This window comes from Perna viridis, chromosome 6, assembly GCF_037379345.1.
Source record: "Perna viridis isolate PV_CMFRI_1.1 ecotype Kerala chromosome 6, ASM3737934v1, whole genome shotgun sequence".
NCBI lineage: Eukaryota > Metazoa > Mollusca > Bivalvia > Mytilida > Mytilidae > Perna > Perna viridis.
In genome coordinates this window covers 32,103,192-32,247,370 of record NC_142450.1, presented here as the reverse complement: position 1 = coordinate 32,247,370, position 144,179 = coordinate 32,103,192, and the positions used below count along the sequence as shown (strand labels likewise).

Here is a 144,179-nt window from a genome sequence, read left to right as displayed (position 1 = left end):
AAGGGTCAGATTTTTTTCAATATATTTTTAAGTCTATTTTATTAAGCACTGTAGGTGGTCAAAATATTATTCTGAACAAGGCCAAAACATTTATTTTGGAAAACAACAATTGCAACCAATAACTACTCACACTTATAAATAAAGTACCGAAGTACCGGTATAAAGCAAGGACGATCAAAGTGCAAATTACCAATTATCAATATGAACAGTTGTTAAGTAGCAGTCTTTACCAATATCAGACAAGGGCTGATTCGTGCATATTAAAGACTTAAAAATTTCACTATTACTTAACAGTTACTCACCACATATCTTATCTTAGTTAATGATTGTTTTTTGGGAGATAGTATAAGAAATTAGAATTTCGTAAGAGTTATCGTTCCTGATTGTCATCAATCATGTATGATTTGGTCCAAAAATATCGATATGTATACAAAAAGGACCATAATTGAATAAAAAGATGGCATATGTAGACTGAAAAGCACCATTTATTGTTTGGGTTGGGTTTCACATCTACCATTGACAATGTCTGAATTTTATATGGATTGATACTCAAAAGTACTGTTTATAAGGACATACAAGCAAGGTCGTATTTAAATCCCACGATTACATGAACACGTGTGTACACACATATAAGGAATTTAACATGCACAGTAAAGTTTGATATAAACAATATGAAATAAGCTACGATTGCTGATGTAACAGAACACAAAATTGAAGCAATTTACACACACTGAAGCATATGATTCTTACCTAACATTCCGGTATGGGAACTCATTTTGACTGATTTTAAGCCTCGTAACACGTTGTTTTAATATTTAGAATCGGTAAACACACGTTGGTTTCATTGTTTTGGTTTCTACATCATCATTACAACAGCTGATTAACGGTATCGATCGTACATAACGGCAGCCACGTTGTACTTTGAACCGTATATTCAGAACACGATCGCCCTGATCAATATCCTTTAACTACTGATGTAAATAAATAGCGATTTAAACCCACAGAAGTATGTCAAAATTAATCACTGAACCACGAATAGTCAGATTAAGCATGTGGGATGAATACAAGTCGAGATTGATTGTTGATTACACATGCTCTAGTTGCAGTCTTTCACACTATACTTTGAAGTAACCCAATAGTATAAAGTTAAAAACATGGATCAGTGCATTACTTTTAGAATATTATTGAATAAAGTGTTCCTATTATCTGGCATGAAAACTTGAACCAAATCTTTACCATACTCGCACGAACATTTATTTTATTTTATTTATTTATTTATTTATTTATTTATTTTGGAAAAGGGGATGGGGCTGGGTATGCTGGGATTTTAAAAGGACCATGCAGCATTTTTGGGCACACTTTGCGGAACAGGCCCCCACCTCTTCAGCTTAATAAAATGATTAATTTTGGAAGAATCATTAAGTGTATTTTTTTCACTCTACATATTCTTGCCAATATATAAATTACTCCGTGCCTACTGATATATACTTATATTGATTAAGAAATAAATCACGGAAACTCCACATTAACATTGTTTTACCAGTGCCTGGGTATTTGTTTCTTTTTTACTCCGAGCGATAGCGAAAGCCATTACTAAACAAGATAGAAATAGAAAGCCAAATTCAGCTTCAATAGTTTTTACCATACGTAATAGAAGAGAAGTCTTAGTAATTTGGGAAATTTTGAATTTTGTATGTATTGCAAGTTTTTGCAAATTAAAATCTACTATAATGTTGATGATCAACAATATTAATTACACATTGCATTCTTACATTATCATAAATATCCTATTACCGTTCTCATTGGTTCCAGTCGATTGAATGCTGGTTTTCCCTTGATCTGACTTCTTATTTTTGTCAGTCATGCCATTTTCTATTTCACTAGCCCGATCGCAACTGATTTCAGTTTCGTGCTTTTCCATTCTAGCCAGGCAGCAGAATTTTCAATAGTTCCAAACACTCAGAGTATTTTGTAACATATGAATCAAACGGGTTTCGCTCCGAGAAAAGGTAAAATCAGTCGTTTTATTGTTTCATTGCGCTCTTAGTCTGCAGAATAAGCTGTATCAAAAACTAGAAATAATTTTGTCATCGACCTTGTCTAACGATAAGATAAGTAAATATATTTCGCTCTTTGGATTCATGTTGGTATGGGTCAAGTTCTTTATCTCTTCCCAGTTTCTTCTAGTACCATACATTGTAAGGTTGCTATTCTGTATGCAGTAACTTTAGTATGTCCATCATAGATGTCAAGTCATGCGACCTGTGTCTGTATTGGAAATGTGACCGAATAATAATAATAATAATAAAAATAAAAATAATAATAATAATAATAATATTAATAATAATAATAATTAATAATCATAGCCGGGCCCAAAAGGGATGGAAATGGTGGATTGGATTTTTATTTTCTTTCAAAATGTTAGATGCCTTTCATCATTCTCTGGGTCCGTCTCTAACGAAAATAATCTGATGGGGATAAAAGCTATAAACACCTTTTTGAATCACAAACGATTAGATCAAGATATATAAATGATTGTAAAAAGACTATCATGCATGCGATAGATTTCTACATTGATGAACAAAAAAGTAACTGGTGATGAGAACATTTTTTCCACACTGGTCAAGCGGTATGAAAATTGAAGCAAAATTTGAGAAAATGTTTTCTATAATGTTGCTAAAAAAATACTAGTTAAATTTTTGTCATTTCAATTGAAAATTAATTTTATTTGATATATAAAAACAACAGAAGGGTATTCACTATTTGATAAATCAGTCTGTAAATATCATTGAAATAGCTAAATCTAAATATATTGAATTTGAATCCAGAGTTATTCCTCTTAGTACATACACTATAGGTCGCTGGAAAGCCCCGGGGACACGGACGTTTTGTAAATTGCCCTTTTTCGTGAAGCAGGCTGCAGCTGATTTTTCAAAGATCGACGTCACATAATTGGCGACGGTAAAGATGACAACAATATGCAGATGTAGGGAATGGTACCCATTTGTGTCTATCTGTACATAGGTACAGTTTTACGCGAATGTCTTCCCTATCGAAGTTCACGGATTTCTTCCACACTTGAGAAAAAAAATAAGTGAATTTTGATCGTTCCTCTGCATACCCTATTACTGGCAACTGGGACTGTTGATGCTATCGATACTTGTGTGTATTAGGATGGTCGATATGACAGCTAGGTCATTCTTTTCATACTTGCCACTTTCTATTAGATTTTTGAGCCGTTTTTTACGGTCTTATGTGTCGACCATACACTAGGAAGTATGTCTGTCGAATCTCCAGGCACAACTTTATAGAACCGGGAAGATATAAATTTGTAATTTCGCTGTAGGACAGGTCAATATCGACTTTCTGTTATAAATTGAAGTTGTGCCTGGAGATTCGGCAGACGCACAGTCTAGTGTATGATCGACACATGAGATCATAAAACAGGGGCGGATCCAAGATTTTAGATTGGGGGTGCACAGTTAAAATTTGGCCAAGCGGAGCGAGGGGAAATTTTTTTTAGGTCAAATTTTTGAAATATTCTTCTAGAGTGAGTGTAATGTAGATATCCTTTGTGGTAAAATTAGCGAGAAATTAACGTTTCAACCTAAAGCCGCCTAAATCTACCCCTGACAACCCATGCTTTGCAAATTTATGGGGAGAACGCCCGCCACGCCCCCGCATGAAGCCGTCCCTTTAGAAGTCAGCTAAAAAATCTAATAGAAAGCAAAAAATGTGAAAAAAAAGACCTAACTGTCATATCGACCATTGGATTGTAGCGCCTGTTGTACCGATAACATTTGCAATCCCAGTTGCGGGTAATTAGGGTGTGCTCCGTTTTGTTAGCCACTCTTTAAAGAAGCGGACCAGATCTCCAATATAGGGGTCATGTAAAATTTATTACACAATTATAATCTGATCTGGCTTGCGAAATATCGAAATAATAAGTACCAGTATCGTATTGCATATCCCTGAGCGGGTGTAATTCAAAACAAGGATGCTTTTAAAATAGTGCATTTTCTTTTTGCCTCTCTACAAACTAATGTTTTGTCAAAAGATATGAACAATGACTTATGAAATAGAGCAAAATCACACTGTAAGAGGAAGAACTTTAATAAAAGAAAATCTGACATAATAACATAACAATGTTCCACTGAAAAGGTTGGTTTAATGAGTGCAAAACGACATTAAAAGTAGGGAAAATGGCTATTTATAGTTCAAGACTACTTTTCTGTCCGATCTTTGTGGACTCATCCTATTTTCTATGCGGGAAATTATTTTTTTCACATGTCCTTAGAAATGCTACATAAGTGAAAGTTTTATTGAATCAAGTAACATATTTTGTAAAAAAAAAATCCTAAAAATATGCACTTCACTATAGATTAATACGATACTGAGACCAATAGCAGACAAAACATTCCATTGTTTTAGCTGTTTTAATAACTCAATAATCAACCGACAGGGGTTACTAATCAAGATCACGTGTCATCTTAAACTATATCTGATGAACAACTCACGGTTTCCTGCTCTGTCTTTGATATTATGACTATGTAATAGTTAATTGATATGAACATCTCAGTACCCAGTACATTCCACATGTATAGAGTCTGATTAATACTTGTATGTTTCCGCCTCTTCACAATTCTGTGAGAAAGACATCTATAGTACTAAAGTAAGTCAATAATTTCTTTAAATACATATTTTAATTATGATTTTATTGATAAAGTATATTATTGGCGTTTAAAATGTTTTCCTTACCATATATGAACTTCTACAGTTTGTAATCCTAGCTGATTAATTCGAGGTAAACAATTTTAAGTTACAGCATGAATAACAAAAATTAGTTTTTATGCCGTGGCAGTTACTAAACTCTCTAGTAACGAGGTTGTGTATGCAAGCAGTGCATCTCTATTATGCGTGTACCTTCTACCAGGTAATTGTGTTTGTCGGTGATTGTTCATTGTTTTTTTTTGTACAGAAGGTCACTATTTTCCTATCTATGTCACTAATGTATTTACCATATAATCCTTGACCTGACGACCTATGTATTGTAGCTTAAGATCATGCTACCAATCTTACTAACATGTAAAGTCTTTCTTAATCACCAAATTATTTCATCAAAAGCTGTGATTGCGGATACATGTATTCTACAAATGTTTCATAATCATAATTAATAGTTCTGTACGTGGAGTGCATTTCAAGCTAATGTCGTATGAAATCGGCTAGGTTAGGCACCCGATTAGGTTTTTTCCTATCCATTTTGGTCATCCTATCGGGTCAGTGTTTTCGAGTGAGCGAAAATTAGCTCAAAAGCGGACTTCTGGAGATGCCATTTTAGAAGCCATCCTCAGTCAGATGAGGTTGCTATTTTCACATTAAACACATTTTCGAATCTATTTTATTCTTTTAAAGGCATAATGACGCAGGTATGTTACATTCTTATTATTGTTGGCCTAATGGAATTAGTTAATGGCCAGGTGCTGCCGACTAGATGGAAAGTCCAAGAGTTCCCAAATCCCATGTACCAAGTAGAGGACTGCGGAAGGTCGGCTGACATCGAGCAATCCTGGATCTGTGATCCAAACAGAGTCATTCTGGAACAAGATGGTAAGTTGTTCGTAAAATATGGTTCTCCTTCAGTATATTAACAATTATCATAGTAGAATATTAATGGCCACACCGATAGACATTGTGATTACTTTAGCCAGTTCTTTAAAAAAGGAACATTCTTTCCGGTAAAATCAAAATAGTAATAATAATAAAAACTGCACACAAAATAAGGAGATTCATTGCAACCTCTATGGTTTTAAATCTCGCTTTGAATGCACCCACATAGTCTTGTTCCGTATCACCAGATAGTTCAGATATCTTCAATGTTTTAATCTGTTAATGATAATAATAAATGTTAATTTACCAGTCCAAGAAATCAGTGATTTGGTTGAAGATATATACGAAAAGACAAGATGCAACTGTGCGAAATGTATCCAAAACAAAAATGGCTACGTCATCATGATTGCAATAATGCCAAAGATGTACAGACTTGTCAAGTAAGATTTTGTTCAAATGGAAATTATTATAACCTGAACTTGTGCAGTCTCCCCCACAGACTTATATTTCGCTTCCTTGGTTACTACATATCACTCAGCTAGATTATAGTTTAATCAGCCGTTTTAACAGTATGTCTCTTTCAGTTTTACATTTATTTTGTTTGTGTTTTCCTTCGATTTCAATGAGTCCTTTGTTTTTTTCTGTCGAAGATGATTATCAAATAATTTTTTTTTAGATTTCGAGTTTTTTAAGTGTTAATTTCTCACAACCGTCGTCTTTAATGATTTTTACAAATTGTGAATGAAACAAACCATTCTTTCATTCCAGTAAGTCTAATGATGTAGCCGATATATTCACTGATGCCAGGATCTACGCCTACTACCTGAGTATGTACTGGGGAACATTTATTGACTGTCAACAGCTCGTTCTCATTCTGTATTCCAGAGACGATGGTGTGGTACGTTTATTCTCTTATCATATTATATATATATAATACATTTATTGTATATGCATTATATATTGAATGTATAATATGACATAATCTGTATCACATGTCTTACCAACACGAGACTCTAATATTAACCCAAGGGCCACCTACCCATGGGGTGAAATGGGTCGAGGGTTGAAACTCCATATGATACCATATACATGTTGTATTAACCCAAGACCTATATCGTCCCGCGGGTCGGTAGCCCTCGGGGTGATATAGGAGTCTCGGGTTGTTACAGTGTGTGATACAGATTTCGACATGTAATATTCATTATATTATATATTATATAAGTTATCTAAGTTAATATCTGTAGATACGGAGTTTTAACTCCCAGAAGTACTCAAGTTCGTCCCGAGGCGAAGCCGATGGGTGTACAGGGTACTGAAGGGTGTTAATATCTCCATATCTACGGACATTAACGTGGATAACCAATTTTTACACTGATCTAACAGCATTTAGAGACAATGGAACACACGTGTGTAACGTTAAAGTGACGTTTTTGTTGTTGCTACAAGATTGAAGTCATCACTGCAGAAGTTTTATGGTCGATATCATGAACTCGTGGATCAGTACGGTGTATCCATCTGCACCATGAAAATTGATTTGTTCAACATGTCATAGTTTTCCTTTCCTCTTTCGTATACCCCGGACTTTTTATGAGCAACTCGGCGGGTGTTTCTAGAATAACAGAGGTGGCTTACTCTACCGATGCACCTGGTCCATACTCCCAGATTTCACTGAGTCCGAGTTGCTCATTTACTTTTGTTTCTTTGTATGTATTATTTTAGTTACTATATGTTCTTTGTTGTGTTTGTCTGTTTGTCTGATCTTTGTCCCTGGATTACATTATTGTGATTTCCGCTAGAATCTTGGTTCCCTTGGTTACCTTTTCTCACTCTTAGTAAAAATAAAAATAAAATTCGAAAATTTGGATATTATTTTGCAAAATGTAAGGTAGTACCCTACACCTACGAAAATATTAAAATATTCAACATTTATCTTTCAAATTACAGAAACCGGTCAACTTCAATTTGGCGGAGAACGTCGCGCTGCAATGTCACAGTCGGGGATAATTAAGAAATAATTCGTGGACAGGCGGATTTGTATTCATTGTAACATTGGCACGGCATTTATATTCGATTATTTAACACCGAGCGATAGCGAGATGTTAAATGAGAATATAAATGCCAAACCCATGTTAAAATGAGTAAAAATTTATCCCCGGAAGAAATTAGTTCTTTTCTAATATGACAAATACGGTAATTTTTGTGACAAAAAATTCTCTATAGGAGTAGCCAAAATAACGACTGTTCCGTTTAACCTCCCCCGTATGGAAGTTGGATTAATTACGTATTAAATTTGTATATGTAAGTCATCCTATGTGTTAAATGTGTGCATTTATATAATTTATTTCAATTAGATAACCTCTCACCGTTAAATCATCGCGTAAAAGTTTTTAAATGAGTGTTTTGTCTCGAAGCGACAGCGAAAGAAGAGACAGTGCGCAGGTGCTAAAGGTGGGGTTGTACCGACATATACTGTTTGAGGATATGAAGACGACATATTAGAAATTGTTCTAAAACCTAATTCACATACCCTATATCACTCCCATAGACCTATATCGCATACCCTATATCACTTCCATAGACCTATATCGCATACCCTATATCACTCCCATAGACCTAATTCGCATACCCTATATCACTCCCATAGACCTATATCGCATACCCTATATCACTCCCATAAACCTATATCGCATACCCTATATCACTCCCATAGACCTAATTCGCATACCCTATATCACTCCCATAGACCTATATCGCATACCCTATATCACTCCCATAGACCTAATTCGCATACCCTATATCACTCCCATAGACCTAATTCGCATACCCTATATCACTCCCATAGACCTAATTCGCATACCCTATATCACTCCCATAGACCTATATCGCATACCCTATATCACTCCCATAGACCTAATTCGCATACCCTATATCACTCCCATAGACCTATATCGCATACCCTATATCACTCCCATAGACCTAATTCGCATACCCTATATCACTCCCATAGACCTATATCGCATACCCTATATCACTCCCATAGACCAATATCGCATACCCTATATCACTCCCATAGACCTAATTCGCATACCCTATATCACTCACATAGACCAATATCGCATACCCTATATCACTCCCATAGACCAATATTGCATACCCTATACAAATCCCTACTCGACAAACACTAACAGTAAAGTAAAATATTTGGTATATATGGTATAATGAACATGACATGTCATAATCGGTATCACTTATGGTTTCAAGCCTCGACCTATATCATCCCGCTGGTCGGTAGCCCTTGGCGTGATATAGGAGTCTCGGTTTGATACAGATTTTGGCATGTGATATTCAGTTTACTCATTCTGAGCTAAGAAGCATTATATGACATTCCATAATTACAATGTAGCTGTGGTAATAGACCTTTTCGATGAGCTTGCTTTTTTACGTGCTATACACTTCCGCGATGAAAATTCTTTGTCATATCCAAGCCCTACCTCGTCACCATATATGTCACAAATACTCATCGACGTAGTTTGCAATTGTGTTCCGTGTTGTAAGTATTCTATGTTGTACAACAACGTGGTGTTAAGTAAATAGCTAAGTAATAATCAACAGGTTTATAATAATCATAACATTATTATATACAGAAGTCCATTCATTTTAATAGACAATGTTTTAATCCAGGTGCACACTTTACCTTTACCAGCACCTTAAAATCGCAGACTGCGACACCCTGGTACCATTTTCTAATTAAGAAATAAATAACAGGAACTCCATTTTATCATTGTTTTACCACGGACTGGCCATTTATGTCGCATTGTTTGATAAAATGGGGTTTCCGTGATTTATTTCGACCCTGATAGGATTATTCTTCATATTTTTGAATAGACGCAGTCTGTGTGATCCACGAAATGTTGGTTATATGTTTACCACAGCTGTGGTCTAAAGAGCTTTGAAGCACTTCATATTAGAATGAATATTTTGTTTTGCATGTAGGCTTATACACTGACACAAAAGGATTCCGGTACAAAGTTAACGGACTCTCTGATTAGAGAGATTACCTTGGAGAACCTTAAATACCTCAACCGAGGGGACAGGGAAGGGATTGGTAGAGGTCTGAAAGAAATTGTCAACCAATATGGGTAGGTTCTAATGACTTACAGTAAAAAGGTTAATTAATTAATTAATTAATGGGAGGTGAATTGAAAATGCTGGATGATTCTGAGTCTGATATAAAGTTTTTTGTATAAGTTTGCTTGAAATGAATATCTGTAGACGTGTTATTTTCGTGCAGTTACAGACCCGGTCATAATTGGCAACGAATTAAAAGGCATCACCGCTGAGCAGTATAAGCTGCTCTAAGACAGTAATAAACGAAAGCTATTTCTATAAATGACATTTTAATCTATCATTGATTTGGTTGGGGAAGTTAATTTGGTTCAAGTGTTAAAATTATCGGCAAACAATAGTGAAGCATCAAAATCGAAGTACAATTCAGAGACACCCCAATCACCGTATCCCAATACATTGCCAACAACATGAATAAAGGGAAACTTACTGACTCGGTGTTGACAACAGAATAGATACAATTACATTTAAATAGTTGCATATATTAGTACTTATTTTTTTCATTTTTTTTTAATTTCAGACTGGTACTAACAGGACAGAGATCGTGAACGTGAAAAAAATAAACTATAAAAACAGTTTGTCAAGAATGTTTTTAATTAATCAATTATGAATGATTTCATAAATTTTCTTAATAATTCTTGTGTTTTATTGACTGAGTTTTATGACTGGAAACCTAGATAGGTGATAACAATACTCGTGTCTCGAAAAGCTGAGATAAATAAGACTGAAACAACGCACAAAAACTAAAAATAAATGCGCAACCCAGGCTTAACATGCAGTGAAATATGAAATGATTCAAATTACCTTAATGAAAAATCACATAAGAAACATCAGATATTCATGTTTTAAATGCTTATTTAAATAAATATACATAAACCTGAACAAATAAACGAATCGGAAGAAGCAACACTACAATACTTTATTTAAAAATAAGCAACACATACAAAAAGTAATGGATTTACAACCAATGCTAACTGAAAGTTAGTTGGGAAAAGTATATATATATGTTTAATAGAGGTTCTCACATACTAATGAATAATATTTAAGAGCTGAAATGTAAGTAAAATGGCATGTGTCATGTATATGCGATGTAACAATTTCATACATGTATTGATCTATTCTGCGTTAATTCTCTATGGATGTTTTTCCCTTCACACATCGACGAGACCTATAAATCTCAAAGCTGTTGTGATCGATAAGATGAGCAAGGTAAGGAGCCCGATATAACCAAACGCTCCCTTCATTCTTTTAGATGGATCTGAAATAAGTTGGTATATCAATGAGCATTGAGGTAATCTGGACTGATGAAAATGGTACTTCATATCCCTCAAACATGCATAAAGAGAGGTGATAGACTTCATTTTATCTTCAATCATTTGTCTATTTCTGAGAAAAGGATAATATCCTTTTCACGAAAGTCGGCCTATTGACTACATCAATGGGAAAAGGATTGAATTTTGAAATTTAAACTCTTTTACACACTTCTGCAACTTCTTCACACAGTAAATTTAAGTCAGTAACACCTTGCATATACATATAATTTAGAAAAATTACAACTATAGAATAAATGGAGACATGACCAAAAAAAAGTTAAAAACACAAGTAGCATTTACCTCCTGAATAATATCCCAACGCATAAACGATACGTCCAAGTAGATAAACCGCCCCTGCTGCTGAAGAAAGTATCTGTCAAGTAAATGTACACAACAATGAACATAACATCAACAATTTACAACACTTACATTGGAAAGGTCCATTTCAAGCTTGGCATAACAATGTAACATTCTGTTCAGACTTTTGAGAAATGTCGGAATATAGATCTAAAGACTGAGCTTTAATTTACTTTCAAAAGACATGGACTGCTAAAAAGTAAGAACGAGCAACCATCGAAAGTGAAAATTAAATTCGCAATATAACACTATGATAACAGTATGAACAGTGTTCTAATTCTTATTCTAATGGGGAATACATAACATGGACTCTCTCTCTCTCGTTCTCTCCCAAACCTATTACAAATGTAAGTACTAATAAGTCTTAATCTAATAAATTATATATAATTATATAGTGCCTAATTTTAATTCAAATGCAATTGAAAATTAAAAAGACCTCACCATCACATTTAACAAACTGTCTTTAATTAAATTAGGTGGATGTAAGGGGCAAATTATGATAGCTATGTACAATATGTATGATGAAATGCAGTAATATAAGTTCATGCTATATGGTTTGAAGATGTATATCGGTGAAAATTGAAACTTGTCAATACATACCTATGTAGTACAGTTTATAATACTTGTATATTATCTAATCATAGACTGGTATGCATAAATAAATCATCATAGTTTTTTTTTTACAATATACATTTGTAGATTAATGGAATTACCTACAAGTAAGTTTATACAGTGTTAACTTACTGGGAAAGTGAGTCCTCCAAAAATCAGGAGAATTAGGAACTGGGGGTAATTCTCCAACCTACAATGCAGATCTAATATAAATCTTAGCAGAATAATAAAGGTAAAATGTGAATTTATTTAGGATTCCAATAGAAATAGATAAAAAGCTTCTAATGGTAATTCACTTTATAGCTTCTTCCAATATAATTCTAATCATCATATTACATTGGTATACTTACATGCTCCAGAAATGCATGTATTGTGGATTTCGTGCATCTTTATAGTTGAAATTGCTATTGATATATTTTTGATGAGATGATTTTCTCAGTTAAAGATCGGAACTTAAGCATTTTACACTAGTATATATTCACAATTTGTATGAAGGTATGCGTCAGGCAGAAAAATCAGTTTAATTTCAATATATTGTACCACAGTTATAAATTGACCTCGGTTGGTCAACTTGTTCTCATGACAATAAAAAAATTCGGAAGTGACTGTAAAAATAAGGCTTACGTATTTTGGTGAGCTCTTTGGATACAGTTAAATCTGTCATCATCACTATACATCTTAGGATACTGCAGAATGAAAAAGAAACATGACTAAATAGAATTTTGATCATTTGAATAACAATCGTTATCATCTAATAAACAAAACCAGTGGTTCTAATGACAGTAAGTGATCAAACAACCATTTGATTTCTATGGAGGGTTGGGGTGGGGTGGGAGGCTTAGATCAAATCTGGTGTCTTGGATTTTTTTCAGTATGATTTCTGACCTGACAGTTTATTTTCACTCTAGCCTGTCCTGGATAATTTTTTTGTACAGATTTTTTTCTACTGACTTACATCTTGCCTTTTTATTAAATCCCATTGTTCATCCTGGATATTTTTACCATACATCTCATCGTCTTGCCTTTTTATTTCAAATTTAAATTGATCCGAGCCTCCCCCATAAAATACCATGACTAATGGAGTACAATTCTCAAAGTGCAACCTTTTTGTTTTATTTGGTTGAGAATTAACAGTCTATCAGTGTTTCTGCATGTGTTTTAATATTTGAAATGGATATTATAGCTTTAAATATCAACTTGAAGCTCAGGTGCTTAAGTCAATAAAAGATACACATGTACGTATACCTTTGACCACTGATAGACCTGTAATTACTTACAGGTCTATGATTTGACAATTCAGAAAAAATATATCTATATTAAGCCTACTACATACACTAGCAATTAGCAAACAACTCAGCATTGTACAAGAAGAACAACAAAACAGCTTTCAACAGCATAAAATTGACACATTTTTAAATTTATTAATCTTGCCAAGTCATCAAGCATCGGGTATCGGAAAAAATACACGCGTCTATTACCACTTACCGGGACTTCGTATTTCCTCCTTGCCGCGCCGACTTTGAAGCCTTTCCACATTATTATAAAAATTGATGCAACCGATGTAAGAATCACATAGCCGAAGTCACCAGGAATCATGAAGCTTTGTGCCATCTTAGATTGGTTTCTCGTCTCTGGAAAATTGAAGTTTTGTTTACAAATGAACGTTCTATATCTTGAACAGGATAAGGTCAAAGGTCGATAGGTCATGATTTAATGGGCGTGTATATATGTATGCATGTCGTTCTGAACTTGGACGACTCCCACTTCACTCAAAAATTATGTTTTCCTGTGTTAAATTTTTAAATCATCTTCTTTCCTCAGAAAACAATTTGGCTTTCAAAATATTTCAAGCTACAGAAAACAATAACACTTGGACAAAGAAAATGTATTCTATTATCAATAAACTTGGTTTTTCACACATAATCTATCAAAAATGTAGCTTTAAATCTATTTTATCAAATATAAAACAACGAATTATCGATCAATTTATGCAAGAGCAACATTCCCAAATCCAAAATTCAAATAAACTAACATTTTATCGAAATATACACATTGGATACAAACGAGCAAGCTTTGTTGATATTTTACGAAAAAGATCAGAAAGATCCTCTCTTTGCAATAATAGAATCAGTAGCCATAATTTGGAAATAGAAAAAGGCCGTCATCTATTAATTCCTGCAACTCTGGGGAGGTTGAAGATGAATTACATTTTTTTGCTAAAATGTGAAAAATACTCCAAAGTTAGAAGTCAATTTATGTCCAAATTATCAAATATCCTCATAAAAGATATTGATTCAATTAATTACTACACACTGAAACAATGTATATTCAGTGATTCATATACTATACTAAAGATTATCACTAATTTTTTAGATATTATTTTTTCTATCAGAAAATTTTTTATTTCATAACAAATATCTCTTCTCATAACATTTGATTAATATTCTATTTACATGTGTACCGCTACTGTATATGTTACTCTTTTATATATCAATTATATGGGCCTTTGCCAATTATTGTAATTGTGTTTGTGAAAATAAAGAATAAAGAATGTAAAAATCTGCAATGCTTGGCCAAAAAAATCCCTGCCTCACATCGCTCGCAATTTAATTCTATTTACGCTTACCCTAACCTGAAACACTGGATCCGTCCCAGATTAGTTTATAAAAATTTCTAGTTGCCGAACGAAATTAATTCCGGAACTAGTCATATTTTCTATCCGTCGCACGCACAAAGAGACCCATTTAGAATGACAATTTTTCTTCCGGTTTTCCAGCGCCAAATACGATTTTGTTGTTGCCAATTTTATGTTAAAAGAGAGAAACTTGAGAAATAACCAACATAATGGCTGAATCTCCACAATGGAAAAAGCCTTCTGATATCATGAGAAAACGAAGAAATAAGAAAAGAATATCTGTTCAACGAGTTCCTACCAATGAACCTTTCGCAACAGAAGTTTTTGGGTCTTCTTTAGAAAAAATCACATCAACCCAACAGAAAAGGCGCAATCCTTTTTCACAAAATAACTCTGATAATATTGAAATTCCATCAAAGCGATCTCGATGTTTACTAGACAATAGTCCGACCGAGGAGTTAACATTATTCAAGAATCACAATGAACTGGTAAGCTTATTGCTCAAGCCAGTCAAGGAGTAGTTCTTCCCAACCAGTAATTCTTGCCAACGATTTTCATCCATTCCAGTGATACAATGCATGCCCAATATTTAGGAAAAAAACATGTAACATATGACTGATACATGGCTTAAAAAGGAGCAATCATACAACCAATGTCATTGCAGAATGAAATTTTTTGGTGAACAGATCAGCAAGAAGAGCTTCTATCTTCAAAACAGCAATATCTACTCTCTGACCAGTATTTGTAAAACCAATATGTCTGCATGTTTCTTTTTTAATTGCTGCAATGTCCATTTTATAGAGTGTAGTTCACAAGTCTCTTTGGTACTAATACAAATAAATGTATGACTTCAAAATCTTTTTCATGTTGGCCAGACAATGGGTCCTAACAGAGCGTACATATAAGATGGAGAAGTCAATTGTAATAATCTATGCAGAACACTGCCATTCCGCTATTTGGCTGTTTATTGGCCAATTTTCTCAACTTTCTCTGTTGAAGATAGGGTAACTTTGCTAAGGATGTTTGTAAAATCCACTGGATGGATTTTGATGAGTAATGTACTGTACATGTTCCCAATTAAAGATAAAAGATTGGAGACTGCAACATGTATTTTTTATTTATCTAAAAGAAAAGGAATTCAATATTTGAAGTTCAAAATTAGGTCTTTTTAGAAAAATAAGCAAAAAATTAACTTTTTTAAAGGTTCATGAAAGATGATTTGTCTTTGTTAAAAGTATTGCATTTATTAAAATGAAATTAATATCTATACTCGGCGTCACATAAATAACATACTGTTAAAATTTGAATAAAAATATATTCTATGACTTTATTAACACCTACCGTCATTTAAATTGTCTTAAATGACTTGCTCATTCTTTTAGCCGAACGGCTTCTCCCTAAACGAGTCGCTTATTAGCTTAAATCATGCGTAACAAATCCTTATGGGAAAATCCCATACTAATATCCGCCATGTTGGTTTATACGGGAAGATTTGTTTACCAACGAAATTCGTAAGTTCCCGTCGAACTCCAGTGACAATTGTTTGCTTGATCAACTTCTCGGTATTGTACGTTGTTGGCGTAAAATAAATCCGAGATATCCGAAATAACGCCGAAATGCATTCTGGGTTCGTCGGTTTTTGGACAAACCATTTAAACGTAAACAACATCTCCTAGCAACCTGATCACTGTAAACATGGCCGACTTTTTACAATGTAAATATTGGCACCAAGAATTAAAATCTGACCGGAATTTAACGATTCAATGTTTAGGGAGAAGCCGTTTGGCTAAACGAATGAGCAAGTCATTTAAGACAATTTAAACGACGGTAGGTGTCAATAAAGTAGTAGAAAATATTTTTATTCAAATTTTTACAGTATGTTATTTATGTGACGCGAGTATAATGAAAGAGAAAAATCTGCTGAATTGCAATGGCTATTTTAGATAAATGTGCTTTGAATGACAATAAAATGATGACTACATGAATGTACCTTTGTCTTGAGAAAGAAATATCAAAATTTTTATTTTCATAAACTATACCCCAGTCAGCTGTCAATCACTGTGTCTTTCTGTTTAAACTTGTGAATTTACTATCAATTTGAAGATTAAAGAAACTTCTTTAAAATGATATATTTTTTATTACATAATAATACATTTGAAATAAATCTTAATTAACAGTTTGCAGTTGACCAAATTCATCATTTTTTCCTTGGGCAATTACTGACAAATAATAAGTACATGTAATTATTGATTTCTACAGGTAAATTTTGACATTTTTTTTATTACATTTTAGTGTTTTGGAAACACACTCTTCCCCAGTATTTTCATCATAACTTTGTCAATTTTATAACTTAAATCCTGAATAATTTCTCCTCCCTTAGTATGCAAAAGTCAAATGTCAATCTTATAGACTTCAAGTCTAACCATTCTAAAGACCAGGGAGGCACAGGTATTCTTATACTTTATGTAGACTTTGTTATGAGTGACCAGTCCCTGTAATATACACATGTAAAGTCCCTGGTCCTACTAACATCATATACTTAATACTTATCACTGATTAAGTCTTCAAAAAAGGTTTTATTTTTTTTTATTTTATTATAGTAATAATGTGCATGTATTACCTTTTTTCCCGTTATAATTAAATTCAGTGATGAGATAAAACATACTATTAATTTTGCCTCAAAAACACAAGGTTGATAATAGGATATTTGTTACCCAGTTAATTGTACTTATCTCAGAATACAATTATATTTGATTACTTATTTTAATAAGTTTAGTACCTTACAATTCTCAATGACTGCCACATTTGTCATTTTATAAAAAAAAAAAAACATCAAAATTTTATGGGATGAAATGCTTTTTGTATGAAGTAGCATATCACCAACATGCGCAATACCAACTGGTTTCCAGTCTACATTCAAATTGAGGGGTAACATTAAAAATCATGGTCTAGGTAAACAAATATATAAATGTAGCTTTGGTCCAGGTAACTGATTGGTTAATATAAGACCAAACTACTGTAAAAGCAATAACCGGACATCCAGTCAGACATAGTAGAAATTTCTACCTGATCTAGCGCCCAATTTGTCCTACAGTCCGATTGGTTGGAGGGATTTTGACAACTCTGTGACTTTTCCTTTACACTTGTATTATGTGACAGGTGAATTCTGAAATGCCTCTGAAGAAAGTTAGTAACATACATACATGTGCATACCCCAGATTGACCCAATTCACATACTTTGTAAGATTGAAATTTGGTCTGACTTTTCTCATGTTACCTTGTGACATGACACATGTATCACTGAAGTCTGGGAAAAATTCATGTACTGAAAACCTATCTTACCATTTCTAAGAATTTTTTGGGGCCCATAGTACATGTACAAATGTACTTGTACATGTATAAGTTGTATATCAGGTCCTTGATTTTTTATGTAATGATTTTTGGTCACACCATGTGCAGTGTAATAAAATTTATATTCTATCAGAGCAAGACTGTTGGGTAAAAATGATGTTTTCTGTAATAATTATTTGAAACTGAATATGATAAATTATGTTACTTGCCTATATTTAAGTTGTCTTGTATTTGCAGAACAATGTACATGTAGTAACAGACATTGAAGGAATTGAAGTAGAAAAGACTCCAACACCAAGCTTCTTAAGGGAGGAAGAAGATAGCTGTTCGCAGTTTGCATTCATTGAAAAAATTTTCAATTCTAAAAAGAGTAAAATGGTATTTACTATATATTTATGTACATTGTATGAATGGTCTAAGGTTGATTCCTCAAAATGATTTATTTTATTAATTGAAAAAAAAAAAAATTGTAGAGAGTCCAGTACATTGAACATGCTTACTCTTTAAATGATTTTTTTTTTGTCTTCTTGAGAAATGCCACTGTATACTTTGTTTAATTTCTGCAGTAGACATTTCTTGATTTCCTAACATGAGTTATATTTTGTATCTAATCCATTCAGGTAAATTTGATAAAATCAAATTTATTTCACGTGGCAATGATAAATATAGGTCAATAATATTTGATTAAAATAATTATATGAAAATGTTTCATGTCATAAATATTTTTCTCCCAGTAAATTTTCATGTCTACTACATGTACCCGATATATAGATTTGATATATGTCTACTAAGAGTCCATTATTGGTCATTTTCATGATAAAATATGTGCAAATTTGTCAGTATTTGTAAATATCGTTTATACTCGAGTATAAGGCGATCTGCCTATAAGTTTGACCTCCCCCTTTTCAGCACAAAAAATTTCTGGAACCTAACCTTGACCTAGTTATAAGTCGGACTGATTTCTGAGGGTGCATCACAAACATTCCTTAATTACAATGAGTGTACCTGTTTGTTTTTGAACTCTAATAAATGTTTAAATGAATAATTCTAAGCCAGAGTTGTTTTTATAGTAGTAGGTAATTTAATTCTTGACAAGTTTGATACAATGATTTTTTCATTCATTCTAATTTTGGTACAACCAATAACCCAAATTAAAATCATAAATATAGTTGACAACAAAGAATAAAACAGAAAGTTTATGATACTCTAACAACTCTTTTGAAGATATTGCATTAAGTTAAGATGTTTTATCAATACACGAAATGGATGAGTGGAAAATATAAACAAAATGTTTATTGTGGCAAAATAAAGTTACTCCATCAGCTGTAAAAGGTAGAAGGTGAAGACAGTCTTCCTAAATTTAATGTCTACTCTTCAACAAACGGTGACTGTTCAATGTTGGTGTCACGCTCATGTCAATTATCAAGCTTTTGACATTTTTAAGCTGAAAATTTTAGTTCATAAGCTAGGTCTGGTTTATATGTCGGAACACTTCCCAGCAGTTAAAAATTTAGTCCCAAAAATTTGACTTTTAAGGCGAGTATATGTGGTAATGATTATAATTTTAGATGTAAAGTTGAATTATTTTGCAGATTTTTTAAAATTCTCTTTTATTACAGACTGTGGTTGATGAAACCAAGGCAAAGACACAGACAATCACAACAAAAACAAAAACAGTTAAAGCAGAAACATTCCCTGTTGATTGGAGTTTAAAGGCAAAAATGAGAGTTGTATCATCAAATCCTCTTACTTGGTGTACCCAGCTAAAAACAACTGAGGAAGCTACTGGAGTAACTCGCTTTGTGACTGGAAACTCAAAGGTATGGATTTATTTGTTGAAATGTATTTCAATGTTTTCATGTGATTAAAAAAAAACATTAAATTAATCACACCATATACATGTACAGTTGACTCCACTTAATCGCATATCGCTTTATTGCATATTTCGGTTATTAGAATAATTTTCTCCTGCACAAAACCATTTTCTATTATTCTATTAGGGAAAAAAATCGCTTGTTTGCATAGGCCTTGCAGGTGCATTTCGGTTTGTTGCATAGAGAATTTTGCTGGTGATAGGTATGAAAGTAAAATGTTACCTTGTTTTCTATTTTAAGCCTTCAGGTCATAAATATGTCAATCATTTTTATTGTTGTAAAAACTAGATTATCATCAATCAGGAGGTGTTAATAATGGATTAAAAACATAATGGACATAAAAGACAATTTAAATGATTTCTAATTACAATAAAATAAACAAGCACCTAGGTGAACAATGACTTCTGATGACATGCCAAACATCACCTGATGTGAACACTTATAATGCGGCTTGGGATTCAGCTTGGGGCATTTTTAGTCCCTTTTTAAATTCTTTAATGAGCTGAACAGTTTTTAGTGAGCTTGGGTTACTAGGCATAAATATCGGCTGAAAATTAAAAGTCATCATTCATTCAGTACAATGTCTAAGCGAAAGCGTAACGAGATTTCTTTATTATTATATTTTCCAATGAAATTCAACTACCCTAAGGTGCCCCATACCATCTACACTTCATAGGAATATATCGAGGTCAATGACATGTATAATACACAACTATCAGTGTACATTGGTGACTGAACAGAGGAATAAAAACACACAGACCATTTTAAAAGCCCACAAACTGCAAACATTGATGAATATTACACTGAATCCTGGCTGAAATATGAAATATGGGATTTTCTTTCATAGAAAGGTCAGAAAATTACTTGACTATTTATAGATGAGAAACACATTGTTTTACTTATAAATACACACAACGTAAAGAAGGTCAATGAACAAGACAAACACAATATATATTATTATTTATTGATAAGAGAACAATACAATGAGAAGGTCTATATCAATTACAGACCAGATCAGAAATGTTGAACAGTGATATCCCTGGTTGATCCACAGTATCGTCGTCTTACCTGAACTCATACTTCCGGTAAAATTGTAATTTCGGTTATAAGAATAGCTCAGTTTTTACTGGTAAATAGGCTATGCTAATAAGCGGAATCCACTGTACTGGCAACAGCTGAAAAATGAAAATAAGAAGAATTATAATATTTGAATATTTTTATCAATGTCATTGCTATGGACATACAGAAAAGAAATAAGAAGGAAAATGCCAATACTTTAGCTAAATACAAATGTTTTGTTTTTAGCACACCTGGCTTGAAAGGCCTTGTGAGCTTTTGTCATCAGTTGGTGTCCATCTTCATCATCCGTCTTTAACTTTTGTTTTAAAATCTCCATTAATTCACTCAGTTGATTATTACCAAACATGGTCACCAGCATCTAAGGGTATACATATCTACTTCGAAAATTATATCAATTATATAAATCACATGTAAAACATGGCTGCCCTTCAATTTTTAGACCACGGGGGTCAAGTTACCAATTTTTACATACATGCTCCCAGTTTTTAGTGGAGTCCGAGTTGCTCATTTACTTTTGTTACTTTGTATGTATGATATTAGTTACTTCATGTTTTTTTGTTGTGTATGTCTGTTTTCCATGTCTGGTCTTTGTCCCTGGATTACATTCTTTTGATTACTGCTATAACCTTGGTTCCCTTGATACTCTCTCAAAAACTATAAGAGATATAAGAAAAAAAATACATGTATAACTTCATGTGACTTACTTCTTCAGCTTGAAGAGCTCTACTAAAGTTGAATGAGGTCAAAGTTGTTGGGCGACTTCTTGTTAAAGTTATTCGTCTTGAAAGGTGAAAAATGATGTTTTGGCAGTTTTCAGCCAATATTATGAAAACTTAAATAGATAGAAAAAAACTTTTAGTTTGATAAATAATCCCTTTGATAAGCACTACAAAAGTCTATTAGGGGAAAGTTGTTGGACTATTCTTTGTTAGAGTTATTGCCCTTGAAAGACGAAATAAGATGTTTTTGTTTGTAGTTTTCAGTGTTTATCTTGAAAACTATAAGAGATAAGAAAATTTTCAACTGATGAAATGATCCTTGGTCAAAGTTTTAGGAAGACTCCTTGTTATAGTTAGTGCCCTTGAAAAAATTAAAAAATGTTCAGTATAATAAGATCTATCTTTGGTGTAAATTTCAGAAAAATCTGTTTATTTTTCATGGTATCCCCTGAAAATGCACTTTTGACAATTTTTTTTCTGTTATCCAGAAAACCAAATTTGCTGAATTTGTTTATATTTCACTATGATAGAAAGAGTTGAATATGACATTATTTTCAGTACTGAACAGTTGAGCGATTCAGGCTCTTGTGAGCCTCTTGTATTTCTTTGCCATCATTTGAATTTTTTATATGGTTAATTTAAATTTCTCCAATATTACTACTACATGTAAGTGAATGAGACTTAATATAAACATAACAGAATAAGTAATGATTTTTTTAAAGCATTATCTGTTATCTTGGATGTATTTACTTTTAGGGGAACAGCTGTGACAAAGCAGAACTAAAGAACTGTTTATTATACTGGGTCTACCCAAGTTACCCATGGATGAAAATGTTTCCAAGGATAGTTCCTGATAATAATATTAAGTATGTGGTGTCATTCTTGTCCTTTTATCAATAATTAATTTCTGATTAAGAGTCTGTTTACAGGATAAAAGTTTTCTATCAAAGTTCAAGTAAAAGTTTTCTTTTACAATGGTTTTTGACCATGTCAACCTGTTTCAGAAACTTAGACAAAAAGGGTCATTGATAGAATGCCATCATATATTTTAACTGACTGACTGATTGAAATTGACCAATCAAAATGAGTTATTGAAATGTTGAGAAGCAGCTACATGATTTACAACCCTCCTTTGATGAGTTTTAATGATTAAACTTTGAAAGTTTAAATAGGCAACTTCAAAACAGTTTCCATCCAAAACTTGGGAGAAAAAATGTTGACAATTCTTGATCCTGTAAACAGGTCTTTAAATAAGATAAAAGGAAAAAATCTTGATCATGTTCTCATTCAAGAATTGCATCACATAACAGAAAAACAGCACAAGTGGACAATTATGTATACTGGTATATGGATGTTTCGGACACATTTGAACATTGTTTGCAAATAATATTCTTCTTTCTCCTTTTAATTTTTTGACACAACAGAAAAATATATGAGCTAGGAACATGCTTCTTTCTTTCCTGTGCATGACTAAGAAGAAAACATGACTACATGTACTTTATTAATACACGTTTCAGTCAAGGTGTAACTTTTAATACTGCACTGTACTTGAATAATGTATAATGTCTTAATTAACTAAGTGAAATGTTTGTATCATATTCAATTCCACTTAAGCCCCTCAAGTTTTCATTAGAAACAGAATGAAATCAGTCTAAGTTACTTTGATGTTACATGTGATTGATTAAAATGCTGAATACAAACATTTTATTGATTTGTCCCTTACCCTAGGTCTACCTTTTTAAATGACATTTTAAGTTAGTATGTTTCCACATTTATTTCAGAAGGCCATCTACTGATTTACTAGCTGATGAAGTACAGAAGCCTCTTCAGAATGAATGGTTAGAAAAATTAAATTCTTACAGTTTCACCTTAAAAATGGCCAGCTTCTCACTAAGTAACCTAACTTGATTTTTTTATCATCAAACAAATTCAACTCTACCAAATTTTGCATTTATAGTGTCATTTTGTTAAATTTTACATTTAAAATTATTTAACCTAGCTTGTGTTCTATCAACTGATATAAATTGACTTTCACTAATTCTAGCTTTGGTTTGTCTGGTACATTGCTTGTAATTGACCTCTTGGAACAGACCAATAATGGAACACGGACCTGTTGTATGACTGTTAGGAACTGCATAATGGAAACTTTAAGTTTCATATAGTTTAGAGCTGTTCCATTTAAACATTTAACATATAGCGGAAGGCCCTTTTTGCCAGTGGACTCACCAATATGAACATTTTAAAGCTATGTTTTTATATTTCATTCAATTTGTCAAGAGTTTTGAGAAACACATACATGTATATACAAATTTAAATAAGTGCCTTACCTTCAATGTTTCAACAGAACAGTCCTTAAATAAATAATTCACTGCATGTATGTATGTATTATATTTAATATTTCTTTAAAGATTTCCTTAATTTTTCAGGACAGAGAGCTTTTCCTCAGCCTTTCACCAACTAAGATCACAACAGTGCCCATACTTTTATGTATGCACACATCAGTTCACAGTATTATTCAGAGCTAAAGGGGTTGCCAAAAACTCAACTATGAGTGCCATGCTTACTCCAACTACCAGAGGACTCAGGGAGTCACTGAAAAATGAAGGTTAATTCATGATATCTTTGCTATTTGAGGAGGCTGTTTTACAGAGTTTGGTGTTATAGAAGTAATCCTTTGTTAGTGTAGTGTATATCTTTATACAAATAGTTTGTATACATTATTATGCCCCCACTTGTGAAGTGTGGGTATGTAGTGATAGGGATGTCTGTTTTTCTTCCTGTCCTTTCCTTCTGTCCATACTTACGTCCTTCCGTTACACAGAGGGGTACCCATATCAACTGTTACTCTATTTACACCACTGAATGGAATTTAATGAAACTTTCATAGAATATTAATTATATATTCTCATTTTGCATCTCCTTTGGGTTTAGATCCAAATTAGTTTGGTGCATGTTTTCGAATGAGGGAGTAGGGGGTTATTAATTTGGTGAACATTGCTCACAATTTTTTTAGTTTTAAAATATTTGGATGATGTCATGACTACACTATTGCAAAGTTGATTCTACCTGGAAAGAAATCAGAATGTGTCAAAAATACCTATGGTCAGTATAACAAAGGACTTCCATGTGCCATTATATTATTTCCTTAAACTTCCTCCTATATTGTTTTCTGGTTACCTCTTTGCAGATAAATATATGGCATGTTTCTCAGTTTAATTTTACCCTGTAGATATTGAGTTTACTATGCCAGTTTTGGAGAATAAGAAAAGGAGGTCTATAGAAAGTCTTGAGAAGGAGAATAGTAGTATTGATGACAGGTACAGTTACAGATTTAGTATTTAGATTTTTGCAACCTTTATATAATGGTATGATAAAAAACAAGGAAATGAACATCAGGAATGCTGTTAGATAAATACTTCTTAACTATTATACCTAATATACATGTAAGTAGAAAGACTGAGAGCGAAAATCTCTCATGCTTGTCGCAAAGTCCCTTCATAAATTATAAGTCAGTGTGATCTTTATATTTAAGTTTTTTTATAAAGAAAAAAGTGAAAATGAGGATTTGTGAAAGAAACAATAAAACTATAAAATTGTGGAATAAAAAACAACTAAAAGTAAATTATATGCCTCCATCGGCTGGTAAGAAATTTTTCACATTTAAAGAATGCTTGTATAAGAGGCAAAAATGTCACAAAAAATAATCATATATAATAATACTCATTACCAGTCTTCACTGTAGTATTAAAATTTGTTGGTTTTACAGGCTTAGACCAGATATTGATGAAGAAGAAGACGAAGATTTGATAGATACAGATGAAGGCGCCCATGTCTGGTTAGAGAGTATAGGACTGGATAAAAAGGCCTTCCCATCTCTGGACCCAAATAAAGTCAAAATGTATCCTTTATTGCATAATTCTTTTGTTCCTGCTTCTACCACTGCATACACAAACTAAATGGTGGAAATGTTAACTGCACAACACCCATATATTATTGAAAATTAATAGTTTATAGTCAACTTGTACTTGGTATGTCATTTGCAAATATTAATTCACATGTATGACTATTTTTGTTTGTGCATTGACAAAAGCATGTTGTCTGATATTGAAAACATTATTATTAAATTTTAGTTGTAAATTAGAGCTTCTTTAACTCTAAGTAGACAAAGGGAAGGGTTTCGAGTGATTGACAACCGACCAGAGTCTCTTGTGTATGTTGAGGGAACCAATGTCCATGGATTATTTAATTTTCTGCTGAACTGTAGAAGTTGCATAGCAACAAGTGGACCTCAGTCTGGAGTTCCACCAACTGTTTTATCTCCACGACCATTTATTGGAGGAACATTAAAGTCACATAAAGTAGGTATCAGACTATAGATTCAACTAGTATGTTGTGTTTCAAGTGGGATTTTTCTCAAAACCACAAAAATTTAAATTGCATGTTCTGGCAAAAACCATGGTAATTAATGCACAATAGTTTTTGAATTTTCAGTTATCCAAATTTTTTATGGGTTTAATTTGTGACAATCCTTGCCAATATTTTCAATTTTAGGGGGCATGGAAGCATCTGCGTTATATAAAATACCTTAATCCAGTGGCTTAGGGGAATGGCACCAAAGGCATTAAGAGTGAGGAAATTGTTTTATAGAACCTTATTTGATTAATGTCTCACAAGCAGTTAAATCAGTGTTCAAGTGAAACTTGAATTTAGCAAAAAGAGGTAAAAACATTAATGTACCTCACTCTAGAAGCTAAGATTTTTTCTAAGAAAAATATAGGAAAAAGTCTTTTTAAAAGAACTATTATATTCTGCATTTGTATTTGGATTGCATATTATGACTTTGCAGGTGAAGCATTCAATAGCTAGAAGACCCGATACTGATGGATCTATAAGACAAGTACACATATTAGAAATAGCTGGTCCTATACTTCCGCATCATGTTCATACATTGTCATCTTTACTTCAGAGAACCCAGAGCTCAGACTTTAGTTTAACTTTCAATACCCACGAACCAACATACCCATTTAATATCAATTGTGCATCAGAGGACAGCAGTTCTGTAATCAATAGACAAGTGTTAGACATGGAAGGTAGCGTGTATGATTCATTCTTCAGCTGTAAATCTATAGCCGAGAGATTGACTTCTATACATGAGCTAAGTTGTGATGACAGGGGTTACACATGGTTGTCATAGCCCAGATGTTTGTGATATTGTCTTTGTGCAATCTGTAGACCTAATTTTCTTCCAGTTTAAAACTGAATTCTGCTTTTTCAAATCCAGATTTTATCATTTTGATTCATTTTTATTTGTTTTATTTACTTCTAATTAATCTGATTTCTGCTTTATTGACCTCAGGAAATCAGGTCTGAATTTGTGTATTGTAAAACAGCCTATTTTTGGCCAATTTTACTAGCAAGAAAAAATTTTAGAAATAAATAACATGAAAAATAATGAACGATTCACTGGAAAAGGTGAATAACCAAAATATAATCATGACTGCCGAAGAATGCCCAGATGTAGCGAGTGTGCTGAATATGAGTTTTATCTTCTAATGTTCTTGGCAAGAGAAATTATATTTTGGTTATTCATGATAAGCAATTGATTATACTATGTGTTATATGGATTTTATCCTTAAATTATTGCTATTTTCAACAAAAACTTCAAATTTTGTGACCAGCGGATTGATATATATGTAGTGATGTTTTGGTGGGAGGAAGACCGAGAGTGAAGTTATAGAATTTATTCACAGTGTGAATTATCGATTTTTTTTTCGCAGGGAAAATTTGATAAATCACTGCTATCTGTACAATTATTTCCTTTATTGTACAAAAGATGATAGACAGAATATAAATTTGCAAAAATTAATATCAGAGAAACTGAATTGATTACCTGAAACATGAAAATAGGTATCCATAAACATTTTTATAGGTTTCATAATGTGTGAAAGTTGAATATTGCAAAGTTTAAACTCAAATTATTTAATTTCAACATAATAAAAAAAAAAGAGCCTGGACAAGTCCTGAGGTTACAGTTAAAGTGTTTTTTTTTTTTTTTTGTCTGAAGGGTCCCAAGTTAAAGCAAAACTTTGTGTCGACTAACTGTTGAAATTTTCTATCAAAACTATTCACTAATGAAATTTTGTCAAACTGCAGAATTTTATATCAATGAATTATATATATTTTTTTTATTTTCATTTCAAACATAAGTTATGAAAGGTTTATAAAATATTGTATACAATAGAAGGTCAAAACCAGTCTTTGCAGATTCGTTTTGAAACTTGTCGCGCCAAAACTTGATTTTCATATTTTTCCTAAGGTAAGGAGTCAAAATGTCTAACAATTTCTTCCAAACAAAAATATTACACTGGCATGTCTGAATTTGTCATTTTGTTGTGATTTCACAAACATTGCTATGTTTTGAAGTTGCTAGGCCTGTCCTGGTTTAAAACATGTTTTTTTTTTTTCAATTCATTGTCGCAGTATATATACAATAACTATGGAGAGACTTTATGAAAACTTTGATAATTTGCCTTCATTCAGAGAAAAGAGCTTGGCACAACTTAGCATTATTTCATGGTTTTATGCCACTTCTGTATACCAGTTTTGTGTCAAGTCAGTACAGAAAAAAACTCCTACAAATGTCACACATCTTAAGAAATAATTGAAAAATGCAGAGAAACAACAATTCATGAGTTCTTTTTGTGGGATTAAGCAGGTAACCTTTAGTCAAAAAAGTTACTGGTCCAGATACTAGTAAACAGACAATAAGAGTGCACTGACGACATAAAACGGATATATGGATGAGACTTAGAAAGTGCATGGCTGTGTCAAGCATTTTCACAGGTTTGAGCTGTATTCATATATCAAAGGTTTTGTCAAGTCAGTGCACTGTTATCGTCTTTATACTGCAACAAAATTTCAAAGAAAAATAACATTTTAAGCAAGGAAAACAATGTTTTTTAATCAAAGTGGACAACATCCTGGCAACTTCAAAACAATGGAATATTTATGATGGTGCAACAGAGTAGTTATGTACAGTCAGTGACAGTATATCACTTGTAAATATATGGGCAATGCACTTTGACTGCTCTAATAGAACGGTTGCAGTATAATAGCAATTTTAAATCTAGGAAAAAACCCTGTAGTTGTTTAAGTGCTTGTTATATAACGTATAATGTACTATGTATCATTTGTGCTATAGTTTTGATAATGTTTTGTGTTTGTAGTGTATTTATTTTTATTTATTATAAATTAGTATATTTAAATGTCTTTCTGCAAAATAAAAAATGTCAGATATTTTGAAAAAAATATTCTGACTTCAATTGTAAAAGGTATTATCATTGTGATGTTGACGATTTTTTAACTGTTCCGAGTAGCTCTGGTTTTATTTTGTTCATCTTTCTTGTTATTTTAAGATGTAATAGTCACATTAAGACTGAAGTACCAATCCATATAAGATTCAGACATTGTCTATATGGAAGAGATGATTCATCATGTAGAAAAACCTATCGAACCAACAATGCTTTTTTGGTCTACAATTGCTTTGTTTTAATATAACAGTCCTTTCTGTATTCAGATCTGTATTATTGACTAAACAATACACTAAATCAACCAAATTAAGAACGATAACTCCTGCAAAGGGTCAATTTCATATACAGTCTATGAAATTTTTATTTCGAAAGTGCAACAATCTAATGACAAACTGACAAAGGCTGATTATGTGTTCTGTAACTGTTTTTGAATTAGAAATAAAAGTGAGTATGGTTGATTTTTGACATGTATGAATCACCCTTGTCTGATTTGTATAAAGGCTGTTCTTAATAGTGTTGTAGATCTTTGAATAAGTGCTCGTATCATGTGTATAATAAATACGAAAATTCTCTTTTTTTCTGTGCATTTTTTAGAACAATAGTACAGTTGTGTACTGATTGAGATAATAAACACATAAGGACTACTTTATCATAAAGTGATATATAAAAGTAAATCCATCTGAGGTTGCATCATGTATTCAGTTGTAGAGAAAGTTAACGACATCCTTCAACTGCAGCATGAGATCAGATTTGTTCACTGTATCATAGTTTTTATACGCCTGTCTGGGATGGGACGTATTATGGTATACCGTTGTCTGGCTGCCATCCTTCGTCCACACTTCGTACAATAACTCAAAAACACTTTAATGTACTTTAGTGAATTGTTCATATTTATTGAACTGTGCTCCCTTTCGATTTTAATAAATTTCAGATTTTCAGATTTTTCGTTTCTATGTCATAAAATTTTTCACTAAAAAAAAGGGGGAGTTTAAAGGATTTTCAAGTTTTCAAACAATAACTAAAAAAAAACTTCACCTACTTTTATGTAACTTTGGTGAATTGTCTTTATCTATTCACATAAGCTCCCTTCAGATTTTTCATTTCCGTATTTTCATGAAACTTTTGGGAATTGACTTGCGTCCCTTTCGATTTTTATAAATTTCAGATTTATTGTTTCCATGTGATACTTAAAAAAGAGGGGAATTTTGATGTTTTCGCACAATAACTCAAAAACACTTTCATCAACTTTTATGAAACCTTGTAAATTGTTCATATCTATTGATGTAAGCTTCCTTACGATTCTTATGAATTTCAGATTCTTCATTTCCGTGTAATGAATTTTTATACTTAAAAAGGGGAATTTTCAAGTTTTCGCACAATAACTCAAAAACACTTACTTTCATGGAACTTTGGTGAATTGTTCATATTTATGTAAGTAAGCCCCTTCCAATTTGTATAAATGTCAAATTTTAAGTTTCTGTGTAATGAAGTTTTCTCTTTAAAAAAAGGCAGATACGGCCAAGGAAATTTTATTTATTGAAAAATCGTCTTTTTCTACTTTATAAGCAACTCGTTGTTCGTTTCTAGAGAGGAAGTAGATGCTCCCAGTTTTAGTGGAGTTCTGGCTGCTCATTTACTCCAGTTTCCTTTTACGTGATATTTTGGTTATTTCATGGTCTTTGTTTTGTGTTTCTATTTTCCGTCTATTCTTTTGATTACCATTTATGATTTGTAAGTAACATCTCATTTATATTAAAATACCTCCATTAGGCATACATTGCTTAGAAATCCGAAAACAGACAGAAATGATTATCTCCCTTTATAACGGCTCTAAATGAACAAGGTGCCCACACCTCACCATTGCCGAATTATATGTATTTTAAGTATAGACAATTCTTCATTTTTTCAAATGTTTTTCTTAGCTTGACTTCTCTATGTCGCTGCACTCATTTTGACTATTTTCAAAGATTTCGCCTATTTCTGACATCTTTTATAACTGTATCTTAACGTTAATTATATATACGGATTTCAGGTATGTATTAAATGTTTTGCTGACTTTTCCAATATTTTATGTGAAGCGAGATGAAACTGAATTTTTCCCATAAGCACACGTCCAATGTTCATTTTCAGATATATAAGACAGAGGCATACCATTATTATACTGAATATGTAAGCATTCCCCATGTACTTTACTTAATAAAGGAGAGTTGTCATATTGAATTTAATGGTCCTTTGTTAAATTATGGCCCTCAATTCATTATTATGTATTTTTATGGATTTTTTTTAAAGACGTGATTAATACATTAATTAGACATATTTAGATATAATCAGTGCTTTGAATTTTTTAATTGGCAATATTTATATTTGACTTCGTAATATTCTATACAGACAGGTTGTTGGCATTCGAATGAGGACAAGTTGTGCCCCCATCATAGCTGATTTGTTTCTCTATTGTTACGAATCACAGTTCAAGGGTAAATGCTTTAAAGAGCCTTCAAGATATGATCTTTTGCGTGAATTTAATAATACTTGTATATATCGTGATGATGTTTTGGTTGTAAATAATCCTACCTTCGAAAACTATGTTCACGATATCTTTCCTAAAGAACTTTTTTTTGACCAACATTAACAGTACTCGTACACCTTTTCTTGATTAACACTAGAAATTGACCGGCCTCAAACAAAATTGCAGGTTTTTAATTTAAAATGGTGTTGCCCACCAAATTTTTTACGGAAATATAGTCTAGAAAGCACATTCTTTCAAACAAAACCCGATGGATTTATCAACTGTCCTTAATATATATATTTTTTTGTAAGGGATACGATTTTCAAATCATTGTTTACGTATTCATTGAACCTTGATTTCACAAACAGTGATATTTGACCCCTAATTGCATCTCAACGTAAAAACTTAGTCTTTTTGTGGTATTGCACTACACCAAATCTTGTCTATTACTTGACGTTACTAATCCAAATATGTTCTGAGCTAGTTTTCAATAAATGCGAGCCTTCTTTAAGTGGATATCTCATTTTGTCTATATGGTGTATGTTGAGGTTTTCGATGAAGAGAATTAAATGTATATTATTGAGTGAATTTTATGGTGTGTATAATCTTCGTTTCAGTTCATTTTTTAGCTTCCATTAAAGTTTTTATAGAACTAGGTCAAACTCATCGTAGACTCTTGGTTCCCTTGATTACCCGTCCACAGTTAAGAGATGTTGGTCACTAATGTGTCTTTGGATTTTTTGTTTTACTTTTTTGTTAATTTTGAACAGGTGTCATCGTTCTTTTGCTGAGATTTTATTACTATTGTTGTTAGGGCATTTCAGACCTCACTTGTTTACACTTGTTGTTGAAGACCTTTTTGTGATCTCTGAAAGTATTTACACTTCAGTATTAAGGTTATACGCAAGTGCATGTGTTGCATTTTCTGTTGTGTTGCTATACATAAGTGAACTACTACAAATGTTTGGCTCATCACCAATAATTCGATTTTCAATTATTGTTTTATTATACTTCATGTCAATGGTAATATTTGGATTAAATACAAGAAAACTAAAAACAGAAAACAAAACAAAACGAAATAAAAAAACCCCAAACATCTTATTGACATTCGTGTTTGTGAGCAGGGAAAAGGTACACCACTGATACATTGAATACAGGTCCCAAAAAGGGGTGTGATCCACAGTTTGCGTTTACAATTTTAAGTGAATGCAAACTTATAAAATAAAAGAATTTTATTGAAGAAATAAAGACATAAGACAAACATACAAAACTGATTGTTTGGACTTTAAAAAAGAATGACAATGGCACATTCAGTATGATAAACAAACAAAAAATACATATGGCTTAGAGGGTTATAGAGAGTTTGTTACCCCTTGAAATACATTGTCACCATCGGTTACGCCTTGGGATGACAAACTGCTCTATCATCCTTTTGGCTGTATGTTATTTATATATTGTGCATATTGGTAGCACAATTATAGATTTTGAAATTTTCACAAACTAATTTCCTTGAATAGCGTAACTGACTGCATAAAACTATAAATATGTACTTCTTGCAAATAGTAAGGGTTACCATTGTACCATTGCAAAAGACAGTATTTTGTATGTCTATCTACTTATTTGGAAGCATATTTGGCCAATTTTAGGCGCTTACTCTACCGCTGCACCTGGTCCATGCTCCCAGGTTTTAGTGGAGCCCGAATGCTCATTTGCTTTTATTACTTTGTATGTATTATTTTAGTTACTTTATGTTCTTTGTTGTGTATGTCTGTTTTTCATGTCTGCTCTTTGTCCCTGGATTACATTCTTTTGATTACCGCTATAACCTTGGTTCCCTTGATTACTCTTTTACAATCATTAAAATTTTACATAAAAACTTGGCAATGTCTTGCCATGGAATTACATAGACAAAACTGTGTTTATAAAACCATGTATTAAGATGGTCAATGGATTATATCTATTATGTCTGATTTCCTCTTATTAAATTTCTATCTCTAACCTCAATAAGAGATGATTTTGTTATAAAAAAGAAACAACTAGAAACTAAATTCTATTTACTAAATTTTACTAAATAAAATGTCTCGTCATTCAATCTTGATCTGATAATATAACCTTTTTCATTAAACTAAATTTTATATTGTTATTGCAAAAATCATAAAGAAGACAAATCTTATGTTGCACAAAATCAATAGATAATCAATAGAGGCACATGCCGTAGTTGACAGCACTCAGTTCAAACAAAATGCATGTTACAAATATGGTCCAACTCCCATGGTTAAGATCTATTCGATGATATGGAATGAAAATAGTAGAATTATTCTCCAGTTTAACGATAACACTATAATATATAGCTGTATTTGAACAGTTAGTATGTACTGTTATACAAGTTTTTTAAGTCATTACTAAATGGTCCACCGAATACAGCCGGAAATTACCGCGAAATCAGAACAAATTTGCAATTCGAGACAGTTTAATTTGGATATAATCAAATGTTTTAGTAAGTCACTATGAAACCTGTGACATATGAGATTGTTGTTTGTTTGTTGGGGTTTAACGTCCGAACAGCAATATTTCAGCTATATTCAGACAATAAGGACAGTTAGTGTTTAGTATAAATTATCTGCCTTCTATTTGGAAATATTAAGAGCGTAGCTTCTATAATGCTGTTTCTAAAATCATTGGTCCGCTGAAGCTATATAACTTTTAAAATCATTGGTACACTTGAAGTAAAAATTCTAACTAATTTGGACACTGAAGTTATAACGCCTTTAACCCAATTGTACACTACAGTTATAACGTTTAAAACCACTGGTACACTGCGGCCATAAACTCTAAAATCATTGATACAGTGCAGTCATAAACAGTAAAATCATTGATACACTGCGGACATAAACTCTAAAACCATTGGTACTCTGTAGTCATAAGCACTAAAACCATTAGTACACTGCCATCTTAAACTCTAAAATCATTGATACACTGCCGTCATAAACTAACATCATTGCTACATGTACACTGTAGTTATAAATTCGGAAATCGTTCTTCTAAAATCATAGAAAATTGTACTTATAACTTCTAAAAATATTGACACATTATAGTGAAATCTTTAATTCATTGATACTTTGTTTGTCTTAATACCTCCCGATATCTTTAAAAGTTGCAATAATGTATCTTTATAACATGCTAATTATCTGTTAGTTATCGCCTATATACAGATCTTTTTCAAGCTGTCACTGCTTGAAATGAATCCATGAAATCAAAGCAATACGCACGAAACCTTATTAAAGAGCAAACAATCGTGAATAATGTAGTAACAATAAGTAAAACAGGAAGATTTTATGATGAATAGAAATGCGAAGGCAGATCTAGACGACATAAATCAAATTGGCGTTTAAATACCAGTATTAATGCATGATCTTAATATGTGTTGGTCTCTAAAGTATTTTTGGGGTTTTCCCTAAATAGCTGTTGTCTGACTGTGATTTCGTTTTGTGAGGTCGTTAGGAAGACTCGGAAAAATACTTTATTTCATTTTTAAATATTTCCTTATATTGACGATGAACCCTAATGTCACCAAAGTTAAATTATGAATAAAGTGAAGTTAAATGTTCTAATTAAGTTATCATTTCAATGAAGAGATTAGGGGCTCACCATGACCGAAATAATTCTTTTGAATTTATATACGACAATGGTACATTCACGAGTTAGTGTCATTCTATGTTTTCGCCTCATATTGCAATATGAACTAACAACTTGTGTCTTAAAACATTTTTCAACATAGAAATTGGCAACAGATATAGGTACACAGCCATATGTGCCACATATGATAATCATATGGTGCTCGATTCATATGATAATCATATGGTAATCATATGACAATCATATGATAGTCATATGATTATCATATGATTCTCATATGGTAATTTGGCTTAAAAACATATGATAATCATATGTTTGTGAAAAAAAACATTTGATTATCATATGATGACCATGCGATAATCATGTGTATACCGAAACATAATGATTATCATATGGGCTCGATTTATATGATAATCATATGATGCAAACCATATGATTCTCATGTGTGGCACACATTTGCCTGTTTAATCGATCTCAAGCACAGTGAACACAATAGTGACTTATGCGAAACGAATACAACTATTTATTTAACAAATGTTAAAAGCTGTTACTTGAATGACACGCACTTATCTTTCAGGCCTAAATTTGGAATTATGGGTCCTTTATTGCCTGTACATATTGGCTTGACAAAACACGTTTTTTGATGCAAATTAAGTGTAGAAACAAGTAATTTACTATGAAAAAAGGGGTAAACATACAAGGTGTATTGTCTTTTTACGGTGTTTAATGAAGATGAACATTAACTTGAATTAGCATCATTTATCAAATATGGTTTTTATTACTTGTAGACAATCGACTTGTTTGAAATTATGTCATCTTTATTCTGTTCTATAAAGAACAAATTGAAAGAAGGCGGTCATTGCGCCTTAAGTGTCTTTCCCAGCAGTTGCTTTTTTACATAAAAAATCCATCTTTCTTCTATTTATATCTTCAATTGGTTATTTTTTGTCCCATATCCCACATTCTTCTATGGTGCAATATATGAAATGGGATTTCTGACAAATCAAAATTGTATGTCATAATTACTTTTTACAATATCATGCGAATATGAGGTCGACGTTATAGAATATTTTAATCAAATATTCATAAAAGGGTTTTTTATTTCATCATTGTGTTACATTTCTTTTATCATGAAAGGTTTGTGCCAAAACGCTTTTTTGTGCCCATTGTTTTTTATTTAAATATTCTTTGCTTGGAGACATATTGCTGAAAGTCAGTAAATATTGCTGTTACGAAACATTTTGTTTCTTACCAACAATACTATTAAATCGAAAGATCTATTGAAGTAGTTGATCTTTTAAATCTCAGTTATAAATTTGTACAGTTAGCAGGTTTAACACTACGCATTCTTCTGATTGAAACTAGGATAAAAGTGTCGTATTATTCAGCGTATTTACTTTCCCTAGCTTGACAAATCTTCCCTACACTCATACAATGATTGATCATCATTTATTGTAAAACGACTATATTTATCGAGCACAACAAGGCCAAACATATTTTAATGTGTTGTGGCAAACTGGCAATCTATAGTGAAACCTTCCTTACACAGAACCCTGAATAATATATATAAAAAAACTATTCAGTGACTTTAAATATTTGTTTACATCCATTTAAATATATATCTTGAACCTTTATTAGCCGAACAAATTTTAAAATCCAAAAGAAGTTTAAACAATTTTCTCTGTATTTTCCTTTCGGGAAGACAATTTAGCTTTTTAATTTTGATCATGCTGGTGGTAAATATCTAGTCGTTTGATCAAAAATTGAAAGGAGTTCTTTTGTTTTTTTTAAATTCAAGCAAGGGAGGACTCTGCAGCCAGTGCATGTCTCATAGTGTTATAAACAGTTTAAAGTGTAAGCTTTATTGTATACTACATGAGAATTCTCCATGCAATGTTACACATTTCAGAATAATGTCTGTGAAGATAGCAACTATCAATGAATACTCTGTTTGTCTGTTTGAATAATGGCTGTGAAGATAAAAGCTTTTAATAAATGGTCTGTCTGTCTGTTTACGAAGCTTCTCTAAGTATAGGATGATTTGTACCAGAATTAATAACAGACAAACATATGTAGCTTAAAAGAGTAATCAAGGGAACCAAGGTTATAGCGGTAATCAAAAGAATGTAATCCAGGGGCAAAAACCCGACATGGAAAACAGACATACACAACAAAGAACATACAGTAACTAAAATCATACATACATAGTAACAAAAGCAAATGAGCAACTCGGACTCCACTAAAAACTGGGAGCATGGACCAGGTGCACCGGTAGGGTAAGCGTCCTCTGCTTTTCTAGAAACACCCGCCGAGTTGCTCATAAAAAGTCAAGTCCGGGGTAGACAAACGAGGAAAAAAAATCAGAATGTTTATTTCCATTCTGATCACCAACCCCTGAGAATAAAACTACCGATCATTTGGTTTTTTTCTTCTTCAAAAATGTTCACTAAGTGTGTCAACTTAAGTATGGTTCACTCATGTAACTGTAAGATCATATGAAGGTCAATCTCTTATATGAATATAAATTTTAATGTGAAATTCACTACAAATATTCCAAGGGATTAATCAGATATGAAAAGACATACAAAAGATGAAACATTTCTACCTTAATTTGGGTTTGCATATATTTTGTTTGTCCTATATTGAATTAAATTTTGATAAAACACAAAGATTAGTAGTCGTAGAAGGAACTGACTTCAAAATCGAAATTGGCACGTATACTTCATAAAAAAGAGTTTATTGAATATGATATCAGGATACATAACATATTAGCGGTACATGTTCATTTAACAAAAAATCAATACATGATATGTTGCATTTTATATTTCATTTTTGATATATAACATATGCATTAACGCAGAACTTGTTTTGTTTGCAAGTGGTGCACTGACTCAAAAAGATAATACAATTAAGCTGAATACTTCCCAAAGAGAACGACGAAAGTGAACTACTTTATGTAAAAGGCTTGACAATAGTTCCAATGGTGGAGTTGGAATCAATCCAGAGATTTATTTCATTTTGTTCATTTATTGCTGTTTTCATTGCACCGTTTTTAACAATTGGTTCTTTGTCTAAATCTGTAAAATGGAATTTATACAACAGCGGTACTGACTATGGATATCCACAATTCTATCCCATAAAGTTTAAACTTTATGCTTACCAAAATCTTTGGTCGTTTTATGACGCTTGGCATGGACCACATGATCACATACACAGTCAATCCTACAAGGAAATTATAAACGGTAGGTTTCGAAAAAAAAAAAATAGTTACATTAATAATAATCATTTAAGTGATCTGCGGATTTGTGCTTCAATGACTTTATAACTTATGACTTTATGACTTTCAATGGCTTATTTTGGGTTGAAATACATACAGTCAATTTTATATCAATGACAATTCGTTGAAATTAGTCACTAAATTTGGCCTATACAGCTTTTGAAGCAATATTTGTTGAATTGAATGGTTGTGGGAGAATGTATTAATAAATTTTGTCAATTTGTGATGATTTCTGAATTAGTTTTGATATAGCTCCTATTTTCTGCTTACGAAAATGGAGTTCGCTATGACCTAAAAATGATCTGCTCAGACTCAGTTCAGCAGAAAATGACATTATGACATTCTAAATATTGCAGACCCTTGGCGACCAATTGTTAGAAAGTCAGTTTCAGCCTCAGTTGGATTAGGAGCGTTTGCACTGACAGCATACATTGCTTTTGGTGTTCTTCGTTTCATACAATTAAAGGGATATCTATCCAAGAATGCTGTTATGAAGAGAATTGGATATTTATATCTCATATTTTTGGTGGCTTCCTCAGTCCTATCGTTTGTAACAGGTAACTATAAAAAGTAGCATGTGGTGCTCTAAACTTTGTAAAAAAATAAAGAAAAATTACCGAAGTGCTCATAAAAGGAGAGTATCAAAAAGAACAAATCCACGCGAGAAAACACGATCAAGAACACATAAACAGACATATAATCATTATACACACCGACACGAGAGCACAAACCCATACGCTCAACCGCGTGCTACGGAAGGGTGAGTAAGTCCTGCTTATGGCAAGCTACCGCAATATTGCCCGATAGAATTTTGTCTTTAGAAACCTCGACCCAACAAAATGATATATTAAAAACATTATTAATGAATATAAAATAACTTTTAGTTTCAATTGTAAACTCCATATTTTATATGCAAATTCACGTAAGTGTATAATACCAATACCAATATCGTATGAATAATTCTTAATCTTAATGTTTATATTAATGATATAAATTTAATTTGAGCAAATGAAAGTACTGTAACTAAACTAAAATCCAAACATTGTTTTATAAGGAAAAAAACATGAGTGAAATTGTAGCTTGTTTTTTCATCACTTAAAAAAATGGATAATAGTTCCTATTCAGAAGACATTGACAACCAAAAAATGAAATAAATTTAAAAACTATTGCATATTGTATATTTAATACTCAGAGAAAATGGATTCAGTTCTACTGAGTGATAAAAACACTATCAATTAACTTCAATCGGTGCACGTAGATCGTATTGGTAGTTCGTAGTCTTCAGGTCATGAGTATACTTTTTTTTAAAGATAATTTGTGTAAATTATGATATTTTGTTTAATTTAGGGACCAGCCTTTGTCGTCATGTCATGGCTAACATGTTATTTGTTCCAGTAATGGGAGCCTTGCTTTTACATTCATCAATATTCATCAATAAAGATAATTTTTATGTTTATAATTGTATCTGCGTTAAATATCGTACCAATCATATTGGCTTTTGTATACAATAAGCCTCTTCAAAAACAGGGTTCCTGGTGAATCCTTTATTATCTCTTAATTACAATTATAAATGAATAAAGCTTCAAACTAAGGGCCAATGAAATATCAGTATATATTTTTTATTTCTTTGTAGGATTAAAAATTATTTGCTTTCAAGTTAAAACAGACAATGCCATGTCGTGACTTATTATCCACACTTGCCATCAACGTACATAAACATCGTGGATAATGTAAAAAAAGTGAAGATGCCCTATTTCGACTAAGTAAATAATTTTGACAATATCAAATTAGATCGGCACTCAGCGCCCTTTCGAAAACTGCTGTTGAGTTTTTGTTTACTTAATAGCAAACCGATGAAGTTTTTAGGTTTATCGTTTTTTTCTTTTAATTTGACCTTTTACTTATATGTATTATATGTAGCCTCTGTAATATCCTTGTGAATAAGCGTTTCTGATCGTTAAAGCAGCATGATGAATATTTATGCTTATTATCACAATGTATACTCAATATTAGACGTATATATGTTGCTACAAGTCATCACTACAAAAGTTTTATATGGTTGTCACCATGAAATCGTGGATCGCTTTGGTGTATATATATGCACCACATAAACCGATTTGTTCACTGTCATACTTTTCATTTCCTGTTTCGTCTACCCCAGATAAAAAAATTATTGAGCATCTCGGTGGTTGTTTTTATGAATACAGAGGATGCTCTCTGGTCCATTTTAGTGGAGCCCGGGTGCTTGAATTTTAGTTATTTCATGTTCTTTGTTGTATGTCTTTTTTGCTTGGTCGTTGTTTTTTGGTTGTCTTTTTGATTAACGTTCAATACCATGTTCTTGGTTCCCATCTCAGGTCGTTTGTAATATAATTTGCATATCATTTACAATTTGTATATTGTGCGGTAGTTAATGTGGTACATTTTGTTAATTTCAGGAATAACTTTGGCATCAGCGATGACGTACTACAAGAATCATTACCAATCTTTGCTAGCTCCCGAGTTTTATGACCCGCTATCATTTTACCCCAACGAAGATAATTTGTCCACAGGTTATAAATTGGCAGCAGCTGCATGTGCTCTATTTTTCATATCCTTTGCTTTCAACGTGGCGTACCTAATCATAGAAATCAAAAAGAATAAAAGAATCAGTGGTTTCCTAAAACGACTGATTCCAAGGCAAATTGTTTCCAAATTTGGTCCAACAATTCAACCAAGAGTGACTCAAGCACCTATAAATCACACGATAGAACGAACCAGTGACCATTATGCTGATTTTGCTTTACAAACCAAACAAAACCAACAATCAAAATATCAAATGACGGTAGTTGAATTAACCGAAGATTCTAATACATTATGACATGTGAAAGAATAAAATTACATTTAGTTAAAGTAAACTTTTTTATTATAAATTTTTTATGTAGTAACAAACATTCTGTACAGTATTATGTATTTATTTTGTAAAAAAGACAGTCTGAGTAATTGTCATTTGTATTGGGTGCATTGGTTCTATAAATTACTTTCTTTTTTTAGAAGGATGTCTTTATTTCAAGATTTATTTGTATGAATATCTTGTTCTATAAATCTATTTTATGTTAATACCTATTTGCGAAATGATTATTTGTTATTTTTATTGAGGACTGCTTGTTACAGTATGTAATTGAATGAACACTTTTGTTGATACCCATGTCCATGAATACTTTCTTCGTTAATTTTTTTTTAATAAATGCTTCTTTTATTTTAATGATAATATAACTGTGTTTGCTTTTATTTTATCTTTTTTCATAGTGATTTTATAATAAAACCCAAAAGATTATGACGAAGATTATCTTTGTTTTCACCTTGGTGTCTTTATTCTGTTCTATGAAGAATCTTACTGTACTTATACTACTCGTTAGTATACAATCAGTAAATAATCTGATTGTTACAATACAAATGTGGAAGTTAAGAACGAGCCAAACATTGGGTTTCTTCTACTGGATGATGGATTTTACCATTTTAGACTTGGGTGGTTCTCTTAGAGTGTAGGTACAAGGGTAGTTAAACAGTCCCAAATCTAAATTATATCTATGAATGTATAAACATGAAGGGTGGTTTATACAAGCCTTTCGTATTTGTCTAAATATTTATCTGTTTATAAATACGAATCATTTCTATGAAGACTCGTTATTTTACAAAATTCATATGCGTGATAAATTACAATTATGATTATTACTATGATAAAGACATTTAAATGTAGACACTATCAAACTCTTCATCAAACGCAACTGTAAAGTGTTTTTTTTCAATCACCAACTTCACCTGAAAATTGAAGAAAAACGTCGTTAACCTTGAACACTACTGAATGCCCTTGGAAACACAAACAAAAATAGTCAAGTAGGTGATTTCCATGTCTGTAATGAACTTAGATACTACTTGTACCTCAAACATGTAAAAAGTTTCTAAAATAACACATATCATTGTACAGAAGAGCCATTATATCATACCTTGAAATAAAACAAACGTATATAAAACTGAACTTTTCTATAAACAAGCATTTGTCTGTTTCCAAGTGTTTTGTAGATTAAGAAAAAAACAATATAGTATTCTTTTTTTCGTAAAATAATTTCTTACCAGAAAAAAAACACATATGTAAACGTCATCAGTATTGACTTCCACGTGTCTATTGACTGCATATGCGTTTTGTAATCTGCCATTATGTTTCCATCCTGATTGGCTATTTGGATAGCATCTCCAAACAGCAAACATTTTAATGGGTTTTCTCCTAAGTCTATCTCAATATCAACTCCATCAGCGTCAGCCATCTACGACGATTATTTATACGAAAGTTTCTAATGTAGTTGACATTATAATATATTTCCTGTAAAGTACAAAGGGGCAGTGATATTGTCTGAAACTCTGATGATGCCTCGCACCACAGGCGAGAGCATTTTAAGTGTTAAAGGCAATACCACTTTCCAAGAGCAAACACTTTATCAATAATGCTCTTTTCATAAGCAACATGTGTGATTACCTCATTGAAAGATCTAAAGAGGACATCACTGTAAGGTAAATCCAGGGCATACCATCTGAACGTATAATTGAATATTAAAGAATACCATCTGATAAAGTTTAACTAATAAGAATAAACCATTCTCTTATGATTTGAAATGAAGCAAAAAATTATTGTAGCAGAATTCATTGAATAATGTTACTTTAGCTCACCTTTCCCGAAGGGCCAGATGAGCTTTTGCCATCAATTGACGTCAGTCGTCGTCTGTCGTCCTCTAAAAAAAATTCAAAAAATATTTGCACGGATGTTCTATTGGGTATCTTGCACAAAACTAGTTTTTTGATTTTTGAACCGTCAAAAAAAAAAAGATGGCCGCCATATCTGTAAATATATCATATCGGTGAAACAGTATATTTTTGCAAATATCTCCAAACCGTTAGGTCAAGCCAGATTCTGACAGAGGCTAAAATGGTCAGAATGGAGAGACCTATTTCCAAAAAATCTTCTATGAAACTATTTGGAACTTAACTTGGTATGATTGTTCCCTAGGGTATTGTGTACAAAATGACTGTTGTTCTTCTTTATCCTAGTAAAACATGGCCACCGTTATATAGAACATAGGGTTCTAACAGTAGGTTCAGCCAGATTCTGACAGTGGCTAAAATGTTCAGAATGGCGAGATCTATGAAAATGTGTGAATCGATATTGGCGTTATTACCTTTTTTCTGTATGTATTTTTTGGTAATTTTCAATTCTATTTCTCGACTGAATTCAGTGAAAGTTGATGTGATTATACCTGAGATATAAGTGTTAAGAATTTTCATTTAAGAAATCAGATGGTCGCTTTTACAAACAAATAAAATGTTGCTTATCAAGCCAGATGAGTGATTCATGCTCTTCATTCCTATCTTCACTTTTGGTAAGTGATCAGTATAAACTTCAGTGTACGTCTCTGAAGTATGTTGCAATATACATTTAATCTATTGTTTGAATGTCCATTTTGCATAAAAAAAATTTAAAAATACAATTTAATCAAACAAAAAAAAAAAAGCAACCACGAAAGTGCAGTTTCACGAATTACAACATACAAACTACAATTTAAAACTATGATTGTCACAATTTATAATCTCAAAAGGATAAACATATGACATTCAACATATGGACTTTAAATTAGTTCATTTATCTTTTTTTAAGTCAATATTATGTGTTCCGTAACTGTAGTTTACGCTTTTAATTGTATTGCAAGTTGTGACATGCTCATGCTACAAATATAAAAGTAAAATTTTCACCTGTATTATTACTATTAATTGCCATCGAAAAATAATACTCATATTTCGTTATTAGATACTTACCATTTTGTCAATCATAAATAACGAAATTTTCTGATGTAGGTTTAAGATAATAACATATCTGTGTGGATCGAAATTAATGTAATAGATCTTACTGACAATGGACTGTGTGATAAACTTATTCACGTCATTGATATGGGTAAACATGTGTGTCACTAGAGTTTGCGTAACTATATGGACTAAATAAATGCCCTAATTTATTTGTCTGTCCTCATTACCAAGCGTTTGATCTCCCCATCTTATTCTAATTTTGTTTTTCAAATCGTTAACAATAGCATTTTTGATATTAACATTGATTCGCTCATATACGCATGTATTAATGCTTTACAAGTACATCTGTATTTGAGAATGACTTCCATTTATCAGTTGAATTTGGCTCAAAGGATTCTGCCTTCTATAAATATTGCGTTAATGCCTTGTTTTCGTTTATTCATCTTTGAAGAGGATAAATGAAGCATAATTAAGTTCAGTGTATTGCAATTCATTTAAGAAAGGTACGGAACCTTATCCTACCGGATCACCTGGTCCATGCTTCTATGTTTTAGCGGAGTCCGAGTTGCTCATTCGCTTTTGTTACTTTGTATGTATGATTTTAGTTACTTTATGTTCTTTGTTGTGTATGTCTGTTTTCCATGTTTTGTCTTTGTCCCTGGATTACATTCTTTTGATTACCGCTATGACCTTGGTTCCCTTGATTACTCTCATATGGTCTTTACATAGACATTATATACATGTATTTAAAAGCAGTTTCTGGCATGACATGGGTTGTGTCCTTATTGTATGACTTAATGTACCGTGGGTTTCAATCTCGCATGGGAAGAATTTGGATTGATTTTAGATACCATGGGGACATAACTTTTTGTAGGTTTAAACTGGTCTGGAAATGGCATATCAGTTGACTGCTATTATTCCTTAATTTGTACATTTGTGTAATATATGCGGTTTCTTTAATTCCGTTGTAACACAGGACTCAGACCTTTTTGAACTGATTTTAGTTGTGTTTGGTTGTGTAATATTTTTTTCCACAGTAGCCAGATTGAAATGGGGGAGGGTTGTGATCACGCCAAAGTACTTTAACCAGTCGCATTTATTTTTGCACCTGTCCCAATTATGGAATTTCTAGCCTCTGTATATCTTGTTTCGTGTTTACTTTTATTTGTTTTATTGTTATTTGAGTATATATGGGAAACTCTTTCACTGTACCTGTGTATGATAATGTTTTGGGAGCAGCTGCAGGCTGCCCAGTGGTGTGAGTGTTTTCTTGTCGTTCACTGAAGACCAATGGGTAAACTTGGGCTGACATTTTCATTCCGGTGGAGTTGTTGTCTCTTCGGCATATTCACCATGCTTATTTCCATTATATTTTAGAGGTAACATTTGCGCCATATACACTCTTAAATTGTTTTAATTGAACCATAATGGGAAACCCCTTTGCGTCAGTCTATTTGTTCACGTATTTCAATTAGTAAAGGGATAACAACAAAATTACCGAACACTAATCTGACTCATGATCTAGTCAAGTCCAAAATAAATCAAACAAAATAGATATTACACCATCGTAGCAACTGGAACTGCAATTGTCCTGAATTAGTACGGGGAATTCAAACGAAATGGTGGGTTAAATCTAGGTCTGACACGCATTAAACTTCCCTCATCCATTGCTTCACGAACTTACCCGTAGTTAATCAGCGGTCAAATACAATTTACAAAAAAAAAAAAAAAAAAAAAAAAAAAAAAAAAAAAAAAAAAAAAAAAAAATCATTTTTAAGTGAAACGGACTATTTTTCAACTAAGGTCTGATACCTGAAAGTGTATTTGGTAAGAGACGATGGTAAAAAGATGAAATGATATTGCTACACAGGTATGAAAAAAAAATATGATATTAAAATTAAAATCGTCTATGTCTATGTTATCGTGGATATATTGATTTACCAAAATAAGGGTTATTGATGGACAATACATCAACAATATATCTGCATATGTAAAGAGATGAGAAGTCAAAAGTTTAGAGAGAACTAATTTCCGAAAAGCTGCGGGGTTTTAGGTTTTGAAGTAAAACTTTAGAATTTTTAAGTATCCACATATGATTAATGCCACTACTAGCTTGCTGTCTATCCTTCACTGCAAATTAAAATTAACATATAACTTGAGTATATGCACATATATGCAGTTACCAGGATTATTTGAATTTTTACTAAATAAACAGAAAATAGGAGGTAAGATGGAGGAGTGCACCAAGGTCACCATACCTTAATTAGGAGGTAAGATGGAGGTGTATACCAAGGTCACAATTAAGATGGAGGTGTATATTTAGGTCACCATTAAGATGGAGGTGTATATTTAGATCACCATTAAGATGGATGTGTATATTTAGGTCACTACATCTCAATTAGGAGGTAAGATGGAGGTATATACCAAGGTCACCATATCTTAATTAGGAGGTAAGATAGAGATGTATACCAAGGTCACCATATCTTAATTTATGTTCACTAGTTTATCTAATTTCATTTCCTATCTTTTTATTAAACTGGCTCGAATTAAGGTAAAAAGTAGTGGTGCAAATGTCAAACTAGACAATGGTTCAAACGAATATCTCCTATTAGTCATCTATTCACGATAGTGTTTATATAAATCAAGATTGCTGAGACATCGCGGGTATTTTACATAAAATTGTTATTCAGCAAAAACCGTGTTGTATCTATCTTTTCCTTTTCATATTTTTTCATTACACAAATACCAAAAATATAGACTTTCCCTTTAATATTAGTATTTTGAATCCACACATTTTGATTTTTTGACTCATTATCGTATTTATGAGGAAAAGATATTTGTGTACTTATAAAACACAATCAGTCTTTTATAAAATCTAACACTTATATTTAACTCTTATATTTGTTCTTGAAAATGGCCTCCTATTACTTATATTGTTTTCTGTTTGCTATGTGTTACGTCTACTTTTTTATGACATCTTCTTGTGCGATAATAAAAGTTACTATAGAGAATATCTATATTTGAAATTAACATCCACCATCCTTGCCTTGTACACCTTATCAAATTGCTCATCAAAAGCTACTGTGAAATATTTTTTGCCGCTATAACCTTGGTTCCTTTGATTACTCTTTCACACCACTGGGTCGATACCTCTGCTGGTGGATTTTGTTCCCGAAGGTATCATCAACCCAGTAATTTTTTAATATTAATGGTTTTAACAAGAGGAATGAAAGAAAATCTGGCTTGGACGTCGCCCAGTATAAAAAAGTCCGAATCTGACAGCAGATCGGACACCCTGTTGTCTTGTAAGTATGTGGTGTCCCCGGATGGGAATCTTAGCACTCACATCTGGTATGGAAAGTGCCCCGACCAATTCAACTAAAAGTACCCAATCAAACGTTCAGTCTGCAGACCATCTATTCCAGTACAAAAATTATCAAACCATATTCCATCACTTTAAACGATATATTTGACTAAAACGATGACAAACCACATTGTACCATATCAAAACGTGGTATTAAAAATTGCAAAACATGCAACATTCTTATAACCGACCCTTACTTCGTCAGTTCCCTTACAAACAAAGCCTTCCATACAAGAAGTCACGATTACTTAAGTTGCAAAGCAACGAACTTAATATATGGATTAGAATGCAATTTATGTGGTTTAATATATGTCGGAGAAACGCAAGAACGATTAAATAAAAGAATGTTCGGTCATCGTTCGGGAATTAACACCACCAAATTCCCGACAGTTTATCAACACTTTAATCAACAAGATCATTCAATCCTCTCCATGAAAGTTCGTATTTTAGAAAAAAATTACCATCCTACGAACAGTCCCGTTCTAAGTAAAAACTATCGTAGGGAAAGAGAGGAGTACTGGATACGCAGACTAGGTACTGCAATACCTTACGGATGCAATGACAACATCAAAAGTATAGGAAACCTTTTAAGCCAATATAACAATAGCATAAATGTGATGAAATCCAAGACGGGAAAGGAGTCATGCCCATCGCCACTATACGTCACCTACGTTACATGATGTCTCCATAGATGGTGTCCTTCCTATCATACAAAAAACCTCTTGGACTTCATCACATTAGAACCAAACTTTATTCTATACCTCTCACTCTACTACGCTCCTTTTACAAAACAAGTCTTGACACTCCTGTTTCTGATCCCACCTCATCATTATACAGACTTGTTGCCATGATTTTGGATATTGGTTTCCACAGACTCTTTAAACCAGTTTATGTGAAAAGTCAAGATGAAGAAAAACGATCATTTCTTCCACTACCGTTTGTCAACAAAGGTATAGATGCAATTAATTTGGCTAACATCCTCCATCATAAAAACGTTACCAAAAAAATTCCCCCATATTTCAAAGACAAATCCATACCAATTATTTCATATTCCTATACTTCACCCATCGCATCCAAAATTTTCAATGATAAAAGGCTATTGCAGAATCTCGAGATTGAGGACTTCAAGGCTAAACCACCTGACTGTTCTTGCAATACCTCTCCATTAAAATATGGTCCTTCTGGTCATGTCGTTACGGGAGATTGAACCATTATCGAAAACGAATCTCTGCGTAATATCCTCTCTAAAGGTCCCATGTACCGTGAACCACGCTCCATAAATTGGAATTATAACTTTAAAGTTCTTATGGATGCCGTCGAGGACTATGCAAGAAAATGGATAAAACGAGAACAAGAAGACATTTATTCTCTGTCAGAGTGGTTAAAGGCCGTGAGGTCTTTAATTTTGAAACGAATGAAAGTTTTAAGTAGGTAAATGAGTGCCAAGGCTACATCAGTTTTCTAAGACCTCGATGTTGCAAAAACATTGTCTACTATACATGACAAATATGTTATCGTACCAGCAGACAAAGCCATAAAGAACATTGTTTTTGTCTGCAAAACGTTTCACATCCAATGTTTATTATCAGAGGTAGACGTAGAAAATAATAGCAATGATAAGACCTATACTGCTACCACTCTCTCTAAAGAAGAGATTGTGGAAAACCATAAATCTGTGCTATCCTCTTTTGGTCTCTCTACCAAGGACGATGATTGTGATTTACCGTCTATTTACTGGATTCCTAAACTTCACAAGAATCCATACAAACAACGATTCATAGCTGGATCTGCAAAATGTACCACCAAACCTCTTTCAAAACTTTAACTTCTATACTCAAAACTGTCAAAGAGGGTCTGCAGTCCTACCATAACACTTGTTACTTCCGTAGTGGTAGTAATTCGATGTGGATCCTGAAAAATTCGAAAGATCTTTTGGAGACAATCAGTTCAAGACTATTATCTGAATATAATAGCATTAAAACCTGTGATTTTTCAACACTGTATACTTCTATTCCCCATACTCAGTTAAAATCCCGACTTAAAAACATTATACATTGTTGTTTTTCCAAAAAAGACGGTACACCTAAATACAAATATATAGTTCTTGGTAGAGATTCCTCATACTTTGTAAGAAATAATTTCAAATCATCTTCCGAATATACAGAGGTAGATGTTTACAAAATTCTGGAATCATATTTGTCCAGTGTGGTGGACGTGTTTTTCAACAAACGGTCGGCATTCCAATGGGAGCAAATTATGCTCCTTTACTTGCTGACCTATTCCTTCACTATTATGAGGCTGACTTTATAGCTGATCCGATCAGAAAGAAAGAATATCGTTTGGCTAGATCCTTTAATCTTAGTTTCCGCTATATAGATGACATATTACCTTTAAACAATCCTAATTTCGGGGATTTGATACATTGCATCTACCCAAAAGAACTCGAGAAAAAGATACTACAGACACTGTGAAGTCAGCCTCATATCTTGACCTACACTTAGAAATCGATGATAAAGGAAAACTATTGACCAAACTTTACGACAAACGTGATGACTTTTCATTCAGAATTGTCAACTTTCCTTTCATCTGTGGCAACATCCTTTCGGCTCCTGCGTATGGAGTGTTCATATCACAACTCATACGTTATAACTTGCCGAAACTACGCAGACTTTTTGTATCGCGCTTGAACTCTAACAGGCTTCTGGAACAGGGTTATGTTGCTACAAGATTGAAGTCATCACTACAGAAGTTTTATGGTCGTCATCATGAACTCGTGGATTGTTACGGTGTATCCATCTGCACAATGAAAACTGATTTATTCAACGGGTCATAGTTTTCCTTTCCTCGTTTGTCTACCCCGGACTTGACTTTTTATGAGCAACTCGGCGGGTGTTTCTAGGAAAGCAGAGGACGCTTACCCTACCGGTGCACCTGGTCCATGCTCCTAGTTTTTAGTATAGTCCGAATTGCTCATTTACTTTTGTTACTTTGTATGTATGTTTTTAGTTACTTAATGTTCTTTGTTGTGTATGTCTGTTTTCCATGTCTGGTCTTTGTCCCTGGATTACATTCTTTTGATTACCGCTATAACCTTGGTTCCTTTGATTACTCTTTTTAAGCTTATTTACAAGGTTTAACGAGTGACCACGTGTCTAACACTTAACGCAGGTTTTACGATTCCTACGCCGGATTCACGGTTTTTCTAACGCCGGTGTTTGTTAATTTACTGTCATTTCCTGAGAAAAATGTGGTGGCCTAAGACAATTTCTTTCATATGAATGACAATTTAGATAATATATATGGTAATATGAACATTCGGTGCTACAATGATCAAGTTAAATGCAGTTTCTTGTATTCAGTGATTAACGTGTACCGTTTTCACAATCATTCGGGAAGATCAAAAGCAAACAAAGCGAATTTCGTCACATTTCAAGTTTTTCTCACATCAAATGGTCTGTCGTGACCCTTTAATGCATATCGGGCACTCTTTTTGTCATCACTTAATCTGCAAAGTTCTCAAATTTTCCATAAATACTCTCTAATTTGCAAAAACGCGGAATTTTGTTTTAACGACGGGTGTTGCATTCTTGCAACGACGGTTGCAACGGCATTAATTTGATACCAAATTAAGGTACAAGTTATTTTTTACATTCCATGTTCCATGTTCATAATTTCATACGTTCTACAGTCCCCGCCTTCATGTACATAAAGTAGGTGTCGCTTTGCGTGGATTTTGTGGCTGCGCCTGTGCCGGAAAATATCAAATTATTTGGCGAGCTTTAGGAACAGTCAGCTCGCGACGGTTCCCCGAGCTAATCTGACTGTTTCAAAGAGAGTGAAAATAAATATATTGATTTTTTCTGCAATGCTCAGGTATTGTTTTCATCCTTCAATTTACATTTACTAAATAAAAGATGCAAAATTTTCCGAAATATTTATTATTTTTTCTCGCGGTGGTCGGCGACAGCACCTTTAAACTGGTTTCCTGTTTTTGACGTTGCTAATTGTTGAAAAGATAACAACGGTATACGGTAATATATGTGGATACTGGGCATAGGATCGCTGTAACATTCACAGGGCGAGAGCCCCAATGTTAGAGAATTTCTTTATAAAATATAAGAAACTATTGGAACAGAAGTATAAGCATTATAAAAGGCGCATGAAACATTTAACCATATATATATCTTTATTTCTCACATATCCAATGCATTACACTGGTACAGAGACAACATACAAATACAAACAAGACTATTTACAATATATACAAACAAATAACACAAAAAGGATGAGAGAGGTTCTGCAGATATCTAGCCAGGAGGGTAAACATATGAGTTTATACATCTAATCAATTTACAAAGCTTCAACAGGACTGGTTTTCGTTTGTTTGTAAAAGGTGAACAAAATTTAAGTATATTCGGTCTGTTAGTAAATGTTTTCGAAATATGTTCTCTGCGTTTATCAGAGAAATAATTACATTATAAAATGTAGTGGAATTCATCCCCAATACTGTTAGTATTACATAATAGACAAATACGGTTTTGTCGCATTACATTTTGCCATCTCCCAGTTTCGATCGGTAGCTTATGATTAGTAGTTCAAAATCTACATAAAACAATAGCATTTTTGATATCTAAAATATTGAAATATTCCTCAAATTTCAATTTGGTTCTAAATATTCGATAATTAGTAGACTTTGGAGAATTTTGAACAAGAGAATACCAATCCTGTAGAAATTGGTCAATTAATCTTTGTTTAACTATTGATTTCAACCAGTTTTTATTTATAAAATTCTGTGTTTCCAATACATAATTAAAACCACAAGTATTAAATATATTTTTCACATTTTCAATCCATTTGATTCGTACATTTTGATTTGTATTCAGACAATATAATAGATTATATAAAACACGAGAAAATTTTTTTTGTTAACTGTTTAATAATCTAGCCCAAAACATCACTGTTCTGACCTTAATATCAATGTCAATAGGATGTCGGCCTAGTTCCCCATATACCATAAAGCTGGGTGTTGATTGTTTCAAGTTCAAAAGTACTTTACAAAACTTAAAGTGAATTTTCTCTAATAGCTGATTATCACCAAACCCCCATATCTCGCAACCGTATACTAATATCGGCAAAATCATTTTATCGAATAAGTCAAGTTGAAGTTTTACAGACAAGTTATACGTCCTTCCGAATTTTAAAATTTCATACATAGCTATTAAAGCCTTGTCTGCTAGATATTTCTTATTTAGTCCAAAATTTCCAGTTTTTGTAAGTAAGACGCCAAGATAATTAAACTCCTTAACAATTTCTATTTCTATGTTATTATAGCTAACGTTAATGTTTGGTAGAATTCTACCCATACCAAATATCATGACTTTTGTTTTACCTACATTAACCTTTAATTTCCATTTAGTACAATATTCATAGAAGTAATTGAGTTGGTCTTGGAGATATGTGGGTGTCTCTGCTAATAGAACGGTATCATCAGCATATAACATAATGAAAATTTTAATTTATGTATCTAATTCATGTTCTATGTTTTCAGTAATGGTATTTAATCCAACAATATTTTTACTGATTAAATAATCTTCTAAGTCATTTAGAAAAATGGAGAATAGAAAAGGAGACAAATTTTCACCCTGTCTGACGCCATTTTCACAAGGAAAGTAATCTGATTTAAAATGATTATATGAAATACACGATTTTATACTACTATACATGCTTAGAATCACATTGTACATTTTACCATGAATATTATTAAGTAACATCTTGTAGAAAAGGCCTTCTCGCCACAAGGTATCGAAGGCCTTTTGAAAATCTATAAAAGAACAGTACAGTTTCTTTTTCTTACATTTCATAATTTCAAATAACATATACAAAGTAAATATACTGTCAAGAGTTGAATAGTTTTGACGAAATCCACATTGGTTTTCTTTTATAATACAATACTCATTTGAAAATTCATTTAGTCTATTACCCAAAACGGAATGGAAAAGTTTTCCAAGACAACTAACAATAGTGATTGGTCTGATCACCCTTAATTTTATAAATAGGTTTTATGGTTCCAATAACCCAACTGTTTGGGATCAGTCCTGTGTCAAATATAATATTGAAAAGTTTTTCATATATTCCAATAAACTGGTCCGATGTGGATTTAATATATTCATTAACAATGTGGTCTTCTCCACAAGCCTTGTCATTTTTAAATTTTCTAATACATTTGTAAATTTCGTCTCGGAATTAAGGTCGTTATTAAAACGATCTAAATCAGGATTATCGATATCGGGTTATTCATCTCTGTCATCATATTGAGGAGCGGTATTCAAATTTTTGAAGAATTCATAAAGTTTTGAAATTGGTTGACATTTCTTTTTAGAATTTTTCAAAAACCTCCAGAATTCTTTCGAATTGTTAGACTTCATATCATTAATATTTTTCGATAAATTTTTACAATACAACTTATATTTTTCATCCAGAGTCTTTTTATAACGTGCTTCTGCTTGTTTCATATTATTATAATTACTACGAGACCTATTAGTCTTAAATTTTCTCTTAAGTTTACGAAAATTCTTACGGGTAAATTTACACGTCGAACCATGGTTTATTATCCCTCTTATGTTTTTCTTGGGTACTTTTACTACTTCTTATGGGTGTTTTACCAAAAGTAACCTTTCCAGATGAGATAAAAATACCACATAACTCATCTAACAAAGCATCAACTGACATTTGATTTATTACATCTACATTATCATTCACTACACTTAGATTTGATTCTAATTCTCTTACTTTTACACTATCAATATTGTTGAAAAATTCTCCACACTTCAAAGGGTCCCATTTTTGTATTTTAAAAACATCCTTGACTGCAGCATTACCAATATTTTCATGATCTATCATTTGTATAGAGCCATTTTCACCAAGGAGAGACAAAGAAAGAGGCGAATGAACGTCCGACAGTAATTTACTAGACTCCAGTATATCAAAATATACAATTGATCTAAATAAATGTGCAGAACTTATACAATAATCTACTACGCTAGATTCTCTACAATTAAATTTCCCAATATCTTTATCACCGCCTACTTTACCGTTAACAATAAACAATTTATTACTCTTACATAGATTTAGCAAAAGGCCACCGTACCGGTTTTTGCCACTGTCCATACTCTTTCTGTGTACAGGGATCGACAAAGATTTTAATATATCTATATCATTATCAGAAAATTCTGTAATATTATTATCCCCGTGCTCTCTTTCATTTAATTCGACAAAATCAGCGTCTGTACATGTTCTAGCATTAAAATCCCCTAAAAGGCAGAAATATTCCGTAGAGTTTTGAAAGGATAGATACTCTCTTTCAATTTCAGTAAAAGCTTCATCAGAAGTGTATTTGGTGTATTCTGGGGGTATATAAACAACTATTACCGGTTGATCTAACTGAAATAATTTACCATCACACTTAAACCAGAGTACAAATTTACAGTCAGTGTTTTTAAATTCTATCAAATTAGACAGCTCATTCTTGTAACCAACCATAATACCACCAGACCGCCTATTTGAAATATTTTTCCTATTTTTCATTTTGAATTGATACCCAGAAATCTATTGAGTCAAGGTTTTAGTTTCTAATAAACAAATAATATCGTGTTTTCGTATCATATTACCAAATTCCGGATAGTTAAGTCTGGTCCTAATACCACAGCAGTTCAGACATACAATATTTACAGGATCTAAACTCAAATTTCTATTAAAAGGTCTATCCACACTACTACTAATACATGTACTATCAATAACACTATTACATTCAGTACAATTAGACATAATTAAAACTAAATTAACAATTTCGTGACTTGTGTCCTCCACAGGTTCTATGTTATTACTATTGAGATTACTAACATAAAATCCATATGTAACATTATAATATTCACATACTTCATTTCATTTAATTCCACACACAAATATTGATCATTCACATTGTCATACTTATTTTAAATAATATTTCCAAGTTTCTGTTTCCCCCAAGGCGGTCCTAGTAACTATTTGTTCCACTAGTCTGAGGTGAAGAGTCCGAACTTGGTCTTTGTCTTTTGAAAAGCCTCTCATGTTCTCTCGGTGTTTTTAATAATGTATCACGGTAGCTAATTGTCCGCTGTGGAGTAGTGTTTGTTCTTTCATCTGGTGGATGGTACAACTTGTCGTCAATGATGAGTTTATCTCTTACAAGTACAGTTTGTTTACCGTTTCGTCTTGCTTATTTCTGCACAGAATAAAGCTTTTTACGTCTATTCTCTATGACTAACGGGCATTGTTCGTGAATACCAAATGGCGATCCTTTTAACCAAGTAGCGTTATCCAGTACCAGCCTCAGATCCTTGTGATAAAGGAACCTTGCAACAATTGGTCTTGGTCTGTTATTCACCCGCTTGCCGAACCTGTGCACGTTCCCAAACTTAATATGATGGCTTATACCTAGCTGCTCATGTATAAATCGGCGAAGTTTCTGTTCGACATTTTCTATATTTTGCTCTGCCAAGTTACTTAACACTAGATTGTTTTTCATAGAACGACACTGTAAATCAAGGACAGTATCTTCTAGCTTTTCAATAGATGACTTTAGGGTTTGTAATTCTAAGGATTCAGTAACTGGCTGAACAACTGGCTGAACAATTGGAGTATGTTCTAGCTTTTGTACTCTGTTGTCTAGGTGAATAATGTTTCTTGTATTTGTTTTAATTTGCTTATCTGCTTTGTCAAATAGATTACTAACTCCCTGGCAACTCGTCTCACATTCAGATACTTTGGTTTTTATTTCACTTGTTTGTTTTTCTAATTCTGTAACCCTAGAAGACACAGACAATATAGACTGTTTTAGCTCTTCAACACTTTTATCTAAGTTAGATTCCATTCTTTTCATGTTAGATTCAATGTTTGTAACTATCTGTAGTATCATGTTAAGAATGGCATTGGAACTTGGATTGTCATCATGTGTCGCCTCCACAATTTTACGACTTTCCGCTATGAGAGTGGACGTTTCATTCAAAGACATTGCTGGTTTCTGATTGGTCAACACTAAGGGTCAGTGGGTTATATTTACTATGTATTTACTATGTAACAGCTGTAATTACTACGGGTCCAAAGTCCAAGTTAATCAATCGTGTCGTGAACTGTTTTCAATATTGTAAATACTGTCAATAGCCAAAGGGAATGTTCAGACCTGGTCACAATGAATATAAACAGTTCTTTGTATTAAAATACATTTGAGAATGGACGAAGGAGTTACAAAAATGAAGATTTTTTCAGCTCAATACGTAATACAGATAATAATATTTACAGATGCGAAATGTCAAAGCATAATCCAAAATTGAACTATCCGAAAGCCTTAAATTTCATCGGAAGAAAATAACACTTCATTTTGTCTCTATCACGTGACCTCTCTCTATAGCAGAACATTTATATCACAAAAATAAAGATATAAGCTACTGTATAAAATGACGAATGATCACGATAACACATTTTTTATAAGCGTTCCTTCTAAGTTTTTATTGGACAAACCGTTCATTATACACGGACATTTTTTTTTCGTTAAATGTTTCAAAGAGAAATCAAGGGAACCAAGATTAAAAAAAAAGTCTTGCGTAGTCGGCAAGCTCTCTGGCATAACGTATGAGTTTTGATATGAAAACTCCATATGCAGATGCTGAAGGGATGTTGCCACAGATGAAAGGAAAGTGGACAATTAATAGTAGTTTGAACAGGGTGTCTATTCTGACTGTATCATTTTCACAAAATGTTCATGTATGATAAATTAAAATAATGATTATCACTTATAAAATAAACTAAATTACTTTAATTTTACGTAACACAAATAATTACAATGGTATGACAATGTTAATAATAAATATAAAATAATTGAACTATACATAGCGAATTTTTAAATGCATAATTATTTGTTGCTATATATTTTCTAAATTTTCCTTGGGGTGGTTGAATTTGGCAAGAGGAATGGCATAATATATTATTATAGAGTATACATGTAACAGAAATCAATGCGTTTCATTTTGTCCCTATATACCCTATCAAACTGTTCGTTAAACGCAACTGTAAAGTGATTTTTCCAGCCTCCAACTTCACCTGCAAAATAAAACTAAATTTTACTTAGGGCTATTATGACTACCCGTGATCATCATTATCATAAATTCAATATCATAAATGTCAATCATTGAATATCAGCATCATACATTATAGTCATATCATTTTAATGTCATTATATGATAAAAGAATATCATAACAATTGAAGTAAATAAAAAAAACGTTACTGGCAGCGAGGAACACAAAATAAGTTTTATCAGGTATGTAAGCGCATTATCAAGAAAAAAATGCCAATCCAAGATTTCAGGTTAGGAGCGATAATATGATTAGAATGCCGAACGACGAAAGGCAAGAAAATTTTGGAGTTTGGAGATGAATTAGAGAAAGTCAGGATTCATGCAAAATTATAAGAAATTCCCCCATTTTTTTGGGAGGGGGTACACCCGTCCTTGGATCCGCTCCTGTTAACTGCATGAACAATAATATACTTCAAAGGACTATTATAACATTACTTTTGCTGCGATTTATTCTAAAACTCGAAATTCAAAAGGTAGCATGCGTATACATAATAAGTTATACCTAGTCACAATAAGTGTACATATATCATGCTGTGTAAATAAAATAATTAGGTCTGCACTAAGTTTTAAGGAAATAATGCGCATGCATACGCATTAATAGATTGCTATATACGTAGAAAAGGTTCAAGATCATTAATAGTTGTATGGTAATTCAGACCGTGATCCCATTAATATAATAAAATCTGTATTAGCGACCACCTCCCCCAGAACGACATCATGATTCATTTTCTTTTTGAACATTTAAGAAAACGTATTATGGTCAGCTGAATATGATTAGGAATGTGTAGTATAAAAAAATTATCTGGTTTCCCATGCTTGATTGATATAATTCAAAAAAAGTTGTATTCATGCAAACTGAGCAACTGAAATTTAAAACTTTATTCTTCAACTTCAACTCAAAATAATTAAGAAAGTAGACGTAGGGATAGGAAGGTAATCCGAATGGAAAGGTTTTCTGTCACTCAAAAGTTCGAATGACGCTTAATATCCAAGCTTCAAAGTGATGCTGATGAAAAAGGAAACAACGAATAATAATAATAATGAAGTATTAAATATTTCAAATGTATACATTGAGGAAAATATCTTTCATTAGGTGGTAAAATGTTAAAAAAATAATGCCATCTACTCCATACAAGGATTCCTTATGATAAAATTTTCAAATTGAAAAACGAAACATAAACTAGCTATAATGAATGGGATAGTACGGCTAAGCAATAGACAGTCAGTTTTATAATATCCTAACCTTTCAGAGTTTAAAAAAGTAACTATTTCATAATTCCTCATGGTATTTGAAACTTTCTACTTTCACTATTTAGCTGTGTTTAGCATATTATTTTATACAGCATATAACTGTCTTCATAACATAAATTCGTCCAATCATGCAGAAAATGAATATTTGTGTAATAATACTTTGCATCAACCCATGCTCTTTATTCAATATAATTCATCATAATTAGATAACTTATTAGGTAAACTTTAGATTGAATACTTGCTTGTTTTACTGATAAGGAATTGTACCAATGCTGTACTTCATGATCATTTAATCATGACCAAAAAATTAGTGAATATTTCTTTTGTTTATGGTTTTAAACGGTGAAATTTTCTTTAAAATTGTCAGAAAATGTACTACAATTAGTGTAATATTATGTACAAATTTTAGAAAAAATTGAATTTTGGGTAAATCTTAGGAAACGTCAGGTCTACTACATTAAAACAGCCTTTTGGGTGAAGGTTAAGTTATCACGTTCGACTCATTTAATTAATTGCTAAATTATACAAAGCGGGATATACTCCGCTATTCCGTAATACAATACAATACAATATATATGTATACTGAACAGACCTAAACAGAATGTTTTCATCACGAAATGCTACTGCTAATTTCATAGTACTGAAGTCAGATTTCGAGGCTATTTCTTGGAAAGGGTTTGATCGTCCTGTAGATTGAGAAATCTTGCCAGTTTGGTAATTTCTTTCACTGGATCCTACAAATAAACTGTCTATTCTACGGGTCAAACATTTTTTATGTAGGTTTAGACTACGCAGATTTTACATAATAACAAATCTGTTAATAAATCATGTTCGAGTAATAAATCATAGTGTCAATTAACATTGTGATAGCCTTTTCGCATTATTTATATGGGTAAACTTGCGTGTCACTAAAGGTCGTGTAACTATATGGACGAAATACCCTGATTATTTGTCTACCCACTTCAACAACCATTTGATCTTATTCTAATGTATTATTTTGTTTTGTTACTGAATAAGACAACATAAGCACATAATCTATTAAAAAAAAAAGAACTAATACAGACATATAAGTAAGGACAACGACGTGTATTTAAATATGCAATCAAATTGTTCATTCATTTTTTTTAAACTTGAATAATAATACAGTACAAGCTTTCGTACCCTTCATGAATGAGTTGCAATATACTGAACTTTGATATACTTCACTTGTACTCTTCAAATGTGAATAGAGGAAAACAAGGAAATGAAGTTACATATTTTAGAATGAATAATCCTCTGAGCTAATTACATTTTTAAGAGCTCAACATACGCGTTTCAGTTCATTTAATTGTGCCATGACGGGTAACTCTTTTGCCCTGGTCTAATCATACATGTATTTCAATTAATATGTACCTTGAGTATATGCAAAATTGTGAGGTACGTAGATGCAAGGATTAACTAAATAAATTCTAATAGATTCTACTGTATTTGAGTGTCATTTACAGACTTACCTCCCTTAATTTGGAAATCTACAATGCATTCTATATAATTTATCTTCTAAGAGCATGAGGTATATGAAAAACCGACTGTTCATTTCTGTTTACTATGGCATTTCAAACAAAATATCAAAAATAAAAATATGTAGGCTTTTCACTCAAGAATCACCTTTTTCATGATTCTTAGCCGGAGTACTACTTAAAACTAAAACAATTAACCCCTGATCACCTTCTTCCATGATTTTGTAGAGCGAACAAAATATAGAGTAATGAAACGACGCAATGAAAATATTGATATTCGTTTTTACTTATGATTTTACATGCACTAATTTGGCCTATGTAGTAGTACTGAAAAAAATAATAATGCATTATGACTTGTCATCGGCAATTAATATCAATAAATAAGTGCTGAAGAATAAGAGCCAGGCGTGCACACGTGGGTAGAAATATCCCTAAACTAGTTATAATAGAAATGACAGGCGAAGAAATAAACAAATTATGACATTTATTTATTTTGTGTTTCTGTATTCAAATTTCAATATATCTAGATGTCTTTGTGATTGTTTATTTGCCACTGTATCGCCTCAGTCCACTATTTTGTTTATCAGTTGCAGATTCAGAATCATCTCCACAAATATCATAATTCCGAAAAAAAACATTGTCATTGTCGTCGTCTGTACTTGAGTAATTGTGGCTACATGTGAAGTTCTATTCTTCGTTCAAATATCGAGGTTTATCAGGAAGGTGAGGATGCATTGACGGCCAGAAGATCTGAGGTCTGTCGCTTCTGGCAATTGACAATAAAACTTCACTACAACTGTCCTTACTACAGTAATGGCTAACCAGAGCTGTCATATGTTCACTACGATCACAAACAACATGTATTTTCCAATTTGTTTGTTGAGCATTTGACTTTACAATACTGTTCATTTTTTGTCTTCGGCTAGGGTGACAAGGAGTATCCACTAACTCATCTATTGATGTTTTATTATCATCATCTTTGAATTTGAATAACTTCGATGCGGATTCTCTATTTTGTGGATTTACAATTTTGCTGGTCCCAGAACTTTTCTTTTGTACAATGTCGGCAAAAGCATTTTCATTGGGTATTTTATTCTGAAAAATGTTCCTAGACTTATCCTGACTATTTTCCAAAAACTTTTCATTTTGTCGGTTATTATTTGCCGTCTCAAACGCTTCAGGTTCCTTGTATGTCTTTATACTAAATTGTTTCAACAATTTAAGCAAGTCCAAGAGACTAATCACTAGTTCTTTTTTATCCACGTCGTTATTTTGCAGTTCTTTGGATATGACCCATGCGACTCTCTGTCGATTGAGTGAAGAATTTCTATCAGCAACTTCCCACCTCTACTAGTGAACAGTAGAACATCTACTCTATTTGATCTAAAGGTTGAATATAAATTGCTACCTTGAAAAATCTGTTCGGATTTAATCGTTGCTATATAGGCAGTCGAAGTGTAAAGTTTCCCTTTATAGTGGAAGAGGACAAGCGTCCCGTAGCAACCTTCACTTTTATCATCCTCCACTAAAAACCTTTCAAACCACGCAGTTTGATCCCCTATTTGTATTGCCATTCTTTCAAATGGCCTGATCCCGATCAAAGGTACCGTCTGTAAGATCAAAAAGAGTTAATTTGTTATTTGATAAATTCATGTGGGAAAGCAGTGTCAGCCGCTATCTCACGGTTACAACTTATATATATTTATTTATATGAATTAATACAAATCTGAGAAGTCTTGAGCACACATGTCAATACATGTCAATTAACCTCCAATCTAAAAGTATATTTGTACTTATAACGTTCTCCTTTATTAGTGTTGACCATCATTTGTCTATAAACCGGAAGAACTTTTCAAAATAATGTGAAGAAAAATACACTTTTTGAAATTATTTGACTAATATGGCATCTTAGTAAATTACTTGTTTATGTTTAACCAAGTACCAGTTTTCAAACTCATGAAAAATAGTAATTGTATAAGATACCTGAGATGTTCATTTAATTTAATTAATCAGATTGTTTTCATCAATAGGTTAGAAGACTTTCGAGTTTTACAGTGAATCATAAAATGTTTGAAATGCTCATTTCAATAATATGTCAGTCTTCTAAGGTAGCAATGTAATAATTACCTGTTGAATTTCTTCATTATTTAAATCTGTAAAAGAAAAATAAATACATCAAGGAAACAATTATTATACGAAACCAACTTGATACGACAAACTTCAGATTTCGAGGTTTAAGGAACAATAAGAGGATATTTTTTTTAAGTTTCAGTTTCTGATTTATTTATTATCATTATACCTTGTGATTATGTGTTTTCAAAAAAAAAAAAAGAAAAAAAAAAAAAAAAAAAAAAAAAATTGTCGGTCTTTGATCGATGCGTTGTCATTCCCCGTATTTATGCATCCAAACATTGATACGTCATCATAATGTGATTACGTCAAAAACTATTTCCGCCAATTCTCTGTTAAAAGCATTCCAACATCAAAGGTGATTGTTTTTTAAACTATGGGGGATAATGGATGCTGTTAAATCTTGACGCACTTGTCAACAGGTTTTAAACTATAGGTTGCACTATACAGTAACATTTAAAACTTACAATTAAAAGTTAAAATTTGGTGGATATATTGTTTAAATGTAGTTTAGCATTCATACATAGACAGATGTAATATATGTGATGATGAACAAGTGTAATGTAAATGAAGAATTCTATCCGGAACGTTTCACTCCCATGCCGTATTAGGTTCTTTCCTCAGCATCAGATAGCTGATGTTCAAAATACCTTATTTCGCACGAACTTTTGGAACTAAAATTGCGAATAAATGAATCGAAAAGGGTGTTATTATTTTTACTTCTTTTCCACCTACTCCATGCATATTTTCATCCTGTGCTAATGTCTAAGTGCCTGGTATTTTATAAAACCTAGTATTTGGCTGTTACTTTTGGAAAGGCCCCCCTAATTTGTACTTAAATTCAGTAATATTTTTTCAGTATGTTACCATGGCTACTGGATTTTATAACAATAATCACTACATTACTTATAAATGACTTGAACCTTCACACACCACGGATTACAAAAATATGTACTTTAATATGACAAAACACTTGAAATTTCTGTGCGGACTGCCTCAAAACAGCTTTACTTCAACGAAATGAGACCAAATATTCAGAATTGACCTAACCGTATAGTACTAACATAATAATATTTTTCGTTTAGAAGTCGAAACAGGATAATGATATGTATAGTACATGTTTTTGTGTATAATATTTTTGAATCATTTTCACCAAATTGAATCATACATATCTCGAATGTTTTAACGAAAATTTTAAAATTTTTCAAATTTAAATTATGTATTATATATTAAGAAAACAATTGTTAAAGTTGTATTTTAATGCAGATAACAAAAAATGTCTTACCTTGCTGTAATATATTGGTATTATTGTGACATTCATGATAAACATCTCTGATTGCTTCATCAGTCACTGTTAACAGTTTTGAAATGTATCAGTTACTTTAAACAACTTTGCATGTTTTGGTGCATTTTCGTTAATAATCAGTTTATATAAATTGGCTGATGCTATACAAGTACAGCAACGATAAAACAGTGATTTAGTCTCAAGTACCAATGCAAAAGACAACGTTATTAAACACCTTCGAAAACAACCTACCTATAATTATTGAATTAAAATCAAGGGGAAAAATAGTTACTGGACCACAAAGTTTGAAAATGGACCAGTGCAGCGATAGGGAAATCGTCCTACAATACGACCAGTGCCATCAAACACTGTTTAAAGTGATATTATTTTTCTCCTACACTCTTATTAATAATTTGACTGCTGAAATTGTTCACTGTTTCGTTTAATAATTTAGTGTCCTAGGATATAGGAAGTACATATTAGCAAAAATGTTATTGATGAAAAAAAATCTATTTTTTCTCCAAAATCACCTTCAATTCAGAAGAATTATACTTACAGATAAAATGGTTGCTTACTGATAACTTGTAAGGTCTCTCGGGAAGACTATGAAAGTTTCATATCTGTTTTATATAACTAAAAAAAAAAAAAAAAAAAAAAAAAAAAAAACACGTTTTCGTTGAAAGGTTAAGTTATTTTCTATAAACTAAAAAAAACAAAGACCGATATTCTTTTCTTAGGTTGTATTTTACCCGTTGTTACTTTTTAAGTATACTGTTTTTCTTTGTAGAATATCATTCTTATTGTTATTGTCTATCTCTAATTAAAAATAAACTATAATACAAACTACATACCACTTTGACACAGCTTGTATTTTTGTTTAGCTTTACCAGTCGGCGTGTTACTGCTAACCTCATTGTCTGTTGGCATTTCAAAAAACGAATGTTTCATATAATCTGAAAAAAAACGTGTATTGATACTTCTGTTAACACGTCTAACATTCAATTTAAAGCTATATTATATATGTATATATGGATATTCTTTCAGGTTTGAGAAAATTTCCTTGAGGTGACGTCTTCTTATTTTGATTTGGTCACATTTGACATTGAAAATTTTCAAGTTGACATAAGTATGACCTGTCAAGGTCATGTCTGCGGAAATAATTCCTAGACATTATACCTTTTCCTTTAGTTTCTGTGCTGCTTAGGTGGACCTCTAATTCAGTTATGTTTTCAGTGTGATAAAAATGTAGTAGTTCGGCATTCTTTGGAGGAATTATTTCGACGGTGACCTTTCCTTTGTCAGCTGCTAAATAGAAATTCTTTTTATCAAGTCCCAAATTAATGTCATCTAGTGCAATAATAATGATCACGATAAAGAAATGCAATTGCAATGACTTCTTATGAATCTTGATGGCTTTCAGGTGGTATTTTGATACAGAAATAGTCTAAATTTTTTGCCTAATGTTGCCGTGGTGAGTATGCTTTCATTATCGACAACAAATATGACCATTGTTTTCTGCACAATTATATCACAGCCATTTGAGTCGAAAAATATTTTTTAAGCCATATTAGCAAGTTCTGACAAAAAATTGCCCATTTTTTACAATTTTGGCCCCCCCCCCCGAAATTCACATATAAGGAGGGGAAAATTGCGAAAAATTGACAAATTATCGTATAAAGTTGCGAACAATGGTTTGAAAAAAAAGATTAATTTTTGATTTAAAACAAAGTTAAAATTAAAAAAAATTGAAAATTCTGAATAATTGCCAAATTGTCATCAGAACTTTGTAATAATGGTTAAAAACGATGATTTTTGTTTGATTATCATTTTTTTTGGGGAGGGGGGGGGGTAAAAACGAAAGCAAAATCCTGGACCCGAGTGTCTGTGAGTTATATATTATGAACGCAAGCATATTTCCCAAAGATCGAATTAAAGCGTGTGAGCTGCATTTCATGCTTCTGTTTCTATGTTTTATCTCTTTGTAAGTGCTGTATTACAATAACATCATTGCGGTACCAGCTACTCCAGTGGTGTGATATCTATTTTGCCAGATTTATTTTGGCCTTGACTTGATTATGAATCGGATTTGTTGTTAACCTTATTCATCATTATTTGTTTGTCTTTTTTTAGAAAAAGTCACCTTCGGATAAATATTAGAGGAAATAACCATGTTATATATCTTAGAAGCTTAAATGGTGTGGTCGCTGAAAAAAAAACATAAAATGAAGAAAGTTATGTTTTAATGCAATGCTCAGGATACAACATTGGTAAGTGTTGTTATTTTCGGTTGAATCTCTTATCAAATGATTCTGATAAGAACAGACACTCGAAACGAAATATTTGACGTATTTTTGTTGCTAAATGAATCATCTAATCCTAACTCAAAATCTGAAATTTTAAGTAGCACTCCAGCTAAGATTCATGGAAAATGTGATACATGGTTTGAAAGCCTACGTATTTTTGTTTTTGATATTTTATTTTAATTGCCATAGTAAACAGAAAGTAGCATTCCGTTTTTCATACATCCATGGTCTGAGGAGATAAAAAAATATATATAAAAGGCACTGTAGATTTCAAAATTATGGGAGACAACTCTGTAAATGACACTCAAATACAATAGAATCAATTGGATTTTTAATGTTTATTATCTCCTAAGAGCAGGCAGATTGAAACAAATTTCAAAATGCATTAATATACCAACTGCATATGATGTTTATATTTCTCAGTGGCTATAAGGTATCTAAGAGCTTCTATCGACTTTTCTGACTCTTTAAGACATCACCATTATTTTAGAGACAGGCGTTTTGACCAAGGGTTTAACCCTTTGAGTGCCATGGCTTTTCCTTTATTTTGCCAAATAAGAATTTGAATATTCAAATTCAACTGTCCTGCTTTTGACGTCGACAATAATCTAACGTCACAAGAAAGGGCACAACGGCGGGAATATCGAACGCAGAAAGAAATAGACATAAACTATTTATCATTTGGATGTTTTCGAATATATTTTTTACTGTCAAGTTGTCAATTTCGTACATATATGCATTTACGTACTTACGGACATAAACATGTACCCAAAATAGGAAAGAAAAAAAGTAAAAAGACGTAAAAAAGAATATAATTAGACATTTCACGAGAAGTGTTTTCAACTTTCGGATTTTCTAAATAAATCGTATTTACCACATTAAACTTTTAACATTAAACCTATAGTTAGCACACAAAAAGATTTCATAAGCCACTATATTTATACTGATATTTATTTGAAAAAAAAGATAGAATATGCTAGTAAAACATCTAAGAAGAAGTAAGTTGAATTTCACATCCATTCTCCTTAAATAAGTACAGTTAGAAACAATTCGAAGTAAAAACGTTCGTGCTATAAAGATAACCTAATTATTTTATAACAAATCCTATGAAAGAGTTTACTCATTACTTTCATGTATCGAAACTAATGGGACTATACATGATATGACACCTTCTGCCTTCCAAATCTCGAAACATAGAAGCAGTTTATTTTTCTTTCTGTATGATGTAGCTTGCAATGTTGTGTTTGGTGAAATGGTTTCTTTATGTTAGCAGTTATAAAGTTAATAATCTAATTTTGAAAGAGTTACATGTATTGATTTTATATTTTATTTCGTGTTAGAGGGAGGGATGAATCTTGCATATTACAATTCTCTCAGAATCTTGTTTTTGATCTTGAACTTTATGAATTAAGCATGTTATTCGGGACATTGTAAGGAATCCATCCTAAAAACATTGTAAAACCTCTAGAAAATAAATAAATAGCCTTCATGCCAATGTTCTCTTTTCCCTAATTAGTGAATACTTGGCTTGTACATGATTTTCATAATCCTATGTTCAGCTGCCAAAATGGTCCGTGCAATCGATGTCAACTTTGAGTGAAATCATTGCGCAATATTTGCGATTCTATCAATAATAAATACATGTACATGTGTATCGTTGAAATTATATGTTTATAAAGTTTAAAATTTATGATTATTTATTTTCTGTTTTCTGAATATTTGATGGATAGACAACGACGAGTAGAAATAAGAACAAAATTTACAAGGAATTTTTTGGTGTTTTTTAACCTGACAGCAGATCGAACACTCTGTTGTCTTGTAAGAATGTGGTATCCCCAGATGGGAATCTCAGCACACTCACACCTGGTATGGAAAGTGCCCCGACCAATTCAACTAAAAATAGCCAATCACACGTTCAGTATACAGCTCATCTCTTCCAGTACAAAAATTCTGACTATTTCAAAATGATCAAACCATGTTCCATCACTTTAAATGATATATTTGACTACAACGATGACGAACCACATTGTACCATACCAAAATGTGGTATTAAAAATTGCAAAACATGCAACATTCTTATAACCGACTCTCACTTCTCCAGTTTCCTTAAAAACAAAACCTTCCACACAAGAAGTCACGTCGAATTAAGTTGCAAATCAACAAACTTACGATATGGATTAGAATGCATCTTATGTGGTTTAGTATATGTCGGAAAAACGCAAGTACGATTAAACAAAAGAATGTTCGCTCATCGTTCGGGAATTAACACCACCAAATTCTCGACAGTTTATCAACACTTTAATCAACAAGATCATTCAATCCTTTCTATGAAAATTCGTATTTATAAAAAATACCATCCTACGAACAGTCCCGTTCTAAGTAAAAACTATCGTAGGGAAAGAGAGGAGTACCGGATACGCAGACTGGGTACTGCAATACCTTACGGATGTAATGACAATATCAAAAATATAGGAAACCTTTTAAGCCAATATAACAAGAGCATAAATGTGACGAATTTATTTGACAAAAATCCAAGACGGGAAAGGAGTCATGCCCATCGCCACTATACGTCACCTAAGTTACTTGATGTCTCCATATATGGTCTCCTTCCTTTCATACAAAAACCTCTTGGACTTCATCACATTAGAACCAAACTTTATTCTATACCTCTTACTCTACTACACTCCCATTACAAAACAAGTCTGGACACTCCTGTTTCTAACCCCACCTCATCATTATACAGACTTGTTGCCATCATTTTGGATATTGGTTTCCACAGACTCGTTAAACCAGTTTGTGTGAAAAGTCAAGATGAAGAAAAATTATCATTTCTTCCACTACCATTTGTCAACAAAGGTATAGAGGCAATTAATTTGGCTAACGTCCTCCATCACAAAAATGTTACTAACAAAATACCCCCATATTTCAAAGACAAATCCATACCAATTATTTCATATTCCTATACTTCACCCATTGCATCCAAAATTTTCAATGATAAAAGGCCATTCCAGAACCTCGCGATTGAGGACTTCAAGGCTAAATCACATGACTGTTCTTGCAAAAACTCACCATTCAAATATGATCCTTTTGGTCACGTCGTTACGGAGGATTTAACGATCCCGAAAAATTCGAAAGATTATTTGAATACAATAGTATTAAAACCTATGATTTTTCAACACTATATACTTCTATTCCTCATACTCAGTTAAAATCCCGACTTAAAAACATTATACATCGTTGTTTTACCAAAAAAAAAAAAAAAAAAAGGTACACCTAGTTGCAAATATATAGTTCTTGGTAGAGATTCCCCATACTTTGTAAGAAATAATTCCAAATCATCTTCCAAATATACAGACAACAACATATTTGTCCAGTGTGGAGGACGTGTTTTTCAACAAACGTTCGGCATTCCAATGGGAACAAATTGTGACCCTTTACTTGCTGACCTATTCCTTCACTCTTATGAGGTTAAATTTATAGCTGGTCTGATCCGAAAGAATGAATATCGTTTGGCTAAATCATTTAATCTCAGTTTCCGCTACATAGATTAAACAATCCTAATTTCGGGGATTTGATACATTGCATATACCCAAAAGAACTTGAGATAAAGGATACTACACTGACACTGTGAAGTCAGTCTCATATTTTGACCTACACTTAGAAATCGATAGTAAAGGAAAACTATTGACAAACGTGATAATTTTTCATTCAGAATTGTCAACTTTCCTTTCATCTGTGGCAACATCCCTTTAGCACCTGCGTATGGAGTGTTCATATCACAACTCATACGTTATGCCAGAGCTTGCCGAATTTACGCAGACTTTTCGCATAAGCAAATGACCAACTCGGACTCCACTAAAAACTGGGAGCATGCACCGGTAGGGTAAGCGTCCTCTGCTTTTCTAGAAACACTCACCGAGTTGCTCATAAAAAGTCAAGTCGGGGGTAGACAAACGGGGAAAGGACAACCATGACCCGTTAAATATTTCAGTTTTCATGGTGCAGATGGATACACCATTACGATTCACGAGTTCATGATGACGACCATAAAACCTGTGTAGTGATGACTTCAATCTTGTAGCGAAATAACCTTGTTCCAGAAGCCTATTTGTTAGAGTTCTAGCGCGATGCAAAAAGTCTGCGTAGTTTCGGCAAGCTCTGGCATAACGTATGAGTTGTGATATGAACACTTCATACGCAGGAGCCGAAGGGATATTGCCACAGATGAAAGGAAAGTTGACAATTCTGAATGAAAAGTCATCACGTTTGTCGTAAAGTTTGGTCAATAGTTTTCCTTTAACATCGAAATCTAAGTGTAGGTCAAGTGTGACGTCACAGTGTTGTAATATCCTTTATCTCAAGTTCTTGTGGTAGATGCGATGTATCAAATCCCCGAAATTAGGATTGTTTAAAGATAATACGTCATCTATACAGCGGAAAATGAGATTAAATGATATAGCCAAACGATATTCTTTCTTTCGGAAATTTTCAGATCAGCTATAAATGTAGCCTCATAAGAGTGAAGGAATAGGTCAGCAAGTGAAGGGGCACAATTTGTTCCCATTGGAATGCCGACCGTTTGTTGAAAAACACGTCCTCCACACTGGACAAATATGTTGTTGATTAAGAATTTCAGCATTTTGTAAACATCTTCCTCTGTATATTTGGAAGATGATTTGGAATTATTTCTTACAAAGTACGAGGAATCTCTACCAAGAACTATAAATTTGTAACTAGGTGTACCATCTTTTTTGGAAAAACAACGATGTATAATGTTTTAAGTCGGGATTTTAACTGAATATGCAGTATACAGTGTTGAAAAATCATAGGTTTAAATACTATTATATTCAAATAATCTTTCAAATTTTTCGGGATCCACATTGAATTGATACCAGTACGGAAGGAACACGTGTTGTAGTAGGACTGCAGACCCTTTTTGACAGTTGTGAGTATAGAAGTTAAGTTTTGAAAGAGGTTTGGTGGTACATTTTGCAGATGCAGCCATGAAACGTTGTTTGTATGGATTCTTGTGGAGTTTAGGAATCCAGTATATAAAGGGTAAATCACAATCATCGTCCTTAGTAGAAAGACCAAAAGAGGACAGCACAGATTTATGGTTTTCCACAATCTCTTCTTTTGTTAGTGTGGTAGCAGTATAGGTCTTATCACTGCTATCATTTTCTACGTCTACCGCTGATAATAAACATTGTATATAAAACGTTTTGCAGACAAAAACAATGTTGTTTTGGGCTTTGTCTGCTGTTGCGACAACATACTTGTCATATATAGTAGGCAATGTTTTTGCTACATCGGGGTCTTTAAAATCTAATGTAGCTTTGGCACTCATTGACCTACTTAAAACTTTCATTCGTTTCAAAATTAAAGACCTCACGGCCTTCAACCACTTTGACAGATAATCAATGTCTTCTTGTTCTCGCTTTATCCATTTTCTTGCATAGTCCTCGACGGCATCCATAAGAACTTTAAAGTTATAATTCCAATTTATGGAGTGTGGTTCACGGTACTTGGGACCTTTAGAAAGGATATTACGCAGAGGTTGGTTTTCAATGATGGTTAAATCTGCCGTAACGACCGTAACGACGTGACCAAAAGGACCATATTTGAATGGTGAGTTTTTGCAAGAACAGTCAGGTGATTTAGCCTTGAAGTCCTCAATCTCGAGGTTCTGCAATAGCCTTTTATCATTGACGTATAGGAATATGAAATGAATGGTATGGATTTGTCTTTTAAATATGGGGGAAGTTTGTTATTAACATTTTTGTGATGGAGGATGTTAGCCAAATTAATTGCATCTATACCTTTGTTGACAAACGGTAGTGGAAGAAATAATCGTTTTTCTTTATCTTGACTTTTCACACAAACTGGTTTAAAGAGTCTGTGGAAACCAATATCCAAAATGATGGCAACAAGATGAGGTGCGGTTAGAAACAAGAGTGTCAAGACCTGTTTTGTAAAGGAAGTGTAGTAGAGTAAGAGGTATAGAATAAAGTTTGGTTCTAATGTGATGAAGTCCAAGAGGTTTTTGTATGAAAGGAAGGAGACCATACATGGAGACATCAAGTAACTTAGGTGACGTAGAGTGACGATGGGCATGACTCCTTTCCCGTCTTGGATTTTTGTCAAATAAATTCATCACATTTATGCTCTTGTTATATTGGCTTAAAAGGTTTCCTATATTTTTGATATTGTCATTACATCCGTAAGGTATTGCAGTACCCAGTCTGCGTATCCGGTACTCCTCTCTTTCCCTACGATAGATTTAACTTAGAACGGGACTATTCATAGGATGGCATTTCTTTCTAAAATACGAACGTTCATATAGAGGATTGAATGATCTTTTTGGTTAAAGTGTTGATAAACTGTCGAGAATTTGGTGGTGTCAATTCCCAAACGATGACCGAACATTGTTTTGTTTAATCGTTCTTGTGTTTCTCCGATATATACTAAACCACATAAGTTGCATTCTAATCCATATATTAAGTTTGTTGATCTGCAACTTATGTCATCGTGACTTCTTGTGTGGAAGGTTTTGTTTGTAAGGAAACTGGAGAAGTGAGAGTCGGTTATAAGAATGTTGCATGTTTTGCAATTTTTAATACCACATTTTGATATGGTACAATGTGGTTCGTCATCGTCGTAGTCAAGTCAAATATATCATTTAAAGTGATGGAACATGGTTTGATCATTTTGAAATAGTCAGAATTTTTGTACTGGAAGAGATGAGTTGTATACTGAACGTGTGATTGGCTATTTTTAGTTGAATTGGTGGGGCACTTTCCATACCCGATGCGGGTGTGCTGAGATTCCCATCTGGGGATACCACATTCTTACAAGACAACAGAGTGTTCGATCTGCTGTCAGGTTAAAAAACACAAAAAAAATCCTTGTAAATTTTGTTCTTATTTCTACTCGTCGTTGTCTATCCATCAAATATTCAGAAAACAGAAAACAGAAAATAAATAATCATAAATTTTAAACTTTATAAACATATAATTTCAACGATACACATGTACATGTATTTATTATTGATAGAATCACAAATATTGCGCAATGATTTCACTCAAAGTTGACATCGATTGCACGGACCATTTTGGCAGCTGAACATATGATTATGAAAATCATGTACAAGCCAAGTATTCACTAATTAGGGAAAAGAGAACATTGGCATGAAGGCTATTTATTTATTTTCTAGAGGTTTTACAATGTTTTTAGGATTCCTTACAATATCCCGAATAACATGCTTAATTCAAAAATTTAAAGATCAAAAACGAGATTCTGAGAGAATTGTACTATGCAAGATTCATCCCTCCCTCTAACACGAAATAAAATATAAAATCAATACATGTGACTCTGTCAAAATTAGATTATTAACTTTATAACTGCTAACATAAAGAAACCATTTCACCAAACACAACATTGCAAGCTACATCATACAGAAAGAAAAATAAACTGCTTCTATGCATCGAGATTTGGAACGCAGAAGGTGTCATTTCATGCATAGTCCCATTAGTTTCGATACATGAAAGTAATGAGTAAACTCTTTCATAGGATTTGTAATAAAATAATTAGGTTGTTTATCTTTATAGTATGAATGTTTTTACTTCTATTTGTTTTTTAACTGTACTGATTTAAGGAGAATGGATGTGAAATTCAACTTACTTCTTCTTAGATGTTTTACTAGCATATTCTATCTTTTTTTTTTCAAATAAATATCAGTGTAAATATAGTGGCTTATGAAATCTTTTTGTGTGCTAACTATAGGTTTAATGTTAAGTTTAAAAGTTTAATGTGGTAAATACGATTTATTTAGAAAATCCGAAAGTTGAAAACACTTCTCGTGAAATGTCTAATTATATTCTTTTTACGTTTTTTTACTTTTTTTTCTTTCCTATCTTTGGGTACATTTTCATGTACGTAAGTACGTAAATGCATATATGTACGAAGTTGACAACTTGACAGAAGAAAACCATACTTATTGCCAATTGTTTTTAAATATCTGTAAATCCACTTGATCACGATTTTAAAAATAAAGTACATGCGTATGACGCTTTAGAATCTAAATATAGCACAGAGGAAGTTTTATCGATGACTTAACAATATGGACAAATGTTAAAGGTAAAAGATAAAATCGCAATTTTATAATTCCAAAATGTAATTGTTTTAAATGGTTATATATCGGTATCATTATACCGCTACTTTCTGTTAAAATAAAAAGTCGTCTATCTCGTTTTCAAAAATTAAATTGACAATTGTGGCAGTATACAGATAGCCAAAAGTTTAAACTAAGCTATGATGCATTTCTTTATATAGCCTTTGCCTCTTTGTTTAGATAACACTCTCTTGTTATCAAAACTGTGTGTCGTTTATTTATTTATTTATTTATTTTCATGGATCTCGTTCTTTTACACGAAAGTAATTGAATGCATGTAATTTATTTTTCAAAATATTACTTCCTGTTTTGGTTTTTATGTAACATATAATTTTTATGAATAGGTTCTCTACATAAATATTCAAAATATGCAATAGAAGTTCAAACACAGAATGCTGTCGATTTTAAATTTCGAAATTATTTGATTATCATTTGATTATTAAGTAACAGTCTTTTTAAGAATCATGCAAATTCTGTAATATGTGATACACGCTACATATTTTTATTTGTTTGTAATTTAGTTGTTTTATGGGTGTATATTATGTAATGTGTAATTATTTATTTCAATCTCCCTGCTCTTAGGAGATAATAAACATTAAAAATACAATTGATTCTATTGTATTTGAGTGTCATTTACAGAGTTGTCTCCCATAATTTTGAAATCTACAGTGCATTCTATATATTTTTTTTTATCTCCGAAGAACATGGGATGTATGAAAAACGGAATGTTAATTTCTGTTTACTATGGCAATTAAAACAAAATATCAAAAATAAAAATATGTAGGCTTTCAAACCATGTATCACATTTTACATGATTCTTAGCTGGAGTGCTACTTAAAATTTCAGATTTTCAATTAGGATTAGCTGATTCATTTAGCAACAAAAGACTTATAAAAGTACGTCAAATATTTCGTTTCGAGTTTCTGTTCTTATTAGAATCATTTGATAAGAGATTCAATCGAAAATAACAACACTTACCAATGTTGTATCCTGAGCATTGCATTAAAAAATAACTTTCTTCATTTTATGTTTTTTTTTTCAGCGACCTCACCATTTAAGCTTCTAAGATATATAACATGGTTATTACCTCTAATTTTTATTCGGAGGTGACTTTTTCTAAGGGAGACCACTTTAGGTTTTTGTATAAAGGTAAGATCAATATCCCTGTCTTAAATTTGTGAAAAAATATCTTTAATGACAAACGATTATACAAAATTATACATGTAAAGACAAACAAATAATGATAAATAAGGTTAACAACAAAGCCGATTCATAATCAAGTCAAGGCCAAAATAAATCTGGCAAAATAGATATCACACCACTGGAATGGCTGGTACTGCAATGATGTAATTGTAATACAGCACTTACAAAGAGATAAAACATTAGAACAGAAGCATGAAATGCAGCTCACACGCTTTAATTCGATCTTTGGGAAATATGCTTGCGTTCATAATATATAACTCACAGACACTCGGGTCCAGGATTTTCCTTTCTTTTTTAACCCCCCCCCCCAAGAAAAAAATAATAATCAAACAAAAATCATCGTTTTTAACCATTATTAGCAAGTTCTGATGACAATTTGGCAATTATTCGGAATTTTCAATTTTTTAAAAAATTTTAATTTTGTTTTAAATAAAAAATTAATCGTTTATTTTTCAAACCATTGTTAGCAACTTTATACGAAAATTTGTCAATTTTTCGCAATTTTTCCCCTCCTTATATATGCATTTCGGGGGAGGGAGTGTCAAAATTGCAAAAAATGGGCAAATTTTCGTCAGAACTTGCTAATATGGCTAAAAAAACAATTTTCGACTCAAGTGCCTGTGATATAATTGTGCAGAAAATAATGGTCATATTTGTTGTCGATAATGAAAGCATATTGACCACGGCAACATAAGGCAAAAAATTTAGTCTATTTTTGTATCAAAATACCACCTGAAAGCCATTAAGTTTCATAAGAAGTCATTGCAATTGCATTTCTTTATCATCATTATTATTATTGCACTAGTTGACATAAATTTGAGACTTGATAAAAAGAATTTCTATATGGCAGCTGACAAAGGAAAGGTCACCGTCGAAATAATTCCTGCAAAGAATGCCGAACTACAACGTTTTTATCACACTGGAAACATAGCTGAATTAGAGGTCCACCTAAGCAGCACAGAAACTAAAGGAAAAGGTATGTCTAGGAATTATTTCCGCAGAAAATTTTCAATGTCAAATCACCAAATCAAAATAAGAAGACGTCACCTCAAGGAAATTTTCTCAAACCTGAAAGAATATCCATATATACATATATAATATAGCTTTAAATTGAATGTTTAACCACATTTAGACGTGGTTATAGAAGTATCAATACACGTGTTTTTTTTTCAGATTATATGAAACATTCGTTTTTTGAAATGCCAACAGACAATGATGTTAGCAGTAACACGCCGACTGGTAAAGCTAATCAAAAATACAAGCTGTGTCAAAGTGGTATGTAGTTTGTATTGTAGTTTATTTTTAACTAGAGATAGACAATAACAATAAAAATGATATTCTACAAAGAAAAACAGTATACTTAAAAAGTATACAACCTAAGAAAGGAATATCAGTCTTTGTTTTTTTTAGTTTATAGAAAATAACTTAACCTTTCAACGAAAACGTGTTTTGTTTTTTGGTTATATAAAAAAGATATGAAACTTTCATAGTCTTCCCGAAGACCTTACAAGTTATCAGTAAGCAACCTTTTTATCTGTAAGTATGATTCTTCTGAATTTGAAGGTGATTTCGGAGAAAAAAATAGATTTTTTTCATTTTTTTGCTAATATGTACTTCCTATATCCTAGGACACTAAATTATTAAACGAAACAGTGAACAATTTCAGCAGTCAAATTATTAATAATAGTGTAGGAGAAAAATAATATCACTTTAAACAGTATTTGATGGCACTGGTCGTATTGTAGGACGATTTCCCTATCGCTGCACTGGTCCATTTTCACAATTTGTGGTCCGGTAACTATTTTCCCCCTTGATTTGAATTCAATAATTATAGGTAGTTTGTTTTCGAAGGTGTTTAATAACGTTGTCTTTTGCATTGGTACTTGAGACTAAATCACTGCTTTATCGTTGCTGTACTTGTATAGCATCAGTCAATTTATATAAACTGATTATTAACGAAAATGCACCAAAACATGCAAGTTGTTTAAAGTAACTGATGTATTTCAAAACTGTTAACAGAGACTGATGAAGCAATCAGAGATGTTTATCATGAATGTCACAATAATACCAATATATTACAGCAAGGTAAGACATTTTTTGTTATCTGCATTAAAACGCAACTTTAACAATTGTTTTCTTAGTATATAATACATAATTTAAATTTGAAAATTTAGTTAAAATTTTCGTTAAAACATTCGAGATATGTATGATTCAATTTGGTGAAAATGATTTAAAAATATTATGCTATACTTATCATTATCCTGTTTCGACTTCTAAACGAAAAATATTATTATGCTAGTACTATACGGTTAGGTCAATTCTGAAAATTTGGTCTCATTTTGTTGAAATAAAGCTGTTTTAAGGTAGTCCGCACAGAAATTTCAAGTGTTTTGTCATATAAAGTACATATTTTTGTAAACCGTGGTGTGTGAAGGTTCAAGTCATTTATAAGTAATTTAGTGGTAATTGTTATAAAATCCAGTAGCCATGGCAACATAATGAAAAAATATTACTGAATTTAAGTACAAATTAGGGGTGCCTGTCCAAAAGTAACAGCCAAATACTAGGTTTTATAAAATATCAGGCACTTAGACATTAGCACAGGATAAAAATATGCATGGAGTAGGTTGAAAAGGAGTAAAAATAATAACACCCTTTTCGATTCATTCTTTCGCAAATTTAGTTCCAAAAGTTCGTGCGAAATAAGGTATTTTGAACATCAGCCATCTGATGCTGAGGAAAGAACCTAATACGGCATGGGAGTGAAACGTTCCGGATAGAATTCTTCCTTTACATTACACCTGTTTATCATCAAATATATTACATCTGTCTATGTATAAATGCTAAACTACATTTAAACAATATATCCACCAAATTTTAACTTTTAATTTTAAGTTTTAAATGTTACTGTATAGTGCAACCTATAGTTTTAAAACCTGTTGACAAGTGCGTCAAGATTTAACAGAATCCATTATCCCCCATAGTTTAAAAAACAATCACCTTTGATGTTGGAAGGCTTTTAACAGAGAATTGGCGGAAATAGTTTTTGACGTAATCACATTATGATGACGTATTAATGTTTGGATGCATAAATACCGGGAATGACAACGCATCGATCAGAGACCGACAAAAGTTTTTTTTGAAAACACATAATCACAAAGTATATGATAATAAATAAATCAGAAACTGAAACTTAAAAAAAATATCCTCTTATTGTTCCTTAAACCCCGAAATCTGAAGTTTGTTGTATCAAGGTTTCGTATATTAATTGTTTCCTTGATGTATTTATTTTTCTTTTACAGATTTAAATAATGAAGAAATTCAACAGGTAATTATTACATTGCTGTCTTAGAAGACTGACATATTATTGAAATGAGCATTTCAAACATTTTAAGATTCACTGCAAAACTCGAAAGTCTTCACACCTATTGATCAAAACAATCTGATTAATTAAATTCAATGAACATCTCAGGTGTCTTATACAATTACTATTTTTCATCAATTTGAAAACTGGGACTTGGTAAAACATAGACAAGTAATTTACTAAGATGCCATATTAGTCAAATAATTTTAAAAAGTGTATTTTTCTTCACATTATTTTGAAAAAGTTCTTCCGGTTTATAGACAAAATAAAGGAGAACGTTATAAGTACAAATATACTTTTAGATTGGAGGGTAATTGACATTTCATGTATTGACGTGTGTGCTCAAGACTTCTCAGATTTGTATTAATTCATATAAATAATAAATATAAGTTATAACCATGAGATAGCGGCTGACACTGCTTTCCCACATGAATTTATCAAATAACAAATTAACTCTTTTTGATCTTACAGACGGTACCTTTGATCGGGATCAGGCCATTTGAAAGAATGGCAATACAAATAGGGGATCAAACTGCCTGGTTTGAAAGGTTTTTAGTGGAGGATGATAAAAGTGAAAGTTGCTACGGCACGCTTGTCCTCTTCCACTATAAAGGGAAACTTTACACTACGACTGCCTATATAGCAACGATTAAATCCGAACAGATTTTTCAAGGTAGCAATTTATATTCAACCTTTAGATCAAATAGAGTAGATGTTCTACTGTTCACTAGTAAAGGTGGGAAGTTGCTGATAGAAATTCTTCACTCAATCGACAGAGAGGTCGCATGGGTCATATCCAAAGAACTGCAAAATAACGACGTGGATAGAAAAGAACTAGTGATTAGTCTCTTGGACTTGCTTAAATTGTTGAAACAATTTAGTATAAAGACATACAAGGAACCTGAAGCGTTTGAGACGGCAAAGAATAACCGACAAAATGAAAGGTTTTTGGAAAATAGTCAGGATAAGTCTAGGAACATTTTTCAGAATAAAATACCCAATGAAAATACATTTGCCGACATTGTACAAAAGAAAAGTTCTGGGACCAGCAAAATTGTAAATCCACAAAATAGAGAATCCGCATCGAAGTTATTCAAATTCAAAGATGATGATAATAAAACATCAATAGATGAGTTAGTGGATACTCCTTGTCACCCTAGCCGAAGACAAAAAATGAACAGTATTGTAAAGTCAAATGCTCAACAACCAAATTGGAAAATACATGTTGTTTGTGATCGTAGTGAACATATGACAGCTCTGGTTAGCCATTACTTTAGTAAGGACGTTTGTAGTGAAGTTTTATTGTCAATTGCCAGAAGCGACAGACCTCAGATCTTCTGGCCGTCAATGCATCCTCATCTTCCTGATAAACCTCGATATTTGAACGAAGAATAGAACTTCACATGTAGCCACTATTACTCAAGTACAGACGACGACAATGACAATGTTTTTTTCTCGGAATTATGATATTTGTGGAGATGATTCTGAATCTGCAACTGATAAACAAAATAGAGGACTGAGGCGATACAGTGGCAAATAAACAATCACAGAGACATCTAGATATATTGAAATTTGAATACAGAAACACAAAATAAATAAATGTCATAATTTGTTTATTTCTTCGCCTGTCATTTCTATTATAACTAGTTTAGGGATATTTCTACCCACGTGTGCACGCCTGGCTCTTATTCTTCAGCACTTTTGTATTGATATTAATTGCCGATGACAAGTCATAATGCATTATTATTTTTCAGTACTACTAAATAGGCCAAATTAGTGCATGTATAATCACAAGTAAAAACGAATATCAATATTTTCATTGCGTCGTTTCATTACTCGATATTTTGTTCGCTCTACAAAATCATGGAAGAAGGTGATCAGGGGTTAATTGTTTTAGTTTTAAGTAGTACTCCGGCTAAGAATCATGCAAAAGGTGATTCTTATGTGAAAAGCCTACATATTTTTATTTCTGATATTTTGTTTGAAATGTCATAGTTAACAGAAATTAACAGTCGGTTTTTCACATATCCCATGCTCTTAGGAGATAAACATTATACAGAATGCACTGTAGATTTCAAAATTAAGGGAATTAACTCTGTAAATGACACTCAAATACAGTAGAATCTATTAGAATTTCAATGTTGAGTATCTCCTAAGAGCAGGCAGATTCGAATAAATATTTACACATTTCATAATATAGACCCATAAATCAACTTAATATAAAAAATAAAAATATGTAGCCCTTTTTGAGGTATATCATATTTTACAGATTTTGCATCATTCTTACAAAGACTACTTCTTAAGCTTTTAGAACTCTTCTTAAAAAATACAGAACTTGAATCTCACTTGGCAAGAAGTTCATTTTCATATGCATAAGATCTCGAAAATTTAGCATCGAAATTCCTCGGATGACTCTCGAAACTTAAGCGTTTAACTGGCTCAATAACAGAAGTCTGATAATCAACTTCTATATACAGTCAATAGACGAAACTATGTGAAAAGTCCTTTTGGAAATTATGAATATTTCACTTTTTTATTGAAATCATAATGAGGTATGTTTGACGCTTACCTTTTGTTTAATTGTACCAGAGTGCTAGTCTTATGGATACCCGATTGAGTCTCCAATTTCTATGATTAATGAAATCCAATACTAAGAAATAATCTAATTTCTAAACCCCACATACTATTTTCAGAGCTATAAGTGTAAACATGCAGCTTTTATGTGATGTGTAGTCTTCTTTAGGTTTAACTTCAGGTAGGAGATCCATAACACATTGAACTTAGTGTAAGAAGTATTGGAGCCTGTGTGACGTGATATCAGTGGTTTGTTGCCCTCCTCCGTCTAGTGACGCCAAGGTTTTTTATGTGTAACTAGAAAGGCAGAGGAGTTCTGTTCGGGTGGTTTAAGGTAACCGTAAGGGCAGGTTTGGCTGTACAATGTTTCATAACACAGGAAGGTTTTGATAAATTTAAAAGGATACGACCATAAAACCATTTAAGATAAAACATGCAAAATAGAATCAGAAAAAGTTGAAAATGTTGTGTACATATTATTTTAAACGTTCATTATTACTTGTTTGAAATTTTGAAAAAGTAATTACATGTCCGTTTTTCGCGGTAAAAATTGCAACATCTTGTATAAACATAAACAATTCAGAGATCTGATTTGAATTTTGATTACCATGTGTTCTAATGAAGCAATTGTAAAATATACAAAAGTGGTTTTATGTTAGTGGAAAAGTATGATATACTAGCAGCATCGGGAGTTGAAAAGGGGTGATAAATGGTCTAATTGACGAATTCAACTGAAAATTAAAATGTTGAATAATTTAATTGTGAATTTGGAGACTTGAATCCATCACAAAAGTGAAAACAAAGATTTTTGATAATTCTTGCATTAGAAGGACAGAATCATTGCTTGAAGCAATATTCATATATACTGTCAAATTTTGTACTTTTTGGTCACTTTCTGATCATATTTTTGGTAAGGAACCAAACCAATAGCCGAGTTCAACTTCGTTGCAACTCGGATAAATATGAGCTATTCAACTGCAAGCTTTTTGTTATTGAATATTAAGGAATATTAAGGAAGCCTATGTGAGATCACTTTTCATAAATATTAAAGACTATGTTGAAAAACAGTCAATATTTACTGGTATAATTTTACGGTCTATGAAGAAATAATCTGAATCACGTGGTGCACACTGAATAACCAAATAGCATTTGTTTTAAGTGTTCACCGCTGGCATTGAGATTATTTCAAATATACCCAAAAATAATAACAGTCATTCCTTATGATTTATTTAAGTAAAAATATTCAACGAGTAAATAATTAAAAAAAATCTAATGAGGTCACAGCCATTACACAATTTGGTCTATGAGATGATTACCGAAATTTTTTATTCAATCAGAAACCGTGTTATTTCTGGAATTAAATTGTCAATTAAACATAAAAAAACAATTCAAAGTAATCAATTAGCAATGTATCACAATTTTGAAGAAGAGATAATATTGTCTTGGTTTGAAGTTTCTTCGACCCGCCAATTAAGACTAAACGATGGAGTATTCTTAGACTCGTCCACCTATTTGAAATAGGACACAAACTTCCTCTAGAAAACACAGAATTTTCCTATTCGCAGTAAATATTAGCACATATTGAACTCAGATTAGTATGGTGTTTCTCTTTGGATAAAGTTAGACTTAAAGAGTTGCAGGTTGTTATCATTATAAAGTAGGAAATCAAAATTAAAGCCAGAAAAAAATGGGGATTATATTATTGGTATTTTCTCTTAGAAAATTGTGCAAATAATTATTTGTACAATTCAGATTGTACAGATCATTAATTGAACGATGTAATCATACAAGCAAGAAGTTACTTGTACAAACAACATATGTAAACAAAATATAATTCCTACATGTTTTTTTTTGCCTAACTGCAAATGTAAAGTCATTTGATATGATCACATTCAGTCTGGTTTTATATCATTTCAAACAGCTGTTCACAATCCAAATTTAGGGTACATGTATATATCATGTTTGAGGTACGATGAAGAAATGTTAATATATATTTTTTTGTTATAATAAATATTGTAGAATTATTTTTTTTCTACATAAATTAAAAGAGATAAACTAAATCAAGTATCACTCGTTTATGAAAACAAGTTGCATCTTGTCTACTATCCATGCCATTTTTCCCGGTTACTCAAACAATGATAATTGAGAATGAAGTTTCTCGATTATATTTTTCGAAGACCAAATTTAATCTTTCTTGCTCCTTTTTACATTAATAGACTTTATCATGCACAAGGGAATCAAATTGTAGCGGAAATCAAAAGAATGTAATCCAAGGAGAAAGACCAGACATTGAAAACAGACAAATACAACAAAAAAACATAAAATAAAAAAAATATATATACAAAGTAACAAATAGTAAATAAGCAACTCGGACTTCACTAAAAACTGGGAGCATCAGGGTAAATTAATGATTTGAGAATCAGTTGTTCTTTCGAGCTCTATTATTTATGACAATTTAGTTTGAGGCAAAATTGAGAAAATTATTTTATTTCGATTTGTTCATATATTGTTTCCGTCGAAAAAGGTATAGTTACAATAGCAATTGTAATTTTATAACATGCGACCGACAATGCGTTGTGCGATCTCATTAAAGAACAAGCATGCTTAGAACGGTTCCCTAATCCAAGATCAAACATACTTAATCAGTTCTAGAATCTAATAACAGTATTTGGAATTAACGACAGAAACATAAAAAAAAACAACATTAATTCAATGAAAGCTTACAACATAATTAAAGCAAATTCAGAAAATATAAAAATACAAATCATATTGAAATTTTGATGTGTTGTACACGTGTGTACTGGAGTAACTTCTCATCATCAGCAATAATATTCAACAACCTTCAATGAACTATTAATGATTTATATTTATATATCAATTATTTATTTTATAACGTTTATAAGTATGGTTATCTGGGTTTTAATTATTGTACTGTAATCATGTTTTCCAAACAAAATTGGGAAAGGTGTGTTTTTAATTTTTTGTTGAATTATAATTTCCTTTGCCCTCAGATTAATACGCGCATCTCCTATGAAATGGCTATATGGATTTAAACTTAACTTGACACAAAAATAGACCACCGTATGTGCACAAAGTTTTCGAAATTTTCAAACTTGGCCGCCGCCCTAACTTTAAAAAAAAATCATAAAAACACAACAAATCGTAGAAATATCATATTTGAATACAAAAAGGTCGACACCAGAGCTTCTGATCAACCATATGGAGATGTAAAAAATTTCAAGATGGCTGCTATCAAAAAGTAAAAGAAAATAAAAAAGAATGGTTTACAATGCTACTTTGAAAATGTGTGAGCTTGGGGGAACAACCTGTTACGCCACGCTTAACAATTATATCAGTTAGTATTGTATCTTGTCTGAAAAATGACGATAACTGCATACCCTGCTACGTTCAAATTATTTTATATCATTTCAAAATAAATGTGTTCAAATGAAAGATAAATATCCGCAAGGAAAATGGTCAACTCATTTTGTATCGTGTACATCAATGCGAGTTGATATTGCACTATATCAAAGTCCAATATAAACTGATTAACGTGTTGTATCCCTCAGCTTACTTGTATTTTGTATCGTAACCAGCAATTAACGAAGTACGAAGTAAAATGAGGTTTAATACTTTCAAAAACTTTCAAGTAATGTTATATATTTAATAACGTCGAAAATTAACGCAACTAAACAAAAACCCACGAGTGTTAGAAATTTTTTTTTCATTTTACTTGCAAGTTTCTACATTTCATTCAGGAAAATAACAGGAAGAACGTAATTTCAATTTTCGATACAATTTTTTCGAACACCACTATCAGTATTTGACCAATCGGGCAACAGAATTGCTATCAGGTGACTTGCATTGCCATAGAAGATCGAGCGTTCTTAAGGTCAAAGGGTTAAAAGCTGAACTATACAAAAAAAACAAAAACAAAAACAAAAACAAAACCCAACACAAACAGGACGTGTACGGTTTATAGACATTGTTATCAAATCATATTACAAGTGTGGAAAATAAATTCATTTTATAGATATATTCACAATGATACTGTCATAGGTGGGCGAGTGGTCGTGTATGTTAGTGAGCGATTTGTGTGACCTTTGTTTTTATCTGAGAGTTTGGCTGTACATTTTGATAGTGGTATTTCTTTGTTAAGTCGGTGGGTAATAAATTCTAGCTAAGTTTCAAATTTTCATGATTTATTATATATATGGTTGATAACATTCAGTTTCGTCGTGTAGCGATAACATTAACAGAAACATATTTCAACATGCGTAAACTTAAATAATCCAATAAGATGAATGCTGGCTTTCCATATTAAGATTTTCACTTGATAAAAATGTACTGGTAGATTTGCCCAAAATGTGTCGTGAATAATGTGTTGATTGAAATAGCTATATGCTTTATACTGCGGTCTATAGAGAGTCAGTATGGTGGGATATCGTTCATTTAGTAATATATGCGTTATTTCATTAGGTTAAGATTTAAATGAAAAAAAAAAGCGTTTTCAGTTTTTTCAATATTGCTCTCCGTATAAATATACTATATTTCGTTGAATACTTCCGTACAGATTTAAAAAAATAAAACTTTGTAACTACTTTTAGCTTTTCCATATCCGTAAATTCTAATTCAGTATCATAACGTATCGTACCTATGCTGATTCTTTACGTTCCACAATATATAAAATATATGACATGGTTAACATGAAATGCTTCAAACGATATGACGCCATGAGTTCCGATTGGTGGTTTATATGGTCTTTTGCGGTTTTTATATTTTTATGATTTAATTAAAAATAGTATTTGGGTGACGTCATTTCGAAAGCGAAAGTAGTTGAAATATGGAAGAGTAATCAAGGGAACCAAGGTTATAGCGGCAATCAAAAGAATGTAATCTAGGGACAAAGACCAGACATGGAAAACAGACATACACAACAAAGAACATAAAGTAACTAAAATCATACATACAAAGTAACAAAAGCCAATGAGCAACTTGGACTCCACTAAAAACCGGAAGCATGGACCAGGTGCACCGGTAGGGTTAGGTCCTCTGGGTTTCTAGAAACACCAGCCGAGTTGCTCATGAAAAGTCAAGTCCGGGGTAGACAAACGAGGAAAGGAAAACCATGGCTCGTTGAATAAATCAGTTTTCACGGTGCAGATGGATACACCATAACGATCCACGAGTTCATAATGACGACCATAAAACTTCTGTAGTGATGACTTAATCTTGTTACAACATAACCCTGTTCCAGAAGCCTATTTGTCAGAGTTCTAGCGATGCAAAAAGTCTGCGTAGTTTCGGCAAGCTCTGGCATAACGTATGAGTTGTGATATGAACACTCCATACGCAGGTGCTGAAGGGATGTTGTCACAGATGAAAGGAAAGTTGACAATTTTGAATGAAAAGTCATCACGTTTGTCGTAAAGTTTGGTCAATAGTTTTCCTTTACCATCGATTTCAAAGTGTAGGTCAAGATATGAGGCTGACTACGGAGTCATTCGCAATGAAACAGTTCATGGACAGTTCCTAATTTATAGTACAAAAGAGTTACCTTAACGCCTAAAATTAATAGTAAATCTTTTCATGAATGACCATAATAATCCTTCCTAAATACTTAGGCAGTATTTAAATACCCTAAATTACGAGATATTGAACAACGTTTACAATGGCCACCAAATATGAAAACAAGCATTTTTTATGGAAGTAAATTTGGAGATTTTATCTCTGCTTCTTAAAATTAGCAGTTATTAAGAAACGTTCAAAGTACTGCAATGTTGTTTGAATGATAAATTATGCCGGAGGGCTTATAGAGTAATTTAAAGGTTGAAATGCATTAAAAATAAAAATACACTATCTGCTGACAGTATCACTATCAAATTCTTGCAAGAGATATTATGGCTTCAATACCTGTATTTTCCATGGAAGATTGAGATAAAACATCACATGGTAACACTTCCATACCAGATCTCAAATTCCAGCTATGTTTTCCCTAAAACTATGTAGGCTGGCAGAAATTTTGGAGTATAATATGAAATAAAAAATGAAAAGATGCTCACCAATATGTATCAAGACTTTTATCAACATGACAAACATTAGACCAGCAATTTATTTTCTGCATCATAATCTCCGCACAAATGAACATTAAACAGAGAGCCTCATTTGAAATATTATTTTGATTGGAGTAGGGCGTCGACTGATACTATGATACTTTAAAATGTCCTTTTAGTTCATATTGATGAACGGTGTGCCCTTTATTCTTCTTTATTCTTCATGAAAATAACAATAGATGTGACAACATTGAATTTTGTTCTTCAGAATTCTCAGAGTTTCCCTAACCTCGTGTATTCGGAAAGCATATATGAAAGGGTTTATCGCAGAGTTCAATGTGGCAGCATAAACAATTAAATGTCTTTGTTTCGTTGTGAAGTACTGGAACCCGTTCCATCCCTCAATAAAAAGCATGATATTCATCGGCAAAAGACAAATAGTCATACTTGATGCCATGATTATTATTGTTTTAATAGCATTCCGCTGTGATTTAGAGATATTTCTTGTCTTTGATTTATGCCTTTTCATAGAACATGTTAATTGTGAAGGTTCAGAGGAAGGTCCAGCATTATGTACGCCAATGGGTGTTACGTTTATGACCTTGATATTGTACGGATCTGTCTGCTGACCGACTCTTGTAGACTCTGTCGAAGAAATGTGTCCATCAAGTAAAGCTATCTTTCTCACCATCAAAATACAAGCAATGCAAACGATAAGAATGCCGTTTAAAAACATAAAAGACCACACCTTTAACACTGCTTCCGCATCTTCCCAAGCAAACACTGTTGCTATGGAGCAGTAAGGTATCGCTCGTTCGTATTTAAGTTTTTTGAATGGAATAACAATACACAGTAATGCACAAATCCATGATAAAACGGTTTCTGAAAATAATCTTATGTTTTTGCTTCTTTTAGAAGTTAGATTTATATGCAAAATGGTAAATCGATCAACACAAATGAACAGCACGTGGAAAACTGATGCCACAAAGCAAGTCAAAAACAAACACATCCTCGACCAGCAGGTTCCATAATTTGGTTGCTCCCCTCCAATGAAAGACTTAAGAATGGTAGAGATTGGAATAACATTTACTCCAACAAGTGCATCTGTAATACTTAAACTCAGTATATGTATATTCCTCAAAGGTTTACCAAGAGTTTTCCTGGCTATGAGTATAATAATAATAGGCACATTTAATATCAGTGTGAACGATGAAACAAGGGTCAATATAATCACATTTGCAGGTTCAAAACCAATTCCCATATCCACCTCCATCGTGGAATTTGCATAGTTTACATCAGTAACAATGGCGTTTGTCTCAAAAGCTTCGTTCCATGTTGTTCCTCTCATTTTAATGGTTCTTTCGAGCTACTCGTTAAACAAAAATAAACGCAGTCTCATTTCTCTATCATTTTTGTTTGAAAAGCAGCTAAATACACTGTAAAACGTCTAACCTCTATCTTTATCCAGAACTTAAATTATCAATACATTTTCTATTAGTCATCCATATAGAAAATATTCCAAACTATTTCTCATGAAATTGAGATCAAATGACAAAGAAGACATTCAGCACAGAGCAATTTCCGGACATAATGTACGATGTAGTCTTGAGACAGCATCTTAAAACAGCACTAGAAAGAAATGTCATGTTATCATGCAGTCATTTGTGTCAAAGCAGTTTATTTCTCTTCATATGGTTTTAAGGTAGCTATTGAAGGAGAATAGTAGGTGATTGCGTCGCATCGGAAAATCAAATACAGGAGTTCATCTAATTGTGGAAAATTAAGCTCGATATATAACACGCGTAATGGTCAATTGGTAAATCTATATTTAAGATTATAGGTTAACTATAATATACATGTACAAAGATAATATGTCTGTCGCAATATTTGATAAAATTAGCCCGAATTATCCCTGACCCTGCAACCCCCCTCTTCTTTTATTTATAGTAATAGTTTGTTTGGGTTCAATACTAATGTTCTAATTAAAACAAAATAAGAAAGGGAGTAGGGGGTGCATGATCAGATTACGTTCAAATGATGACATCAAAATTACATTCAACTAGGCAATCGAGAAGCTAACTGAGAACTGGCTATGATTTCTGTCGTAACAGGTTATTTTAAATGTGCACTACGTGTCCGGGGTCTCCCTCGATACTGTTGGGGTTATATAAAATATACAGAAAAAATATAAGTCACCTGTCATAATTTTATTTTACAAATAGATCATAAAAAGTAGTTGATGACTTTACAGTCTTCGTGAGATCCGAGGAAGACTTGATTGTGTTTCGGAACAACACGGGCACTTGTTTCTATCATTGGCCGATAACTATCAAATGTGTATGAATATTTGAAAGTAAACAGCCATTGATAGAAGCAAGTGCTTGGTCTGAACAATCACTAATAGTCTCAGTTCAGTGATTCAGCGGTAGATCTACGGCAAAATGCACATGCAATTTAGCGGAAGAGCAGAACACTTATAATAATAATTCATCGTCTGAGAGTGGTGTGTCGTGGGGAGGATGCTAAGTTACAATTAGAGTCATCGATATGTTTTAAATGAACAAAAAAATTAAAGAGACAACTGATTCACCTTCTTCTGCTACAGCTTAACCGAGAACTTAATCTATACTAAGATGATTTCGGACGTTTTGAATAAAAAAAATATGAAAAAAAAAAACATGACGATTTTGACATTCCAGTATATATCACCGATAACCCCATACTATCTTGCTTGTGTTCTCCACATAGAACAAAGAAACTGTCAAATAATCCTGGGTATATTCAGCCTTTGCTGATTTTATCACTACAGACGTTTGGTGATTTTCATCACAATTTAATTCAGCGAAATGAACGATGAACAAGGTATCTTTAGTTTGATTTCACGTTTAACAGGATTGAAACAGAGGATTGACGCTTACAGTATTTCACTCCCTTGTTATGTGACCTGTGCCACTAGCGAGGCAGTTAATGTTTACTTTCCAGAACATCTGATGTTCCATTTTTATAGGGGTTCTTATTGCAAATGATTTATTTTGTGTGTGCGTGCTTTTCAGTTTTTTTTATCAGCAGTTTTTATATGTAATTGTATTTTGTTGGAAAGCCAGAAAGTAAACAAATCAATGCATTTTCGATTCAAAGCATATTGATAGTTTTAGTTTTTTATGTAAATATTTTACTAATTATTTGTACATTGTAGTAATAATATTCTACTTTTTTATTTCAAATGTACATGAATGTTAAAGAATCTCTGCTGACATCGGCTCATGTATGTAAAAGCCATATGGTGATACCTGTAAATGTATATTGATAGTAAAGAATGTCCGTTTCTTGGTCTTAGTATTCAAATCGGTAATTGTAAACTTAATACTAAAATTTACGATAAAATGGATGATTTTTCATTCCCTATTGTCAGCTGTCCGTTTTCAGATGTTGACGTCCCCTTGTCACCATTATATGGTATTTACACATCACAATTATTTCGATTTGCTCGTATTTGTAACACTCGGATTTTAACGAATGGAATCTTTATATAATCGACAAATAACTACATCAAGGTTTTCTATATCATATACTCACAAAATTTTTCAACCGATACATGGAACTCGAACGGTTAGTTGATAGGCGAAAACATCGACCTTTTTTCTTTATTCTATTTACCCCCTTTAGTAAGTGAAGTAATATATTATAACCTGCGAAACAATGAATGACTATGTTGTACAACAGCATCGTTTGGCTAGCACTAGTAATTCATTCTTTTTAACACAATAAGAGATTGGAACTTATTCTGACGTAAGACATTCCAGAAGTTTAGACATTATCAAAGAGCGAACCAAGCAACCTATTTCAAAACCTCCTATTTATTATAATTAGGGGATGAGAAAGATAAATATAATTCATACGGGACTTAAAAATACATGTAGTTCATTAAATGCTGATCTCCATCGAGTCAATATAATTAACGATCCATCCTGTAGCTGTGGCCACCCTGTTGAAGATGCTATTCATTTCTTTTTGGAATGCAAAAGCACAAAATTCATAGACGAACATTTTTGCCCAGATTAATCAATATGACATTCCGATTGAATTGATATTAGCTGGTGATGAAAATTTAACTGTAAATCAAAAGGTTTATATTTTCTCATGTATTCATTCATATATCAAAAATACGAACCGGTTTTCATGATAAAAAAAACAACACTTCTCTCTCCCCAGTCACCTTGTAAATATTGTATCTCTATTACGGTTAAGGAATGATCTGATTATATATGTAATTGTCGTCATTAATGTATACCACTATAATAACTGTTTATACCGGGATAGGACCTCGATAAGGTTGCATAACTTATGTCCAATTCCGTTGCTGATATTGTAGAAAATAAATATATTTAAACTAAAAACTCGCAAATACAGATGCACTTTTAACACATGATTAATACGTGCGAGTATCTCTCGCCCTTTGTTTTACGGTAATATTCTGCACCAAGCACGGAAAGCTCGATACTCAACCAATAAGTTAACTATTTCGTTGAATAGGCTCATTAGTAAGTGATATAATTATGATATTGTTGTCACATCGTTAAGGATAGCATTTCTTGGTATTAACATTGATCCTCTCATAGAGTAATTACATAGAAATTAAAACACTATATTTAAAAGCAGTTTTTGGCCTGACATGGGTTGTGTCCTTATTGTGACTTATGATGTACCGTGATTCTCAACACTGCATAGGAAGAGTTTGAATTGATTTTACATACGAAGGGGACATAGCTTTTTGTAGGTTTTAAATGGTCTGGAGCTGGCATGTCAGTTAACTGCTAGTAGTTACAGTTTGTACTTTCGTGTAATTTATATTCAGTTTCTTTATTTCCGTTGTAACAAGGGACTCAGAACTTTTTGAACTGATTTGAACATGGATGTGTTTTATTGTGTAATATTTTTCCACAGTGGGCAAAGTCCGAAGGGGGAGGGTTGTGATCACGCCGCATTTTTTGCCCCTTTCAGGAATCTCTGTCCTCTGTATGTATTGTTTCGTATTCACCTTTAGTTTATTTTTCATGTATGTAACTTGTGTATAGATGCAACTCTTTCATTGTACCTGGGTACAATGATGTTTTGGAGCCAGTTGCAGTCTGCCATGTGGTATAAGGGTTTCCTCGTCGTTCATTGGAAACCAAAGGGTGGCCTTGGCCTGACATATTCAACCCGGTGGTATTGTTCTCTTTGGCATATACGCCATACTTATTCTCGTTATATACACATATGTGAAAAAAGAAATGCTGTGCTCGCTAAGAAGCTATGCTTACTCCCTAGCATTTTGCACTATAGGAGAGAACATAAAAAAATAACGCATAATAATATCGAAAAAAATTAATCCATCATGAGGTGACGCTGGGAAAGTTAACGCATTCTTTGTTAAAAAAATCCCCAGAAATCTCGTGGTTTCAAAAACGTGTTAGAGTAATCAAAGGAACCAAGATTCTAGCGGAAATAAAAAAAATATGTAATCTAGGGACAAAGATCAGACATGGTAAACAGACAAACACAACAAAGAACTTAATGTAACTAAAATAATGCATACAAAGTAACAAAAGTAAATGAGCAACTCGGACTCCATTAAAAACTAAGAGCATGGACCAGGTGCAACTTTTACTTGTTTTCTTTGCATTTTTCCTTATATAGGTCCAGGAAAAAATTCAGAGATTTTGAAAAAGGGCAATAAAACTATATTCGGTCTATTGTTTTTTGTCCCATAATGTATTTATTTGAAAATGAACGAACAAAATAGGGGGTCAAACCACAGGACACCCTGTATCTTATCTCTATACTCAACATTAACCAAACCTTTCGAGTACATATGTATGTTGAAAGTGTGAAGGTTTGATATTACTATTCATTTATTGGAGTTTTTGTCTTGTCTGTGACATTTGACCCGGATATAAAAAGGAATATTGACACTTTCTTGTCATTCTATGTTGCTGTTTAAAATTGATTATTTATAACTATGATATTGTTCATAAAAATCCCTTTTTAATAACGACCTTTTTAATCGTAAATGTTTACAAAGAAAGCCAAACGGGAGGAATGTACATTGTATTATCATTTCATTTTCAACTTTAAGTATGTGGAACAAAAAAGACATGCTTAAATTATTAATTACTATATATTTAAAAGAGTAATCAAGGGAACCAAGGTTATAACGGTTATCAAACGAATGCAATCCAGGGACAAAAACCAGACATGGAAAACAGACATACACAACAAAGAACATAAAGTAACTAAAATCATACATACAAAGTAACAAAAGCAAATGAGCAACTCGGACTCCACTAAATGCTGGGATCGGTATGGTAAGCGTTTAAAAAATCAACGATCAACCTTGAAAAAATTATAATCATAGATTTAGAACAAACGTTGCATCTATTCCAAAAATATATCACTAATAAATACGACCTCCGTAGGATAGCCTTAAACGAAACCAGTATCAGTGTCTTAAACCTAAGACTTGCATAAGTAAACCGGATATATAAAATACGCTCGGCCTTTCTTGATTCGCTTTAAATGTGAAATTGACAATGACAAGTTGTTACAATTACAATTATCCTAACATTTTCATTCTTATATGAGCATTTTGAACCTGTGTTATTCTTATAGTAAATAGATCAAAATCATCAGGTATTGTGATATTCATCGTTAGAAATGTCTTATCGTGGTTATTTATATTAGTTTGTGTGAAAGTGTGACCATAACTACAATTAAATAAGATGAATTCTTACCAGAATTAGTTTCCCTTTTGACAAACATACATGAAATATGGATAGTTACATGTTACGTCATCCCAGTTTCTGCTGACGCCTAAAAGGAGAAATTATATGTAAAATTTAATAACAAATTAATTTAAATATTACAAGTAATTTCTACACCAAATTGTTATTTTAAAGCGAATAATAAAATAAACTCATATTTAAAAATGTCTAAGCTAAATTTCAATATTAAAATATGGTAGAAAAGAAAAGAAAAAAACATTTGCCATAGAATTCCATATTAGGGCTATAAGAATGTCGATTATATTTTAAATTGTTTACACAACTAAACTATATTTTCAATTGTATTTAGTCATTGCACAGTTGAAAGTAAAACCGATGAGACCATGATTATAATCATTAACATGATTGTTCTGGTGACAAAAACACAAAGGAAACTCAATAAACATAAATAGATTAACAAAAATAGTGTACACAGAAACCAAAATATCGGTAAGGTAAAGCTACATTGGTGTTTTTAGTTGCTCGTGTAATGCCAAATCCGATTCAAAACGAGAGAAGGGAATTACGAAATTAATTGTTAACAAATCTGTTCATATTATGGAGATGGCCACCACACAAAGATCATCATGCCGATCGTAAAACTTTTGAAATGATGACTAAAGTCTTGTGGAAACAAAACCTTGTTTAAATAGGATTTTAGAATAAAGTAAGAATTTGTTTATAAAAACGTGTAGTTTCGGAAAGTTTTGGCATAACGTATGAACTGTGATGTAAAACATCCAAACACAGGGGCTGAAGCAATATTTCCATAAATAAGGGAAAACATATGTAACACTTATTCTATCTTCCCTTGGTCTTTAAAAAAAAACCAAAACAAACAAGTTTAACTTAATTTGACTCTTCCAGTAGTATGTGGGGACCATGACACACACAATTAATGGGGAGTCTTGTCGGTAATACTAAGACAAAATAAACGACACGACGAGAGAATGGTTTCATCAACACTTGCAGAGCAGTCATCCACTATTTAAGGTATCAAGGGGTATATGCTGAAATATAAAAAAAAGTTGCATGGGTTAATTTACATACATTTAAGCATACACATTTACGTACCCTAGCTATGATCATTTAGATTGATTGCCAGGCACTCTTGAGAATGTTGCATGTAATTGTCAGGTTGACCGGGTCCAAAATAGTTGCTGTGAACAGTTGTACCACTTTCCCATATCCAGGTATGGTCTAACCTATGGTCAGTGGCACCGATATAATATATTTTCTTGTGGTGTTTTTGGCCAGATGAGTTGATGTAACCTTTAAAAAGAACGATTATCGTTGGCTGTACTTAACGTTAGGACATTGTGTCGAGAAGGATTTCATTTTTCATTAAATATTCCATCTAACAACAGAAGGGCAGATATATCTAAATGTACCCTTCAATTTATAATTGAAAATTGTGAACATGTCTTAAAAAATTGATGACGTAAAAGACTGGTGTCGCTATATAGCACCTAACAAAAGAAGTACTCAGTGTCGTCTCTTCTTATGAGATTAATGAGGAAACTATGTATACCATGGTTCTGATCCTCGGCCAGTATTGCACCATAACCATGACAATGTGACTGACGATGGAAAAATAAAGACGTCGTCTGAAATAGCTTAGTTCTGTTTATTGTTGTACATATTTAGTTCATCTAAGCAAATGAAATCACTGTGCTTTTGGTTTTTTTTTTTATCAAATGTATGTAATAGGACATCGGAATTTACAAAGTCCTCGTTCTTATTTTGTGTATATTCATTTTGAAAACTAAATTGATATATCTCGCGTTACATTTCACACCACTAGTTATAACAAAGACTCTCCAAAGAAGAGGAAAAAACCACAAAGCTGTGCTACCTTCTTTTGGTCTTTCTACCAAAGACGATGATTGTGATCTACCGTCTATGTACTGGATTCCTTAACGCCACAGGAATCCACACAAACAACGCTACATTGCTGGATCTGCAAAATGTTCTACCAAAAAATTCGAAAGTTCTTCTAGAAACTTTCAATTCAAGTTATTATCAGAATACATTAACATTAAAACCTTTGATTTTTTTTTCAACTCTTTATACTTCTATTCCCCATACTCCGTTAAAATCCCGCCTCAAAAACATTATACATAATTGTTACTCCGAAAAGGACGGTACACCTAGATACAAATATACAGTACTTAGTAGAGATTCCTCATACTTTGTAAAAACGATTCCAAATCATCTTCCAAACATACCGAGGAAGATGTTTTCAAAATTCTTGAATTTTTGATCGACAACATATCCAAAAGGAGGCATAGTTTTCATATCACAACTCTTACGTTATACCAGAGCTTGCTGTAATTACTAAGCATATATATTTTTTTTGTATCGCGTTATCGACTTCTTACAATTAGGCGTATGGAACAAGGTTATGTTGCAACAAGATTGAAGTCATCACTACAGAAGTTTCATCGTCATTATCATGAACTCGTGGATCGTTACGGTATATCCATCTGCACCATGACATCTGATTTGTTCAACGTGTCATAGATTTCCTTTCCTCTTTCTTCTACCCAAGACAACTTTTTAACTTTTGAGTAACTCGGCTGGTGTTTCTAGAAAAACAGAGGACACTTACCCTACCGGTGAACCTGGTCCATGCTCCCAGTTTTTAGTGGAGTCCGAGTTGATCATTTCATTTTGTTGCTTTGTATACATGTATTATTTTGATTATTTTATTTTATTTTTTTTGTGTCTGTCTGTTTTCAATGTCTGGTCTTTGTCCCTGGATCACATTCTTTTGATTTCCGCTAGAATCTTGGTTCGCTTGATTACTCTGATCCGGAGGAAAGAAAATGTTGTTCTTTCACTTTTTACTTCTGTTGCTTTTTACGTATTATTTTGATTATTTTATGCATTTTGTATTGTGTGTCTGTTTTCCCTGTCTGGTATTTGTCCTCGGATTACATTCTTTTGATTTTCGCCAGAATCTTGGTTCCCTTGATTACCTTTCCACGGAAAACAAATATTGAGGTAGAATCAAGTGCGATGTTGTCTTTTAGTGTCCTTAAAGTTGTCAGAATTTAAATATGACAACGAAATCCTCATTATCAAAGTTTTTAAATCTTAAAGAAGTTTTAAGTTTCACGAATAAAACATTACCCTAGCTGAATACAGGGTTGTTCTATGACCAAACACTTCATAACAATGTCCAGAATAATATTGCCAGCCATTGTCACAACACAAGCATCCTGAAATTGATAACAATTAATCCTTGATCACCTCGAGTAACTATTTTATATTTACTAATTCTTTCATTTAGTATTTTACCAAATGCCAAGCTAGTATTGGAATAAGAAAAAATATGATTGTCATACGATTTTTTTTTACTGAATTCCTTGTTCTTTTGTGTGCCTTAAAATACGTTTTTTTTTACATTTATTGCACCGTCAGAGAATTTATTAATAATGTCACATAATAATGTCATTGGTGAGAGAGGCCAAAAGTAGTACATTAACTGCACTGAAAATTCCCGTACAGCTCCACCTCTTATTAGCACACATAAAAAAGAAAATTCACAAAATTTTTTTTTAAAAAATCCAGCTGAACTGTTTTTATACTTTTCGTGGCGGTGTCCTCAAACGAACTATAGTGCACCATTAACGCATCAACAATTTCTGTAGAACAGTTGCGTGGAATCTGCGTTTCAAATACCGCGGGTAAACTTCATTGTTCAAAGTATACTTAAACACTTGTCTAACACAAATTTAAGGACACGTAAAATATTAAATGAAATAACATCACCTTATCAAAGTTATAATTATAATTCATTGGTAGTCTGAACTTATTAAAACGATATATATATTTAAATGATTTCTGTAACAGATTAGAGATAATGGATTTTCGTATTGTCTTCAAATTAATTTTCTGTAGTTTTTACTTGTATATCATTATTATTTCACCTTGACCACACAAAATTCAAGACTTGTCCCTGGATTACATTCTTTTGATTTCCGCTAGAATCTTAGGTCCCTTGATTACTCTTTCAAATATATAAACAGTGTAAATTTTTCCCGTATACTTTTTAACATTTTTAACTATTTTTCGGTTACCGTTGAAAGACACCTTTGATATCGTAAGGTACTTACCCTGTATAAACTGAATTGTGCACAGAGCTATTACCTTCATTGTTATGGTGTATATATGAAAGTTTCCCTGAGTTCTTCTATCAATACCATAAACAACCTATAGACATAAATGAAAGCAAAATTCTTCATGTTTTATACTAAAATGGCAGGTCAAAAGCAGTTCAGATAGTAAATGTCCTATTTTGGATAGCCGATATATACAATTCTTTGGGCACATAATATGTGCATGTAATGATCACATTATTCACTAACTTCAAGATATGGGTCAGCAAAGGTCTATACACACTCACTATAGTGCCATTTTCGTTAAGTTTCTTTGTCATAGTTTAGGAAATTTGTAATGTACACCAAGGTCTCATGAAAGTACATATGTATCCAAAGTTATTTTAAAATTAACAAGAAATTATAATTATCAAGTAGCAAAAAAGACCAAAAAAAAAAAATAAAAAAATAAAAAAATAAAAAAAAAATAGCGATAAGTCGGGTGCAGGACGTTTCGTAACCTGGTCGTTTCGTAACTCAGTTGAGACGTTTCGTATCTAGGTAAATTTCAAAGTGGGATGTTTCGTACCTGGGTTATATCACACAGAGACGTTTAATACCTATGGTTTAACATACAGAATTCAAATTATCTCTTACCTTTTAGATTCATCTAAATGATTTGAAAAATATGACCGTAGCCAGTGCAGTTTGAAAACTTTTAAAGGTTAGCTGATGTATTAAATGGTTCAATATATCTAATAAACATGACCATGTCTTCACAATCTTGCCTTATGTCGGGAAGAGTTTGCCCAGGTACGAAACATCTCACTATGAAATTTAACCCAGGTACGAAACATTCCACTTTGAAATTTACCCAGGTAAGAAACGTCTCAATTGAGGTACGAATCGACCTGGTATGAAACGACCAGGTTACGAAACGTCTAGCATTCGAAAAGTCGACCTTGTATAATCTTCATATACGTATATGTATTGGGATTGCCAAGTACAGGATATCCCTCTCCCGGGATTTTGACGTCTATGTTGACGCAGTTCGGTATTTTATTATTTCGATATTTATGAATTACACATTCAGACACTATCATGCTATATCAAATTGAGCAAACAAAAATATATTTTTCGGAAAATTGTAACCAGAAATGTTTAGGCTTTTATGCTTTTTGTCTACTGGTTCATGTTCAACTTTCGGGTTTAGTTCCAGTCACATTCACATCTGCTGAAATCTATTTTCCGACCATGTACCTTGCTACAAATTGATTTAGATTAGCCACCGACTCCATAGTCACACGACTATTCATTACCGTTTAAAAATGTATTAGTCACGTTTTATAGCCAACTAACTCGGTAATCAGCTGGAGTGGATGGTCAAAATGAAAACAGAGAGTATTCACTATCACTTTAATAATATACTGAGACATATAGTAGGTATTTCGAGTTTTCCCACAGAAACCTTTTTTTCGCCAATTTCGGACCAAAAAAACATATTTCATGTTAATTCCATGAATTCCAGATATAAAGACCCCTCCCCTTGGCCAAAAAAAAAACAAAACAAAAAACAAAACAAAAACAATCAAAATAGCATGTTTAAAAGGTGTACTTATACCTATCTGTCATGTGTGTACATGTATAGGATTTATCATAATATATAGCTGACTTTCATATTCACTTCCGTTCTGGTGGAAAAGTTCTTCAATTGTAATGATGTCAACTGGGGTCATATAGCGTAAGATTGGATGACAATTTGCAATAGGAACTAAGGGAAAAGTAACTTGATTCGATTTTGGCCAGGAAATTTTAAAGGGTACAAGTTTGCAAATGTGTATAATGAAAACACTAGTTTAATATTCGTAGACATTTTCCACATAACTATTACTGTTCTTGCAACTTCTGAATCCAATATTCTTTCTTTTATCTAGTATAAAACTGTAAACCTGTTTTTACCAGATCTGACATAAATAGCGAGTGTGAAAGTAGTCTATTAATTTTGTAATGTATTTCAATATACAATGTACATTAGGCCCCCCCAAAAAATATGTTAGTTTCCTGTTTCCCAACCGACCTGGATTTTTTTTCGAAATTTCTGGAAAAAAATTGTTTCCATACCCAAAATTTCGGATTTTTTATTATTTCCGGTTCTGCATGCACGCCTCTCAGAATTCTTGGACATTTTTCTTCAATTCAAACATCGGTTGACAAGCGTATAACATTGCATAAAATTATTCTTTTTTCCCCGACTTAGCAAGATTCTTGCATTTTATGAGAGGGCAGGCTGCGGCGAAAGTCAGATTCCGTTTTGGAGCTTGGGGGAGTAAGTTCTGACTGTCTGTAAATGCGGAACGGCTATCTCCGCTTCATTCAGTAACGGACAGAAATTTTTAGATATTTTTTTAGCAATATCATAAACCAAAGCAAAAAACCAAGCTAAAACAGAGTGAAGTATATCGGCAGTTAAAGACTTAGGTGACAGCCAGGAAAATCACTGGAAGTATATCCAACATAACAGTCGGGGAAGTAGTTGCACTTTTCAATATAAGAAAAAAAAGGTGCAGTATTGAAAACAAACTTACTGCCCAACCTCTTTAAGGGCAAGATATATGACAGCATATAAATGTTGTCTCCCCAGTATTTTATCCTCCTTTTTCCTTATATGTAAAAAAAACTATTGACATCTCCATTGGCCCTACAACTTGATATACATGTACATGTACTTCCTTTGTGCAGGGTTTTTGATGTTTACTTTGTATTTTTCACCTGGTCTACACCTCATGACAGTTAAGAAGTAGTTCCCCATCCTCAACTTCTTATTCTTGTCCCACTCAATCCTAGATCCTGCCCCTTTAACTCCTGACCTCTCTTGACATTGTGATTGAACATTTTTTTGATACATTGAGCCATACTTGGCACACTTTCTAATAAATTATTTCCCAATCATTGTGAAAGATGATTTTTTTATTTTTGCCTTCAATTCTCTCAGCTGCTCTTCATACCATCATCCGAGCATCATTTTTTACCAAATGTAGTTTCGTGATCATGTGATTGTAGTTTATAATTATCATTTTTCCATCCTCATTAACTCCCTTTACCACCTTTAGTATGAGGTCCCACATTAAAGGTATATGATTTCAGGTCTTCCGCACTTCTATTTCATGTATATTTATCCACATACTCAGTAATGGCAACTAAGGGTAGAAGCTTGATATTTTTTTGCAACTTATGAAAGTTTATAATCTCATTCTAAATATACAATTGAAATTACAACAATATTAAGTATGACTTAGATAAAGATTGTGATGTCCAACCCATTACAGTGGGGGCATGCAGTGTTCAGATCCGTCTATCCATCCAATGCTCCAAACCCTGGTTATAAACCTTACGTTTTAACTTTCTTTTCCATGAGAAAAGTGTGCATAAGTGTTTTATCACTTGGCACAACCTTTAGTATTAGAATATAGTTTATTTCAAGAAATACAATAATATGGGTCAATGCAAAACAAATAGTGCACGCATGTCATATTTAAGTGCACCAATTATTTACTGTGTCAAAAAAAAAAATCTCTACCTACCTGCCTGGATTTTTTTGCCAATAAAACAGGAAACAAATATGGTTTTTTTTGTCTTAACATAATGTACCAACTCTGACAGATGAAAAAAAAAATTTGATGATGGATATATAATACCAAATGAAATTGAAGGGTAATCAGCTGATTGGATAGTCCAAATTTCCTCTGACACTGCAGCCGTCTCTCTTTTTTAATTTTGATATTAAAATGTACAAAATGAAAGGTTGGAGCTTAGAACAATGAACCATACAAAAAGTTTGATATTTTACAGTACCCCAGAGTACAGCACTTCAAGCCCTTCTAAGGACTATCAGGTTGAAATCGTATTTATCACACTTACATGTACCTTTACTGCAACATTGCAGCAAATATTTATACATGTAGTAACATTTGCAGTTATGTTTGCTGGAAAGTTGCAGGAAAATATAATAGACCCTTTAGTGGGAAGTTGATGAGCATGCTCAATATAAAGAGGTGGGGCTTTGGTAGAACAAAGGAAATTTCCTCACAGAAGTGTCTATTGAGCATGCTCTACACATACTCATCTACTATCCAATAGTTAGCACAAAAAGGTCTATTCTGTACTTTTGATTTTTACTTGTATTTTTACAAACACAACTGTTTGTGTAATATACACCTTGTAACAAAGATGAGTAGAAGTTAATTATAAGCACACAAATGTCCATTAGTTTTTAACAGTTCTTAATAGTTACATTTGTTATATGACTCATCAGATTTATTAGTTTAAATATGAACTTCATAAATTATTTTCAAAGGTGAAAATTCATGTTCAAGACAATAGTTCCAAATTATTTTTTCAAACATATACATGTACATGTACAAAATTCTATGTTGGTAATTCCAAAGATTTAATTATTCTTATTCATAATGATAGCTACATGTACATATATTAAGTTGCGGTAATGCTTGTCCCATAACAACAAACATACATGCACATTCATCTGAGCATTCAACTACATACACAGTGTATTACATACATGATTTTCATAACTATCATGCTGATAAGTTCTTTTGTAATTCATTAAAATTGGATATTAAAAAATCCAGTTAAATAATATCATATGTTTGATTCCAAACATATTGAAATATTTAATTACTTCATTTCAGCATTTTAGTGTCCATTTTCTAAGAACCATTATTATTTGTCAAGATTGAATTTAAGGCTCCCATTTGAATTTTGTACTCAACTTCAAAAGGACCCAATATCAAAGAGAATTTAGGCATTTACCATTTTTATCCTGATAGGGGCCTTGGATCTGATGTCAGATAAGAATTTATTTTTTAGTGCAAGCACAAATGTTTTATTTATATTTCAGTAGCTTTTACTAAAAATAGAATATAGGGGTCAGACTGTAGTTTTCACATATATCTCCAAAACTGTTGGTTTAGCCAAATTCTGACATAGGGTAAACACGTTCAGCATGATGAACGTGTTTACCCTATGTGCAAGATACCCCAAGGAACATTCATGCTAAGTTTAGTTACTAATGGTCAAGTAGGGTCAGAGGAGAAGATTTTTGAAAGAAATAACATTAAAAATAGCAAACAAAATGTCAAAAAAGGGCAATACATGTAACTCTTAAATGGCTTGACCAATAAAAATGAAATTATAACCACAAAATATAGTTTTTTGCATATCTAAAAAACATTAGGTTTAGCCTAACTCTGACATGGAGTAAACACTGTTAAAGTGTTCAACATATGAGATCTATTTGTGGTAAAATTTTCTTGTAAATCTGTTGAGCCATGTTGGAGTTATTGCCCTTTTTGGATGTTTTTTGCTATTTTTAATATCATTACTTTAAAAAAATCTTCTCTTCTGAAACTACTCGACCATAGTATGAAAGGTCCTAAGGGTATTCTTCCCAGAAATGTCCTGGGGATTTTTGAATTGTCAAAAAACATGGCCATTGTTACTAAAAATAGAAAATAGGGTTTAGACCGCAGTTGTTTGCATATATCTCTGAAACCATTAGGTTTAGACAAATTCTGACTGAGTTCGGCATGATAAGATCTATTGGTGATCAGGTTTTTCTGAAAATCTGTTGAGCCATTTTAGAATTACAGGGTATTGCCCTTTGTGGAAGCCTTTTTGCCTTATTTTGATTTTATTATACCCCCTGCAAGCAAAGTTCTGGTGTATATAGGAGTCACTCTGTATGTCCGTCAGTCAATTTGACAGTCTGTCCACATTTCTTTTATGCACAACTCCGCCTTTTTGCCTTATTTTGATTTTATTATACCCCCTGCAAGCAAAGTTCTGGTGTATATAGGAGTCACTCTATGTCCGTCAGTCAATTTGACAGTCTGTCCACATTTCTTTTATGCACAACTCCTCCCCAACTGCTCACAGTATTTTGATGAAATTTTATAGGAAGGTTGGGCACCATATATGTAGTTGTGCATGATCAAATATAGTTTATGCCGCAGGGCTGCTGAGGAAGATAATTCATTTTAAGGGTTTTACATGTTCAAACCTCGAAAGCACAACTCCTCCTAAACTGTTCAAAGGAATATAATGAATTTTTTTGGAAGGTTTGGCATCATATGTACGTTTGTACAGTTCAATGGATATTGTTCCTTTTGGAAGACAATTGAACTTATGGGTTATAAATATAGTATCATTTGAAGCAGGGGTATACTCTTGACGAGCTTGCTCTCAGTATTTCTAGTTACTTTCAGAAATTCTCCTTTGAAACTATTGGATAGAATTCAATGAAAGTTGATATGATTGTTCCTAAGTATGACCGTCAGGAATTTTTTTCCAAAAAAAATAAGGTTGCTTTTACAAAAAAAAATAGAATATGGCTCATTAAGACAGGTGAGCAATTTAGGCTCTTTAGAGCCTCTAGTTAGATCTGTTTCTCACAAGTTAATTTCCTACAATGTTGCTTCAAATTTCTTGCAACAGTTTTGTCATTGTAAAATTGCAGGAACTGTTTGCAGCTACATGTAGCTGCAATAACCAGCATTCTGGCATTTCTAATTTTCTTGCAAACAAATTGTTCGCATAATGTTGCTGCATTGTGGCAACGTTTTTTTCTGTAAGCAGAAACAAACTAAGTAGGTGTGACATGCATGAGTTCAACCTGAAAGTCATACAAAGCATTTGAAGTGAAATACTGCGTGGCACAGCTAAATCTTCAATGTTTTGTATAGCACACATTTCTGACCCAACCCAACATATTAATATCTAAGTAAAAAGGAGGAGGATTGCTGGGTCAGAGGAAATTTTGACTACTTATTGGGGTCATCTGCAATGTGCATAGATCAGCTTGGGGATAATTGACAATTTGAAGAAAAGGACCCCAACTGGCTCTGTCTGAACCTATCTGCATTTTCTATGAAAGTTTATTCATTCTGACAACAAGTCATTAGTTTTAAAATTATATACTGAACCACAACTTGTCACAATTCTATTTATATTGTAAGAGACATATATGTCTATTTGTGCATTTCATAAAACCAAATTTCTAGTTCAGAAGCTTTACTTGCCCCGGGTTATAAGAAGTAGGAATTCTACGAACCTGTTACTATTTACATTTTTATATTTTTCATGATATTATTATTATTATTATAATACAACATTTGTATAGCTTATTATTTAATATAAACAATTACCCTAAGAGCTTGATGTGTATTTTATTTTTCAGAACTAAAGTCATAATGGTAAGATACTCAGATGGAAGTCGCCATAGAAACCTCATTTCAAAAATCAATTCTGCAAGACAGGAAGGGCTTTATTGTGATATAACCCTAATTTCAGGGTCAACTGAGCTGAAGGCACATAAACTTGTTTTATCATCAGTTTCTGACTATTTTACAAGTTTGTTTAAGTACTCTGTTGACAGTTGCCAAGTTTGCAATGTAGACCCAAATGTAGTGACAAGTGAATGTTTGGAATCCATCATTGATTATGCTTACACTGGAGATGTTGATATTACTGAGGAGAATGTTCAGGATCTCCTTGTAGCTTCCAATTTTCTGCAGGTACTTTTCATCACCCAGAAATGTGATGAATATATCTCTGAGCATTTAACATCAGAAAATGTTGTGTGTCTTTTGTCTTTCTCAATTCAACAAAATCTGCCAAAACTGTTTTCAAGCATCTGCCACTATGTTTCAGAAAATTTTTTGAGCTTCACATTGCGTGATACTGTCCTAATGAGTATACCTTTTGAGGATCTGTTATACTTACTTAAGAGTGATAAATTAACTGTAATGGAATGTGGCATCCCTGCTGAAAAACCAGAACTACACATTTTGAATTTGATTCGGTTATATTCAGAAGCATGTGGGTTGGGAGTCGATAAAATTAAAGCTTTACTGGAGGTCATCAATTTTTCTGACATCACTCAAATAGATGCCTATGATATTTGTGATACTTGGAAGAAAAAACTTAGCAGAACTGAAGAAATTTGTGCTGTTGAGCAGTTCCTAGTTCGAAATTATCTAGGAGATGAAAATGCTAAAGGAGAGCCCATCTTGTTTAATCCAATAATTAGGAAGTTTTCATCAAAGTGCAAACGTTTGTTCTCCAATAATTCAGTCAGGAAGAGTTACAGTTACTTCGACAATTTGTCACTGAGGGACAGAATTAGAAAGATTAGAATTTGGTTTGGTCACACCCCATCCCAACTTGCTGGAATTTCCATTTTCTACTTGAGTGGAGAAGACAAAACTTATGGCAGTCGTAAGAATGTTCCAGTCATTACAAGTGATCAAGATTTCTTCTTGAGAGAAAATGAAGTAATTGTTGAGATTCACTTCTGTAAGACATCCCAGCGGGTAAGGAGCTTGAAATTCATTTCTAATTTTGGAACACAATATGGTCCTTATGGTGATGAAGTAGGGAATGTCAGAAAGGTAAAAGCTCCATCACCCAATGGCTATCTCCATGGAATCAGAATGGAAAACAAATCCAAGGTGTTCGAGAACTCATCTTTAGTAAGTCTGAATGCTCTTTATTTTGACTGGATTGTTTTTGTCGAGCCTAGTAAAATTAGTACAAATGTGGAAGATGAAGAAATCAATATTCAGACCACAAACTGCTGGTCAACTGTTTATGAACATGCACCAGACATTTATGACAGTGAGAGGGACCCTAGATAAGACATGAATAAAGTACATTGTATGTATACAATACATGCACATATACTGACAGGCAGTACTGCCTATTGGTAGATATTTTGGATCCTGTGTGTAACAAAAAGAAAGCTTTATAGAACATCACAATAGTGAAGTTATGTATAAAGTCAAATTTCAATGAATCTCCAGGTTATTATTGTTTTTATCCTACTGTTATTTATAAAAGTCCAATGGCAATACATTTTGTTGGTGAATTTCTGTATTATCTTCACAGGCTTATGGTTAGAAGATTTGATATCAAACTAAATAATTTCGCATTTTAATTTTATTGCCAGTGTTATATGAAAAATAAGTGCAATGATGCTTGTTATATACAGTTCAGTGATATTGTTTACCTTGAATCACCTCCAAAATAAAACTGTTTCTCTTAATACATATGAGGGTTCCAAATTTATGGTTAATGGTTTAAAATCATCCTCAGTAAGATTGGATTATTTCCAAATTGGAAGTAAAAATGCTTGATATGGTGTTAGTGTTCAACATTGTATTGTTTGACTGTTTATAATCTGATTTTTTAATTGTTTTTTTATCGATCAATACACCAAAAAAATAGGTCTTGTACATTAATTTCATTATTACCAATTTCCAGATTTAAAAAAATCCAGATGAAGAGAATTGAGTAGTTATGGAAAAAAAGTTAAAAAAAATCAATGTAGATGCCTTTAGATTCACAACTAAACATTATACTTGTAGTTAGTGATTTTGTTTTCAAGTGCAATATAGTAATATTTTCATACCATAGGCTTACATGTTAGTTGTTATACTGGTATAGATATGTTTGTTTCATTGTCTATCTTTGTAAGTATTAATCATGTTTTTTTTTTCTTCAATCCCCACAGAATTATGTTTACATATGTAAACATCATACATTTAATATTGTCATTATTGTATGATAGAGTTTATATTTATTTTGTCTGTATGTTAGATTTCGTACATGTATTATTTTGTTTTGATGTTACTGTGGTAACATATAAAAAAAAATCACTAACTTAAATGGAGCATGTTAATTGAACATACAATCTATATATTGTGTACCAATGAACACTTATCAATCATGTACCAGTATTTAAATGTTATATACATTTACTGTACATTGTATTATTCTGAAAAGATGTCACAACATAACTATATATAACAGTTATATACCACACTCTGAGTGAACATTCTCTTCCATCCAGGTGTGAGTTACTGACAAAATCAACCAAAGAGAGTAAAAGTTCAATGAGTACTGAAAACGTATTAATTTTTTTTATCTTAGTGGTGGAAAGAAAAGCGAGAAATAGTATCCTCAAAATTGATTTGTATATAACACTAATCATATTTTGAAACTGTGAAAATTGATGCCCTGGAATATGTTCAATATATAAAAATTCCCAACGATGTTAGAACTGTCAAATTTGCGATGCAAATTTTTGGATGTTCCCTTTGCGGGACTCGAACTCGTACCGCTGTGACATCTATGGCAACACCGCCTGCACAAAGTCCAGCGCCCTAGACCACTCGGCCAGCTAGGCTATATAAAAATTATATATATATATAGACACACTGTACATGTTTGTATATATTTACATTATACATTGCAGGTATATCAGTGATATTGATCATAATGTCATGAGTAAATTAACCTGACTGATTTACAATACTTTAATTTTTATTTACTCTTTGTTTAAATTTCAAGATTTCGGAAAAAACAGTTCAGAGGAACAAATCGTGTATACATTCATAACTAAAAAACAACGGATATGGTAGAATGCAAAAAATGCGCCAGCGTACATGAACATGTATAACCTAAATACAAAATAATAGATATTGTTTGAGATCACCAAAAGATTTTCAACAAGTTTAATAACACCTTTAAGATCTGAAAGGCCCTGATAACTAAAGTAATAAAATTCACAGTATCAGAACAATGAAATTTCTTCAAAATAAAACTAACAAATAAAAGTCTATTAAGTATGGTTGTGCATAAAAACCAGGCAGGTGGTGATTAATCATATCTTAAGATAATCAATGAAACTGTATATATATATGTTTGTTAGATCCTATAATCATGTCTTTGGATCTGCTACTTATTGTAAAATATTTTGACTGGTTATAGTGTAAAACTTCTGGTGGGAAGTTTTCCTGTACTTTCTCTATAGTGGAACATAACCAAAATCTAACTTAATATCTTCAGTGGGCAACTTTCATTTGCACTTTTATTTTTGAATACAGTTTCTATGAGGCCTGCTGAAGGATTTTCAATAAAAAAATATTTGGGTTTTCCTATGTATCTTAAAATATTTTTTGACTGGTGTGTAAAAATTCTAGCAGGAAATTTTCTCGTAGTTTTTTGGTAGTAGAACATAACCAAATTTTAAGTTTTTATATCTCCAGTGGATTACTTGTATTAGCACTTAAATTTCCTAATACAAGTAATAGGGAGCCTACTGAAGGATTTGCAATAAAAAGTATTTGGTATTAAGAAATGCATGAATCACCCTTTATAAGCTTCTGCCTGGTTTTAAGGCAGAGCTGTACTTAAGTAACAAGTATGTTAAGAAGCCTAAAACGATATCTATTCCAGAGATTTGTTTAAGGTAAATCATACCTATTACACACAGCATTCTTCTCTGTCATCTTGTAAAATCATACAGGCATATAATATTATTTGGAATGATGTAAAAATAATACATTTAAATTATTTCAAATGATTTTTGACATAAAAATTAGAATGGTAAAATTAAATACATATTTAAAGTAAAAAAAGCCTCTTTCAAGGAGAGATACTCAGCAGAGAAAATCTTTCAAAGGGGAGATAATTGTTGGGAAATTGTTCTATTGAAATGTATAGGGAATTATAGTTTTTTTTTTAATTCCAAGAAAAAGAGTGGTGATTTTCATTTTGAAATATAAAAGAATGTCAGTTTAGTGTTCTTTATATAAAGTTGTAAGAAATTTTATATACCAGTTTTTTAGAAGTTTGCGAAATATTGAAACCATTTAAAATATAGTAAAATATTGTCTTTAGTATGGCTCAGTAATCTCAAAATCAAATTTGGTGACCTTTATTTTTTTTACATTAAAATTCTAAATTATGTTCATTCAAGGTCATCTTTGAGAAAAATTAGGAAATTTTATCTACTAGAAATATTAGGTATGATCTACCTTAATTTTTTTTATCACAGGTCACAGGCAGTGACCTCGGTCAGACCTGGGTGTAATATAATTTGTTTACTCTGAGTTTAGTGTACATTCTATATCAAGATTTATTCAATATTATGTGCATACATTATATAATCCAAAAAATATTGTTTATAGTGCAGATATGACTTTTAATAGAATCTAGAACTTTATGTACAATGTATGTTATCTGCATCTACATTTCCAAGTAGTGTTCTACTTCAGTTTATAAATGTCTTACTCAGAATTTGTGGAAATATTTCATTGAATATTTAATTGAAAGTTGCACTGAGCTTAGTTGTTTTGAGTTTGAGTATATATATGTGTACATGTAAATTGTGCATGTATTTTGTGAAGAATGAGAAAATGTTGTGGTTTAACCATTGACATCAATTTAGAAGGGGGGGTTCAAATTTAACTCAGGAGTGAAAAGTTCTGCACTTTTTAAAATTTCTGATCAATGGTCCACTTCAAGCAAACCAAAAGTACCCAAAAGAAAAGTCCCCATAAAAAGTGTCAATTATAAGGGCTAAAAGTTTGGGACAAATGTAAATAAAATTTAAATGGTCAAGGTCAGAAGTTGTGTGTCCTTGACCTTAGACCACCACTTATTTGAACCCATTAGTTACGCAAAGGTATATTGATTGATTAAGTATGGTTTGTATATGCATTTTAGGACAAGAATGATTAATACCCCTCAAACAGCCTCCATTTTGCACTAGTATGACACACTGAGCAAGGTCTTTATTGTGCCAGTTCACAGAAGTCCACAGGAAGGCATATCAGATACATTATTCTGACTCCAAGCCAAACAGTTGTCACACCTTAAGTACTGCATACTTGGGAGAAAAGTAGTAACTACCCATTTTAAAGTCTTTGATGTGACTCAGCCAGGGATTCAAGGCAGTAGTCTGTGCTGCCGAGACCACCAAGAAAGATCAAAAAGGTATATGAAACGTCACATTACATATACATTTTTTGAAATACAGATGTATTATATTTTTTAGGTAAATGAAACTCAAGCAAGACTTAGAAATGAAAATGTAATTTTCTGAACTAAGTGCAATTTATATATGTTGCATTTTTAGCTCACCTGGCCAAAGGCCATGTGAGCTATTGCCATCACTTGGCGTCCATCGTCCGTCGTCATCGTCCTTAACAATTATACAAAACTCTTCTCTGAAACTACTTGACTAATTAGAACCAAACTTGGTAGGAATGTTCCTTGGGGTATCCTGCACACAACTGATGTGGGAATTTTTTGATTTGTCAAAAAACATGGCTGCTATTACTAAAAATAGAACATAGAGGTCAGACAGTAGTTTTTCATATACATCCCCTGAATTGTTAGGTTTAGCTGAAATTTGACAGGAATAAAAGTGTTCAGCATAATGAGATCTATCTCTGGTCAAGTTTTGGTTTTAATCTGTTGAGCCATGTTGGAGTTATTGCCCTTTTTCAATGATTTTTGCTATTCTTAATGTTATTTCTTTCAAAAATCTTCTCCTCTGACACTACTTGACCAATTGAAACCAAACTTGGTATGAATGTTCTCTGGGGTATACTGCATAGAACTGATATGGGGATTTTTGATTCGTCGAAAAACATGGCCACTGTTACTAAAAATAGAACATAGGGGTCAGACAGTAGTTTTTCACATATATCTCCAAAACCGTTAGTTTTATCCAAATTCTTTTAATAGCTGAAATGATCCATATTATTAGGACTACAAAAGTCTTCAGACTCCTTGTAAGAGTTTTTGAACTTGAAAGGGGGAAAAATGACTTTTTTTTAAATAGTTTTCAGTCAATATCTTGAAAACTATGATAGATTAAAAGAAACTTTCAATTGTTGAAAAGATCTTGTTATAAGTCCTACCAAAGACTTCTTGAGTCAAAATTGTTGGATAACTTCTTGTTTAATTTATTGCATTTGAAAGGCAAAATTCAACAATGTGAGCGATTCAGGCTCCTGAGAGCCCCTTGTTAGACAAGAACTAGTTGTTGTTTTGTTTTTTATTTACAGGGTAATATATTTGAAAGCCAATTGTTGAGTTAATAATAGTTGATTATTGTTGAAAATAAAATTGATAGTGTTATCTGGCTGTAAGATGTCCTATCACCGTGAGAAAAGACTGAAATTAATAGTACATCAAAGATAATTGTCTATGAATCAGCTGTTATGACATTGTCATTTATCTTTTCACTTAAATGGAACAAGACTTCAAGACAATCACATATTTGGTCATCAGAAAGGTGTAGGGCTAAAGAATATCAACTTTTTTGTAATAACCTAAAAAAATTGTTCAAATGTAAGGTATATAATATTTAGAAAATAAATTATTTGTGGCATTAGTCCATAGTAATGACTTTATAATGGTATCACAATTATATTTCAATTAACAAAAACTGATGAGAATTGTCAATTTTGTTATATTTTCTGACATATTTACATCTTGAAAACTGTATCCATGACCATGAAACATTATATTTTAATCTCTGATAAACTATGTAATAATGAATTTATTCACTACATATGATGTTGTTTGTTGGGTGTGGACAGAAATATGACCTAAAATGGCAAATGTTGCAATTATTTTGTCCTTTGCAAGAATTTTCTTCGCATAATGTTATCTTCTTTGTTATTGTTTCAAGTATCTGAATTCACAATTAAAGCTTTCAACTCTCTATTATGAATTTTGATCATATTTTAGGCCAATAAGAGCCTTAATGCCCCTTCTCCTTTGCCAATTTACCCATTTACACTCACAATGTAATGTTATGTATTTGTACATTGTAGATGAATAGACTTCAATAAAAAAAATATGTGATAAATAGAGATGTGATAAAAGTGATCATAAGTAATTTTACACAATATTATATTTGCACTGAAACAGAACATACTAAAGAATTTTATATGAATGTAGAAGTATACTTAACCTTTGTTGAAAATCTGCTCCTTCCACATATCATAAGATGAGAGAAAATTTGTAACTATTTATCCATACGTGTATGGGTCTTCATTGAAGGAAGTTCCTTTTCATTTTTCATGGTTTTCCACGTTTTTGTATTCAATTTTGAGTTAACACAGGAAACAATAATGCTTCTATCTGTATAAGTTTCTTTATGTATATAGTACATGTATTACTTTATACATGAAAAAACTTCATGTGAACTTTCAAGTTGTCACTGCAATTAACTTGGAGCAGAATTTGAATTATCTCCCCTTGCAAGCATCTAACAATAATCATACCTGTTAAACTTCTGGATCCTCTTTGCACGAGATCTCCTGCAATTGAATCAAAATTGCAGGAGATTTAGTATGACAGCATTTTCAACAAATATTTTGTATATATCACGTGTATATACAAGTCAGTATTTTTATCTGTATGAATTAGTGTTCTATATTTTGTGGGAGTGTTGGAATTAGCATATTCAAAATCTGAATGTTTATTTTCCTTTCAAGTAAGCATTCTTTTGCTAAAAAAAGGACAAAGAATTTAATTAAATGGCCAACCTTGACCTTGACTAATTATCCATTCCAAATTGTGAACTGTACAGGAATCCTTGTTGATCATGAAAAGTCTAGAGAGCATCCGAGCTTTAATCAGCTGTTCAAAGCATTAAATTAACCAAGCACATACTAGAACAATGGTAAATGTGTAAAAATAAAAAAAAACAACAAAAATTGGTGCTTTTTAAAAATAAAAAAAAACAATTGCAGGAGGTCTTGCACTAGACATCCCTAAAACAGAAGTTTTGTGTCTCCTGGTCTGAGACTAAGTAGTTGCAGGAGAAAGGTCCCTTTTGCAAGAGTCTCCTGCAGAAATTGGTAGGGTCACATGTATGCAATAGTTATTCTTGACATGCAAATCTTATTATGATTCCCAGCTTTTTATACAAAGTTTCATTAAATTAAAAATGAATGGGTTTAGATGATTTTCTGTAGTACATACAAGGTACATAGAGAACATGGAGATACACAAAAAAACTTCTGTCTGTGGGTGTTTGTAAAGTAATCATCCATAATTTCTCCCTTAGCATTATCTTTATTGTAAAGTACACATGTTTACACAAACAGTGGCTCATGTCAGATCAGCACAAAAATTAAGCCAAACCAAGCTTTTTCAATAAAGATTTATTATATCGTGCCCATTCTTGCTGACAAATCATGCAAAAATGTCAATAAATATCATGCACGAAATTCATGAAATTACTAAGTACACAATTATTCATCAATCAAATTAGTTCAATTTACATTTTGACTTATGGAATATTTTGACTCCTTCTGTCAATCTTCTCACTTCATGGCATTCATACAAAACTTACACACCCCAATTAAGAATAAAAGTCATAATACCAATTCAGCACTTTTTTTTTGCACATTATTGTTTAATTTCAATTACTAGCATATTAATTAACATCAATCAACTACTTCATCAAGGTCAAGGTCCTCATCTTCAATGTCAAGGTCATCAATATCTTGAAATAAAGATTCATCCACTTCCACACCAGCATCTTCTGTAGAGGAAAACATGTTATTTCTATTTAGTTGGTCAATCTTAATTAGTCTTGAAGATACACATACATGTACATGAAATCAATAGGTAGTACATGACAGAACTATACTATTTCGGGCACACTGTACAGATTTTTTATTTGCAACTCCTTTTACTTAATTTTTCATTTCATATTATTTGTAACCATACCTTTCCTAGGTTGTAAATTATTGTCAATATTACAAGCATCACTAAAATTTAATTTAAGAAAGTTTATCTAGTAATCAGAGATCCATTAGGGGCCATAACTCCTGAATTGTAATGGCAATATACAGTGCTTTCTAAATGGAATTGTTTTCTGTTCCAAATTATTGTGTTAAAAGTTGGATAAGATTTGGTCAAGTAGTTCTTTCTAAATAATATCATCTGGAAACCCAATAGAGCGATAGACAATTAGCAAGAGGATCACTATATATTACACTAAACTCTACCATGTCTTCAAAGCAAAATAAAGTAATGTTTTTGAATGACATCTCATTTGAATGTTAACAAATTAAGAATTATTGTAAAATATCTGTAAATGTAAAAATATCTTTAAATGATTATATATATAACAGTGATCAAGACAAAAGGGACAAAAGCTAAGTATTTACCTGACTGTAAAAATATCACATCAGATTCATCCATCTTAGAATCCTGGAGAAATAATTCTTTGCCTGTAATAAAAATATAAAAAAACAACAGATAACTAGAGATTATAACTTAAAATAACATTTCTTTTGATTCTTCTAAAGAACTATATGTATTAATCCTCTTTTTTGATTTATGCTAAGTTTTTATGGGTGCACTTCATAAATCTTTGCTCTCAATCCTCATGTACTGCTGATAAAATGAGACCTCATTGACATTTCTCCATTATCATGATTATCATTATTTCTTCTCATTTCCCTAAAATTTCATTGATTAATGAAGCCATATAAACTAAGAACTGTTCCAGTAAAACTGGTTAAAACATTAAGGTATGGGGATTCTCTTGCTCAAAAAGTCTCCCCCCATTAATGCACACCTCATAAGCCTATAAATGTATATTCAATTCAATTTTTATCTAGTGTACCAAGACAACCATCCACAAATAAATAAAAAAGTGCCTTCCCTCATACCTCATATACTTTAATGGAAAGCTGTAAGTAATGCCGTAAGACAATAGCCCGAAATTAGTGCATATTCACCTGTTAATCCTTTTGGTTCAGGATTCTCCTTAAGCTTTTTTGCTTTGAGTTCATCTATTTCTGCTTCAAACTTGGTTTTCCAAGCCAAAAATGATTCCACTGTCACTTTAGTTCCTTCAAATTTTTTCTGTAGAAATAATAGCAAAGTTTATATAGGTTTTCTTTTAAAGTTTTTGAAATTTGTATTCCATTCCAATTGGAGCCATGGCATATTTTTATAAACAATGGTTAATTATTTAATATACAATTACAAGTAAGAAGATTTAAACTCTTTATCATTCAAAACTAAAGGGAGACAATCTATGACGGTGTATAATAAATCACCTGAGCAGCCTCTTCTTGTTCTTTCTCTGCCCTTTCCTTTTCTTCTATTTCTTTCTGATGTCTTTCCTCAATTATCACAGCTATTTTCTCTTGCACAGCTGATACTATTGTAAATACCATGGCCATACCAATATTTTCTTCTATCTAAATATGAATTAAAACTTGAATGATGAAATAAAAAACCAAAATTAAAAATGGAAATGAATATTAAGGCAAGCTATAAACAATGCCTAGGTTCTCAGGCCTTCCCTTATCTCTTTTGAAGGTGCCATTTTTTATCACTGTATCAATAAAATCAAAACAAATCATATTTTATGACAAAGAACAACGAAGAAAGCAATGTTAAATCTTTTTGAAAGGCACTCATAAAAAAGGAATGCTTCCAATCCTCATTAGTAATAATGAAAAAAAAGGGACAGAGATCTAAGAAATAAACTGTAAATGGCCTTATTGATTTATCATCAACTACATAGTTATACCACACCATTTTCAAAATGAAATTTCTTCCAGAAATATGTTGAAAAATAGACTTTTTATTTATGTACATTAGAAAGAATCCACTTAAGTATTTTCTGCAGAATAAAATCTTAAACATTAAAGCCAAATTAAATGTTAATATCTTTCTCAAGTAATATACCTGTTCTTTAATGACAACATTTAGAGTATCAATGTGCTCTTCATCTAAATTATCGTATTCTACTATTTCAAACACTGGGCCTTCATCAGGGTAGTTTTCCACATACCTGAACTTTACTGTTACATTAGCTAAAACAAATATAACACACATTGTACATGTACATTAACAGTGCAATTTATAGCATATACTGTAAATTACAAATTAATCAGCAGCCAAAATTATTGGTTCCTGACATCTAAAGTATCTGTCATTTTTCAAATTTTATAAGACATACATGTGTACTACATGTATTTGTGATACTGCAATATGTGGCGGAACAGCTGCAGTGCCAATAATATCAATATGTACAACATGTCAATTAAGAACAAACAAGGTTCTTACACAGTAATTATACCATTGTATACAGACTCCTGTATTTAGCAAGCCTTCTAACATGCTGTGTCAATACAAATTTTATAGCTCTCCCTCTGGTAGCAACTGTTCTACTGCAGCCAAAAGGCATTGTCTGCATACATGTATTTTCACAGACTTTATAAATATATATACATAGCTTTTTAATGTTACATTGTTTTGAAATTACTGTGGTTCCTTCAGGTCTAAGTGCAGGCTTTAAAGTTTGCTTAAAATACCCTTTTTTCAATAGAATTACAATTATAGTGCATTGACTAGACAATATTTTAATACATAAATCTAATCAAAACTGTACATACATATGCTAGGCAAAGACTCATTTTTCTGTGGTTCTAAGAGTCATTTTCAAATTAACAAGTCTGGCCGAATATTACTTTATTTACATTTATTTCAATCTAAGTAACTGTCTATTTTTTTTCTTCATTTTTCCAATTCAATTACTGTCTAATAAGTGACATATTTTTCTATGTCAAAAATAAAACCATGTCTCTGTCAAAAATGTATATGACCTGCAGAAATTCTATGACTGTAAGTTTTTGTACAGTACAAGATTACATATTCTTTGCAAAGGTTTACATGTATCAAGATCACAGAAAATAATTTTGGACATGGTTACTTACATTGCACATGCATGAAAAACTTCTACTTAAAACACATTGCTTTCTACTAAAATATATGTAAAAAAACAATAAAATGTGCTATAGTAGGAAGAAAAAAACATAGGGTAGGTAGAGTAACCTGTAACAGACAAGTATTGTACTTTGGCCTAACAAAATTATACATTTAAAGCAGCTCAGCACATGCAGTTTTATGTATAATGTAACGTTTAAAAAGAGGTATCAGCTGACACCAACATATCTAAACTCTAATTAAATTTCCTTAGACCTCTAAAAATAACTGCACTAACCCATGATAGACAGAATCTTATTTCCTAAGTCCTCCAAGGATAACAGCCCTAATCCATAATAGACAGAATCTTATTTCCTAAAACCTCTAATGATAATGGCTCTCATCAATAATAGAATCTTACTTCCTAAGACCTCTAATGATAACAGCTCTCATCCATTATAGAATCTTATTTCCTAAGACCTTTAATGATAACGGCTCTCACCCATAATAGACAGAATCTTATTTCCTAAGACCTCTAATGATAAGGGCTCTCATCCATAATAGAATCTTATTTCCTAAGACCTCTAATGATAACAGCTCTCATCCATAATAATCTTATTTCCTGAGACCTCTAATGACAACGGCTCTCATCCATTATAGAATCTTATTTCCTAAGACCTTTAATGATAACAGCTCTCATCCATAATAGACAGAATCTTATTTCCTAAAACCTCTAATGATAATGGCTCTCATCCATAATAGAATCTTATTTCCTAAGACCTCTAAAGATAACAGCCCTCATCCATACTAGAATCTTATTTCCTAAGACCTCTAATGATAACGGCTCTTATCCATAATAGACAGAATCTTATTTCCTAAGACCTCTGATGATAACAGCTCTCATCCATAATAATCTTATTTCCTAAGACCTCTAATGATAATGGCTCTCATCCATTATAGAATCTTATTTCCTAAGACCTCTAATGATAACGGCTCTCATCCATAATAGACAGAATCTTATTTCCTAAAACCTCTAATGATAATGGCTCTCATCCATAATAGAATCTTATTTCCTAAGACCTCTAGTGATAATGGCTCTTATCCATAATAGACAGAATCTTATTTCCTTAGACCTCCAATGATAACAGCTCTCATCCATAATAATCTTATTTCCTAAGACCTCTAATGATAACGGCTCTCATCCATTATAGAATCTTATTTCCTAAGACCTCTAATGATAATGGCTCTCATCCATAATAGAATCTTATTTCCTAAGACCTCTAAAGATAACAGCCCTCATCCATAATAGAATCTTATTTCCTAAGACCTCTATTGATAACGGCTCTCATCCATAATAGACAGAATCTTATTTCCTAAGACCTCTAATGATAACGGCTCTCATCCATAATAGAATCTTATTTCCTAAGACCTCTAATGATAACTGGATAACTGCTTTCATCCATAATAGAATCTTATTTCCTAAGACCTCTGATGATAAATGTCCTAATCCATAATTGACAGAATCTTACCAGTCTGTTCCGTGTCTTCTAGTTCTGTAGGTTTAATATTGATGCTGAATACATGGAGTGGCTCTGTTAGTAATACTGGAAAATTAAAGAAAATTTCAAATAAGTAAACATGTTATCAAACTCAACACATACATGTATAGTGCCTGGATAGTGGTAAATTACTTCATCTCCAAGTAAAGCCATTTCTATTATTTTAACTAATGCAATTCTATCTCTCTTTTACACAGTTAACATTTTTTTGTTTCTATTGTTTTTTTTTCTATTTTTCTATACATGTACATTTGTATCTCCCTCTTTTAATTTCTAAAATACTACTGCTTATTCTTAATTCTTTACTAGAAATCATTAAGATGGAATCCATCTCTGTGGGCCCCACCATATATACTATAAAATTCAGGTGATCCACCCACATTTCAAATATCAAAAACCCACTTTGAAAGACAAAAAAGTACAGCCTCGACAAGAGTTTGTCAACGAAAAAATGGGAATTTGACCTTGAGGTCAAAGTTAAAGGTCAAAGGCCAATATACATGTTGTGCAACACATTGTCTTTAGGTGATCTACGTGTGGTAAAAATCAAAAGCCCACACATCAAAGGACAAAAAAGTTAAAGCCTGGACACAAATTTGTCACAGAAAAAAAGCAGGGATATGACCTTGAGATTAGAGTTCAAGGTTGTAGGACATTATCCATGATATGCGACAGATCATCTGAAGGTGATCTACTATCATGCCAAATATCATAAACCCACATCGAAAGACAAATAAGTTACAGCCCGGACATGAGTTTGTTAACGAAAAAAGGAATCTGACCTTTAGGTCAAAGGCCACTATCCATGGTATGCAACATGTCACCATTAGAAGATCTACCCACATGCAAAATATCAAAAGCCTACATCAAAACACAAATAAGTAACAGTCCGGACAAGAGTTTGTAATGGACGGACGGAAGGACAGAGAGAACACAATAGGGCGACACCCACTTTTCGTGGCGGGGCCCTAATAAACTATGGAACAATACAATGTACTTGCTTGTTTAATCTTTAAAAAATGTATTTCTCCCTACAAAATCCTGACTTTATTTCACAGTATGTTCTAAGTTTATTTCTCACATCTGTCTGATTTCATTTTAGGCCAAAAAAATATTATGTTTCCAGTCACCATATCAATCCTCCTTCAGAACCCCCTACCCATAAGTTTTTATTTGTGATTTTGAAAAAAAAATACTTAAAAAGCTTCCAGACTGTCTTACAAAAAAAAAAAGAAGAAAAAAAAGCCAGATATTTTTTTCCTATCCTAGATGGAAAATCAAAGCGTTAGAAATACTGGTTGCTTACGTGTATATTTAGAATCAATTTTAACACACATGTGAATGTGCTCTTTTTACATATTTAATCTTTGCAGAATTGGTTTTTATTGTATTCTGGGTTGGTTTCACACTCATTTCATTTCAAAATTTTAAAAAAATTTAAAAATCCCTACCTGCACACATACATTTGGACCCTGGACAAAAACAGTATACATGTAAGTTAAAAATTAAGGAAAGTATCATGATTGTAATTTGAAGAGGACCTGCTTCACGAATCATAAGGGTCTTCTGTCAGTATTATTGTTTTGGTTAAACCTGGTTCCAGTATAACAGGCAAATATTGCATTTTTCTTGGTCATGCTTGAATTTAAATTATCATTAAATTTATCATGTAAATGACAGATGATAAATTCATTCTGTTTATAAGTCAGCAAAGCTAGCTTTTAAGTGTATAGAAATTCATCTAAAAATTCATCATAATGATACTTGAGATAATTTCGTCAAAGCAAGACACTACATCACAATCTATTAAGCTCAAGAAAAAGTCAAAAATTGCTGGCTAGACAAAACATTTCAAAGAAATCTATGTTATTTGATTGGAATTATTCCGACATTTATAAAAAGGCTACTTCCAGTTAATGAGATAATAATAATGTGCCACACCCAGAACCTATATGTACAAAAATGTATTTGACCTTAAAATTTACAAATATTTGGAATGTCCTTTACCAGCTCCCATTGATGAAAATAACTTAATCAAACTTGCCACAAATAATAAATAGTATGAAGTTTACTTTGAAAATCAATATTTAAATATGACTAGTATTTAATTTGGACTGTATATGAGGTTTAACAGTAAATCATAATGGCAACCTTATAAAAAGAGTGTTAAGCCAGCCAAGCTCGCTGTAAATGTACAGAAATTAGGCTAAAATTTCATCATCAGATACTTGAGAGACTTTGGTCAGGCAAAACACTACATCAGGGTCCATTGAAGCTTTAGAAATATTAAAAATGCTGGCTACACTAAACGTTAAAATGACGTCTGTTATTTTTCAAAAAGGTACTTGTGGTTGGAAGGATCTTGATAAAAACCTGCAATCTACATATGTATGTTGAACCCGGGACAATTCTTCAGGTGACTTTGATTTTGAGAATATTTGGAATTCACTTTGGTACCTCCCTTTTCTTACTGATGAAAAATTCCTTAACATACTTGGAAAAATATGATAAATGACATCAAGTCTTATTTGTTGAAAAGGGAACATACTTTTGTTAGAACTTTCTATACACTTTAGGCCATTGCCTTTCAAATATTACAGGATGTATTGAATGTTGAGCTGATCAATTTACATACAGTGTTATGTTAGTAAACACCTCTTGTACTGTTTGCAATGATGTATGACCAAGACAGCTACACTTCTGTTAATTAAGCTTCACAATTACATCAGAATAAGGTGTACGCCAGAAAGAAGAAAGGAGTATGTACAATGTACATGTATATGACACATTACCCTCTATCTCCTCCGGATATATGGATTCAAGAGCCTCTATCTCGTTAGATTGTTCTTCTTTATGGTCTGTCATGTTTATTTAATGTGTCTCTATATAGTCTACTTAGTAATCATTTTGTACAACTCTTATAAAGCTTTGTTTGTGATATTTTAAGTAATTTATAAGGTATTGTTAACAGGTGTTTGGTCTTCCCACATGTGAGATCAATGTAAAAAAAGATTTTCAAGTTAGTTTATTTCTGGGTTTGCCTTCAAACGGTTGCAAGACACTGACGGTGTAAAATGTAACAACTATAGTCATTGAAGAAAAAGTTTGGTTTTGTCCAATCAAAATTTGTTTTACAAAATATAAACTCTCTATTTCACTTCCGGTCTAAATATTTACCTTCCTCTCGGAGAATAACTTAGAAGTTATAATATACAGAGTTTCAATGTCGCGACAAGGCAGCAGGGGTGTTGATCCCCGAAAAGTTGTAAGATACTTTGTTTAAAATAGTAATGACATGCCTGATATATTCTACTACAGGCACCTGTTTCAATATCATACGAAAAATGTACCCCTCCCCTTCTCAGGCTTCTGTGCCTGTGGCTTCTCTTTACAGAAAAGAGAAGGGTAGGGGTATATTGTTTTCGTATGAAACAAGTGCACTAGACTACAGCATAAGGGAGGAGACATAGACTTGAGTTCAGGCATGCATTGTAAAGTGCACTTTGCAAATGCGATGATACAATGCAATATGAGTTGTATTGATATCTGTACTTGTAATACAAGACAATAGTCAGGGGTCGCGCTGGGCTTCGCCAATGTCACAATTTGCGATTTTTTATTTTATCTGGTGACAAAAAATAGCCAGTTGGCGATTTTCTTGGCGCCTAGGTTTTGTATATTAAAATTGACGGGAAGTTTATCATCAACGGATATTCTTTAATTAAACATTTGTGTTGAAACTTGGTCAGAGTTAACTGACTTTGACCAATTTACGGCTGAAGGCAATTAAAGGTAATTAGACCAGATGACCGTGACTGACAATATCCTCATGGGAGGTGTCTATCAAATGTAAATATATTATTGAGCCAATCAAAACTCTCATCATCTGGTCAAAGGTAAACACAATTAAGGCCATGTGCACGTGGCTACACACAAGTTTCACAGCCCTATTTAACCATGTTCAGAAACAGACTTACCTAAAAACAGAATAAATTAAATCCACTTAACAATGATTATCCCACCAGGAAGTGTCTAAATACTTCCAAATGAAAGAATTGATAAAAGAAAATGGATGACATTTGTTCACACTTTTGCCATGTGACTTTTTTGGTGGGAAAATCGGTAAGCAAATAGAATAGGGATTTCTGAAATCTAATTAAGGAAATGCTATTCAGATATCAAGATAATTAAACAGGGATACAATTAATGGTCCATGGTACAAAAGGTAGTTTTGATTGAAATTTTATCACTTGAAAAAAAAGAATCAGGTTTGTTAAAAATAATAATAGTAAAAAAATAAATTATACTGTATTAGATAAGTTAGACCATAAAGGACAAAGGTGAACATGTTTTAAAATCATGGACTGTATGAGAATAGTAATATTAAGTCTTTGATAGAAGTAAAATACCTGTTTCTGGAGTGGTCCTTTATTATTTTATGCATATGAAAGTGACAGACTAGAGCTTAAAACGTGCTTTATACATCCATCAAGAATGAATCTTGGGTAAATGTATGTCAGGAATGAAGAGGTTATTATGATGAATTGACAAAGATAATTCATCAGTGAACTTAATACTGTCTTTTTAAAAAAAAGTATAATTTTTTTTTTGGCACCCTTTGGCTCTAATTTCTGAAAACTGGCGACAAAATATGGCAGCAAGCGATTTTTCTGGAGACAGAATATTGGAAGCCAGAGCAGCCCCCAAATAGTTGATTTGTCCAGCTTTAATCCAAGCCTTCGGCACAATAAAACAGAGGTTGAGACGATTAGCATGTGGTATTAACAATTGAAAAATACACTTTTATCAACCCAAGTTTTAATTTCTCTACTCTTCACAGTGGAGTTACTCATGTCCTCCACTGTGACTCCACCAAAGTAAAAACGAGAATAAAATTGCCCAATTTCAATAGTTTTCAATATTTTTTTCTACCCTTTACTGAAATTTTATTAAACTACTAGAACCACAAATATATCTTGGCATAAAGACAGGAGAAGTTAATCACAGACAATTTTTGAAATGGTGACTCAAATGTAGAGAGTGGAGACTGTGACTGACTCCACTATGGAGAGTGGAGTAATTAAAATTTGTGTTGACGGTAGTGTTTAACATGAAAATCGTTAAAAGACATTTATCTTTGATACATACTAAATGACAGAAACAAAAAACGACATCAGACTGTTTTTACAAGTCCATCACTCGAATCAAAATTGTTGGTAGAATGTACAACAATCAATATGTTCAATGTGTTTTATTTATAACTATTATACAATGTGCTTGTTAAAGTAATTATCAATTTAAAAGTGCAAAATTAAAATATCAAACAAGTCAAAAGATTGCATTATTATTTGATAAAAATATGAAATGATATTTCTACATGATATATCCCACTCATTGGACATAAATTAAAAATAGCACATCAACAAATGATATACATGCACAAAATAAAAGAGAAAATAGAATGTACCAAATTTATAATGACATGACTATATTTTTATCCTAACTGGATGATTACCTGAGAAACAGAAACAGAATAAAACATGGTACATGTATCTTACAATGAATTCCCCATTATGCCTCATTGAATTTTACGACTATTACAATTTACAAATGGTAGGTGTTGGCTAGGTGGAATCTGCGTGTGTAACACTCAATATGTCGTTGTAACACTGAGTTGCACTTGGGTCAGACTTAAGTGTTGGAGAACCATTCCACCCTGAGTGTAGTGTATATTGCAGGGTTTTATCAAGACTTTTCCAATGGGAAGTGGTTTTTTTTTAAAATAAAATAGGCATCTTATGAATGTTTTGTCTAGCTTGCATTTTTACTATTTCTGAAGCTTTAATGTTTCCTGCTGTAGTGTTTTGCTTGGATGAAAGTTTCTCAAGTGTCAGTATGCTGAATTTTAGATAAATTTCTATACATTTGATATGAGGAAGGCAATGGCATTAAATTGCAAGTGAAGTCTGAAGCAAAAGTTTCAGGTTCCCTTTTAAACAAATTAGAATTCATGCCATTAATAATTCTGCCAAGTTTTTTTAGGAATTTTTCATCAGTATTACTGAGTAATAAGTGGGAGACAGCAAAGGGCATTTCAAATATTTGTAATTATCACTGGATGAAATGTTCTTGGTTTGGCGTAGCTTGAAAGGTTTTATTAAGGTTCTTCCAACTGGAAGTACATTTGTAGCTTTAAAAAAAAAAACGAATTAGATGTTCCTATAAATGTTTTTGTATGAGCCTGCATTTTCACTATTTCTGAAGCTTAAATGTATCTGGATGTAGTTTTTGTTGGAACGAAAGTTTCAGTATGATGAATTTTTATGCAAACTTCTGTACATTTTAGCAAAGGGCATTCTAAATATTTGTAATTATCATTGGATGAACTGTTCTGGGTTTGGCGTAGATTGAAAGATTTTATTAAGGTTCTTCCAACCGAAGGACATTTGTAGCTTTAAAACAAAAAACGAATTAGACGTTCCTATAAATGTTTTTGTATGAGCCTGCATTTTTACTATTTCTGAAGCTTAAATGTATCTGGATGTAGTTTTTGTTGGAACGAAAGTTTCAGTATGATGAATTTTTATGCAAACTTCTGTACATTTTAGAGTGTGCTTTGCTCGCTTATGAGTTATCTGGAATTTGAAATGCTCCTTTACAAACATAATTTCATATCACCTACATGTGTCAGTCCCAGAGCTGTTTGGTTTATCTGACTACTATTAACTGATCAAATGCCATCCGCATATTATATTTTGACGTCATGAAATCATGGGTGATGGAGTAAAAATTACTTTTTGTTATGTACATTGTAAATTTACATTATGCCAGACACCCATGTTCTGCTTAAGTGAATTATTTTGTAGTCAGAATGCCTATTAACCATAATTCTATATTTATCTTTTACTGATCTGAAAATTAAAAAAAAAATCATACATGTGTATCAGTAAAAGATGAATATAGAATGCTGAATAGGCTTTTTGGTGACAGAATAATTCAATCTACTGTTCTGCCTTATTGCATAATTTTCTGGGGCCAATAATACATGTACAAAGGTGTTTTTCAGGGGCCAGTAACTTAATCGTAATTTACCAAGTTTGAAATAAGAGTAGTCTTACAATGGCAGAAAGAGAGATTTACAAGCGTTTTAAGAGTGTAACTAAAACAGTCTAAAACCTCTCATGGAGGGCTAGACTTTAATTTGAATGAAAAAAGGCAGCATGGAAGTTTTCTAGAAATAAAAATGCAAGACAAGCCATAAGGAAAACTAAAACGCCATAATCTACATGTATTATTGTCCTGATATTTTTTGTTTATTTTAGAAAAGAATTTCGGAACTCTGTACATAGTAATAAAAAGGACCTACATTTTCTTGGAATAAAAAGGCAGAATAGAAATCCCCTATAAATGTAAGATGGTTGTGTCCTTACATGGTTAAGTGAACAAAAGCCACATTTATAAAAAATTAAAAACAAACTATACATGTTTTATTTGTATATAGTTCCTTTCTACCTTTTTGAATGTGGCTTACTTATGACTATTCATCTAGAGTTTGGATTAGGCACAGTCCATTTTCATCTCGGGAAATAGGGGGATTTCAAATTTGATTTTCTGATGTCAAAAAATCATTTTGTACATGAACCCCATAAAGAGTGTGTGACTCCATGTACAGTCACCCTAATAGCCAACTTATTATCTGGACTAAAGACTTTCTTGTCTTTTTGGTCCCTCATTCCAGAAAAGTTTAAGTCTAAATCCAAAAAATAGACCTTTTTGGTAAAGAATGTTGTGGTAAAACATAATAGACATCTTTCATTTGAGTAATAAATTTGAAATTTATGAAATTCTTCTTTAAGCAATTCCTATGTTGGGACCAAAAAACCCAAAATAAATACCAATCTTCTTTTGTGGTTTGGAACTTTTTTTAATATGGCGAACAATGAACTGTTACTTAAGACCAGAGAAAAAATTTGACTGTTTTTTTACTACCTTTTTTTCTACCTACCCTAACACATTTTATTTTTTTTTTTTTATTATTTAAATACAGCCAAACAGTGAAACTATCACTTTTATAGGTGAGCACTATTAAAGTCAAGAAATCCACCTATGACTGTTTTTTGTTTTTGTTGTTGTTTTTTTTTTTAATATTTCACCTTCCCACCTATCATTTATTTTCATACAATGTAACATTTAACAGACCTTTCTTGGCCTAAGTAACTAAACTACAACCATGTATTTGCTGAAGACAGCGCAGCCCATGCCATCATAGGACTGTAATATGTTTTTGTATTACATAAATACAAAAAATTATAAAAGGCCATATAAAAGGATGGCATGATTTTATATCAGAATTGAAGAAATTGTTCCTTGCTCATCACTTGTATGTTCTTTATTGTTATAGGGATAGGACCATAAGCCTTTAACCATGAAATATCCATTTAGGTACTTACCATTTTTATTCTGGTGGGGGAGGGGCAAATTTGATGTTGGATAATATTTTTTTTGTAAATTGGCAAATTTTCTATTTATGTTTCAGCAGCAACCAAAATCAATAGGAAAAATATAGAATATTTATTTTTTCAATAGATGAGAAACAGTTTTTTTCTCCAAAATTTGGGTACAAATATTTTCAGAAAAAGAGATCCCACCATCTCTTATAAAATGGAGGGTGCCTTAGATATTTGGTTTCTTCAATTTTGGAGAAAAAGTCCCAATGCAATAGCCATTTTTAACGTACATGTATAATGCTTATAATGTAAAGTTAAGGGTGCTCTAGTTTTCTCTTAATTATTTTGACTATATTTGTGATGAGGCATCTTCTAGTTCGGAAGAAAATCTCTAAGTGTACTAAAAGAGTACTTAATATTCTCTGTTTTTTATCTAGTTACCTAATTTATGTAAGAACAGTCTACGAGGGCACTAAGTAAATTCTTAAGAGTTTACTGTCTAGATAATAATTTAAGAGAAGTAAATTCCTTGAAGAGGGTATGTAGTTACTCCATTTATACTTAAGTTGCTCTTAAGATGATCTTAAGGTAGGGTTTTCATTATCTTTTCAGTGAACAGGCTTAATAGAGAAAATGAACCGTCTACACCTTCAAAATGTATCAAAGGGGGGATGGGGCCCATTGTGATTATGAACTGTCCATTTCCACTTTTTTTCTAAATCAAAAATAGTAAATACTTTCAGAGATCCCCTAAAGGTCTTCAACAAGTGTAAACGCACCTTTAAATAGGTTCATATGTACATGTATAATTTAAGTACCGTTATATGTATGTAGACAGTGAGTGACTCAGTTGCAGTAGATACCAAGCTGTATTATTTATCACTTTTTATCTGTTGTTTTATGGAATTAATTTCAGAACTGAATTGAATTCTCATATTTGTTCAAATTTTTTTTAATTTTTGATGAACAAATTGTAAAAAATGAAGATCAATTGATGTCAGCCCAATGACTCTGGGAAACATTATTACTGAAAACAATCATAAATAGGACATGTATTTTGGAAACAAAATCAATCACCATGGATAAAAAAATTGAAGTCATAAATATGGTGAACATAATACATTGTATCATGTTTTTATATGTTACACCATGTATATATCTTGTATAAAAAAAATGAAGACTGTATCTACTATTTCATTATGTACCTTACATGTATTTGACAAAACATCTTGGGAGGGAACAATCTAAGAAGGGATACCCCAGACACCACTTGATCTTATACTGTCTCCTTTGATCACAGTTACATGTATAACAATAACATACATATACATGTATTGTGCACTACATGTAACTTATACTGGTAGGCTTTTAATGTCCCTGACAGTCAACTTCCCATTCACATCTCGCACAGACAACCAAAATTTTTATGGGCTTTTAACTAATATTAAATTTATATAGACTGGGTTGAAATTATACAACAATTTTTCATGAGTAATGGAAACCCTAATTACTGTAATTACTGTAAAAATAATAATACATTTACATGTGTAATTAAAATACCTTTTCATTCAAATTATTACATTTTCAGAATGGTGAACTGTTTACATTGACATATGGGGCGTTGGTTGCTCAGTTGTTGAGAGATTATGAAGATGATGAAGAAGTCAATAAACAACTAGAGAAAATGTAGGTATCATGAATGTAATCAATAAGTGTATGTAACAACTATTTTAAGCCTTTTATGAATGTCCATGTGAGCTGATTATACATGTATCTATTGGTATCCATCATTGTCTCTGATACTGTGAACATAATAATATTCACGGTTCTTAATTTTTGTAAATTCTGTCAAGTGAACGTATTTGTATTTATTCATTTTCAAGGTTTAAAAAGAATGATTGGAGTTAATATGTAGTGTTAAATATAAATGTTGCTGCTACAATTTTTTCCTTCTTTTCTGTTCACCGCAAAAATGGCAAAAATTAATACTCTGTAAAAATCAACACTTGCACAGTATTGGTGTACATGTATGTTATACATGTATTGTTCATAGTTTTCATTGACTTTTTAACACAATCTTCTCTTCTAAAGCAGCTAGGTTGCTTGGGATGAATGAAACCAGGAAGACAAGATTTATGCTGATTAAGCAAAAAATTTAAAGTTCTCCATATTTTTTTTTCATGGATCCTGGTTAAATAGTTACCAATTTCTGCATAAATAGATGTACATATATAAGAAAATAAATGAACTGCTAAACTGGGTTGAAATTATTCAACAATTTTTCATTAGTAATGGCAATGGAAACCTAAATTTAATAAATTTGCTATTTTTTCTCCTTTCATGAAAACCATAATTATACTTTATAACCTTTGGAACACTTCCTGTTGGGGAATTTGCCCATTGGCACTGTACCTTGTGGAGATTTTTATGTAAAAGCAAATATTTTATATAAAAATTCTATTATTTAGTATTTTTTCACAGATAAAGTAATTTTAACCAAAAGTCTTCCACAAATCTTACATTTTATGTGGTAGATTTTAAATTTTTCATTGATCTTGTGGGAGGGTTAACAGGTGTGCCTAGCACAAAGACCAATCAATTGACTAAAGAATCTTGGTGACAATGGCAGAAATTCTCAATGAGTCAAAGTTGTTAAGTACAACTCCTGATAACTACATGTATACGAGCTACATGTATTGCTCTTGAAAAAGAAAATATGATGATTTTTATCTGGCCTAAAGAAGCCTTCATTTTTTTCAGTTTGGTTATACTTTCTAAACTGAGGAAGAATGGGGCTGATTATTTGATTCTGAGGAAGGAGGGGACTTTTATAAATAAATACCTTGGCCTGAAAAAAAAAATGGAAATAAATATTCTAAACTCTATTACCTACATGTAGATTTAAAAAAAAATGAAGAATATTCTGGCCTCCACTGCCTAGGATATAATAAAAAAAATCTGAATTCTGGCCTACATTGTACAGTTTTATTAAAATAAATAATCTAGCTATACCATATAACTGTAAATTTGGTGTGTTTTAGTGGTCTGTCTATAATGAAAGTGATCTTAATCAAATGCTCTCCCTCTAGTAATAAATTTACACCATAAACTATTTTCATGTAAATATACTATAATAAGTAAATTTCATGTGAGAAATGTCTTGAAAAGTTTTCCTTTTTTTAGTCTTATATCTAGCAATCACAACAATTTAAATATAAAAGTACCAATCATATAATATTGGAAATTTTTATATGCTGTTGTAAAAATATTTAAGGATTTTTTTTATCACAGGTTGACCAACTTTTGAGAATGGTCATTTTCAGTGATATTCAGAATTTCAATAGGTTAACATAGTTAACATTATTTGGGAAAAATTCTGATTTTTATAAGACATTTTTGCTAAAATGTTATAAATGGTGCATTCCGCTGTAATCCCAATCAATGCCATATAATTGTGTATAGTGAAGATAAAATGGTTTACTATATAGATAGCAGTCTTTTATCCAATGTTTTCAGTGTAATAAATTTGGATAATTTACACTGTGAAATGAATTCGGTAATTTCACTCTCTGACTTTCTCCCGCCAAAACGTCACAACTTTGATATCAATCTGCCATTACAAAATTTAAAATTTATGTTGAAAATATTGATAATTAATGAAGAAAATCTATATAATAAATAGGATAATCAATTGGTTATAGTGAATAACCAAAATATGATCACTCATGCCAAGAACGCTTGAGGATTTAACTTGCGCGAGGAACAAGTTTCGCACACTCGTTAAATCTAGGCATTCTTCGGCACTCATGATGATATTTAGGTTATTCACTCTTTCCAATTAATTATCCTATTATTTTTATTTTCTTATTTTTCAGGGGTTATAATATAGGTGTGAGACTTATCGAAGACTTTTTAGCCAGAAACAACACAAGTAGATGTCATGATTTCAGGGAAACTGCTGATATTATTTCTAAAGTAAGAATTTGTAAAATATTTTGTTGAAATTGTCACACTGTAGGTACATGTATATGTACCATGTATGATTAACACTTATACATGTACATAGAAAATTGGTTCAAGGTCAATAAATTTGTCATCAGAAAACCACATAAAAACCATAACACTTGATTGAAGAACTTTTTTCATAATAAAGTTAATGTGATGCATGTACATGTACTAGGGACAGACAAAAATGCTTGAGTTTAATTTATTCATTATATCCTTGTATAATGAAATACATGTACATCAGTAACATATACATATAATTATTCTATATTGAAAAAAAATGATCTAAAGGATCAAAGACTAAACTCAGAAACTATAGCAATGTTTTATCAATGGAAGCAATGTACTCAGATGTAAGATTTAACAGTTGGGAGGAGGGATGAGGGTATGGTGGGAACAGTGATGGAGGAAACAGGGAACAATGGTTAAAGGGAGTGACAATTATGGGAAGTGGGGATTAGGGTTGGGAAAAATAACTGGGGGTAAAATGAAAGGAGTTGAGAAATGGTGGTCTAGGGAGAGGGAAACGGGGATAAAGTACCCCTAGTCCAACCCCTCATAATTTAATGCTATGAAATTTTCCCATTTAGGTCATATGGTTTTGTAGAAAAAATGCATACAAAAATTATTAGCTTAAAATACCAAAAATTAAATGAAGTTAGTGCTTGCATGAGTCTTCTGTTTTGAAAATTGGTCATTTTCTAATGTTATCAGAATATCAATGTGTCATTCTTTAACATATCCAAACCATTCATTGAAGACCAATGACATTTTATTCTCAGTGGGGTTGTTGTCTTTTTGGCATATACCTATTCCTGTTGTATTTGTAACACTTTCTGATTTTAATGGGACATTACAAATGGAATGTTAAAATGGGACATTTACAACTGGAATGTTATAATGTCAATCACTGTTTAGCTCACCTGGATGAAGGTCATGTGAGCTATTGCCATCACTTGGCGTCCCTCGTCATCGTTGTCCGCTGTGGATAACATTTTTTCAAAACTTTTCTCCTCTGAAACCACTTGACCAATTGGAACCAAACTTGGGATGAATGTTCCTTGGGGTATCCTGCATAGAACAGATATGGGGATTGTTGATACGTCAAAAAAAAATAAATAGCCGCCGTTACTAACAATAGAATATAGGGACCAGACAGTAGATTTTTAACAGCATTAGGTAAAGTCAAATTCTGACTGGGTAAAAGTGTCCAGCATGATGAGATCTATATGTGGTTAAATTTTCATTTCAATCCATTAAGCCATGTGGAGTTACTGCCCTTTTTCAACGGTTTTTGCATTTTTTAATGTTATTTCTTTCAAAAATCTTCTCTGACACTACTTTACCAATTGAAACCAAACATGGTACGAATGTTCCTAGGGGTATCATGCATAGAACTGTTATGGGGATTTTTGATTGTTGGACAACTTCTTGTTAAATTCATTGCCCTTGAAAGACAGAATTCAACAAGGTGAGCTATTCAGGCTCCTGGGAGCCTGTTGTTCCATAGAAATACCAATAGGGTTTGTAAGTCTTGTTCTAGTTTCATTTTCCATACCAAAACTTTCAAGGTAGAATGTATTGAATTGTGAAAGCAGGTCTGCATTTTATTGTTTACTTTTGGGATCTGTATTGCTTTTCTTAATACTTTTATCATGTAGAAATATATATTTGTCGTTTTATCATCATTTTTACACAGAAAAATGTTTTAACTTTTAATTCTGAACTCAATGCTTTGTAAATGACAGTTTTCATGCATTTGAATGGTAGATTAGGACCCTTTCTCGTGAAGCCACAGAGTCACGTGAAAGACTTGCATTCCCTTTTACCAAATGTCAAAGCTCTTAATGGGCTGAGCATTGGAATAGGTTACTTCATTCTGTGAAATATCAAAATAAATTTAACATGCACAGGTCTGATTTCATAAAGAGTCTCATATTGAGATTCCTCAACTCAAATTCACTTGAGAATTGAAACTTGAGATTTTTTGTTTTATTAAACTCAGGCCAGAGATGTGTTTGTTAAATGTGGTGTAACTACCATCTAAATGGTAATCGTTTCATTTCTGACAGGTAGGTTTTAAGATGTACTTAGGTATTACCCCAGTGGTCAGTAACTGGAGTCCAGCAGGTGATGAGTTCTCCTTAATGATAGAGAACAACCCATTAGCAGACTTTGTTGAGCTACCTCCAGGACATACTAGTTTGAACTTCTCTAATCTTTTATGTGGAGTATTAAAAGGTTCATTAGAAATGGTAAGCTGTAATATTACTCATTTAATAAAGTCAGCTATTTCTAATACTGTTAGTTTTCATACTAGCTAAAGGTGTATTTCTTTAAAGGAAATTTGGATTGGTGCATCTCAAAGTTTTATATGTTTCTAAATACATGTATAATAATTGTCATGATTACTTAAACATGAATACATCAGTAAAGTCCATTATCTTTTCCTTTGACAACAATTTAGTTGCAAGCTAAAGACAGCTTGTTCAGAAGATTAATTTAAGCAAATGGCGCTGTTGTTGTCAACACATTTTCCAATTCTTAGAATATTTCATTCTGCATCTGAAATGTATATGTCAAACATATATATCCAAAATATATTGTTGTGGTTCTCTGAAATGTTAAATCAACTCCTGTGTTAGATATTATGGCTTGTTAAGAAAATGTCCGATTGCAAATTCAGAAGTTCTTTGACCACTTTCATTCTGGTCAGAACCTTATGTTGTTTCAAACGTTATAATAAAAATACAAATTCTGAAATGAATTCAAGCTTAAATGAATCAATGCCATGTCCATACTTTCCCAAACTCTTCAGTGTTCAGCTTCTGTGATCAAATCAAGTTAACCCATAGAATAATTTTATTGTAATTGAGTTCAACACAGTCAATCTTTTGAAAATAATTCCAGGTACAAATGGATGTTGATGTGCGGTTTGTCCAGGACCAATTGAAAGGAGATAATATCACAGAATTAAGATTGAAATTCTTAAGACGGTTAGAAGATGCTATTCCTGTTGGTGAAGATTGAGAATGTTGATAAGAATTACAATTATTTAATTCATTCCATGAAATGAAGTTTGTTTTAGATGTTGAGAAAACTTGATTGTATGGTGTGTAGATGTTTGTTATAGAGTATTGATGATGATGATGCTAAATGGTGTGCAATTGTAATATAAATTAATTTTAACATTTAATGATAAATCTTGTTTTTTGTCTTTGTCATAACTGAGTTGCATTTCATTAGTGAAAATGACAATGCCAACTCTCTATCTCCAAAATGATCCACTTACAAATACAAACCTATGGGATTAAAGATGTGTCATTCTGTATGACTAAGAATTAATTTTTTTGGATTGAGAGAAAAATTGTTTCTTAAAAATTTATTGTTGAATTTAGCCATACATTGATTGAAGTTGAAATGACTAAAAGTTCATTAATAGAAATTTTTGTATTGGTTGAAAACTTGTTGAAATAAATTTGTTGAAATTGATCGGCTGAAATTTGTTGAAGGTAATATGTTTGTTATATAAAATATGGCCCTGAAAATAACTTGGACTTAGCATATATAGTAAAAAATGTGCTTCCTTCTGTGCAGTTCATCCATAAATAGCATGAAAACATTTCAACAAAATGGAACCATATTGTATTAATTTTGCTAAATTTGGGAAACGTATGATTTCAGTACATTTGTCTTTGTTGTCTTCATTGGAGATATTGACCACGTACACCAATTTAAATATTCAAACCATCAAAACTTATTGTATCGTAACAACTGTTGACAAACTTATTATTGTGTCAAAGCATGTGGCCAAAATACCAGTAAACACACACACACACACACGCACATACAAATCTCCAAATTTCATAAGAAGTTTAATTAAAATGATATTTTATGATGTTATTTTTACATGGTAATGTTGTAACAGCTGGTATATCCTTTTTTGCCTCGATTAAATCCTCTATTTTACACCAAAATATGCCAGTATGTCTTTTTACGAGATAAGCTAAAATTTTCATTACATAACATGGCTGGAAAAAAAGGATATAGACCAGAGTCAAAAGTGTAAATATAATTGGTGGTATTGGGCACATCAACAAATTTGATACTGTTGAATACAAATCATAAGACTGGAGTATTAATAAAGTTAGAGAAATAGCTTCATACATTATGACTACTGAACTGTTTGATTTTCCAAATTTGATAATACATTGTAACAATGTAAGAAACTATATTCTTTTACATTAAGTGCTCTGCTAACAGGTTAAATAATGTATATTTTTGTTCAATTGGCTAAGATCTTTATACAGAATTTGTGATATTATGAATTAATATTGTTCATGTCTTTTTGTCATTTAATTCTAATTCTAATAGAAAGTTTTTTTAACAAAACTCTTATTATACACTGCTTAACTGAAAATACTTTAATTCGTGGATACCAATTTTCGTGGATCAGGGAAGAAACACAAGTTTGTGGATTCTTGAATTCACGGGTTGAAATTTTCAGTGTATATATCAATGGTAATCTACTATTCGTTGGAAACCAAATTTCGTGGCTTGGCCCACCCACAAGAACCACGAAAATTGGTACCCCACGAACAATAGTACTTTCACAGTATGTGACGTGTTAAATATTAAAAAAAAAAGTATTTTTGATCATATGATTATTATGGTAATATATAAAAAACGATGGAAGTTAAACCAACTTGGTTATATTTTATAGGACATTCTATATGTCATTAGTTGTGAATTGTGAAGAATTTTGTAAAAGTGCAATAAATGTCGTTAATATTCCAAGTGGAATTTGATTGTAATAGCCATATATCATTGAATCTATCACAAAAGATTGGTCAGGCATCAGAGTCAATTTCTAAATGAATTGTATTTTTGGTTTTCTGGACCAAATATGACTTATTATAATCCACACTCAGTGAGTGGAAAGTATATTGGAATCACCTCGTCCATCCAGCACTAAATCATTCAATCTATCTCAGTTATCGCTGCTACTCATGGAATTATTTTAAAACTTATGTAATATCATAATGATGGAACATATTTGCAAGCAGTTTTGATCGTGCTTGATATAAAAATGTTTGAGCAAATTTATGGATTTTTCATGGCATGTAAAGCATAGTAAATATTTCCGTGTTGAAAAAAAACAGCTCTGATGTAGGGAGTTTAATTTTGTGTTTGTGTATATTGTGTATACCTAACAAGACAATATTAGCAAGTTTTATATAAGCTGTGGTCGTCAACCTCCTGACTGAAAATATGGAATAGTATGTGCACATCGTCTACTTTCAAAAGTTTGAGATCTTGCCATTTTTATAAGCATTCTAGCAGAAGACGAAAACTTGGTTTTTAAATCACGTTTGTGTACATAAGTAGAAAGAAGGCTTGGGTTTGAAATTGTTCTGAGTAATATTGTTATAGAAAAAAACATTTCCTGTTCAACATTTAGACTCGACTCTGCATAAGTTTAAGTAAAATGACAATCTACTTTACGTTTGGAAATTGTTTTATTTATACGTGCTCTACTTCAAAACAAGAATGAAATGTTATATTGTTTCCAGTCACAACAATTAGCATGAATATTGGTAAAGAAAACGATTACTTTATCCTACATGGAGCCATTTTGACATCCAAAAGTAATTGACAGATAACCTGACTATGTGCTATTCCTTCAAATGAAGTTCTAGGCATTTAACTTAATTTTCTTTATAGACGTGAGGCCATAATGAAGTATAGCTTTATCTTTTAGCAGAGACGACAGAGCTGCTTAAAGAAATAACATTTGCCAAAGGAATCGATTTTCTGACAGTGAAAAGAGCAATAGGTTCCTGGTTTCTGACGGGAAAAGGCTACATACGTTTGAAGTGACATATATTTCGTGTCATTGCACGATAATACATATCAAAAGTATTTATTTTTGTACCAATTAAGAGCATGATTTTGCAGAGTTGAGATTTTCAATATGTTGGCATAGTTTATAATTGTTTGGATGTACTTTGCAATTCATTAAGATATTTTCAATTCATTGTATCATACTCGGGCACAAAAATGAAAAACATAACATCAAGTTTGCTTGAAGCAGGGAGTGTATATGAAGTCCCTTAATGTTTTCAGAAATTAATAACAGCGAGATTTAAACCAAGATTATCGAGATGTATACATGATACTGAACACGGACAATCAGCAGAAGAAGACTTTTTCTTGTTTCATATAACGTGAATCGTTTCATTTAGCTTACAATATTTGAGAGAGCCTTTGTAAAAGAATAATTCACAGACACCGTAGTCGCTCCAAAGTTAACGGCGTAATCGATTGTCTGACACATAGGAGAGGGATAGCTTCCTGTTGTTTGATGGAAAATAGCGTCTTAGGTCTGCAATAACATTAGCTTTAGTGCTATTGCAAATTAATTAAGATCAAGAGAGCAATGACACAGAATGGAATCGAATAATATCGGAGTCGTTACTACAACGCAGTAAACGAAGAAAACTTGAGTAATTATAGTAGTTTGTGTTGGATATTTTACATTTCATTCGTACACAAACTTATTTTGTTTGATAATCCCGAAAAACCCCTATTGATAGATTCTTGTTTCAACTATTCATGTTTTTTTATCCAAAAATATGCTTCTACACAGACCATTGAATAAATGAAGGAAACAATTTATTGTTTCAAATAGAGCCTTCTGTGATTGCTTTATTGGGCAATTGCATGCTGTATTACGTCTACGACTTCCTGACAAACAATGTTAATTCGTAGTTCTACTGAAAATACTGTTCCCCAGAGTGATACACAGACAGAAATGTTCTGACAATATTTTTTTTCTACGACCCATAAAACCGCTTGTTTTGAGTCATTTGAAACAAATAAAATTAATATCAAGCTGAACGATAGTTAGCATTGTCGTTCATAATCCACAATCACGGAAATCCAATCAAAACTGATTTATTGTTTGATGAATTCAATCTTGACACCATTAATTTTTTCATGTTCAAACTGTGTTTTACAGATACGACAGCTTATTCCTGCCAAGTAAAAGACTAATCAAAGGAACCAAGATTCGAGAATCAAAAGAATAATAAAAAGGATAAAGACTAGACAGGGAACAAAGACACACACAACAAAGAACATGAAACGTACGAAGAAACACAAGACTCCACCAAAAACTGGGAGAATGGATCAGTTGCACCGGTAGGGTAACCGTCCCCTGCTTTTTTTAGAAACGCCCACCGAGAATGATACGTAGGGGAAAGGAAACTATGACACGGTCAACAAATCGGTTCTCATGGTGCAGATGGATACACAAAAACGACCCACGAATTCATGATGACACTTTTTGAGGCTGACTTTATAGCTGATTTGATCCGTTAAGCTACATCCTTTAATATAAGTTTCCGCTATATAGATGACGTATTAGAGTTAAACAGTCATAGTTTCGGTGATTTGATACATCGTATCCACCCCAAACAACTTAAGATAAAGTATATTACAGACACTGTATGGTAAAGGAAAACTATTTACCAAACTATACGACAAACGTGATGACTATTCATTCAGTATTGTCAACTTTTCTTTCATCTATGGGAACATCCCTTCAGGACCTGTGTACGAAGTTTTCAAAGTTATGCCAGAGCTTGCCGTAACTACGCAGACTTTTTGTATCGCACAAGACTTCTTACAATTAGGCTTCTGGAGCAGGGCTGTGTTGCTACAAGATTAGAGTAACCAATACAGACGGATACATCATGAACTCGTGGATCGTTACGATGTATCCATCTGCACCTTGAAAACTGATTTGTTCAACGTGTCATAGTTTTCCTTTCTTTTTCCTTCTACCTCGGACTTGACTTTTTATAACCAACTCGGCGGGTGTCTTTTGAAAAGCAGAGGACGCTTACCCTACCGGTGCACCTGGTCCATGCTCCCAGTTTGTATTGGAGTCCGAGTTACTCATTTATTTTTGTTACTTTGTATGTACTATTTTATTTATTTTGATGTTCTTTGTTGTGTTTGTCTGTTTTCCATGTCTGGTCTTTGTCCCTAGATTTCATTCTTTTGATTTCCGTTAAAATCTTGGTTTCCTTAATTACTCCTTAAAACTTCTGTAGTGATGACTTCAATATTGTAGGAACATAACCCTATTCCAGAAATATAATTTTAAAACGTCTAACATGGTAAAAAAGGGATGTTGCCGCAGTAAAAATACAAAGAAGAGTTTAAAATGAATGAATGAGACGTCTTCGCGTTTGTCGAGGTTTAATTTGGTCCTGAGTTTTCCTTTTCTATCGATCTCTGAGTGTAAGTTAAGAAATGAGGCTAACTTTATGATGTATATAGTGTCCTTTACCTTTAATTCTTTTTAGGGGTAGATGCGATGTATAAAATCGCTGAAAAAATAGTTTGTTTGATTTTAAGAATCGTTTGTAGTATAAAGATAACTATAGAAAGCTAATTTTGTTGGATACTTAAAGGTTATATCCCTTTAAGAATTTTTCCATTCCTTAATTATTATTACTTACTATTGTCACTGCTATTCAAATATTTTTCAGATAAGTAGCTGTGATCTATTTTGGTATGTTGTACATATGGTTTTCATGATTACATGTCATTACAACAATATACAATAATTTCAAAGTAACACAAGTGGACTTGTTTTATAAATTGAAATATTTAACATTTGAAATTTAAAATAATCAAATGTGACTTTTAAAATTTTCACTTTTTTGATGACGAACTTTCAACATAGACTTTTAGAGACTCTGTATAATCCATTTGTTGTAATAACTATTAATCATATTCTGGCGTCGAATTTACAAAAAGTCGTAAATGTGAAATTGATCGTAAATTATGACGTCACAGTGATATTTTTGATTGTGACGTCATTACTTACGATCAACTTTACACTTAAATGCCGAAGCTCATGAGAATTAATGAGATTGCAATATCCTATCATTTAATTGTGTGTGTGTGCATCAAATTCATTGTCCAAATAAACATAAGATTGCCACCAATCGATCGATGTCCTTTCACACAGAGAACAATTCTTTTGTTGCTCACTTAATAAGGTCAACTTTGACTGTAATAGGATTAAAGCTTTTTCTTCAAGTCACACAATCTTTTCATTAAGCATTTCAAGATTTTTTAATCTGCAGTTAATAATTCTATCCAAAATAAAGTTCTACTATAAAAAAAATGATATTACAAAGTGGTAAAACAGTCTCCTTATTGCGAAGTAACTATGTTTTGCAAATGTAAGTACTAGTATATGAAACACATTTAAAAGAACAAAGTAAAAATATCGAATATAAACCTATACACTGATTTGAAAAAAAATGTTTTAATTGAGAAACTAAATCGTCTTTAAGTACACACCGAAATGACATTTCAAAATGCTAGAAATATACCGTTAACCGTTGTTTGTATATGAAATGATCAGTTTCTTCCTGTTTTCTTTGGTTTTTTTTTTATGAAAGTTAGGTAATCGACTGTGTCTGTCATAGGTAAAACAGTCAATCGCATCATGCAAAGTAAAACTAGTCCAATAAATTTATTCAATTTTTTTGTGCGCAAGTCCGCATTTTTGTATGACAATGTATGTTAATACATGCAAATTATAGAAAAAAAAACTTAAGAATTAATTACTATATAACGGAAGTTTTGGGGGTGATTATTGATAATCGAGCATTGTTAATCGGCGCCCAGTAATACGACACATATCTTATTTGCAAAATACTCAATGACCTTTATTGCAATTCTACACCTTTGGCTGTAAAACGAAAGAAATTCGTTCTTACACTTGTCATCTATTGAAGATATTGGATTTCTACCACTCGTGTTAAATACACTTCGTCTTTTCACTCGTTCCGTTGCGCTCCACTCGTCAAAAAACAGAATTTCCCACACGCGTGGAAATCCAAGTTCTTCAATAAAAACTCATATAAGAACCTATCATTCTTACATCGACATATTATCTGGTAAATTACTCTTCGTTTACAATTATATAATTGGTCAAATTGTGACTGAAATTGGGTCAGAACTTTCACAAGTCACCCAAACCATTTTCCAACTTTTTTAACACGCAATTAATTACTTAGGTTTCCGGATTGAGTTGGGCATAAACTAAAAGTCACATTAACAACGCTAGTAGGAAGGGTAAAACCAGCGCATAAAATTTCCTGTCAACATACTTTCGTTTTGTAAAAGCAACTGGAAATGCTTACAACACACATTTGAAAGAGCATAGTTTTAAAAATATCGAATTCAAAGTATACACTTACTTTCAAAATATTTAAATTCAAGCTCTGAACCCTTTTTAAATACACACAATTTCGAAATGGAATAAAATCATAACGTTTATCATTTTGATATGGATTTGTCAGTTTCTCAATTGTAAGCATATTGTTGTTTTTTTTTTATAACAATCAGGTTTATATGTAAGAAAGTTATTTTTGACTAAATTCTAATATAACTTCTTTTATAAAAGTGTTATTACAAATGACTCAGTATTTAATTCTTGCCAACTGTGAAAATGTGCTTTCTGGAATTGATTTTTGCAAATCAAATAGCGATGATGTGTTTTGAGAGAGACAAAGACATTTGATGACTGGTCGTTATTCGATGCATATAGTGCCGTATGCGTGCGGCCGACAAAATGCATTGAGGTACAAAAGGGAAAAGTCGCGTCTTTAAAACAAAAATAAGAAAAAAAAAAGGAAAGAAAAGAAATGAAATCATATGAGAAAGCAAATAGAAATTCAAATGGATATTTGATGTTTTAAATTTGTATTCGTATCAACGAATTTGTACAAGAGTAATCAAGGGAACCAAGGTTAGAGTGGTAATCAAAAGAATGTAATCCAGGGACAAAGACCAGACATGGAAAACAGACATACACAACAAAGAGCATAAAGTAACTAAAATCATACATACAAAGTAACAAAAGTAAATGAGCAACTCGGACTCCATTAAAAACTGGGAGCAATGACCAGGTGCACCGATAGGGTAAGCGTCCTCTGCTTTTCTAGAAACACCCGCCGAGTTGCTCATAAAAAGTCAAGTGCGACGTAGACAAACGAGGAAAGGAAAACTATGAACCAGGAATAAATCAGTTTTCATGGTGCTGATGGATACACCATAACGATCCACAAGACTCATTTGTAGTCGAGAGGGCGTGTTCTATACACGTGGTTCTGTAATAATAAAACAAATAGATCAAATTTTATATCGTACTATTAAAATGATAAACGTATTATAATACGAACCCAGTATTTTTACCTGCTGTAGTCCACAGTCAGCCGTCGGAGACTGATTGCGTGAAATGTATAATACGAATGGAATTTGGGAATATGTAACCTCTTGTTATTCACATTCATTTTGCTATCAGTTTATCATATCTTATGATTTTTCGTTAAAAATCAAGATGAAGAGAAACAAGAAAAACAGCAGGAAGTAATCAGCATGTATAAGACCCGAAAGCAAACCACAGACTACATAAAAAAGGAGAAACAACAGAAAAAAAAACCACAATATTTTAATTGTACAAAACTGGAAGACAACAAACATGCAGGTCCGACCAAACTTTGAAAGTAGACCATGTGTTTCAAAAAGGGAAATCTTTCTTTGCTTATTTAGATACAGAATACATTGAAGAGAACATTTAACGCTATATGTTGTTCATATACTTGAAACCATGCAAGGTTATATTATATTATTGTGTCTAAAGCTTTAAGATGATATTTTCACTGTTTTGGACTGTTTTAAGTCGGCAGTTAGAACCTCACTTAACAATGCTTAGCATTCTCAGTAATAAATTATCATTATACTCAATTTTAATACTTTATAAGTACATGCAGCGAATGACATTTTCCCAAGTATCTATAATGTATCACCAGATTTAATTCACTTGTTTGAAAATGTCATCCATAATTTATGAAATTTGAAACACGACAACATTATCAACTATCTGAATGCATTTCTACATTTGAATATGTTTTCACCATTCAATTTGTTTTCAATCAGATAATTTTTCGGCGTTTCC

General features: G+C 32.3%; 12 protein-coding genes and 1 long non-coding RNA gene across 19 annotated transcripts in view; 6 read left to right on the top strand and 7 right to left on the bottom strand.

Annotated features, from left to right (window-relative positions):
- LOC148614586 (choline/ethanolamine transporter flvcr2b-like) overlaps positions 1-1,102 on the bottom strand; it is an 11,377-nt gene extending 10,275 nt beyond the window's left edge. The window contains exon 1 of the mRNA XM_088588764.1: positions 751-1,102. Within this exon, the coding sequence (XP_088444890.1) occupies positions 751-775 (25 nt within the window). The 5' untranslated portion in view covers positions 776-1,102. The remainder of the gene's footprint in view (positions 1-750) is intronic.
- Positions 1,103-4,513: 3,411 nt separating this feature from the next.
- LOC148614585 (uncharacterized) lies at positions 4,514-10,367 on the top strand. Its single transcript, XM_088588766.1, has 6 exons — positions 4,514-4,672; positions 5,413-5,607; positions 5,918-6,047; positions 6,376-6,505; positions 9,601-9,746; positions 10,253-10,367. The coding sequence occupies exons 2-6, from the start codon at positions 5,418-5,420 to the stop codon at positions 10,278-10,280; spliced, it is 624 nt and encodes a 207-aa protein (XP_088444892.1). The 5' UTR covers positions 4,514-4,672; positions 5,413-5,417; the 3' UTR covers positions 10,281-10,367.
- Positions 10,368-10,636: 269 nt separating this feature from the next.
- Positions 10,637-13,706, bottom strand: LOC148614584 (glutathione S-transferase 3, mitochondrial-like). Its single transcript, XM_088588767.1, has 5 exons — positions 13,500-13,706; positions 12,639-12,700; positions 12,147-12,204; positions 11,346-11,418; positions 10,637-10,990 (listed from the first exon to the last, which is right to left on the bottom strand). Exons 1-5 carry the CDS (start codon positions 13,623-13,625, stop codon positions 10,884-10,886), a joined length of 426 nt encoding a protein of 141 aa, XP_088444893.1. The 5' UTR covers positions 13,626-13,706; the 3' UTR covers positions 10,637-10,883.
- Positions 13,707-14,754: 1,048 nt separating this feature from the next.
- On the top strand, positions 14,755-29,555 carry LOC148614583 (protein downstream neighbor of Son-like). 2 transcript variants are annotated; one of them, XM_088588763.1, is made up of 10 exons: positions 14,755-15,137; positions 18,238-18,378; positions 19,620-19,820; positions 22,430-22,539; positions 23,455-23,511; positions 24,100-24,278; positions 24,903-24,990; positions 25,440-25,571; positions 25,836-26,031; positions 26,640-29,555. In XM_088588763.1, the coding sequence occupies exons 1-10, from the start codon at positions 14,859-14,861 to the stop codon at positions 26,865-26,867; spliced, it is 1,611 nt and encodes a 536-aa protein (XP_088444889.1). In that variant the 5' UTR covers positions 14,755-14,858; the 3' UTR covers positions 26,868-29,555. The 2 variants fall into 2 exon arrangements, with proteins under 2 accessions (XP_088444889.1, XP_088444888.1); XM_088588762.1 differs by having other exon boundaries at positions 14,757-15,137; positions 26,520-29,555.
- Positions 29,556-37,988: 8,433 nt separating this feature from the next.
- On the top strand, positions 37,989-41,294 carry LOC148614582 (uncharacterized). Its single transcript, XM_088588761.1, has 3 exons — positions 37,989-38,367; positions 38,759-38,959; positions 40,841-41,294. Exons 1-3 carry the CDS (start codon positions 38,106-38,108, stop codon positions 41,260-41,262), a joined length of 885 nt encoding a protein of 294 aa, XP_088444887.1. The 5' UTR covers positions 37,989-38,105; the 3' UTR covers positions 41,263-41,294.
- A 41-nt stretch (positions 41,295-41,335) lies between these two features.
- LOC148614581 (uncharacterized) lies at positions 41,336-44,388 on the bottom strand. Of its 3 annotated transcripts, none has more exons than XR_015923718.1 (4): positions 44,247-44,388; positions 43,107-43,168; positions 42,516-42,762; positions 41,347-42,203 (listed from the first exon to the last, which is right to left on the bottom strand). It is a non-coding gene; the product is annotated as an uncharacterized LOC148614581 (long non-coding RNA). The 3 variants fall into 3 exon arrangements; XR_015923719.1 differs by having other exon boundaries at positions 41,348-42,203; positions 42,516-42,706; XR_015923717.1 differs by lacking the exon at positions 43,107-43,168 and having other exon boundaries at positions 41,336-42,203; positions 42,516-42,706; positions 44,247-44,337.
- Positions 44,389-60,985: 16,597 nt separating this feature from the next.
- Positions 60,986-65,311, bottom strand: LOC148614580 (uncharacterized). Its single transcript, XM_088588760.1, has 5 exons — positions 65,106-65,311; positions 64,781-64,882; positions 63,930-63,995; positions 62,642-62,667; positions 60,986-62,124 (listed from the first exon to the last, which is right to left on the bottom strand). The coding sequence occupies exons 2-5, from the start codon at positions 64,875-64,877 to the stop codon at positions 61,759-61,761; spliced, it is 555 nt and encodes a 184-aa protein (XP_088444886.1). The 5' UTR covers positions 64,878-64,882; positions 65,106-65,311; the 3' UTR covers positions 60,986-61,758.
- An 8,881-nt stretch (positions 65,312-74,192) lies between these two features.
- LOC148614579 (uncharacterized) lies at positions 74,193-80,581 on the top strand. The gene is made up of 7 exons (XM_088588759.1): positions 74,193-74,368; positions 75,445-75,551; positions 76,456-76,581; positions 76,779-76,880; positions 77,625-77,690; positions 78,908-78,933; positions 79,441-80,581. Exons 2-7 carry the CDS (start codon positions 75,479-75,481, stop codon positions 80,362-80,364), a joined length of 1,317 nt encoding a protein of 438 aa, XP_088444885.1. The 5' UTR covers positions 74,193-74,368; positions 75,445-75,478; the 3' UTR covers positions 80,365-80,581.
- A 7,125-nt stretch (positions 80,582-87,706) lies between these two features.
- Positions 87,707-89,230, bottom strand: LOC148614578 (adenosine receptor A2a-like). The gene has a single exon (XM_088586194.1). The coding sequence runs from the start codon at positions 88,942-88,944 to the stop codon at positions 87,811-87,813; it is 1,134 nt and encodes a 377-aa protein (XP_088442320.1). The 5' UTR covers positions 88,945-89,230; the 3' UTR covers positions 87,707-87,810.
- A 1,969-nt stretch (positions 89,231-91,199) lies between these two features.
- LOC148614577 (C-type lectin mannose-binding isoform-like) lies at positions 91,200-98,843 on the bottom strand. Its single transcript, XM_088590457.1, has 7 exons — positions 98,811-98,843; positions 98,521-98,617; positions 97,535-97,623; positions 95,874-95,979; positions 95,474-95,671; positions 94,370-94,448; positions 91,200-91,285 (listed from the first exon to the last, which is right to left on the bottom strand). The coding sequence occupies exons 1-5, from the start codon at positions 98,841-98,843 to the stop codon at positions 95,475-95,477; spliced, it is 522 nt and encodes a 173-aa protein (XP_088446583.1). The 3' UTR covers positions 91,200-91,285; positions 94,370-94,448; position 95,474.
- Positions 98,844-99,436: 593 nt separating this feature from the next.
- Positions 99,437-113,100, top strand: LOC148614576 (uncharacterized). 4 transcript variants are annotated; one of them, XM_088588755.1, is made up of 3 exons: positions 99,446-99,556; positions 100,437-100,486; positions 105,755-113,100. In XM_088588755.1, the coding sequence occupies exon 3, from the start codon at positions 105,768-105,770 to the stop codon at positions 107,211-107,213; it is 1,446 nt and encodes a 481-aa protein (XP_088444881.1). In that variant the 5' UTR covers positions 99,446-99,556; positions 100,437-100,486; positions 105,755-105,767; the 3' UTR covers positions 107,214-113,100. The 4 variants fall into 4 exon arrangements, with proteins under 4 accessions (XP_088444880.1, XP_088444878.1, XP_088444881.1 ...); XM_088588754.1 differs by lacking the exon at positions 100,437-100,486 and having other exon boundaries at positions 99,437-99,556; XM_088588752.1 differs by lacking the exon at positions 100,437-100,486 and having other exon boundaries at positions 99,444-99,551.
- Positions 113,101-114,533: 1,433 nt separating this feature from the next.
- Positions 114,534-122,691, bottom strand: LOC148614575 (RWD domain-containing protein 1-like). Its single transcript, XM_088588756.1, has 7 exons — positions 122,471-122,691; positions 119,649-119,723; positions 117,100-117,227; positions 116,463-116,606; positions 116,139-116,265; positions 115,563-115,625; positions 114,534-114,931 (listed from the first exon to the last, which is right to left on the bottom strand). The coding sequence occupies exons 1-7, from the start codon at positions 122,541-122,543 to the stop codon at positions 114,834-114,836; spliced, it is 708 nt and encodes a 235-aa protein (XP_088444882.1). The 5' UTR covers positions 122,544-122,691; the 3' UTR covers positions 114,534-114,833.
- A 113-nt stretch (positions 122,692-122,804) lies between these two features.
- On the top strand, positions 122,805-136,927 carry LOC148614574 (trafficking protein particle complex subunit 3-like). Its single transcript, XM_088588757.1, has 5 exons — positions 122,805-122,943; positions 129,714-129,811; positions 132,001-132,100; positions 134,203-134,385; positions 135,041-136,927. Exons 1-5 carry the CDS (start codon positions 122,902-122,904, stop codon positions 135,158-135,160), a joined length of 543 nt encoding a protein of 180 aa, XP_088444883.1. The 5' UTR covers positions 122,805-122,901; the 3' UTR covers positions 135,161-136,927.
- The last annotated feature ends 7,252 nt before the right edge of the window (positions 136,928-144,179 follow it).

Excerpts from the sequence above, each read along its gene's own strand:
- LOC148614585 (XM_088588766.1), top strand. The coding sequence starts at position 5,418 with ATGACGCAGGTATGTTACATTCTTATTATTGTTGGCCTAATGGAATTA. Across the intron at positions 5,608-5,917 it reads AGTCATTCTGGAACAAGATG|TCCAAGAAATCAGTGATTTG; the intron begins GTAAGTTGTTCG and ends TTAATTTACCAG. Across the intron at positions 6,506-9,600 it reads ATTCCAGAGACGATGGTGTG|GCTTATACACTGACACAAAA; the intron begins GTACGTTTATTC and ends TTTTGCATGTAG.
- LOC148614584 (XM_088588767.1), bottom strand. The coding sequence starts at position 13,625 with ATGGCACAAAGCTTCATGATTCCTGGTGACTTCGGCTATGTGATTCTT. Across the intron at positions 12,701-13,499 it reads GGAGGAAATACGAAGTCCCG|TATCCTAAGATGTATAGTGA; the intron begins GTAAGTGGTAAT and ends TTCATTCTGCAG. Across the intron at positions 10,991-11,345 it reads GTTGGGATATTATTCAGGAG|ATCCATCTAAAAGAATGAAG; the intron begins GTAAATGCTACT and ends AACTTATTTCAG.
- LOC148614583 (XM_088588762.1), top strand. The coding sequence starts at position 14,859 with ATGGCTGAATCTCCACAATGGAAAAAGCCTTCTGATATCATGAGAAAA. Across the intron at positions 25,572-25,835 it reads GACCCAAATAAAGTCAAAAT|ACAAAGGGAAGGGTTTCGAG; the intron begins GTATCCTTTATT and ends AACTCTAAGTAG. Across the intron at positions 26,032-26,519 it reads GAACATTAAAGTCACATAAA|GTGAAGCATTCAATAGCTAG; the intron begins GTAGGTATCAGA and ends ATGACTTTGCAG.
- LOC148614582 (XM_088588761.1), top strand. The coding sequence starts at position 38,106 with ATGGTGGAGTTGGAATCAATCCAGAGATTTATTTCATTTTGTTCATTT. Across the intron at positions 38,368-38,758 it reads CTACAAGGAAATTATAAACG|ACCCTTGGCGACCAATTGTT; the intron begins GTAGGTTTCGAA and ends TAAATATTGCAG. Across the intron at positions 38,960-40,840 it reads AGTCCTATCGTTTGTAACAG|GAATAACTTTGGCATCAGCG; the intron begins GTAACTATAAAA and ends TGTTAATTTCAG.
- LOC148614580 (XM_088588760.1), bottom strand. The coding sequence starts at position 64,877 with ATGAAACATTCGTTTTTTGAAATGCCAACAGACAATGAGGTTAGCAGT. Across the intron at positions 63,996-64,780 it reads ATACAAGCTGTGTCAAAGTG|TGACTGATGAAGCAATCAGA; the intron begins GTATGTAGTTTG and ends AACTGTTAACAG. Across the intron at positions 62,125-62,641 it reads ATAATGAAGAAATTCAACAG|ACGGTACCTTTGATCGGGAT; the intron begins GTAATTATTACA and ends TTGATCTTACAG.
- LOC148614579 (XM_088588759.1), top strand. The coding sequence starts at position 75,479 with ATGGTTATTACCTCTAATTTTTATTCGGAGGTGACTTTTTCTAAGGGA. Across the intron at positions 77,691-78,907 it reads TACCAATATATTACAGCAAG|ATTTAAATAATGAAGAAATT; the intron begins GTAAGACATTTT and ends TTTCTTTTACAG. Across the intron at positions 78,934-79,440 it reads ATAATGAAGAAATTCAACAG|ACGGTACCTTTGATCGGGAT; the intron begins GTAATTATTACA and ends TTGATCTTACAG.
- LOC148614578 (XM_088586194.1), bottom strand. The coding sequence starts at position 88,944 with ATGAGAGGAACAACATGGAACGAAGCTTTTGAGACAAACGCCATTGTT.
- LOC148614577 (XM_088590457.1), bottom strand. The coding sequence starts at position 98,843 with ATGACAAAGAAACTTAACGAAAATGGCACTATA. Across the intron at positions 98,618-98,810 it reads TTAACGAAAATGGCACTATA|GTTGTTTATGGTATTGATAG; the intron begins GTGAGTGTGTAT and ends TTATGTCTATAG. Across the intron at positions 95,672-95,873 it reads CGACACTGAGTACTTCTTTT|GTTACATCAACTCATCTGGC; the intron begins GTTAGGTGCTAT and ends TTCTTTTTAAAG.
- LOC148614575 (XM_088588756.1), bottom strand. The coding sequence starts at position 122,543 with ATGACAGACCATAAAGAAGAACAATCTAACGAGATAGAGGCTCTTGAA. Across the intron at positions 119,724-122,470 it reads ATATCCGGAGGAGATAGAGG|TATTACTAACAGAGCCACTC; the intron begins GTAATGTGTCAT and ends TTAATTTTCCAG. Across the intron at positions 116,607-117,099 it reads ATGTTGTCATTAAAGAACAG|ATAGAAGAAAATATTGGTAT; the intron begins GTATATTACTTG and ends ATTCATATTTAG.
- LOC148614574 (XM_088588757.1), top strand. The coding sequence starts at position 122,902 with ATGTCGCGACAAGGCAGCAGGGGTGTTGATCCCCGAAAAGTT. Across the intron at positions 129,812-132,000 it reads AATAAACAACTAGAGAAAAT|GGGTTATAATATAGGTGTGA; the intron begins GTAGGTATCATG and ends CTTATTTTTCAG. Across the intron at positions 134,386-135,040 it reads TAAAAGGTTCATTAGAAATG|GTACAAATGGATGTTGATGT; the intron begins GTAAGCTGTAAT and ends AAATAATTCCAG.